This window comes from Mesoplodon densirostris, chromosome 3 (assembly GCF_025265405.1).
Source record: "Mesoplodon densirostris isolate mMesDen1 chromosome 3, mMesDen1 primary haplotype, whole genome shotgun sequence".
In the NCBI taxonomy this organism is placed as follows: Eukaryota; Metazoa; Chordata; class Mammalia; order Artiodactyla; family Ziphiidae; genus Mesoplodon; species Mesoplodon densirostris.
Genome location: NC_082663.1, coordinates 140,952,640 through 141,092,304, shown reverse-complemented (window position 1 = coordinate 141,092,304; position 139,665 = coordinate 140,952,640). Strand labels below are relative to the sequence as shown.

At 51.1% G+C, this 139,665-nt stretch overlaps 6 protein-coding genes and 1 non-coding gene across 14 annotated transcripts; 2 read left to right on the top strand and 5 right to left on the bottom strand.

Moving 5' to 3' along the window:
• Positions 1-24,996: 24,996 nt before the first annotated feature.
• Positions 24,997-36,735, bottom strand: SLC5A5 (solute carrier family 5 member 5). The gene is made up of 15 exons (XM_060092162.1): positions 36,379-36,735; positions 35,434-35,499; positions 35,004-35,055; positions 34,754-34,821; positions 33,690-33,844; positions 33,116-33,256; positions 32,906-33,035; positions 31,744-31,832; positions 30,925-31,037; positions 30,780-30,850; positions 30,216-30,302; positions 29,957-30,150; positions 27,455-27,579; positions 26,587-26,702; positions 24,997-25,161 (listed from the first exon to the last, which is right to left on the bottom strand). Exons 1-15 carry the CDS (start codon positions 36,733-36,735, stop codon positions 24,997-24,999), a joined length of 1,929 nt encoding a protein of 642 aa, XP_059948145.1.
• Positions 36,736-42,114: 5,379 nt separating this feature from the next.
• RPL18A (ribosomal protein L18a) lies at positions 42,115-45,598 on the bottom strand. The gene is made up of 5 exons (XM_060093861.1): positions 45,510-45,598; positions 43,978-44,157; positions 43,249-43,378; positions 42,476-42,585; positions 42,115-42,262 (listed from the first exon to the last, which is right to left on the bottom strand). The coding sequence occupies exons 1-5, from the start codon at positions 45,525-45,527 to the stop codon at positions 42,170-42,172; spliced, it is 531 nt and encodes a 176-aa protein (XP_059949844.1). The 5' UTR covers positions 45,528-45,598; the 3' UTR covers positions 42,115-42,169.
• LOC132487287 (small nucleolar RNA SNORA68) lies at positions 42,662-42,794 on the bottom strand. The gene has a single exon (XR_009531576.1). It is a non-coding gene; the product is annotated as a small nucleolar RNA SNORA68 (small nucleolar RNA).
• Positions 45,599-61,861: 16,263 nt separating the features above from the next.
• Positions 61,862-75,318, top strand: JAK3 (Janus kinase 3). The gene is made up of 23 exons (XM_060092160.1): positions 61,862-62,045; positions 62,499-62,622; positions 62,936-63,047; positions 63,225-63,370; positions 63,795-64,089; positions 64,641-64,763; positions 64,863-65,020; positions 65,471-65,582; positions 65,792-65,978; positions 66,556-66,683; positions 66,913-67,044; positions 67,630-67,714; positions 68,519-68,646; positions 69,349-69,481; positions 69,564-69,715; positions 69,855-70,005; positions 70,652-70,791; positions 70,863-71,052; positions 71,551-71,675; positions 71,962-72,134; positions 72,458-72,575; positions 72,940-73,050; positions 73,995-75,318. Exons 1-23 carry the CDS (start codon positions 61,862-61,864, stop codon positions 74,100-74,102), a joined length of 3,315 nt encoding a protein of 1,104 aa, XP_059948143.1. The 3' UTR covers positions 74,103-75,318.
• Positions 75,319-77,564: 2,246 nt separating this feature from the next.
• On the top strand, positions 77,565-78,784 carry INSL3 (insulin like 3). The gene is made up of 2 exons (XM_060092159.1): positions 77,565-77,754; positions 78,573-78,784. The coding sequence occupies exons 1-2, from the start codon at positions 77,565-77,567 to the stop codon at positions 78,782-78,784; spliced, it is 402 nt and encodes a 133-aa protein (XP_059948142.1).
• Positions 78,785-81,426: 2,642 nt separating this feature from the next.
• On the bottom strand, positions 81,427-83,945 carry B3GNT3 (UDP-GlcNAc:betaGal beta-1,3-N-acetylglucosaminyltransferase 3). The gene is given in 6 exon segments (XM_060094456.1): positions 81,427-81,431; positions 81,714-81,871; positions 81,873-81,907; positions 83,377-83,763; positions 83,765-83,869; positions 83,871-83,945. Coding segments are annotated over 6 exon segments (765 nt in total).
• Positions 83,946-100,874: 16,929 nt separating this feature from the next.
• Positions 100,875-122,568, bottom strand: FCHO1 (FCH and mu domain containing endocytic adaptor 1). Of its 8 annotated transcripts, none has more exons than XM_060092150.1 (26): positions 122,542-122,568; positions 117,885-117,976; positions 116,526-116,600; positions 115,254-115,395; positions 113,929-114,081; positions 113,583-113,687; positions 112,441-112,539; positions 112,252-112,348; positions 111,122-111,166; positions 110,929-111,007; positions 110,166-110,190; positions 109,717-109,774; positions 109,049-109,227; positions 108,942-108,966; positions 108,570-108,621; positions 107,912-108,003; positions 107,248-107,523; positions 105,261-105,373; positions 105,064-105,151; positions 104,800-104,908; positions 103,925-104,080; positions 103,475-103,607; positions 102,833-103,032; positions 102,132-102,187; positions 101,454-101,618; positions 100,875-100,897 (listed from the first exon to the last, which is right to left on the bottom strand). In XM_060092150.1, the coding sequence occupies exons 1-26, from the start codon at positions 122,566-122,568 to the stop codon at positions 100,875-100,877; spliced, it is 2,664 nt and encodes an 887-aa protein (XP_059948133.1). The 8 variants fall into 8 exon arrangements, with proteins under 8 accessions (XP_059948133.1, XP_059948135.1, XP_059948138.1 ...); XM_060092152.1 differs by having other exon boundaries at positions 102,833-103,011; XM_060092155.1 differs by having other exon boundaries at positions 107,248-107,406.
• Positions 122,569-139,665: the final 17,097 nt, after the last annotated feature.

The window sequence follows — 139,665 nt, the reverse complement described above, 5'->3', positions numbered from 1 at the left end:
GATAAATTTTATTTCTCTATTATATATTTGTATATTCATATACCCCTGTATGCCTAAATAGACACATAGAGAGCTATATTAACAAATACTGCACTGCAAATTGTTACATGAATAATGTACACAATGAGGAAAATTCAAATTTGGGTCTTTTTTTCCCTGTAAAGTGGCTGTTACTTCATGTTAAGATGCACAGACATTGCCTTTTGTCCCCCAAATATTGTTAACTCATGCTTTATGAAATGTTCCCAAATGGTTTTTTGAAAAGATCCCTTACTTTTGAAAAAAATTAAGTCCCTCATAACCATTGTTTATTGCCGGGAAAATATTTCTTGTCTTTATGACTTAAATCTTTTCTCCAGCAACCATCATGATTTTACCTTTCCCAAATTCAAAATAAGACAACTCTGAAGATGTCTTTTATGCCTCAACTCTCGTTGGGCATCCTGAGATTGCCATTGGTTAACACAGATATTTGTTCCTTCACCTATAGAAGCAAGGACAAAAGTATCATCAAGTTTGTCTGGAGTTCTTGGGGACTTCCCTGGTGGCCCGGTGGTTAAGAATCCGTCTTCCAATGCAGGGGACGCAGGTTTGATCCTTGGCTGGGGAGCTAAGATCCCATAGGCCGCAGGGCAACTAAGCCTGTGCACCACAACTAGAGAGGCGCCCGTGCAGGGCAACTAAGCCTGTGCTTCAACTACTGAACCTGTGCACCAGAACTACAGAGAAGCCCCCCACAATTAGAGAGAAGCCTGTGCGCTGCAACAAAAGATCCCACATGCCCAAACTAGGACCCGACGCAGCCATAAATAAATAAATAAATATTTTAAAAAAATTTTGTCTAGAATTCTCCAAATTTTAATTAATTCCAAACTGTTAGGAGATCTTTTTCATTTACCAAATTTAGGATTTTTTTTTAAAAAGCGACAAAAAGAGAGCCATATTCCTCCATTGGTTGTACTGATGTAAAATTTGCTAAGATAAGTATCTTTCAATGATTGTATACTTTTCAGGTTACAAGAAGCGTGGCCATGCAGAAGCACAAAGATTGCTACGAAAAGTAGCTGCAAAAGTATTTGTTTCTTGGATTCTAGATCCACAAATTCTTTTCTTTTTGTTCAGTGAAAGGGCTGGAGAGGCAGTAGGGATCTTGACTCAGTCACATGGGAGTCGTCCAGCACCATTGTTTATTTCAATCTTTCATTGGATTCAGTAGCCAGGATTCAGTAACCTTGTGTAAGGACTAGGGCAGCAGCAGCAGAATTTGTGGAAGCTTCAGTGACTGGGTTCTGGGATCTCTGCTCAACTAATTGGACCCCATGCCTGCAGACTGCGCTTCGGATAGAAAACACTCAGCATTCTCAGCTCCTGCGAGATATTCCTATTTTCCCCTTCAAGTGTCACTCTCCATCACCGTGTCACTCTCCATCACTGTAACACTCTAAACCCTGCCACCCTTCTTCCCTCCTCAAAGAAGGAGAATCCACAGTTGCCTCCCCATGTTAAAGAATTATCCCAACTCAGGACTCCCCTGGTGGTCCAGTGGTACAGAATCCGCCTTTCAGGGCAAGGGACACGGGTTCAATCTCTGGTCAGGGAACTAAGATCCCACATGCTGTGGGGCAACTAAGCCCGTGCGCCACAACTACTGAGCCTGAGCACCTCAACTAGAGAGAGAAAACCCGCATGCCACAATTAGAGAGAAGCCTGCGTGCTGCAACTAGAGAGAAGCCCATGCTCCACAATGAAGATCCCGCATGCCACAACGAAGACCTGATGCAGCCAAAAAATAAAAAATAAAATAAAAGAATTATCCTGACTCAGGAGCGGTCTTATAAAGCTGTGCTATCCATTAGAAATAAAGGTAAGGTGGGCCACTGATTGCGTTTAATACTTCCTACGGACCACATTAAAAAAGAAAAGAAACAAGTGGAATTCATTTCCTGATAAATTTCACTTAGCCCAATGGAGCCAGGATATTGTGACTTCAACAACTAATGGAATTCTAAAACAAGACATAGCAAAGATCTCAGAAATCTCCCACCTTCCAAGGTCTAAACTTGCCGATAGCCTTGTTGGCACTAAAAATCAAACCCCTCAAGTTATCTCATTGTGAGTAAATAGTAGTCTGACGTGCATTTGATGGTTCCACTCCCAATCCTGAAGTCTACCCTATCACAGGCTAATGTGACTAAATACTGCAGGAGACTCGGAGGATGCCCACACAGTATCACTGACACGTGCAAGCTGCTTTTCCACATTGTCCACGTAAGCAACCCCAGCATCACCTGAAACCTCAAGAGACAGTGTTCTGAAAAAGTCATCAGAGGAAATCTGCCCTTGAATTTTTTTTTTTAATTTATTTTCTGGCCGTGCAGTGCGGCATGCAGGATCTTAGTTCCCCAACCAGGGATCGAACCTGTGCCCCCTGCACTGGGAGCATGGAGTCTTAACCACTGGACTGCCAGGGAAGTCCCTGCCATTGAGTATTGATGGAAAGAGTTTCATCAGGCTCTGTGATCTGTGTTTCCCAATTGAAAACAGTTCATCTTATCCTGACCACTGGATATCCATTCCATTGGGAGACCTTAAACTGAGGATTCTTGGCACGCTCTAGAAACCTACAGCTTCAGTAGATAGACAAGTCCCTGTGAAAATTAACAGAGGGAAATCTCATTTAAAATGGAGTCAGGAAGCCCTGAAGGCGGAGCTCTTCCTCTCACAGACATACCTTCTGTTGCAGCTTACTTTACACTCCTGGGCAGGAAGAAGACTACTACCCCAGCAGGAGGAAGGTTTTTTCTTTGCCCAGCAACAGCCCAGCCAATGAGAAACTACCACAACTCACCACTGTCACCACCCTGAATTCTTGCTTTCCTCCAGTGGACTTTCCTTCAAAGCAGCGCCCCCCCCCCACACACACAACTTCCCACTTTCCTCTGTAAAGTAATGTTCTCCTTCTCTGGACTTGCATATGATTTGCCATAGCTTGCATGTGCTGAATTGCAATTCCTCTGCCATTCCCTAGTAAACTCATTTCACTAGTAAAATAACTGGCTATTTTAAAGGTTGACACCCCCTATCCCCCACCACATAAGCATCAGCTGTGGATGACTTCCTCCCAAGAAGACAGGATTAATTTTCTGATTCCACGGTCATTTTTTTACTTTTCTTTCCCCCTGTTCATCTTGCGTATTATCGTACGTTGGCACCCTCTATTAAATGGCTAAAAGTTTTCTCAGTATGCTCTTTCTCATCTTCATCCTGGACTAGAGACCTCCTATGGTTTTCTTCTGCCACTTAAACAAGAAAAAATCTCTCTTGTGTGTGTTTCACAGACTGCAGCTACTCGTCTGGATAATAGCTGATTGCTGTGTCTTCATTCCCCACCTGATCCTGCTGACAAAAACGTAATAGCTATGCCTCTAAACAATTCAGAAGATAGATGTTGAGGGTTGACTTGTGTCTCTCCAAGCTACCTATTCAAATCCTAGCCCCTGGTGCCTGTGAATGCGACCTTATTTGGAAATAGGCTCTTTGCAGATACAATCAAGTTACAATGAGGTCATATTTGATTAAGGTGGGCTGTAAGGCAATGATGGTGTCCTTATGAGAAGAGGAAAATTTGGACACAGACATACAGAGGGAGAAGGCCACGTGAGGACAGAGGCAGAGATTGGAGTGATGCTGCTCTAAGCCAAGGAACTCCAAGGACTGCAGGCAGCCACCAGAAGCCAGGAGAGAGGCACAGAACAGTTTTCTCTCTGAGTCTCCAGAAGGGTCCAACTTGCCGATGCCTTGATTTCAAACTGAGAAAGTCAAAATAAATATCTGTCAGTTTAAGCCCCCCAATTTGTGGAACTTTGTTACAGCAGTCTCAGGAAACTAATGTAGTAGATTTCCTTCTATAGGCCCCTCCTACTATGTACACTTTCCTCACCTACTTAATCCCAAACGTCATTTTGTAAAAATTGGATCTTGATCTAAGGTCAATAAAAGGCTTCTGCTGAGGTAATTACAACTGTATCAGCAAACCCAGCCCATCAGGAGTAGAGACAAATATTTGGGTTATCTCACATATAATAATGCGTTCCTCTTAGAGACACCCCATTCTGCTCAGAACAGCTCTCCCCTTAAGAGACTGATGTTTGACTCACGCCTGCTGTGGTAAACAGTACTTGTGTTTCCATTCAACCTCTCCTTTTCTGTATTACTGCTTCTTAGGAGGTCCAGCTTCTGCTCTAGAAGTCCCACAAACCCATTTAAATTCCTTCGCCAGTGTCGATTTCCTCGTTGTAGCCAGCCCAGGGCAGTCTACACCACTGACAAACACTTGCTTCTACACAAGATAATACTGCAGGTCAAGCAGAACAGTCTGTTACCAGAAAAAAGAAAAAGTGGCTTGGATCTCTAGAACAGACCCCAGGTTGAATTGGGGGCATGTTCCCTTTGCCTGGATTTGGTCATCTAGGCTCCTGGTTCTGGGGACCATAAGGGGAGGCTTTCAAGATTGTCTCCAGTGATCCCCCATCATCCGGTATTTTATGCCTTTGCGTAAATCCCTCCCTTTGGAGCGGGCTGGACTTATTAACTTGCTTTTTTTTTTTTTTTTTTTTTTTTTGGCCTTACTGCACGGTTTGCAGGATCTTAGTTCCCTCACCAGGGATCGAACCCGAACCCTCTGCAGTGGAAGCACAGAGTCCTAACCACTGGACCACCAGGGAATTCTCTTACTTGCATTTAATGAATATCACACAGCAAAAGTGGTGAGATGTCACTTCCAAGATTAGGTTTCGTAGACTATGGGTTCCTATGCCCCAAATTCCTAGCCTCTTTTGCAGTAAGGGTGGCCATGTATGGAAGTATGCCGTAGGGATTTCTAGGAAAGCTTTTTCTATCCTGATAAAAGGGAGATGCATTAAAAAAAATATTTATTTATAAATATTTGTTTATTTATATTTGGCTGCATCGGGTCTTAGTTGTGGCATGTGAGATCTTCATTGCGACACACGGGATCTTTCGTTGTGGCACCTGGGCTTCTCTCTAGTTGTGGCCCACGGGCTCCAGAGCGTGCAGGCTCAGTAGTTGCAGCTTGTGGGCTTAGTTGCCCCACGGCATGTGGGATCTTAGTTCCCCGACCAGGGATCAAACCCACATCCCCTGCATTGGAAGGCAGATTCTTAACCACTGGACCACTAGGGAAGTCCCAGGGAGATGCATTTTTGTCTTGAATGTAGATGTGATACCTGGACATACAGCAGCCATTTTGCAATCAGAAGGCAGCAAGCCTGGGGATAAAGAGGACACACTAAAGATGGGGCAGCCAAAAGAGAAAAATTCTGTAGTATCATGGAGTAGGTGAAAGGGCACCTGGAGCTGCCTAGTTCTGGATTCTGGACTTCTTGTTACATAAGAAAAATACGTCCATATGTTTAAGAAAAAAACAAACAAACAAAACAGAACCTGCCTTCCACCTTGGGTGTTCTCTCTTGGAACACTTATCCTAGTGGAAGCCAGCTTCTGTGTCATGAGGCAGCCCTGTGGAGCGAGTGAGCATGGAAGTGGATCCTTTAACCCCAGTGGAGCCTTGAACTGACCTCAACCCTGGCTGCAGCCTCATAAGAAACCTTAAGCCACAAGTACCCAGTGTGAAACTGAATAAAGGAAACTTCATTTAAAATGGAGTCAGGAGGCCAGATGGGGGAGCTCTCATGCACTATCACTTGATGTCAATTACGCATCCCAACAGGAAGAGACCTACCTTGCATCCCCAGCAGGAAAGTGTCTCTACTTTATTGCCCCAGCAGGAAGAAGGGAGTTTTCTTCTTGCCCAGCAATAGCCCAGCCAGTGGGAACTGTCACAACTTAGCCAACCAGAAGCCATCTCTGCCCTGAACTCTTACTGTCCTCCAATGGAATTTCCTTCAAAGCAACCCCTCCCAACTTCCCCCTTTTCTCTAAACATAACAATCCTCTCCTTTGTTTGCTGGACTTGCCTACAGTTTTTGCTATGGCATGCTTGCCCTGAACTGCAATTCTCTGCTATTCCTGCATAAACCCATTTTGCTTGTAAAATAACTGGCTGTTTTATTTTTAAGGTCAATGCCAGCTAAGCCACTCCCAGATTCCTGACCCACAGAAGCCGTGAGATAAATGTTGTTTTCTGCTGCTAAGTTTTAGGGTCATTTGTTACGCATCAGTAGATAGCTAATATAGGGCCTAATAAGCTAATATAGGGCTAATATAAGGAATATTAAAGAGGGCTTCCCTGGTGGCACAGTGGTTGGGAATCCGCCTGCCAATGCAAGGGACACGGGTTCAAGCCCTGGTCCGGGAAGGTCCTACATGCCGCAGAGCAACTAAGCTTGTGTGCCACAACTACTGAAGCCCACGCGGCTAGAGCCCATGTTCTGCAACAAGAGAAGCCACCGCAATGAGAAGCCCACGCACGGCAACGAAGAGTAGCCCCCGCTTGCCACAACTACAGAAAGCCCGTGTGCAGCAACAAAGACACAACACAGCCAAAAATAAATTAATTAATTAAAAAAAAGGACTAATAAAGGGTTTGTTTCTGGGTGTTGCTATGGTGCAATTAGCCAACATAGCCCGTCCAGAGTCTTAAATTCTGCTGCAGAGCCAATTGTCTTGTCAGATGATCCAACAACTGCAACCAAAAGAGCAGGGAGGGTTAGCTCCATCCAACAACGTTTTCTGGATAAACTCATGAACAGCAAGATCTCGGCAGGCTGAGGTGATGGATATCATGGATTACTGTCCCACACCCTGACTTCATGTGTATTAGTCAAAAGGAGGGACTGAGGAAAAAAACACAGCTTGACTGCTGTTAGCTGGAAGTTGATCTGGCTCTACCAGCTTGGCTATTCAACAATGTCACAGAACCTCAAGTGAGGCCACTCTGTGAGCAACAGGATAGAAACAAGAGGCCTGAAATCAAGTCAAGTCCCACCGCTTGAAGTCTAGTGAATTGTGCTGTGCCAACCTCAGTTTCCTGGTTTGGATAATGTACTAAAGTTACCTAAGATGTTACTATTGGAGGTAGCCGGGGGGTGGGTACTCAACTCTGTACTATTTTGCAACTTGTTGTGACCTGTAGTCATATTAAAGACCTAGACTTAGAGAATGGACTTGAGGACACTGGGGGGAGGGGGGGCGGCGGGTAGGGGGAAGCTGGGGCAAAGTGAGAGTAGCAGCGACATACATACACTACCAAATGTAAAATAGATAGCTAGCGCGAAGCAGCAGCATAGCACAGGGAGATCATCTCGGTGCTTTGTGACCACAATGATGGGTAGGGAGAGTGGGAGGGAGGGGATATGGGAACATATGTATGCATATGGCTGATTCACATTGTTGTACAACAGAAACTAACACAGTATTGTGAAGCAATTATACTCCAATAAAGATCTATTTAAAAATACCTCTTCATAATCATGTCTGAACACAAACAAAAACAAGAACACTGTGCAAACCAAAACTATGACCAGAAGTCACACACCCTGGCTCCCAGGAGCAACCATCATGTCTCACACTTACTAGCAGTAGCCTCATGCCCTTCGTCCTTTCTCCTAGATAAAAATCAAGAGGCCCATGGGCTTCCCTGGTGGCGCAGTGGTTAAGAATCCGCCTGCCAATGCAGGGGACAGGGGTTCGATCCCAGGTCTGGGAAGATCCCCCATGCCGCGGAACAACTAATCCCGCGCACCACAACTACTGAGCCTGTGCTCTAGAGCCTGCGAGCCACAACTACTGAGCCCATGCGCCACAACTACTGAAGCCCGCGTGCCTAGAGCCTGTGCTCCACAACAAGAGAAGCCACTGCAATGAGAAGCCCGTGCACCTCAACAAGATGTGGCCCCACTCTCCGCAACCAGAGAAAAGCCTGCGCGCATCAACGAAGACCCAACGCAGCCGAACATAAAATAAAATAAATAAATTTATTTAAAAAAAAAATCAAGAGGCCCAAATAGAGAATTGTTCCACTTTCTGTTTGTGCCCAATCCAGAGCAAACCTACACCTCCTTGTTATAATTTTTTTGGTTTTGGTCGTGCCACATGGAGTGTGGGATCTTAGTTCCCCAACCAGGGATCAAACCCACGCCCCCTGCACTGGAAGTGTGGAGTCTTAACCACTGGACAACCAGGGAAATCCCAAAACTATACCTCCTTGAACCCCAATATAAGAACAAGGCCTGGGCCTCCCTGGTGGCGCAGTGGTTGAGAGTCTGCCTGCCGATGCAGGGGATACGGGTTCGTGCCCCGGTCTGGGAGGATCCCGTATGCCGCGGAGCGGCTGGGCCCGTGAGCCATGGCCGCTGAGCCTGCGCATCCGGAGCCTGTGCTCCGCAACAGGAGAGGCCACAACAGTGAGAGGCCCGCATACCGCAAAAAGAAAAAAAAAAAAAGAACAAGGCCCTTCTCGAACTCTGGCTGAGATGCTCACAGGTCCCCATGGTGTGTGTCTGCTTGGTTACGAGGAGCCAGTAACCCAACGTATCTAGTAGCATCGTTCAACCAGAGCTCCTGACAGGTCTGCCCAGGCCACTGGGAGAGGGTGCAACAGACAGCTGGTGCTGCCTGCCATGGTCAGAGCCTGGAGTGTGGTTAGAGGGAAAGGTTTTTACCCCTAAAATCCCCAAATTCTAGGAATCTGACACTTAAAAACTCTAGATTCTTTTTTTTCTTACATTGGGCTAAAACATACATAACTAAAAATGTATCATTTTAACCTTTTTTTTTTTTTTTTTTTTTTTTTTGCGGTACGCGGACCTCTCACTGTTGTGGCATCTCCCGTTGCGGAGCACAGGCTCCGGACGCGCAGGCTCAGCGGCCATGGCTCACGGGCCCAGCCGTTCCACGGCACGTGGGACCTTCCCAGACCGGGGCACGAACCCGTGTCTCCTGCATCGGCAGGCGGACTCTCAACCACTGTGCCACCAGGGAAGCCCACATTTTAAACATTTTTAAGTGTACAGTTCAGTGGCACATTAAGTACATTCACACTGTTGTGCAAAGCCATCACCACTATCCATCCACAGATATTTTGAATCATCCCAAACTGCAACTCTGTCCCCGTTAAACGCTAACTCCCCATTTCCTCCCCTACAACCCCTGGCAACCCCTATTCTACTTTCTGTCTCTATAAATCTGATTACTCTAGGGACCTCATATTAGTGGAATCATAGAGTATTTGTCCTTTTGGTATTGGCTTATTATACTTAGCATAATGTCCTCAAGGTTCATCCATGTTGTAGCCTGTGTCAGAATTTCCTTCCTTTTTAAGGGTGACTAATATTCCACTGTATGATATACTGCATTTTGTTCATCCATTCATCTGTCTGTGGACACCTGGGTTGCTTCCCCCTTTTAGCTCTTCTGAATAATGCTGCCATGAACATGAATATGCAAGAATCTGTTTGATATTTGCTTTCAATTCTTTTGGGTATGTACCCAGAAATGTGTTGCCGGATCATGTGATAATTCTATGTTTAATTTTTTGAGGAACCCCCAAACTGTTCTCCATGCTGGCTGTGATTCTTTTTATTTGGCTGTGGAGGGTCTTAGTTGTGGCATGTGGGATCTAGTTCCCCGACCAGGGGTTGAACCTGGGCCCCTTGCATTGGGAGCACGGAGCCTTAGCCACTGGACCACCAGGGAAGTCCCTGTGATTCTTTTTTTTTAATCAAATTATTTTGTTTATTTTTGTTTATTGAGGTGAAATTCACATGACATCAAATTCACCAATTGCGCTATAAAATTCAGTGACATTTAATACATTCATTATGTTGTGCAACCCTCACCTCTATCTAATTCCAGAATATTTTCACAACCCCAAAAGAAACCCAGGCCCCATTAGGAGTCTCTCCCTGTACCCCCTTCTGCAGCCCCTGGCAACCACCAATCTGCTTTCTGTTTGTATAGATTTGCCTGTTCTGGACATTTCATATGAATGGAATCACACACCCTGTGGTTTTTTGTGATTGGCTTCTTTCACTGAGCATGACGTTTAAAGGTTCATCCATGTTGTAGAGTCTATCAGTACTTCATTCCTTTTTATGGCGAGGGCTCTAGATCCTGAGTCTGTGGCTCTGAAGGGTGCGTGTTCACCCACCACAGGACTACTGGCCCCAAGACTCAGGCCTGGAGAGAAGCCCATGGGTCCAGCCACGTGCAGCCTAGTGAAGCCCCGGCCCTGTGCCTCGCTCCTCCTCCAGCTCGGCTGTGGGCTCTGACCCTGGCTAAAGGGCATGAGGTCTCCGCAGGCGTCTTGTCTTGAAAACAAATGTTTGAACAAGGGCTGAATTCAGCAAATATGCTGCACCTTCGTGTGGATGTCAACGACCGAATGGGCTGGGGTGGGGATCAGGTGTTAACATGTGACCAGCCCCCTCGAGGACACAAAGTCACTGTTTGCTTTCTGGGGTTGACCCTTCTCCCTGATAGATGTAATCTGTGGGTTCCCTGCTGTCCTTGCACACCTCGGGTGTGTTTTCACTTTGCCCCGATAATGGCCAATCTGGTGCCTCTTTCCCTACATCAAACATGGGCCTTTACCAACAACCCTGGGCTGGGGTCCCCTCAGACCCTGTGGTCACCCTGGCAATGCCTCCGGTCAAGGGCAGTGCTTTTACACTGCCCTTCGAACATGCACCCATTTTTATGCACCAGAAAACTGAAGCTTCTGGAAAACTGAGCTGCCCAGTCACTTTAGCTAGTAAACAGCAAAGTCAGGATTTGAACCCTACCCTGGCCTTACATTCAGAGTCCTCACCATCTCTCTGTGGGCTGGGATGAAGAGGGGAGGAAGGAGGGAGAACAGGGGGTCAGACAGATTTTGTTCCAAGGCAATAAAGATCTATGGAGGGTGTGTGAGCTGGGGAGAGAAGTAGGTGTTAGATCCCTCCGGAGTGGGGGGAGGACAGGGTAGAGGACAGAGTGCTGGGAGGAGAGACAGAGGGGCTGGTTCAGAGTCTGAATGACAGGGATCAGGGGACCAATGGGTGCTGGGAGTGGGTGAGAGAGAAGTTCATATTTCTCCCCTGATTGTGTTTTTCTTGATTTCATCAAACATGGTAACTGTGAGGGGCTATAAATTGTTGTAACAAGGCTTCCAGAACAATCTGGCTCTTTAAATCTAATATGGTGTGATAAAAGGTAACCAAAAAAGCCAAAGTTTTATAAATCAAAAGATGAATAAGATTTACAATTACTGCTCAGGAAACATTTCTATGATTTACTCTTTTAAAAAAAATAATTTATTATTTTTTTTTTTAATTTTTTTTTATTTTTGTGGTACGCGGGCCTCTCACTGCTGTGGCCGCTCCCGTTGCGGAGCACAGGCTCCAGACGCGCATGCTCAGCGGCCATGGCTCACGGGCCCAGCCGCTCCACGGCATGTGGGATCCTTCCGGACTGGGGCATGAACCCCTGTCCCCTGCATCGGCAGGCGGACTCTCAGCCACTGCGCCACCAGGGAAGCCCTATTATTTTTATTTATTTATTTTTGCCTGCATTCGGCCTTCGTTGCTGCACACGGGTTTTCTCTAGTTGCGGCGAGCGAGGGCTACTCTCCATTGTGGTGCGTTGGCGTCTCATTGCAGTGGCTTCTCTTGTTGCGGAGCACAGACTCTAGGGCATGCGGGCTTCAGTAGTTGTGGCTCGCGGGCTCCAGAGCTCAGGTTCAGTAGTTGTGGCGCACAGACTTAGTTGCTCCCCGGCATGTGGGATCTTCCCGGTCCAGGGCTCAACCCTGTGTCCCCTGCATTGGCAGGCAGATTCTTAACCACTGTGCCACCAGGGAAGCCCCTATGATTTACTCTTAAAGGAAAAAAGTAGATTTCATGGTAGTGTGAATAATGTGATCCAGTATTCAGTTTTTTTAAAAGGAAAAGAAAATCTTTCCCTCTTTAGATCTTTTTTCTTTTTTCATTATGTAGGGGCTCTGTGTTGCTGGGCTACTGTGAGTTTGACCTGTTCCTTGAGTGACTCATTGTCAGGTCAGGATTTGGAGGAAGCGATGTGGATGACCCAGAGAGGGGCAGCAGACTGCACAGCAAATTTCATCAGGATTCTATACTGGTGGGTGGTGACCTGTGAGGTGAGCTGCCTCCTGAGGAGTTTCTGGTTTAGCGGGCATCCCAGGTCCCAGTCCCAGTCTGAGACCTGGCCCTGGGGAGGACAGAATTAAGGGTGGATCCTCCATCCTTGCACTGTTGTACCCCAGCTGTACCTGAAACCAGCTGAACCTGAAGGTAACACAAGTAGTGGACCTGGTGAAGAGGTAGGTGTGACCACGCCAGTAGAAACTTACCTGCTTCCTGTCCCAGGTCCTGTCTTCTGCTCAGTCTGGCTTCTTGACAACTCTCCCACCGCACCAGAACAAACAAGAATTTGGGGCCTCTGTCTTAGCCTCAGCTGCAGATGCCAAGATCAGCAGGGGAGACTGAGACACGCCTTCAGCCCTGGGGTGTGTGTAGGGGGGCGGGGAGCTGTGTGGCCTGTCCCTTCCCTCATTTAGGAGAACAAGTCAACAGGAGTGGGAGTGTAGATGGTGAGGAGGGGCAGAAGGTTAGGTTGCTTCCTAGGGCGCCAGGGTGCATCAGGGTCGCTGGGAGGGAGGCTAGGGAGCTGCTGGCTTGTAGTCATCGGGTGGAACTCATGCAGATGTTCCGAGCATGTACAATGTACCTCCTCCCATGTACCCTGTGGGACTCAGCTCAGCTGCAGGCTATGGAGATGCCAGGAAGGGGTCAGGAGCCTGGGTGCATGCAAAAATGCTAAATAAAATATTAGCAAATTGAGTTCAGCTGCTTTTTAAAGGACAACATACCAGGGGCGTGCAATGTATTATTCCAAGGAGGCAAGAAAAATTCAGCCTCAGAAGACCTCATTTACTCAATGAAGAGATGAAAGGAGAAAAATATCAAATGATCATCTCACCATGCTGGAAAAACATTGGATAACATTCAGCAACCACTTCCAATCCTTTAAAAAGTTTTTAGTAAATGGGGAATAGGAAGAAATTAGTCTGATCAAAGGTCGTCATTAGAAAGGAAACATGTGCATTGTGTTGGATGGTGAAACAGAAGAGGTAACATATTCCAGAACAAGGTATGGCTGCTAACAGTCATGGCTGATATTTAATACTGATGCAGAAGTGCTGGTTAATGCAATAAGAGAAGAAAAAGAACTGAGACCAGATGATACAATCGTCTAGAGAATATCAAAAAGAATAAGCAGACAAAAATGGATAGAACCTAATGAAGAGACTAAAGGCAAGTCCAATATAGGTGGAACACAGAGGATTTTTAGTGCAGTAAAACTATTCTGTCTGATACTGTAATGATGGAGAGATGACACGATGCTTTTATCAAACCCATGAAATGCACAACACAAAGAGTCAACTCTAATGTAAACTGTGGACTTCAGAGTTAATAATAATGTATCAATATTCACTCAGCAATTGTAACATTGGCACAATCAGTTGTTCTGATGAAAGTTAAATAGGGAATTCCCTGGCAGTCCAGTGGTTAGGATTCCTCACTGTCACTGCCAAGGGCCCAGGTTCAATCACTCGTTGGGGAAGTAATACCCCACAAGCCATGCGGCATGGCCAAAAAAAAAAAAGTTAAATATAGGGGAAACTGAGGGAGAGAAGGATGTATGGAAGCTCTCTGAACTTTCTGCTCAATTTTTCTGTAAACCTAAAACTGCTCTAAAATATAGTCTATTGATTTAAAAAAAATCAATAAAATAATTACCAAAAAAATGTGCTTACTACTGAGTCCTTGCTAAATAAACATCAATATTCTAACATGAGTAAACTGCTTGGCACATAGTGTATGCTCAAGAAATGTGAACCATTTCAAAATGTTCTTCTGATTATAAAAATTAATCACTTTAAAAATCTAATATACAATATGGGAAAGGAAATCTTACATATATCATCTTGACTCTTTGGGGGCATAGAATAGTCATGCTTAACCAGGGATGATTCTGTGCTCCCCCCAGTCACCGGCAACATCTGGAGACATCTTTGGTTGTCACAACTGGGCGGTGGGGGGTGGGGGTGGGGGGAGGAGGTGTTATTGATCTCTAGTGAGTGGAGGCCAGGGATGCTGCTCAACACCCTACAATCTATAGGAGTATTCAGCCCAAAATGTCAACAGTGCCAAGGGTGAGAAATTCTGGCATAGACTAACTCTCTCTCTCTTTTTTAATTTTTTAATCTAAGTGAGACCTGACTATTGATATCGCTGGGCAACTTGCTTTTTCTTCCTGTCACCTGGAGTCCTGGGCAGCCCCACCCTGATCTTTTTATCACTGCCTAGTTTTCTGTCGCCTGAAAGCACCATGTCCTGGATTCTAGGTTCTCAAGATGGCCATCTGGATTTTCTTACTTTTTTTTTTTTTCCTTTAATCTCAATGGATTTTCTGAACCCTGTCGTGTTCCCCACATACACTGGCCCATTTCCTTGGACAAGGGTTGGGTAGCATCATTCAAAGGCTCAGAGTCCCTGAGCCTTGCTGAGGCTTACTATATATAAAGTTATGGTAATCAAGACAGGTGGGACTGGGAGACTTCCCTGGCAGTCCAGTGGTTAAGATTCAGCGCTTCCACTGCAGGAGGCACGGGTTCGATCCCTGGTCGGGGAACTGAGTTCTTGCATGCTGCACAGTGCAGCCAAAAAAAAAAAAAAAAAGACAGGTAGTACTGGTATAGGCATACACCAGAAGTTCTCACCCAGGGGTGGTTTTACACCCTCAGGGGATACTGGGCAATGTCTGGAGAAATTTCTGGTTGTCAAATTTCTGATTGTCAAATTTCTGGAAACATATGTATATGTATAACTGATTAAATTTGTTATAAAGCAAAAAAATAAAAATAAAAAATAAATTAAAAAAAAAAGATAAAAATAAATGCAACTTGAAAAAAAAAAAAAAAAAAGACTGAGGGGGGTGGGGCGGGGATGTGCTCCTGGCATCTGGTGAGTCAAGGGCAGGGATACTGTTAAATATCTGACAGTGCACAGGACAGTCCTTGCCACGAAGAATGATCCAGTCCCAAATACCTGAAATGCTGAGGATGCAGAACTGTGGGATAGAGAAATAGACCAGTTGGCCAAAATAAAGTCCAGAAATAACCCCACACATGTTTTGGCTCCTTGAGTTTTTTATTTTTATTTTTGAAAAAGATGTCAATGGGACTTCCCTGACGGTCCAGTGTATAAGACTCCGCGCTTCCACTGCAGGGGGTGTGGGTTTGATCCCCAGTGGGGGAACTAAGATCCCACATGCTGAAGGGCATGGCCAAAAAAAAAAGATGCCAAGGTAGTTCACTAGGGATTAGAAATGGGAAAACTTTTCATACAAAAAGTTTAACTCTTAAAACAATGTAGTTTCTAGAAGGAAACAAAAGAGAATGCCTTAGTGATCTTAAATTGAGCAAAAATTTCCTAGAGTGAACATAAAAGGCATCAACATCAAAAAAAAAATTACATTACCCTGATACCAAAGCCAGACAAAGACACTATAGAAAAAAAGAACACTACAGACCAATAGCTCTTATGAACATTGATGCAAAAATTCTCAACAATATACTACCAAATTGATTTCAGCAGCACATTAAAAGATTAAACACCATGACCAAGCAGGATTTACTCTGGAATACAAGGATAGTTCAACATACAAAAATATCAATGTAATATATCACATTAACAAATTTCTTTTAAATTTTATTTATTTTATTTATTTATTTTTGGCTGCACTGGGTCTTTGTTGCTGCGCACGGGCCCTCTCCAGCTGCAGAGAGTGGGGACCACTCTTCATTGCGGTGCCTGGGCCTTCCATCACGGTGGCGCCTCTTGCTGCAGAGCACAGGCTCTAGGCGCCTGGGCTTCAGGAGTTGTGGCTCACAGGTCCCGGAGCACAGGCCCAGCAGTTGTGGTGCACGGGCCCAGCCTTTCTGCGGCATGTGGGATCCTCCCGGACCAGGGCTCGAACCCCTGTCCCCTGCACTGGCAGGCAGATTCTCAACCACTGCACCACCAGGGAAGCCCACATTAACAAACTGAATGAAAAAAAACCATGATTGCCTCAAATGATACAGAAAAAAAGTATTTGATGAAATTCAACACACTTTTGTTATAAAAACACTCAATAAACCAAGAATAGAAGGAAACTACCTTAATATAGTAAAGACCACGTATGAAAAACCCACAGCTCACATCATACTCAATGGTGAAAGACTGAAAGCTTTTCCTCTACTATCAGGAATAAGACAAGGATGTCTGCTTTTGCCACTTTTATCGACATAGTATTGGAAGTTCTAGCCAAAGCAATTAGGCATGAAAAAGAAATCAAAGGTATCCAAATTGAAAAGGAAGTAATAAAATTATCTCTTTTGGCAGGTGACATGATCTCATATGTAGAAAACCCTGAAGATTCCGTAAAAAACTGTTAGAACTAATAAACCATTTTATCAAAGTTTCAGATCACAACTTTGCAGGATGCAAATCAACACCCAAAAATCAGTTGCATTTCTTTTTTTTTCTTATTGGGGTATAGTTGATTTACAATATTATATTGGTTTCAGGTGTACAACATAGTGATTCAAAATTTTTACAGATTATACTCCATTTAAATTACTATAAAATATTGCTATATTCCCTGTGATACAATATATCCTTGTAGTTTATTTTATTTTATACATATTAGTTTGTACCTCTTAATTGTCTACCCCTATCTTGCCCCTCCCCTTTCCCTCCCCCCAGTGGTAACCACTAGTTTGTTCTCTATATCTGTGACTATCTTTCTGCTTCATTATATTCATTCACTTGTTTTATTTTTTAGATTCTACATATAAGTGATAGCATACAGTATTTGTCTATCTCTGTCTAACTTACTTCACTAAGCATAATACCCTCCAGGTCCATCCATGTTATTGCAAATGGCAAAATTTCATTCTTTTCAATGACTGAGTATATTCCATTGTATATATACACCACATCTTCTTTATCCATTCATCTGTTGATGGACATTTAGGTTGCTTCCATGTCTTAGCTATTGTAAATAGTGCTACTATGAACATTGGGGTGCATGTATCTTTTTGAATTAGTGTTTGTGTCTTCTTTGGATATATACCCAGCAGTGGAATTGCTGGGTCATATGGTAGTTATATTTTTAGTTTTTTGAGAAAACTCTACACTGTTTATCATAGTGGCTGCACCAATTTACATTCCACCAATGGTGTACAAGGGTTCCCTCTTCTTCACATCCTCTCCAACATTTGTTATTTGTGTTCTTTTTGATGATAGCCTTTCTGACAGGTATGAGGAGATATCTCATTGTGCCTTTGCTTTGCATTTCTCTGATGATTAGCCATCTTGAGCATCTTTTTGTGTGCCTATTGGGGCCATCTGTATGTCTTCTGTGGAAAAATATGTCTGTTCAGGTCAGCTGCCCAGTTTTTGATTGGGTCTTTTTTTTTTGATATTGAGTTTTACGAGCTGTTTGTATATTTTGGATACTAACCCCTTATCAGTCATATCATTTGCAAATGTTTTCTCTCATGCAGTAGGTTGTCATTTCATTTTGTCAATGGTTCCTTTTGCTGTGCAAAAGCTTTTAAGTTTAATTAGGTCCCATTTGTCTATTTTTGCTTTTGTTTCTTTTGCCTTAGGAGACAGATCCAAAAAAGTATTGCTATGATTTATGTCAAAGAGTGCCCTGTCTGTTTTCTTCTAGGAATTTTGTGGCTTCCAGTCTTAAATTTAGGTCTTTAATCTATTTTGAGTTTACTTTTGTATATGGCATAAGAAAATGTTCTAATTTCATTCTTTTTAATTATTATTATTATTATTTTTGGCTGTGTTGGGTCTTGGTAGCTGCACATGGACTTTTCTCCAGTTACAGCGAGCGGGGGTTACTCTTCATTGCGGTGCGTGGGCTTCTCATTACAGTGGCTTCTCTTGTTGTAGAGCATGGGCTCTAAGAGCGCAGGCTTCAGTAGTTGTGGCATGTGGGCTCAGTAGTTGTGGCTCGCAGGCTCTAGAGCACAGGCTCAGTTGTTGTGGTGCTCCGCTGCATGTGGGATCTTCTTGGACCAGGGCTCAAACCCATGTCCCCTGCATTGGCAGGCAGATTCTTAACCACTGTACCACCAGAGAAGCCCCAAATTTCACTCTTTCACATGTAGCTGTCCAATTTTCCCAGCACCACTCATTGAAGAGACTGTCTTTCCCCCATTGTATATTCTTGCTTCCTTTGTTGTAGATTAATTGATCATAAATGTGTGGGTTTTTTCTGGGCTCTTTATTCTGTTCCATTGATCTATGTATCTGTTTTTATGGCCAGTACCATACAGTTTTTATTACTGCAGGTTTGTAGTATAGCCTGAAGTCAGGAAGTGTGATACCTCCAGCTCTGTTCTTCTTACTCAAGATTGCTTTGGTTATTCAGGGTCTTTTGCGTTTTTATACAAATTTCAGAATTATTTGTTCTAGTTCTATGAAAAATGCTATTGGTATTTTGATAGGGATTGTATTGAATCTGTAGATAGCCTTGGGGAGTATGGTCATTTTAACAATATAATTTCTTCCAATCCATGAACACAGTGTATCTTTCCATCTGTTTTTGTCATCTTCAATGTCTTTCATCAGTGTCATAGTTTTTTGAGTACAGGTCTTTTATAGCCTTAGTTAGATTTATTCCTAGTTATTTTATTCTTTTTGATGTGATGGTAAATAGGATTGTTTTCTTAATTTCTCTTTTGGATAGTTTGTTATTAGTATATAGAAATGCAACAGATTTCTGTATATTAATTTTGTATCCTGCAACTTTACCTAATTCATTGATTAACTCCAGCAATTTTTTGGTTTGCATCTTTAGGATTTTCTATGTAGAGTATTACATCATCTGCAAACAGTGACAGTTTTTGCTTCTTCCTTTCCAACTTGGATTTCTTTTTCTTGTGTGATTGCTGTGGCTAGGACTTCCAATACTGTGTAGAATAAAAGTAGAAAGAATGGTCATCCTTGTCTTGTTCTTGATCTTAGAGGAAATGCTTTCAGCTTTTTACCATTGAGTATGTTGTTAGCTGTGGGCTTATCATATATGGCTTTTATTATATTGAGGTATATTCTCTCTATACTCACTTCATGGAGAATATTTATTATAAATGGATGTTGAATTTTGTCAAAAGCTTTTTCTTCATCTATTGAGATGATCATATGATTTTTATTCTTCAGTTTGTTAATATGGTGTATTACATTGATTGATTTGTGGATATTGAACCAAACTTGCATCCCTGGGATAAATCCCACTTGATCATTGTGTATGATCCTTTCAACATATCATTGAATCTGGTTTACTTTTTTTTTTTTTTTGAAGATGTTGGGGGTAGGAGTTTATTAATTAATTTATTTATTTTTGCTGTGTTGGATCTTCATTTCTGTGCGAGGGCTTTCTCTAGTTGTGGCAAGCGGGGGCCACTCTTCATCGCAGTGCGTAGGCCTCTCACTATCGTGGCCTCTCTTGTTGAGGAGCACAGGCTCCAGACACACAGGCTCAGTAGCTGTGGCTCACAGGCCTAGTTGCTCTGCGACGTGGGATCCTCCCAGACCAGGGCTCAATCGTGTGTCCCCTGCATTAGCAGGCAGATTCTCAACCACTGCGCCACCAGGGAAGCCCTGGTTTACTATTTTTTTGTTGAGGATTTTTGCATCTATGTTCATCAATAATTTGCCTGTAATGGCCTGTAATTTTCTTTTTTGTGTGATATCTTAATCTGGTTTGGGTATTAGGATGATGCCAACCTCATAGAATGAGTTCGGAAGCATTCCTTCCTCTGCAATTTTTTGGAATATTTTGAGAAGGATAGGTGTTAACTCTTCTTTAAATATTTGGTAGAATTCACCTGTGAAGGCATCTGGTCCTACACTTTTGTTTGTTGGAGTTTTTTTTATTATTATTATTATTATTACTGATTCAGTTTCATTACTGGTAATTGATCTGTTGATGTTTTCTGTTTCTTCCTTGTTCAGTCTTGGGAGAGTTTACATTTCTAGGAGTTTACCCATGTCTTCTAGGTTGTCCATTTTATTGAGGTATAATTGTTTGTAGTAATCTTATGATCCTTTGTATTTCTGTGGTGTCAGTTATAACTTCTTTTTCATCTCTTCTTCATGAGTCCGGCTAAAGTTTTATTGATTTTACTTATATTTTCAAAATCAAGCTCTTAATTTCATTTCTCTTTTCTATTGCTTTTTTGGTCTCTATTTCATTTATTTCTGCTCTGATCTTTACAATTTCTTTCCTTCTTCTACCTTTGGGTTTTGTTTGTTCTTCTTTTTCTAGTTCCTTTACGTGTAAAGTTAGATTGTTTATTTGACTTTTTCTTGTTTCCTGAGATAAGCTTTTATCTCTATAAACTCCCCTCTTAGAACTGCTTTTCCTGCATCCTGTAGCTTTGGATCATTGTGTTTTCATTTTTATTTGTCAGATATTTTAAAATTTCTTCTTTGATTTCCTCAGTGACCCATTGGTTGTTTAGTAACATGTTGTTTAGCCTCCATGTGTTTGTGTTTTTTTGCAGTTTTTTTTTTCTTGTAGCTGCTTTCTAGTCTCACAGTGCTGTGGTCAGAAACGATGCTTGACATGATTTCAGTTTTCTTAAATTTACTGGGACTTGTTTTGTGGCCTAAAATGTAATCTATCCTGGAGAATTTTCCATGCACACTTGGAAAAAAATGTGTATTCTGCTGCTTTTGGATGGAATGTTCCATATATATATATATATATATATATATATATATATATATATATATGGAGTCCTAGTGTGTGACACATTTGATCTAGGGTGTCATTTAAGGCCAGTGTTTCCTTATTAATTTTCTATCTGGATAACTTGTCCAGTGATGTAAGTGGGGTGTTAAAATCCCCTACTATTATTGTGTTACTGCCAATTTCTCTCTTTATGACTGTTAATATTTGGTGGGAATGTAAAACAGTATTTTAAAAATTAAATAGTATTTAAAACAGGAATGTAAAACAATATTTAAAAAATTAAACCGAATTACCATATGATCCAGTTTTCCACTTCTGGGTATAATCCCAAAAGAATTGAAAGCAAATGTAGAACAGATATTTTGACATCAATAGTCACAGCAGTATCATTCACAATAGCCAAAAGGTGGAAACTATCCAAAAGTCTATTGATGGATGAATGGATAAACAAAATGTGGTATATACATACAGTGGAATATTAGTTAGCCTCTAAATGGAAGGAAATTCTGACAGCTGCTTCAGCATGAATGAACTTTGAAGACATTATGCTAAATGAAATAAGCCAGACACAAAAAGACAAATAATGTATGATTCACTTATATGGGCTCCATAGAACAGTCAAATTCATAGACAAAGAAAATAGAATGGTGAGGAAATTCCCTGGCAGTCCAGTGCTTAGCACTCCAAGCTTCCACTGCAGGGGGCCCGGGATTGATCCCTGGTTGGGGAACTAAGATCCTGCAAGCTTCATGGCACAGCCAAAAAATAAAATAGAATGATGGCTACCAGGGGCTGGTGGGAGAGGAGAATTGGGAATTAGTAATTATGGGTATAGAATTTCAGTCTCAGATGAGTAAAAAGTTCTGGAGATGGATGGTGGTCATTGTACAACAATGTGAATGTACTTAATGCCACTGAACTATACACTTTAAAATGGTTAAAATCATGACTTTTATTTTATGTAATTTTTGCCACAAAGAGGAAAAGAAAAAATTATAATTTTTTGGAAATCAAAACTACAATTCTGATCTTTTAAAGGCAGTATTAAGCAACTAAAGAGGCAAGACACAATTTGGGAGAAAATATTGGCAATGCTCATAACCAATGAAGAACTTGTATCCAGAATACGAAAATAGTTCTTGCAACAATAAGAAAATAAAGAACCCAATTAAGAATTGGGCAAAAGGTTTGAATGACACTTGGTCAAAACTATATGGATAGATAACAAACATGTGAAAAGATGTTCAAAATCTTCAGTCATCAGAGAAATATAAATCAATACCACATTGAGATACTACCCCACACACACGAGAATGGCCAAAATTAAAAGGATGGACCATGTAAGTTCTGTCAAGGATGTTGAGCAGTTGGAACTCATATATTGTTTGTGACAGTGTAAAATGAGTCAACCACTTTGGAAAACAGTTTGACAATTTCTAAAATAAACATACACCTACTGTTGGATCCAGCCATTTCATTCCTAAGAATTGACCCAAGAGAAATGAAAGTTCACACAAAAACATGTACACTAATGTTTTTAGCAACTTTATTTGTAATAGCCCAAAGCTGGAAATAACATGAATGTTAGTGAATGGAGGAACAGACGGTGGACCATCCATATAGTGGAGTACTACTCAGCAATAGTAAGTGATGAACTACCGATTCACACGACAACATGGCTGGATCTTTAAAACAGCAGCCAGACCAGCTTGTTCTGCCTGCCCTGGGAAGCCTCAGCCCTGCTCCCTGCCCCATCCCAAACTGTGCTTTGAGGAAGGACCATCAACCAGCCGAAAGTCTGGTTCCCACTTTACTCAGTCATTGATTTAAAATTTGTGATGGTTATTTTTAGGGCTTCCCTGGTGGCGCAGCGGTTGAGAGTCCGCCTGCTGATGCAGGGGACACGGGTTTGTGCCCAGTCCGGGAAGATCCCACATGCCGCGGAGCGGCTGGGCTCATGAGCCATGGCCGCTGAGCCTGCGCATCAGGAGCCTGTACAACGGGAGAGGCCACAACGGTGAGAGGCCCGCGTACAGCAAAAAAAAAAAAAAAAAAAAAAAAAATTTGTGATGGTCATTTTTAAGTCCAAATCTAAAGGTCTCCATAAAACAGCCTTCACAGAGGGCCAGGTCTCTGAGTGGTTAAGAGAGGCCAGATCAGGAGGGGTATATTCATTTCCTGAGGCTGCCACAGCTTAACACAATAGAAATTAATTTTCTCGCAGTACTGGAGGCACGAAGTTCGAAATCAAGATGTTGGCAGGGCCGTGTTTCCTCTGAAGGCCCTAGGATAGAATCCCTCCCCTGCCTCACTTCCAGCTTCTGGTGACTCCAGCAATCCTTGGCATCACTTGGCTTGTAGGTACATTACTCATCTCTGCCTCTCTGTCCACATCTGTGTCTTTTCTCCTCTTCTAATAAGGACACAGTCATTAGATTCAGGGCCCATTCTAATCAGTATGACCTAATTTTTAGTTTTAATTAATTTGTTTATTTTTGGCTGCATTGGGTCTTCGTTGCTGCACACAGGCTTTCTCTAGTTGTGGCGAGCGGGGGCTACTCTTCGTTGTGGTGCGCGGGCTTCTCATTGTGGTGGCTTCTCTTTGTTGCGGAGCACAGGCTCTAGGCGTGCAGGCTTCAGTAGTTGTGGCACGTGGCCTCAGTAGTTGCAGCTCGCGGGTACTAGAGCGCAGGTTCAGTAGTAGTGGCGCACAGGCTTGTAGTAGTGCTTCGCGGCATGTGGGATCTTCCTGGACCAGGGCTTGAACCCGTGTCCCCTGCACTGGCAGGCGGATTCTCAACCACTGCGCCACCAGGGACGTCCCAGTATGACCTAATCTTAACTTGACCAAGTACACCTGCCAAGACCCTATTTTCAAAGAAGCTTACATTCTGAGTTTCCAGGTAGACATGAATTTTGGGGCTACCCTATTGAACCTAGTATAAGGGCCCCAACTGCCAGGTGAGCAGGGGACGCTTCCCTGGAGGCCATGGGAGCCATGACAATTGTGGGCAGAGGTGGGTACAACCAGCTCTCAGGGTCACAGAAACCCCAGGGGCTGGTGCAGGGACAGTGTACAAAGGGCAGTGAGGAGGGGATGCTTTGGGAGGGAGTCAGGAGGGGAGAGAAGCTGTGTATCTGGAAAGGCAGTGTAATGCACCCTAGCATGGGAGTGATCACCTTGCTCTGATGCTTTAAATACTCAGGTTTATTCATCATAGGCTCAGGGATAGTGATAAAGAGATTTGCACTCAGATCTGACTGAGGAGATCTAGGGTGACAGCCAGAATGATTTTTCAGAGAAGACAGAACATCAAGAGTCCATTTACTTGATGTGCATGGATGAAGTCTCCAACCAAGGGTCAGACGCGTCTCTGGTATGTGAGCTCGCCTGTATACCAGCAACACATCATCAACGGAGCCCCAGCATCATGCAGCACCCAGGTCTGTCCCTGCCCTGACCCGACTCACTGGGTGACCTCAGGCAACCTCGCTGAGCCTCAGTTTCTTCCTCTGTAAAGTGGGCTCATGGTCTTTAATGGATGAGATGGGTAAAGTGTCCAGGCACAGAAGGAAGGCTGAAAACATTATTCCTCCTTTCTCCTCCCCTCCTCCTCACAAGATCAGAGGCCATGTGATGTCTGTCCCTTCAAAGGGAGGAAAATAGGGAAGGGATGAAGGAGGGAGAGCTGGTGTCCAACTCTCGATGAGTCTCTGGTTTGCTCTGTGACCTTGGCCAAGTCAATGCCCCTTTCCAGGCCTTGGTTTCCCTACCTGTGAAGTGGGCACAAGGGGCTGGGTCTGAGGACCTCCAAAATCATTGCTAAGGTTCAGATACTTCCCAGGGAAGAACTGGGGTCTTTCTCAGACCCCAGTGTTGGGCCTGGGGATTTCCCATGTTGTCCAGAGGGGACTCCAACACCTTTCTCTTGTAGGTAGAGAAATATCTGGCCTTGTTTTGGGGGAGTGGGCAGGGGTGCAGCATCTAAGACTTGGGTCCAGCTGGAATGAGGAGGCAGGATAAAATGACGTTCTGGAGGTGGGGCTTCACCTCTTCCCATAGGGCAGGGACATGCAGTCCCAAGTTTATTTGCATATGATGTGGCCTAGCCAATAGGAGCCCAAGACCATCGGCTCATGGCCTGGGACTGGCTCCCCTGGGGTTCCATCCCAGGCGGTCAGTCCCTGACTATCTCAGAGGTCTGTCTCTTGCAGGTCAAGACCTTTGTCATGTTCACTGTCTGGGATCCTGGAGCCAGCTCCATTCATCTCCTTCTGATCCAGGAAGGGCAGATGGTCCTCGTCAGTGGGCAGGAAGTCAGGAGGCCTCTTGGCTCCTGGGGGCAATTCTTCAGCACCCTGGGGGGAGGAGAGAAGAAAGACCCTGTCATAAAGACCACTTCTGCTGTGTCAGCTCAGATATCCTCCAGTTGGGGACAGAGGGTCTGGGAGGACAGAACCTGGGCAGAGTTGCACAATATTCCCTTGTCCAGTGCATAGGTCAGTCCTGTCCCTTCTGCCCCCAAAACCTCCATCCACTTCTCTCCCCCATGCCCATGTCACCTACAGTCCAGGCCATCAGAGCTTCCATGGATGCCTGCCCACCTCCTCTCTCTGACTCTGCCTATTGTTCTTCAAGGAAATAAATATTTTCCCACAGCAGCTGGAGGGAGCTTTAAACACTTAAGCCAAATCCCCTCCCTCCCCAGCCCTCACCGTTGAGTCTGCTCTGGCCTCAGACCCTTTGCACCTGCTGTGCCCGCCACCAAGAATGTCCTTCCCACAGGGCTTCCCTGGTGGCGCAGTGGTTGAGAATCTGCCTGCCAATGCAGGGGACACGGGTTCGAGCCCTGGTGTGGGAAGATCCCACATGCTGCGGAGCAACTAGGCCCGTGAGCCACAACTACTGAGCCTGTGCATCTGGAGCTTGTGCTCCGCAACGAGAGGCCGCGACAGTGAGAGGCCCGTGCACCATGATGAAGAGTGGCCCCCGCTCACCACAACTAGAGAAAGCCCGTGCGCAGAAACGAAGACCCAACACAGCCAAAAATTTAAAAAAAGAATAAAAAAAAAAGAATGTCCTTCCCTCCGATTTCCCTATGGCTGTCTCCTTCTCATTCTGGACTCTATTAATGTCACCTCTTCCAAGAGGCCATCCCCATCATAGTATTCTGCTTTATTTTCTTCTTAATATTCACCACCTGCTTAGATCCTATTCCTTTCTTGGTTTAGCTTTCTTCTGTTCCTGTACCCAGGACAGGTCTGGGTACACAGCAAGTGCTTAATAAATAAGAGAATGAAACAGGGAATCCAAAGCAAGAGTAGGCCTGGATCAGACCCCCCAGGGACAATGTTTCTTAAACTCGGGACATTCCAATAGCAGCCACACAGCTTTGGCCAAGGTTGGTCTACTCCCTCTGGTGTTTCTTATGTAAGATTTTTCCTAAGTTGACTCACTTTTGAATTAAGCAATTTTATTTTCAGGAGACACTTTATATCAACACCAAAAGACAAACCAGTTTCACTTGCCATAGATTGGAAATAATTGTAAAAACAGATACGATGAAAATGAATTCTGCTCAGTGCTTGTTAAAGGGGGTAATAGAAAGTGTTGAAGACACATTAGCTCCCAACTGAGTCTTTCCACTGGAGGTAAGGAGAAGTTGAGAAAGACAAAGATGCTGACTCACCCTGTCACTTCCTTGAGTTATGGCCACACACAGAGCACCCGAAGCCACTTCACTGTCCCTGCCCCAACTCCGGGAGCACAGCCCTGAGACTGACCTTCATCAAGCTGTCATCCAGGGTGGCCACTTCTTCCTTAGGGGCCACAGATGCCGTCTGCCGTGTGAGGTCCCACCACAGCAGACCAGGACCCAGGGCACTGCGCTTGGTGGGGCCTGAGGGGGCAGAGAGAAAATGGAATTATTTAGCGAGGGGTGGGTGGCGGGGACTGGAGACCAGGCCCTGGGGATGGGAAGGGAGAGCTCTGATGGTTTCCAATCCGAGATCCGATAGTGACCCACTGGGGACACTGGCAAGTCTCTGCCCCTCTCTGGGTTTCAGTTGTCTCATCTATACAGTGAAGAGTTGTAATAGAACAACAGTGGACGGCCAGGAGGGTCCGGCACTTGGTTCCATTCACTCCTATGTCCCTATTGTCTAGAATATTGCCCAACAGAGAAAGACTCAGTAAAGGCCTGGTGAATGCAAAGTCTGAGACTCAGAAAGCGAGAACAGGTACTATTATCTCTAGTGATTTCTTTTGATCTCTTTCCACTTCTCCATGGGATTCAGAATTCCTGGAGGAGCGCAGAGTTGCTAAGGCCTCGATGACAAGATATATCAGCAACAGGGACAGCGTCTCGTGGCCCTACCCAACTTCCTCTAGCAAAGACGTAATTTTTGGGGGCGCAGAGGGAATAGAGAGGTGGATAGGGGATGCCTCTGTTTCTGCCTTTGCAAAATAGGACAAGTCCCACGAGGTGGAGGATTGCTCTGAAGGCGATGCAGCACAAAGGGTGTAGATGCGGCTAGCACACAGTGGCCATTTGGCTGGCAGAAGGATCCTTCCTTCCCTCCCTGTCTGGTGGGTCCTAGAGGCAGAGGGATGGACAGGATGACCTCTAAGGATGCCACACGCCCTCCTTACCCGTCAGGCAGCTGACAAGAGCTCCACATAGCACGGTGCTCAGTGTGCCCAGGGCACCATAATAGAGATAGGAAATGGCGTAGAAGCTGTCAGCTAAGGTGCGTTGATCAGGGTCCATTTCGAGGCTGGGGGAGGGAGAGTTGAGCATGAGTCAAAAATCCACTCCCAGTCCATTTGCTTCTTCCTGTCTCCACTCCCACGACCCAGCCCAGTCCTCCATTATTGCTCATCTGGACGTGTGCCTGTTCTCCTTCCCTGCTGCTATCCCACCAACACCCTCAGGCATTCTGTACACACAAGCAGAGGGAGCATTACTAAAATGTAACTCAGGGCTTCCCTGGTGGTGCAGTGGTTGAGAATCTGCCTGCCAATGCAGGGGACACGGGTTCGAGCCCTGGTCTGGGAGGATCCCACATGCTGCGGAGCAACTAGGCCCGTGAGCCACAACTACTGAGCCTGCGCATCTGGAGCTTGTGCTCCGCAACGAGAGGCCGCGACAGTGAGAGGCCCGCGCACCGCGATGAAGAGTGGCCCCCGCTCGCCACAAATAGAGAAAGCCCGTGCACAGAAACGAAGACCCAACACAGCCAAAAAAAAAGAAATGTAACTCAGATCACCTCCTGCTACTGCTCATCACCCTCCATGGATCCCTATTGCCCTCAGAATCAAACCAAATTAAGCTCTAAGAAGAAAACAGCTGTGAATCTTTATGACTTTGGATTTGGCAATAGTTTCTTAGATATGACACCAAAAGCACAAGCAACCAAAGAAAACATAGAGGGCATTCCCTGGTGGTCCAGTGGTTAGGACTCCTTGCTTTCACTGCTGAGGGGGTGGGTTCAATCCCTGGTCAGGGAACTAAGATCCTAAAAACCACGTAACACAGCCAAACAAAACAAAACAAAAAAAAAACATAGATAAACAGGACTTCATCAAAATGGAAAACTTTTGTATATCAAAGGATACTGTCAATAGAATGAAAGACAACACACAGAATGAGAGAAAATATTTGCAAATCGTACATCTGATAAGAATCTAACATCCAGAATTATAAAGATATAAAGAATATATAAATTACAACTCAACAATGAAAAGACAAATGGCCCAGTTTAAAAATGAGCAAGGGATCTGAGTAGACATTTCTCCAAAGAAGATATAAATATGGCCAGTAAGCACATGAAAAGATGGTCAATATCATTAGTCATTAGGGAAACACAAATCAAAACCACAATGAGATATCACTTCATACCCAGTAGGATGGCTAGAATTTTTAAAAGGGGAAAATAACAAGTATTGGAGAGGATGTGGATAAATTGGAACACTCATATATTGCTGGAGGGAATGTAAAATGATGTCGTCACTGTGGAAAACAGTCTGGTTGGCTCCTCAAAAACTTAAACATAGAATTACCATATGATCCAGCAATTCCACTCCTAGGTATATATCCAGAGAAATGAAAACATATATCTACACCAATACTTGTACACAAATGTTCATAGCAGCACTGTTCACAATCACTAAATGTCCATCAACTGATGAAGGATAAATAAAATTGATCCATCCATACAGTGAAATATTACTCAGCCATAAAAGGAATGAAGCACTGCTACTACAATGTGGATGAACCTTAAAAACACCATGCTGAGTGAAGGAAGCCAGAGAAAACAGGCCGTATATTGTACAATTTCATTCATATGAAATGTCCAGAATAGGCACATCCACAGTGACAGAAACTGGATTAGTGGTTGCTAGGGGCTAGAGGGAGGTGGAAATGGGGAGTGACTGCTAAAGCGTACAGAGTTTTATTTTTTGGTCTTTTTTGTTTTGTTTGTTTTTGTTTTTGAGGTAATGAAAATATTGTTCAGTTAGTGGTGATGATTGTATAACCTGGGGGATATACTAAAAGCCACTTTTAAATGGCTAATTTTATGGTCTGTAAATGATATCTCAATTTAGAAAGAAAAGAATCAGATTCCTCTGGCTGGATCTCATCTCCTATCCTTACTCCTCGCATGAAATCCACCCCAACCTCACCATAGTTGGAATGAACTAAACTGAACACTGCGGGACTTCCCCGGTGGCGCAGTGGTTAAGAATCCGCCTGCCAATGCAGGGGACATGGGCTCGATCCCTGGTCCGGGAAGATCCCCCGTTCCCCGGAACAACTAAGCCCGCAAGCCACAACTGCTGAAGCTCGTGCTCTGCAACAAGAGAAGTCACCGCGATGAGAAGGCCGCGCACCGCAACGAAGAGTAGCCCCCGCTCGCCGCAACTAGAGAAAGCCCGTGTGCGGCAACGAAGACCCAACGCAGCAAAAAATAAATAAATAGACAAACAAACAAACAAACAAACTGAACCCTGGTCTCAGAGCCTCTGCACTTTCCTTCCCCTCTGCTGGGAATGCCCTTCCCTCACTTCTTCCTGCTCCCCACTCCTCCTCTCAATCGGGCCAGGATCCCTCCCTGGCCACGCCTCCCGCTCAGACCAGACCCGCTCGCTCACCTGGAGGCCCTGCTGGAGGCGTTGGTGGGGAGAAGCTGGTCTAGGAGGCCAGAGGCGTTGGCCGAGGGCACAGCACAGCCGGCGGCCGATGAAGGCAGGACCCCCATGGACTGTGCGCTAGGCGGGTAAAGAGTGGCACCCACGGCCACCCACAGCGACAGCGCCAAGCCCACCGCCAGCCCGGACAGGACGCCCTGATGGGGGACCCAGTGTCAGTGGAGGGTACTCCCAGCCCCTCACCTCGCTCACCCCCACTCACCAGCGTATTGCAGGCGGGGATGAACATTCCCAGGATGAAGGCTCCTAGGAGGGGGCCGCTGATGACTCCCATGATGGTGAAGGAGCCCTGGGAGAGTGGGTGGGGTTGAGACTGAGAGCAGAGCTCTCCCACCCTTCCTGTCCTCAGTTTACCCGCTGGGAAAGGAAGACCTGGGAAATTCTACTGTGGACCTTGAGACTCCTCTGTGCGCTAAAGGGGAGGCGACTCCCCAAAGGGGAGGGGACTCCTTATGCCTGCCTCTCTCCCAAAGATGCTGATTCTGTCTCTTGACAAACTTTGTTCCACCTCCAGGCCAGAAGGAGGCCCTTCTTGCCCCCAGGCCACCACTCCCCCTCCTAGCTCCCCCCCTGACCCCCACCCCACCCCACCCCCCCACCCCACCCCCCGCTTCTGGCCAGGTGGCTGCAGGAAGTATCCTGCCTGTGGCATCAGTCAGAACTCAGTTCTGCCGCTGACATGTATAACCTTCTTGGAGCCTCATTTCAACGTGGATGTTGCCTCACCTCTTGGGGAGATTAGGGCAGGGTGGGGAGCGGGGCTCACCTCGAGAACGCCGCCCCCCAGCAGGGAGGACAGAGCTGCCACAGTGAGACAGGCCGAGCCGTAGATGAGCGCTGTAGTGGATGGGGATGGCACTGTCAGCGGGGAGAGGCTGCCCTGGCCCCCCACCCGGGTCCCCCCAACTCACACAGCCCCTTGGAGATAATGACAAGTCTCCGGGGGGTCAGACTCGGCAGCCGAGGTTTGATGAGGTCCTCCACAGTGACAGCAGCCATGGCATTGATGCTGGTGGATGCAGTGCTGGCGGGTAGGGAGGGGGGAGGGGTGTCCTCAGGCCACATGAAGGGATTGACCACACACCCCCTGGGGCCTACCTGCTAGGGGAGGCCTCCAGCTGCCCATACTATCTGACCTGCCAGGACCCCCAGTCAGCCCGAGGGCAGAGGCAGGGGCGACAGAATTCCTTAGGAGTGGAGATGTCCACATCTCCACACTCCCCCATAGACCTGAGACACCCTCGCAGGAGCAAGGACACCCATGACCAAGGACACAAATGACACAAATTCTCACTACAGAGCAATAATGGGGTGCAGAGAACAGTCACGTGGAACTCTGGTCACAGCAGGAGCAGGCCAGAAGCTGTAGACGATTTGAAACCACCAGAGTGTGAGGCCCCTGAGGGCAAGAGTGGGGGACCACTTGGCCATGGCTGTGCCCCAGTATTTAGAACAGCAGTCCCTGCCCCATAGGTGCTTAACAAACATTTCTTTGGGGAATGGAGGACAGAAAGAAGGGAAAGGAGTCTCGTGTGGCCCTGCCGGGCAATAAGAAGGTAAAGACTCTGGAGCTGGGGTCCTTATGCCCTTTGCCAGAGCCCACCTGATGGGGACTGAGCAGTAAATGATGGACATGCCCAGCACATTCCATCTCACAGGGGAGTGGCTGGTACAGACAAGGAGGACCCACGGGCTCAGATGCGGCCAAGTGAGCAAGCTGCGCCACTCACCTGAGGGTGCCACTGTAGGCACAGGCCAGAAAAAGCCCAGGGACTCCAGGCAGGTCCACGAAGATGTCCAGCACCATCAAGGGCATGTACTGGGGGGAGTCAGGGGTCAACCTCTAGGACAGCAGCACCCCAAGGGCAGGGGCTTCTGTCTGTCCTTACACTGCACATCCCCAGCACCCTGTACAGACCAGGCTCACAGTGGGCACTTAGCGTGTGTGTGTTTGTTGATTGACTTTGTGATACCATGCAAAGAGCCCTGGGGGGCTTCCCTGGTGGCGCAGTGGTTGAGAGTCCGCCTGCCGATGCGGGGGACACGGGTTCGTGCCCCGGTCCGGGAAGATCCCACATGCCGTGGAGCGGCTGGGCCCGTGAGCCATGGCCACTGAGCCTGTGCGTCCGGAGCCTGTGCTCCGCAACGGGAGAGGCCACAGCAGTGAGAGGCCCGCGTACCGCAAAAAAAAAAAAAACTACCCAAAGAGCCCTGGGACCTGAGTGAAGCAAGGTCCTGTGTCATCCCCACTTTACTGATGGAGCCAGTGAGACCAAAGAGGTATACACCTTGCTTGAGGTTACACAGTCAGACAGTCCAGGATCTGACCCCAGAGGAGGATCTGATGGGATGGTCTTGCAGCCTCTGCTAGCTCTGAACCTCAGGGTCAGAGAAGCCGCCAGGGTGTGCAGGTCTAGGTCTTGGCCCTGGTGCTGCCCCTGACCTGCCTGTGGACCGCAGGCAATTGCTCTACCCACGACCTCCCGCCTCAGTTTCCTCATCTGTAAGTCAAGGGCCATGGCAACCTTGGCCTCATCACATGTTGAAAAATTTGATGGGAAATTAACTGCTTGTGAAGGGAACAGCATGAGGCACAGAGTAGACACTTGGGACATGAGAGAGGGTCATTATGGTTAATGTCATCCTTTCATGATGGACCATGGTCCCACCTCCTCCTTGATAGCCTTCAGGGAGTCTGAAATGCCCCTCCCCTACTCCCTCCCATGGCTTCCCATCACCTCCCAGATCCTCCTGTGAGCTGAGCTCTTTCCTGCCTCTGGACCTTTGCACAGGCTGTCTCTATTTTTCCACTCTCACCCGCAGAGACTCATCCAGAGGTTCACAGTGGGGGTGGGTAGATAGAAGTGGCCTAGGAGCCTGGACCAGACTCACCTGGTCTGGGGCAGAGATACGCCCTGCCAGGAGAGGGTCACAGTCAAGGTAGAATGTGAACATGATGATACCACAGGCAGCAGCACTGGACACGATCAGGAACAGGCCCAGTTGGTTGATGAGCACGGCCCTGGGGGGAGAGGTGGTCTCAGAAGGGGAGGGGAGCAGCACATCCCCAAAGTATCCACTTTGCCCCTCCCAAATACTCACAGCTTGGCCTGTTTCTCCGTGCGACAGGCCATGTAGCGCTGCACCTGTGCTTGGTTCACACCATACATTGAAAGCCATACCAATGTGCCACCGACAACAAAAGTCCAGAATGTGTAGCGGCTCCTTGGGTCCAGGTCAAAGCTGGATGAGGGCAGGGCAAGTCAGCCATGTGGGGATGCCACACTGACTTCACCCTCCCAAAGTGCCCCAGATAGCCATTCTGCACCTTATGGGCCTTAAAGGGATATTTGGGGTAGGTTCTGAAGTGTGAATAGGAGTTTCAATCATTCATGTATGCATTCAGAAAACATTTTTTCTATGTTCAGCTGGGAGCTCAGAGAGCCTGCAGTCCCCAGTCTGGGCTAGGGGGTGGGGTGGTGCAGAAGTCTGGGCCCGATGGAGGGATGGGGGCTATGGGAGTACAGAGAGGGGGAGCCAGGGTTCTGTCCGTGGGGAGTCTCAGGAGGGGAGCAAGGAGGGCTTCCTGGAGCAGGAGGCATTGGCTGGCTTCTCCCAGGGCAGACAGATGTCAGCTCCATCGTTTGGCAGTATCCCCCTTTATGTTTTCACTTACTCCATCAGGTTGATCCTGGAGTGATTCTTGGCAAGCTCAAGTACTTGCCCAGGTCCACCCACGAGCATAGTTCCGCGAGCCAGGACAACCCAGAAACCACTCAGCATCACTAAGACCTGAAACACGTCGGTCCAGATCACAGCCTTCATGCCGCCCTGCAAGATGTGACAGAGAGGGAGACAGGGTGTCAGACGGGAATCTGTCTGGGGCCTACAGGACAAGGCAGAGGTAGGAGGGAGGAGTCAGGTGGCGGACCTGGCTGGGGTCAACCTAGCCTGGCCTCCAGCAGTGGCTGGGACCAATACCCCCTCTCTGCCTCGGTTTCCTTATCTGTAAAATGGGGGTAATAACAGTACCTTCCTCAGGGTATCATTGTGAGGACTAAATTAGTTACTACAAGAAAAACATTTGGAAGAGCATCTGGCACTTAAAAGTGTTCAGTGAGTGATGGCTGCCACCATTATTACTACTACTGTTATTATTAGCTGTTGTTTTTACCCATCCAGCCTTCATGTCTTTGGCATGTTCTTCATGTTTTTGTCTTGGCAGCCCCTGGATTTTCCTTTGGAGAAGCCCCTTCCCCCGACCCAGGTCATTTGGGGGAAGCTAACCCTGCTCCCAGCTCCAGGAATAGCCAATCAGAACATCCTAGCTACTCAAACATCTGTGAATGGCTCATCCTTCACAGAATACCAGAGCCAGCCAAACAGAGCCCTTTGGGGACCTCAGCCAGCTCATCCTGAAATTGGAACTCACTTGCTGCTGGAAGGAAGCCAAAAGGGGTGGAAGCCTGGAGCTAATGAGGTCCCTAGAGATGGGAGAGGGACCCAGAGGACTCTGTTGTAGCCCCTGGATCCAGCCATGCCTAAAGCTAGATTTTCCTTGGACTTTCAGCAATAAACCTTTCAAATCACCTTTCATAATAAAGATGAGGAAGTAGGCCCAGTTGGGACACAGGCTTCCTCCGGAGGAAGGGAAGGTAGGGAGTGGATGGGCCTGCCCACAGTCTCTCCCACTCAGTGGACATGGAGCCCCACGTCGGGTGGGGGTAGGGGAACATTCACCACAGTAGTGTAGAAGGTGCAGATGACTCCGGTAGACAGGAGCGATGCCCAGATGTCCAGCCCTGTCACTGCAAGGAGACCCTCGCATTAGGCCACTGTGCAGGGTGTAAACTTGGGCTCCACTGTCTTGGGCCCTCTTTTCTCCAGGAGGATACTTCCCTCCAAAGTCTCTCCTAGGGCTGCCCCTTCCTTCCCCTGGTCCAGTCTCTAGGCTTTTGTCCCCTCCCCGTCACCCTCCCCTGAGTCAAACCTTGGTTCAGGATGAGCGCGGGGGCGTAGATCACGATGCCGGTGTACAGCATCTGCAGGTAGAGGGCAGGGGCAGGTGAGTAGGGGCGGGGGGATTGGGGGACTCCTGGGTGAAGAAGGCATTAGGAGATAGGGGGAGAAGGGTGGTTGGGGTACGTGACTGGGGGCAGATGGACAGGGCCATGTAGGGTCGCGGCGGGCTCAGGTAGCCCGTATGCGAGAGGCCTGTGAGCCAAACTTATATTATAGATGGAGCCTCTTGGGGGCGGGGCCAGAAGGATTGTGGGCGGGGCCTAGGCAAGGCTTTGCGGGGGTCGGGGCGGGACCCACGGGGCGGGGTCGTGAGGGAAGGGAGAGGGCTGTGGGCGGAACCGACCAAGATTTGACCCGAGCTGGACCCTGGGGGCGAGGGCGGGGCCGAGGCCACTCACTGTAGCCACCAGGTACTGCAGGGTCCCGCAGAGCCGCACAGCGCGGCTGAAGCGCAGCTCCAGATACTGCAAGGAGGAGCCGAGGGCTCATGGTCACTTGGACAGGCCCTACCCAGGGGCCCGAGGCGTCTGGGGTCCTTCACTCGCCCTCTTGGCTTCTGCCCGCCCTCGGGAGGGCAACTGCGCTCTCCGCACTCTTGCCCACGGGGGCTACCGCCAGGAGCACACACTCCGACCTATCTGCACACACTTGCGCACACGCGCCATCCCCGCGCCTGTGCATATGGCGTGCGCCTAGGAGGACTGAGCCATAGAGTGTGTACACATCAGCCCCACCTACTCCCATTCATGTCTGATCGTCCCCCGAGGCTGCCGCCTCTCTGAGTCAACTTTGGCAAGATGCAGACAGTGCCTGTAGCTGGCTGCCTACCGTACACTGGTCAAGATTTTAATCACTTTGCCCACTGCCCTGGAGGGAGGTCCTGTAATTAGCCCAGTATGACGTTTGGGAAACCCGATCAGAGAGGCAACCCCATGCCGAAGGTAGGAGGAGGCGGGGATGTCGGATTTCGAATCCGGAGCCCGCCGCCCGGCGAGCACTCGGGTGTACGCAAGCCCAGGCATGTGGGTTGCAAGTGTGTGCCTGTGCGCACGTGAGTACGCCCCTGGCCGAGCCTGGCCACGCCCTGACCGGGTTTCCACCAAAGAGAATCCGGACGCCGGCTCCTCTTCCTCCTTCCTGCCCCTGGCCCCAGTGCCTGGGGCTTCTTCCCAGAACCCTCGCCACCTGTCCGCCCGGGGGCCCCCACATTAAAGCACTAAGGAGCCCGCCTGCGGCCCCCTGCGGCCCCCTGCACAGCAGTTCAAAGCCTCAGGATCTCCCCCGCCGCGACCCTGCGTTCCCAGCCAGGCAGGTCCTGACGCTGCCGGGCCTCTGCCTGGTACCTGGTAGGTGCTGGTGAGGCCCAGGCGGTAGAAGACCGGCAGGAAGAGCAGGGCAGTGAGCAGAGAGTTGAGCAGCTGTCCCAGGCACATCCAGAGGAACTTAAGGCCGTAGCGGTAGGCCTCGGCCGGCACGCCCAGCACCTGTACCGCCGACATGAAGCTGGCGGCCAGCGAGAGGCCAACGGGCAGGGCAGTCAGGCGCCGGCCCCCGGTGAAGAAATCCTCGGCGCTGCGCTGCCCGCCCCGGGCTAGCCCGACCCATAGCCCGATGCCGGTGGACACCAGCAGCATGAGAGCGAAGACCCCGTAGTCCCAGGCTCCGAACGTAGCCCGCGCCCCTGCCTCGACGGCGGCCATGAGGTGTGGGTGAGGGGACCAGGCGTGTCCTCCGCCCTTCCAGCCACCCCGTGTGTCTCGGGTAAGGGAAGTTGGCAGTGGCAGAGGAGGCAGGACTGCGCAGAGGTGGGAGGATGCTCGGCCTCGGCAACTACACGGCAAGCCTGTCCCCTTTGGTCCCCCGCGGGCCGGGACTCCCTGGGCAAGGAATCTGTGGCTCCTTGCTAAGGTCGCCTGTCTCCCTGTCCCTCCTCTTCGTCTTCGTGTCTGTCTCCACCGTCTGTCTGTCCACCTGGCCTCCCACTCGGTCCGATTGCCCGGTGCAACTGTGCGTCCACCACCCAGACGTCTGTCCCTCTCCCTGGGAGCTGTGCTCAGGGCTGACTGCAGGAGGTCTCGGTGGGGCTTAAAGGGGCAGCTCGTGGCGGCGGGCTGTGGATTTATTGGGCTCCCGGGTCGGCCAAACTCCGCCCCCAGACGTGGGGGCGGGCAGGACCCGCACCCTTTCCTCCCTGGATTCCATCGGATAAGCCGGGACAGGACACGTAGGTGGCTGCTGGTGGGGGGGCGGTGGCGGAGCTGGGGAGGCTCCCAAATGCCCCCCACTTGCTTCGTGTGGCACTTTCCGCTGACCATAAGCTGTTAATGCCTCCCTTTGACAGGTGGGGAAACTGAGGTTCTGAGATGGCATGTCACTCACCCAAGGCCACACAGCCTGGAGCAGTGGCTGCACCATTCAAATCCCCACTGTGCTTTTTGTACCTTAAGCTACGGGGAGCTCACTCACCCACAGGAGTGGGGTTTACTTTCAAGGTTGCAGGGTCCCATAAGGAAAGTTTGCTCTGCTTGAACCACCGCCCCCAACTGACACCGTGACCCACTTCCTTTCTCTAGAACCTAGAGGGAGGGCATCACCAAACCCCGCTCTCAGGCTAAGCTGAGTGGGAGGCATTCAAGTCCTGAATGCATACATATTTGAGGAAGTCTTTGCTTCTCTCTGGGCCTCAGTTTCCCCATCTGTAAATGGGGGTAAAATAGCCCTTTCCTCAGAGGAATAAATTGAACCTGCATAACAAAAGCCTGACACAGAGGAGGTACCTCATTCATTCATTTCTTGTCCATTCATTGGTTCCTTCACCAAACATGAACTGAGTGTCTACGCTGTGCCAGACATTAAGTGTATAATGGAGGTCATGGGGGACGGACTGTCTGTGGCCATGAACCTGAATAAATGGAGACAGGACTACCTGGGGAAGTAGTGTCTGGCATGTCCCTATCGCACAAATGAGGAGACCAGAGGTACAGGGGAAGGGGAAGTCCCTTGTCTAGGGTCATGCCATCAAGAAACTCAGACACTGTCATCTGGAGGCTCTGACCTCTGGGTTCAAGTCCTAGCTCGACCTCCAATAGCTGGGTTCCCTCCTCCATAAGCGAGAGGGATCTAAGAATTTGCCCGGTTTCATGCTAGGGCACGGGAACCCTCCCCAGCCTCTGCCGCCCCCTGGTGGCCTCTTCTGGCCTACACACGTCACCCAAGCTGGGTCCAGCGTCCCCCAGGCATCCTCATGTTTCGCCCAGGACCGTCTTCTCACTCTCTCTCTGCGCAAGGGTGCAGAGCCGGCCTGCTCTTCCCTGCATCTGCTGCCTGCTGGTGTGCACCTTTCACCTGTGCCAGGAGGATGGGGAGGACACCGAATTCCTCCTCCTTCTACTCCCCTGCTGCATCCTCCTGGAAAACCTGGTGGGAAAGGGGTAATCCAGGATTCCCACAAGGCCAAGCAAGCGAATGCAAATATACGCAAATTGATGCAAACAGGCAAAACCTGTCCTATCTCCCCTATCTCCCCAGCGAGGTTCTAGGAACAGGACACTGGGGATACAACAGGATCCAGGTGGACCCACCCCGCTCAGGCCTCATGGCTCTGACCAAGCCAGCAGACGAATACCCATTTCAGAAGCTAATAGATGACAAGAGTGAAGCAAGGTCAAAGATGAAGACAGCCTGGGGGGCCACTTAATGTGGGGGTCTCAGGGAGGGGCCCTGCAGGCAGAGAATGAGCCAGGCTTCGAGAGCGCTGGGGGGAAGGCCCTGAGGTGGGAAGGAGCAGGACAGGGAGGGACACAGTGGACCTTGAGCCTTGGCGAGGGGTCTGGGTTTTATTCGGAGGGTGCTGGTCAGTGGGGACGGGCCGTCATTAGAGTCTGGAGCAAATGAGGGACCTAACGAGAGTTCTAGGTTCTGAAAAGCCCACCATGTCCAAGGCGGGGATTGAGGGGTGGGGAGAAATGGGTGGATTCAGGACATGTTCTGGACTTCCTGCACGGGAGGCCCAGAGTTGGAAGCCCTGCAGGGTGCGTGATGGAGAAAGTATGGAGGAGGGCAGGGAGCAGGGAGGGAAAGCAGTCACACCTTCCCTGACTGTGTGATTCGTCATGGAATGGGAGGGCAGGCAGGACCCCAGGACCCCCTGTCGATGGGGGGAGAGGAGCAGGGTGATCCCTGAAGGCCCAGCAGCAGCAGTCTAAGCAAAAGGGGCAGGAATGTCGGGGTGTTGGGTGGGTGTCTGCTGCCCCCACTCCTGCCTGCTGCCTGGGTTCCAGCGTTCCCACATCTCACTGGAGACACGGCAAGGGGCGGAGATGAGAGGTCATAAGCTACTCTAGCCCCAGCATGACCTGCTGGGTATCTGTCCTTGAACATCTAACCCTGCACTCAGTAAAAGCAAACCTTTATTACCACTCTGGGTGTCAGGATCTACTACAGGTCTCCTGGGCCTCCCCCCCACCCCCGTCTTGCCCTGGCACCTGCCCTTGGTCCTGACACAGGAGTGAGGTGCAGGGTGGATCAGGGATGGGCGGCTCTTCCCCAGGGCTCCCAGCCCTGACCAGTCTGTGACACCCAGCACCTTGACAAGCCCAGGGGCGGGACCTGGGAGTGCCTCAGCACCTGAGGAGGAGGGAGGGGCCCACCAGGCCTCTCGGGTTCCAGATTCCTGCCCATCCTTGGGCTGGCTGGGTGAGCCCAGGCAAGGACCTGTTCCTGGGCCCCAGCTGACCACAGAGAGGAGTCAGTGATCCAAGTGGCCAGTCCTGCCTCACAGACCACACATGGATGGGCCCATTTCCTCCTAGCTCTGGGCCTTTGCGCTGGTTGGTCCCGGCATCTCAACTCCCACTGGAGATTGAGGGTTCAGTTCAGTGGTTCTCACCTCCAGCCAGCTTTGGGAAGCCTACAAAGGTGTTTACTTCTCGTGTTCTAGTCATGCAGACCCAGGGTAAAAACAGCTGCTGGAGTACCAGCCATTGTGCCTACATTCTAGCCAGATGGTAGTTCCTGGAAATGGCCCACATCACTACTGCTAGCATCACATGCCCACCCCTAAGGTAAAAGGAGGCTAGGAAACTTTTCTGGGTGGCATCTAGATATGGAGATTCCTGAGGAAGGAGAGAAGGAATATTTAGGGCAACCAGGAATTCCTGCCAGAAAGCACAGGGTTAATGAAATCAACTAGGGAAACATAAAGAAAAACTTGGCCTGGCCCCCCAAAATACACCTTAAACATCAGAAAGTACCCCGAGGAAAAAAGTATTTGCAACATGTAGAGAGACTTTTTTCAGGCTTTTGCCCCACATACCTGAGCTTTTTTTGGGGGGGGATGGGGTGGGTGCACACCACATGGCTTACAGAATCTTAGTTCCCCAACCAGGGATTGAACCCGGGCCCCAGGGGTGAAAGCTCCGAGTCCTAACCACCAGACTGCCAGGGAATAACGATACCAGAGCTTTTAAAAAGTGATTCAACTTCGTAAGATTTTTTTCATTCATATAAATGATTTTTGTATCAGGGCAGTACACTTTCACATAAGGAAAAGCAAATTCAAATCCTAAGATGTGTTTTTTTTCAGCCACCAGCTTGCTAACCCAAGTTGTGGGCAAGGCTGGAGGAAAACATGACCCCTTCTTATTAAGTACTGTTGAGAATGAATTGGTACATCTGTGGAAGACATTTTGGCAGAGTTAACATCAACAATTTGACCCAGCATTGCCAGACCCAGGACTTTACCCCACGTGGTGCAGATACAGGTAGACGGATATTCACTGGCCATCACTACTCTTCTCAGAGGTACTTAACTCCTCCTGGTGACGCAGTGACACAGGTGGTCCCTGCCCTCTCAGACTCAGTCTGGTGAGGGACAGAAACCCCATGGTTTACAGTCTTCAGCGAGGCAGTGATGATCTGTGGAGAGTAGTCTAGGCACAGCACTCAGCAAGTGCAAAGGCCCGGGAGGTGGGAAAGAAGCACCGGTGTTGGAACAACAGGTGAAGCAGCCAGCAAGGACCCAGGGCCTGTCTTTCCCATGAGAATGGCTAGCTGTGCCTGAGCCCTGCCTTGGGCACCTCTCCAAGAACAGGTGGGGTTGAAGTGAGCTCGTTTTCTGGAAACCACCCAGGATCGTCCTGCCAACTAGTCCCACCGCCACAGGTGGGGAAGGGGAGACTGTGCCCCTATCCAGGACCACCCTCCAGGACTGGTTGCTCTCCCTGCCCGCCCAACTACCTCTTCGTGCCTCAGCTTCTTCCCAATCGACGGCTCTCTGGAACACAAGGCAGGTCCTCGTTGACCTGTGTACCCACTGCCTGCATAGTAGTGACTCCCTAAGGCTTGTCAACTGAGCAAATCGGGTCAGTGTCCAGACCTTCTGAAGAGAACACCAAGGTTCAAAGGGCCAGGGTTGCCCAGGGTGACACACCAAGGACAGATGTTCCCAACATCTGAGCTCTTAGCTGTGCCTCAGCCTCCAGGCCGAGGAGCTCAGGCCAGGGTGGGATTAGCTTCATGCCTGGAATTCCAGGAGACAGATGCCCACTGTGAAACCTTGACCTCCTTGGGCAGGATTAGGACAGCTTCATTCAAGGGGCCCCCAGCTGGCGAAGGGGAAACAAGCTAGCACAGCAGGCTCATGACCCTCTTGAACGCCCCCTTGTGCCTGCTGTGAGGATCTTGACCAGGGTTGTAGGCTGGGTGGGGAAGGCCACACACAGAATGAAACCAACCCCATCAACCTGATCTCCCCCAGGGTGCAGCTGTCATCTCACCACCACAGAAATGGGGGGCGGGAGGCACAGAGCTGAGAACTGTGTCTAATAAGGCAGGTAAGAAAGATTTGGGGGCCAAACCTGTGGCCTACAGCATACCCCGAAGCTCACAGCACAGAGCTGCCTGCTGGCACTGAGAGAGCTGAGGGGGGCAGGGGCTGGCCATTCCTAGAGCTCCCCTTCTGGAGAATCCAGTGTCAGGGTCCTACTCGAGGAGAGGACTCCTCCCAGAGCACTCACAGCTTGGCTGCACCCTTTTGAGTTCTGCAGGGTGTGCAAAGAAAACAACTGTATCGGAGCGCCTGGTTTTCCCAACGAGTTTTATTTGGGCAGACCTGGGGACAGGGAGGCCCTGCATCTAAAAGAAGGTGTTGGGCCTCTTGGTGGTGAAGCGTGGCTTGTGCTGGCGACGGAGGACCCGGTGGGGCAGTGGGAATTTGATCTTGGAGTCCTGTAATAAGAAAAGGCAGGCAAGGGGGTTTGGGGGAGGCTCTTAACCTCATCTCCCAGGGACCACTGAGGTGTGGCCACCCCCACTGGGCTCCTGCGTCAAACCCGGTGCTTTACTGCATCTCCCAAGTCTGGAGGAGCTGCCAGGCCAGTCTGGTGTTCCAGGGCAGCCCCCTCAGCCCAGCCTGCCCAGCAGGGCCCCGAGGGCACTCACGTGGAACTGCTTGACTGCTGGTCGGCGGCACTTGCTGGCTGCGATCTCCTCCACCTTCATGATCTGGATCGAGTGGGCCCGGGCACGGTGCCGGGCGCCCATGTCTCGGTCTACAGGGATCAGGAATGGGGGCACTTGGGGAACGAGTGGCCACAGCATCTGGTCCCAGCAGGTACTGGCTACCAAATGTGTAGAACCTCCAACTTCACTTTGAGGGGCATGGCTGCAGGCCCCCAAAGGCGACAAGATCCACTTGCTGTTAGCACCTCTGTTTAAACCGCTGTTACAAGAAACAGCAGTTCTTGGGTTTAGGTGCTTGGGCTCTGGTCCTGGTAGGTGACCCACCCTAGGAGCACCTGGGGCTGCGAATGGCAGGTCCCAACACTGGACAGGGGCTGGACTAGGTTCTGAGCAGCAGTTGCCTCTACACAAGGCGCTGACCTCAAACCTCAAGAAGGAGGTTCCAGATGCAGTTGGTGGTGGGCGACTGAACTGGCTCAGGAATGACTCGAGTACCCTCCCTCCAATCTCCTAAGTCCACTTGCTACCAAGGTTCCAGAAAAAGGTGTGCTTGGGGCATCCTCTCCACTCCTGCCCCCAAAGCAACACCTCCTGTGCCTCCCCTGTCACCATCCCTGGGACTCCCACCTACCCCCAAGAAAGCTCTTGCGTTTGTCCTGCCTCAGTCTGGCAGGAAGGATGTCAGACTGAGCCGCAAGTGCCTGCCCTGTGAGCCTAAAGGAGGGGCCCAGTTTGGGGACCCGGTGGCTTACAGCACTGGGTGACAGCGCCGGCTGTGGTCAGGTCCCGGTACTCCCGGTACATGTTGTGGGTGCCACTGCGGGAGTCATAGCGCAGCCAGATGCCGAAGTTCTTCACCCGCAGGGGAGATTTTTCGAACACCTGTGAAGGAGAGGAGACCAGCTGAGGCGAGAGCAGCAAGTGGGCTGCAATCAGACCCCCTCCATCCCTGAACCTCTGCTCCCGCCCCGCCCCGCCGCTCCAAAGGACAGCCCAGTCCCCAGGCCTCTCTTGCCTGTTTCCCAGTCCCCGCACCTTCAGACATCTGAGGGGAAATCTGCTGTGCAAGGGGAATTCCCATGGCAACAGCAGGGGTGCAGAGCAGTCCAGGCCGAGATGCTTCCCCCATGGGGACTGACACAGCTCCAGACCACCCCTCAACACAACTCTCCTGGGACCATCTGGGCCAAAAACCACCTGCTGCCCAATGCAGCCTCACAATGCAGAGTCCAGCATTTCCCCCCAACTTTACAGATGAGGCCCAGCCTCAACCAAGGGGTCCCAGCAGGCCTTCCCTGGGCCTTGGGCTTTCTCATTAGGAAAAGGGCACCGAGTCACCTATTCCATCCCAACCTAGGGCCTGAAGAGCACAAGGGAACAGGCCAGAATTTGTAAAGTCTGCTAACTCTGTGGGGTGACAGACGCCCCATGGGAGGGTGTAAATCCTCTCCGGATCCCACCCAGCCTCAGACACCCCATACCTGTCCACAGTAGACAATTTCCCCTGAAGACTTCTTCATCTTCTTCAGCTGAGATACAAAGTACCAGAAGCGGGACTTGGCAACAACATGGTTAGGCGCAAAGATCCGCATGCGATAGAGGGGCGGCGTGCGGCACTTGGGGGTCGGCAGGCAGCGCCCCACCACCTTGTATTCTCGAAGCTGAAAGAGAAACGGGGGTGAGGTGGGGCCAGCACCCAAAGCCCAGAGGTAACTGTGGAGACTCACTCTGCTCCCCTTCCCAAGCCTGCTGACAACCGGATCAGGGGACGGAGAAGGGTTAAGTCTCACCCCAGGGCCTCCACATGAAATCTGGCTGACTGTGGGTCATGCCACTGTCTGAACCTTCCACATAAAAGGGAGTGAGAGTGGGGAGGATTAACCAAGGTGCCTGTGTGCCCTTTGCCCTGGCTCAGGAAAGCTGGGTGAGGGTCTCAACCGCTCCCTTCCTCTCCCTTTCTATGGGTTGGCCTGGAACAGTCAAGCTGTCTCCTTCCTCCAGAGCATCTCTGCAGCTCACAGTAACTTGCCAAGATCCTCTTTCATTCCGGACCCCAGAGACAGTCAGCAGCCTGAGACCTCACAGCCAACTGCAGGCAGAACCAGGACAAGAATCCAGTTCCCTGCCCAGCTCTGGGCTCCCTGCACTGCTGTCATGACTTGCAGATGCCTCAGTTTTCCCAGCTGCTGTCCAAGGGGTTTGGACTCCCAAGTGTAAGCTCCCTGTTTACACAGATGCAAAAGGTGAAGATGTCTGCCAGGTCCAAATCCGTGCTATACTAGAAAGGAGCCATCTCCATAAGATGACCCGTCACCATTTTACTAATATCAATAGAACATAACCCCAAACCTCACAAACTCGGTTCCTACTTCTATCTCTCAACCTGACTCATCGGCCTCCCGGACCACCCATTCAGGAAGGGATACCGATGCGGTCGGTCCCTTTTCCAGTGTGGAAACTGGGACTGGAAAGCGGAAAATGACCCACCCATACTGTTTCTCCCCAGGGCCTACTCTTCCATCTCTGTGCTATTAACACCCTCTGATTTTGCCCAGCACTCTCCACAGCGATAAGGCTCGCACTCTGCATGTCAGCTCGAACTTATAAATTTCTTCTATTTCTCTCACAGCCATGCCAGGAGAAACAGAATTCTATTGCCCTCCCCCCAACTCCGCCCTCCCGCCACCTTGTCCACTTTGCTGATGGGAAAACTGAGGCTCGGAAGCTCGATGAGGTCCCGCGGCGCGTGTTTCCACGCCGCGCAACTTGTCCCTTCCCCTGGAAAGGAGACTCGGCCTCCCCGGCCTCCGCGATCCCCGGGCCGGCCAGGGCCATGCACCGGTCTCCCCACGCGGCTCCCGCAGTGGCCGCCATGTTGGCTGCAACTGGGGACGGCGGCGCGCGGGACCTAGCCGGAGCAAGCACTTCCCGCGTGTCCCATGCCTCCTCCCGTGGCCCACGATTCGGCCCGCTTCGCGTTCCCCGACTCCCTGCCCCACCGTGCTCGTCTTACCGTGCCCGAGGCCTTCATAGCGATCTATCCACGGTCGCCGCCACCCTCGAAAAGGAAATAATCGCTCTCGCGCAGCCGCTCATCTCGACTTCGTGGCCGGAAGTCCCTCCCATTCGAGGCCGCGAGCCCATTGGCTCGTCGGCCCCGAGCTCAATAAGATCTGCTTCTTCATTGGCTCCAGATCCACCAAACTCTCACAGCCCGGCCTCCGTTTGCGGCGAGACTACAACTCCCAAGACTCGGGGAGACTAGCCCTCCTGTTCAAACGCGACGTAAGGGAGTGTTGGCGCGCGCGCATGCCGGGCGTGGTAGATACTCTGGGAGGTTTCGGTGGCCCGTTCAGGGTTCCAGTCCCCCGGGATGCTTATGTATGTAGAAGCGGACCTCGGGTGGTCCAGGGGCTATGATGAGGTCGCGGCGCTTCCTCCCACTCCGGGTCTCTTTTCTCCCGGAGGTATGTTAACGGAGTTCTCGAGTTCTCTTCTGTTAAATGGGAATAATACTGGTGTTTTTCCTCCTAGAAATGTTACAATAATTAGATAAAATAGGGCTTCCCTGGTGGCGCAGTGGTTAAGAATCCACCTGCCAATGCAGGAGACATGGGTTCAAGCCATGGTCCGGGAAGATCCCACATGCCGCGGAGGGTCTAAGCCCGTGCACCACAACTACTGAGCCTGCGCTCTAGAGTCTGCGAGCCACGACTACTGAACCCGCGTGCCACAACTACTGAAGCCCGTGTACCTAGAGCCCGTGCTCCGCAACAAGAGAAGCCACCGCAACGAGAAGGCTGCGCACCTCAATGAAGAGTAGCCCCTGCTCGCCACAACTAGAGAAAACCCACGCACAGCAATGAAGACCCAACACAGCCAAGAATAAAATTTTTAAATTAGATAAAATAACTCGTGTAAAACGCCAGGCACAGAGCGATTAACAATCGCTAACTTTCATTAAGAGATGGAATGGTAGTTATTATTATTATGGGGGTGTGTGTCTGATTTGTGTTTCATAGTAGCAGATAGTTAAACCCCATCTGCTTGCTTCCAGTACAGATCCTGGGGCAGCGGGGGACGGGTGGGCGGGGCGGGGCGGGGGGTGGCGCTAGAACCGATCAAGGTGCAGCCCCACCTTTGAGGGGCTCCGGGCTTAGCAATTTGTTGGGGCAAAAAGAGGCTCTCCTGGAGGGGAGACCGAGAATAGAAAAGGAAAGAACTCACAATGTCAGGCTGTGAAGAAAAACAAAGAGGAAAGAGGGTAAATTGGAGGGTTTATTTTAGGAGGGAGGGCTCTTGGAGGAGGTGACAAATGAGCCCAATTAGAATTTTTTTATTATTAAGTAAAAAATTAATAATGGCTTAATTAAGTTATAATTCACATGCCATACAAATTCACACATTTAAATTGTACAATTCAATGGTTTTTTAAATTGCATTTACAGATATATGTGTATATATATATATAAACACACACACACAGTTGTGCAACATCACCATAAAATTTAGAACATTTCCATAATCCCCCAAAGAAGCCCCTTACCCTTAGCAGTCACTTTCCATTCCCTCCCCCTTCCCCAGCCCAGGGGTACTAAGAATCTACTTTTTACCTCTATGGATTTCCCTATTCTAGACATTTTACATAATTGGAATCATACAAAGTGAGATCTTTTGTGATTGGCTTCTTTCACTTAGCATATGTTTTCAAGGTTCATTCACATTATATCATGGATCAGTACTTCATTTCTTTTTATGGCTGAATAATATTCTATTGTGTAGATATATTTTATTTTGTTCATCCATTCTTCAGTTGATGGACATTTTCGTGGTTTCCACTTTTTGGGTATTGTAAATAAGGAGATAAGACAGTTGCGTGCAAATCTTTGTGTCAGTGTATGTTTTCATTTCTCTTGGGTATTGCTAGAGGTGGAATTGCTGGGTCACATGGTAATTCTATGTTTAACCGCCAGAGTATTTTATAAAATTCCTGCATCATTTTACATTCCCATCAGTAATGTGTGAGGGCTCCAAATTCACTTCCTCACTGATACTTTTAGTTATTTGTCTTTTATTATAACCATCCTAGTGGGTGTGAAGTGGTATCTCATTGTATTTTTTATTTGCTTTTCCCTGATGACTAATGATATTGGGCGTCTTTTCCTGTGCTTATTGGCCATACATATATCTTCTTCGGAGAAATGTCTATTCAAATTCTTTGCCCACTTTTAAATTGAGTGTTTTTTTTTAATAATTGAGTTGTAAGGGTTCTTCATATATTCTAGAGATTCATAGTTTCTTATCAGATATATGATTTGCAATTTTTTTTTCATTCTGTGGGTTAACGTTTCACTGTCTTGATGGAGTCCTTTGAAGAACAAAAGTTTAATTTTGAAGTCCATCTTATCTATTTTTTCTTTTGCTGCTTGTGCTTGTGGTGTCATGTCTAAGAAACTACTGCCTAATCCAGTTATGATGTTTATGTCTGTTTTCTTCTAATACTTTTATAATTTTAGCTCTTATATTTAGGCTTTTGATCCATTTTGAGTTAATTTTATGTGTGATATGAAACAACAGTCCAACTTCATTCTTTCACATGTGGATATTCAGTTGTTCCAGCACCATTTGTTGAAAAGATTATTCTTTCCCCTTTGAATTGTCTTGTCAAAGATAAATGTGTTTATTTCTGGATTCTTAATTTTATTCCATTGATCTATATATCCACCTTTATGCCGGTACCACATTGTTTTGATTGCTGTAGCTTTGTAGTAAGTTTTGAATTGGGAAGTGTTAATTCTACAGTTTTGATCTTGTTTTTCAAGATCAAAAAAGCTATTTGGGGTCCCTTAGATTTTCATATGAAGTTTAGGATTAACTTATCAATTTCTGCAAAGAAGCCAGCTGGGATTTTGACAGGGATTGTTTTGAATCTGTAGATCAATTGGGGGAGTGTTGTCACTTTAACAACAGTACATCTGCCATTTTACTTTTTGTTTTTCTATGCGTCCCACATCTTTTTTGTCTTTCCTCTATTCTTCCTTTACTGCTTTCCTTCTTTTTTCCCCCAGTTTTATTGAGATATAGTTGACATATAACACTGTATTAGTTTCAGGTGTACAATATAAGGATTTGATATACGTATATATTGTGAAATGATCACTACAATAAGTTTCGTTAACACATCCATTACCTGACATAGTTACAGTTTTTTTCCCTTGTGTTGAGAACTTTTAAGATCTATTCTCTCAGCAAATTTCAAATATAAAATACAGTATTGTTAACTCTAGTCATCATGCTGTACATTACATCCCCAGAACTTATTTATCTTGTCACTGGAAGTTTGTACCTTTTGACTCCCTTCACCCATCTCCCCTACCCCACCCCCACCTCTGGCAACCACCAATCTATTCTGTTTCTATGAGTTCATTTTTTTTAGGATCCACATATAAATGGAACCTATGTGTGGTATCTACATGTAAGTGGGGATCATACAGTATTTGTTTTTCTCTCTGTGAGTTATTTCACTAAGGATTATACCCTCAAGGTCCATCCATGTTGTTGGAAATAGCAGGATTTCCTTCTTTTCAATGGCTAATAGTCCCTTGTATACATATTCCACATTTTGTTTATCCAGTCATCTGTTGATGAACACATAGGTTGCTGCCATGTCCTAACTATTGTAAATAATGCTGCAATGAAATGGGAGTGCAAATATCTTTTTGAGTGAGTGTTATTGTTTTCCATCAGATAAATATACAGAGGTGGAATTGCTGGATCATATGGTAGTTCTAATTTTAATTTTTTTTAGGAACTTCCATACTATTTTCCATAGTGGCTTCGTCAATTTACATTTCTACCAACAGTGCAGGAGGGTTCCTTTTTCTCCATATTCTCACCTCCAATTGTTATCTCTTGTCTTTTTTTTTGGGGGGGGGGCGCACAGCAGGCATGTGCTATCTTAGTTCCCTGACCATGGATCGAACCCACACCCCCTGCAGAGGAAGCACGGAGTTTTAACTGCTGGACTGCCAGGGAAGTCCCACTCTTGTCTTTTTTTTTTTTTTTGACATATGTCGTGAATTTTAAAATTTATTTATTTATTTATTTATGGCTGTGTTGGGTCTTCATTTCTGTGCGAGGGCTTTCTCTAGTTGTGGCAAGCGGGGGCCACTCTTCATCGCGGTGCGCAGGCCTCTCACTATCGCGGCCTCTCCCGTTGCGGAGCACGGGCTCCAGACGCGCAGGCTCAGTAGTTGTGGCTCATGGGCCCAGTTGCTCCGTTGCATGTGGGATCTTCCCAGACCAGGGCTCGAACCTGTGTCCCCTGCATTGGCAGCCAGATTCTCAACCACTGCGCCACCAGAGAAGCCCCCGCTCTTGTCTTTTTGATGCTAGCCATTTTAACAGGTGTGAAGTGGTATTTCACTGTTTTTTTTTTAATTAATTAATTAATTTGGCTGCGTTGGGTCTTCGTTGCTAAGCGTGGGCTTTCTCTAGTTGCGGTGAGCGGGGGCTACTCTTCGTTGAGGTGAGTGGGCTTCTCTTGTTGCAGAGCACGGGCTCTAGGCATGTGGGCTTCAGTAGTTGTGGCACACAGGCTCAGTAGTTGTGGCTCGCGGGCTCTAGAGCGCAGGCTCAGTAGTTGTGGCACACGGGCTTAGTTGCTCCGCGCATGTGGGATCTTCCCGGACCAGATCTCAAACCCGTGTCCCCTGCATTGGCAGGAGGATTCTTTTTTTTTTTTTTTTTTTTTGCGGTACGCGGGCCTCCCACTGTTGCGGCTCCTCCCCCTGCGGAGCACAGGCTCCGGCCACGCAGGCTCAGAGGCCATGGCTCACGGGCCCAGCCGCTCCGCGGCATGTGGGATCTTCCTGGACCGGGGCACGAACCCGTGTCCCCTGCATCGGCAGGCGGACTCTCAACCACTGCGCCACCAGGGAAGCCCTGGCAGGCGGATTCTTAACCACTGTGCCACCAGGGAAGCTCTAGCTTGCCTCTTTATTGGCTTTTGAGCAGCGAGCAGCCAGACCGCAATTTCAGTAACATTACTACCTGGTGTCATTTCCTGACTTCAATACAGCTTTGTTCCTCTCATCTCCTTTGTGCTATTATTGACAAATATATTACATTTCTACATGTTATAGGCCCCCAAATAAAATTAATATATATTTTTATACACCTGCTTTTTAAAATCAGATGAGACAAAAGGAGAAGAAATATGCATGTATGCTGTTTTTTATAATTACAGAATTACCTTTATCTGTGGTCTTTAAGTTTTTTGTATGCATTCCAATTAATGCTTTTTTTTTTTTCCCCCCTGCATTTTGGGGTCTTTCTGTGCTGAAGAAGTCGTGAGCCCAACATGGGAAGGAGATTAGTTAGTCCATGTCTTCCAGGTGGACACTTAGGTTGTGAAAACTGGGAAACTTGGCCGGAGAACATGATGGAAGAAGGGCGGTCAAGGCATCTGACCTACACCCTCCTGGCTCTGGCCCCTTACCTGGGCCGTCTGACAGGCGAGAGGCGACTCCACCCGGACAGCGCTGCTGCAAGTGTCCACCAGGTGGCAGCAGAGCCTTTGCCCGTCTTTGCCGGGTCGAGGCCAATAGCCGGGGACATCTGTGTGGGATAGGCACAGGTTCGAATCTCACTGAATGTTTCCTGGCGCATCACTGTTCTGGGCCTCAGTTTCCCTACCCGTAAGGTGAGGTTAATAATAGTCCCCAGCTCTTAGAATTGTTGGGAGGTTTAAATGGTGTATAATTATTTGGACTGAGGTGGCAGGGGCTCTGCCTTTGCTGACTGTGCCCTTCCCACTGTGCCTGAACTCTAGGCCTCGGTTTCCCCAGGCTGCGGGGAGGGAACAGGCGGTGGAAAGAGGTCCTGGAGCCTGGGGCACAAATCAAGTCCTGGGAGGGCAGGAGAGGGTCCAGAGAAAGGGAAGTAAGAAGGACAGGAGAGGAGAAGGGAAAGGGGAGGAGGATGAAGTAGAGAGGGAGGGTCACAGGCAGAGCCCTGGCCTTGGGACCTGGCGCTTCTATCTCCAAAGCCTGGGTCAGGGTGACCCCTGCAGCTAGGAGGAGGAACGAACGTGTGGGGTGTGTGTGTGTGTTCTGCCTAAAAAGCTTTTTTTTTTTTTTTTTTTTTTTTGGCATTTTGGTCCTGCCTGGCAAGTTTTGCCATGGTCTCCGCCGCGCTCCTGACCCACCCTTTTGCGCCTGCGCATCCCTCCCGGCTCCCCCACCTCGCGCCACGCAGGAACCCGAGCCGGATAAGCTGGTGCTGGACCGGGGATCTCAAGCCAGGCGTCCCTCCGTTTCTGTCATCACCATTCAATTTGGTGCAGCCAGGTTCCTGGTTCGAGAGGCGGCCCCTGAGCACCCGGGAACAGTTTGTTAATCCAGGCTTCTCGTGTGCACTTCGGCTTGCATCACCAAGTAGCCTCTCCTATCTTGACTGTCACCTTCGGAGCTCCCCTATCTTGCCCACTCCCTTCTCCATCTCGGTTACTGGCACCTCCATCCTTCCAGAGCCTGGCTGGCAGGAGTTCTGCTCCTTTCTTTTTGTCCCCAAAACGTCCCCAAGACATCCACTCCCTTGTACCCCAGGTGCCACCCCATCCTGGCCCTAGCCCCTCCTGCCCCCTCCTCTCCTGTCCACAATTGTCCCTTCTCCCAACTTCCTAAGGCTCCTCCGCCAAATTCATTCATTCATTCATCAGTGCTTACTGTGTATCGGGAACTGGGACACAGCCCTGACAAGGTTAACCAAAAACTCCAGCCCTGGGGGAGCTGACATACTAATGGGGGAAATGGACAAAAGCAAGATAAATAAGAAAAACGCATGCCACAGCAGAGCGTGATGTGTGCTAGGGAGAAAAATTAAGTGAGGAAGGTGCTCTCTGTGGGCTCTGTGCAGCTATCTCCCCCCAACCCACGCCCAGGGGCCAAACCCCCATTTCCCTTTCTCAGCCTAATTTGGGGTGGGGGAGTCCTAGGGCGTTGTGAGGTGGGGAAGCAAAGCAAGCTGGAGGCTCCACTTCCCCCAGCTTCAATTTTCCCATCTGTAAATGGGAATCACAGTGCACACCTCTGAGGTTGTTTTGAGGATTAAATGAATTCCTATGTGTCAAAAGCCTCAGTGGGGGGCTTCCCTAGTGGCACAGTGGTTAAGAAACTGCTTGCCAATGCAGGGGACGTGGGTTCAATCTCTGGTCCGGGAAGACCCCACATGCTTGGAGCAAGTGAGCCTGCGCACCACAACTACTGAAGCCCGCACGCGACAACTACTGAAGCACACGAGCCTAGAGCCCGTGCTCCGCAACAAGAGAAGCCACCGCAATGAGAAGCCCGCGCACCGCAACGAAGAGTAGCCCCTGCTCGCCACAACTAGAGAAAGCCCGCGCACAGCAACAAAGACCCAACGCAGACAAAAAAAGAAAAAATAAAATAAAAGCCTCAACGGGTGCCTGGTGTACTGGTGAGCGCTTGATATGTGTTTGTTGTTCTCATTATCAGTGATTGGTTTGGTTCACGGTCAAGCTCCGAACAGCAGCTCCAGGCATTCCCATTTCCCCTCGCAATCTATGTATTTAAATATGTTTCGTTTTTTTGATCAAACACTTAATTTTTTTTTTTTGCGGTACGCGGGCCTCTCACTGTTGTGGCCTCTCCCGTTGCGGCCTCTCCCGTTGCGGAGCACAGGCTCCGGATGCGCAAGCTCAGCGGCCATGGCTCACGGGCCCAGCCGCTCCACGGCATGTGGGATCCTCCCGGACCGGGGCACGAACCCGCGTCCCCTGCATCGGCAGGCGGACTCTTAACCACTGCGCCACCAGGGAAGACCCAAACACTTAACTTTTAAACACTATTAACAGATACAAAATTCAACAGGCACAAGAAGGTAAACAACATAAACTGTCTCCCTCTTTCACCTATCATGGCTGCCCGGTTCTCTGCCCCAGCGGACACCATGGGAACAAGTTGTTTATGTTTCCCTGCAAAGAGGGTCTTCACCAATACGAGGAAATCTTCATTGTCTCTTCTCTTTCTATACAAACTGAAGCTTCCTGCCCAGACTTCCTGCACCTTGCTTTTTCCCTCACAGAATATCTGTGAGGTCTTCCCACACTGTCAGCATTGGGCTACCTTATTCTTTTGCATATCTGCATAATATTTCATGCGGAGAATGGCCATAGTTTATTCAGTGAATCCCCTGTGGCTGGACATCTAGGTTGTTTCCAACTGATTGCTGTTATAAGAATGCTTTGATGAATAAATAACACAGCATAGGTATCATTCCTGGAAGGCTCATTTGCTAGAAGGAGACTTGCTGGGTTTCAGGGCAATTTCTTCAGCTTCGTCTGGTCCCTTCCATTGAGCTGGGTCATTTCCACTTTTTTTTTTTTGGCTGTGCTTCACGGCTTGTAGGATCTTAGTTCCCCAACCAGGGATCAAACCCACAGCAGTGGAAGAGTCCTAACCACTGGACCACCAGGGAATTCCCTCATTTCCACTCTTGACAGCAGCAAACAAGAATTTGTTCCTGCAGACCCTCAAGAATACACCAAGTGCTCACACTTTTCATCTGTGATGGTCTGACAGGTGGGAAACGGCCCTTTGGTATTCCTTCCTCCCTACCACCCATCTTTTCGGCTCGACTGAAGTATAATTGGAGTCCACAAAATTGCACTTATTTAAAATGCACACTTTACATAGTTTTGACAAGTGTGTAAATCTATGAAATAATGACTTCGATCAAGATCATGAACACCGGACTTCCAGGTGGTGCAGTGGTTAACAATCCACCTGCCAATGCAGGGGACACGGGTTCGAGCCCTGGTCCAGGAAGATCCCACATGCGTGGAGCAACTAAGCCCATGCACCACAACTACTGAGCCTGTGCTCTAGAGCCTGCAAGCCACAACTACTGAACCCACATACCACAACTACTGAAGCCCGTGGGCCTAGAGCCTGTGCTCCACAACAAGAGAAGCCACTGCAATGAGAAGCCCACGCACTGCAACGAAGAGTAGCCCCCGCTTGCTGCAACTAGAGAAAGCCCACGTGCAGCGACAAAGACCCAACAACGAAGACCCAATGCAGCCAAAAATAAATAAATTTATTTTAAAAAAATCATGAACGCCATCCCCCACAGTATCCTGCACCCCTTTGCTGTGATTTTTCTCCACTTTCATCCGCAGGCAACCCTGATCTGCTTTCTGTCACTAAGATGAGTTTGCACGGTCCAGAATTTTATATGGAAGTTTTGTGCTTGTCTTCTTTCACACAGCATCATGATTCAGAGATTGTTCCATGTTGTTGTTTGTATCAATAGTTCATTCCCTTTTATTGCTGAGTTGTATTGCACTGGATGGCTGGACCACAGCTTGTTCATTCATTCACCTGCTGATGAACTTTTAGGTTGTTTTCCGTTTAAGACTATTACAAATAAAGCTTCGATGAACGGTGGAATACAAGGCCTTGCATGGACATCCATTTTATTTTCTCTAAATACCTAGGAGTGGAATGGCTGAGTCAGAGTGTAATTCTATGTTCAGCTTTAAGAAACTGCCAAACTCTTTTCCACAGTGGCTGCATCATTTTGCATTCCCACCAGCAATGCATTGTCAATACTTGTTATTGTCTGTCTTTTTAAATTTTTCCCATTCTAGTGGGTGTGAGGTGGTATCTTCATGTGGTTTTGATTTGCGTTTCCCTGATGGCTAGCAATGTTGAGCATCTTTTCATGTGCTTGTTGGCCATTCATACGTCCTCTCTGGTGAAGTGTCTGTTCAAATCTGTTGCCCAATTTCTTATTGAGTTGTTTGTCTTTTATTATTGAGTTGTTAGAGTTATTGATATATTCTGGATACAGGTATTTTGTTTATTTAATATTTGCATTGCAAATATTTTCTCCTGATCTATGTCTTGCCTTTCTGTTTTCTCAGTGGTGTCTTTTAAAAAGATATTTTTTTTAAGATTTTTTTTTTGACGTGGACCATTTTTAAGGTCTTTATTAAATTTGTTACAGTATTGCTTCTGTTTTATGTTTTGGTGTTTTGGTCATGAGGCATATGGGATCTTAGCTCCCTGACCAGGGATTGAACCCACACCCCCTGCATTGGAAGGTGAAGTCTTAAGCACTGGGCCACCAGGGAAGTCCCTCTGTGTGTCTTTTGAAGAGCAAAATGATGAAGTCTAACTTATCAATGTTTTCTAGCTGAGACAACTTTGCCTACCACAGTTTGCAAAATTTTTTCTTCTATGTTTTTTTCTAGATGTCTTATACCTTTAGGTTATACATTCAGGTCTGTGATCCATTTTGAGTTAATTTTATGTATGGTGTGAGGTAAGGGTTGATGTTAATTTTTTCCCATATGATGTCTAGTTGTTCCATTACTGTTTGTTGAAAAAACTTTCCTTTCCTCCATTTAGTTGCCTTAGTATCTGTGTCAACAATCAACTGGTTATATTTATATGAGTCCGTTACTCTAATCTATTCTGTTTTATTGATCTACCTGTCTATCTTTTCACCAATACCAAATTGTCTTGATTACTCTAGCTCTATAATAAGCCTAGAAGTCAGGTAGAATAAGTCCTCTGATTTTATCTTCTTTTTAAAAGTCACCTTGGCCCTTTGCAATTCTATATGAATTTTAAAGTCAGTGCCAGTTTCTATAAAAAAAAATTCTGCTGAATTTAGATTGGAATTACATTGACTCTGTAGACCATTTTGCGGACAACTGTTGTTTTAATAACATTGAATCTTCCAACCCATGAACATGGTATTTCTTTCCATTTATTTATGTATTCATGAATTTCTCTCAGCAATATCTGTAGCTTTTAGTACAACAATCTTAGACTTCTTTTGTTAGATTTATTCCTAGGTATTTTATCTTTTTGGTGCTGCTGCAAATGGCATTTAAAATTGTTTTCATTTTCAGTTGTTTCCTGCTAGTATGTAAAAATTCAACTGAACTTTACACATTAATTTTTTAACCTGTGAACTTGCTAAATTCATTTATTAGTTCTAGTAGTTGTCATAGATTCCCTTGGATTTTTATATAAACAATCATATTATCTGCAAACAGGGACAAATTTACCTCCTCCTTTCCAATCTTTAAACCTTTTATTTATTTTTCTTGCCTCATTGCAATGGTTATGACCTCCAGAACAATGTTGAATAGAAGAGGTGAGAATGGACATCCTTGTCTTTTTCCCAATCTCAGGAGGACACAATTCAATCTTTTACATTAAGTATAATATTACCTGTAGACTTTTTTGGTAGGTATTCCTTAACAGATTGAGGAAGTTCCCATTTGCACATGGTTTGCTAAGACTTTTTATCATGAAGAGGTGTTGACTTTCATTTCCTGCATCCATTAAAATAATCATATGGTTTCACTATACAGTTGATCCTTGAACAACTTGGGGGGTTAGGGGTGCTGACCCCCATGCATTAAAAAATCCATGGATAACTTTATATTCAGCCCTCCATATCTGAGGGCCCACTGATTTCATCAACTGCAGAATGTGTAGTACTGTAGTACATATTTATTGAAAAAAATTTGCGTACAGGTGGACCCTCACAGTTCAACCCCATGTTATTCAAGGGTCAATCCAGCTTTTAATTTGCATTTCTCTTATTATGAGTGAGGCTGAGCATCTTTTTCTGGGTTTAACAGCCATTTGCATTTCTTTTTCTGTGATTTCTGGGTTCATATCCTGCTAAGTCATCAGCATTTTCTTATTGTCTTCTAGGAGTTGCTTATATTATGAAGATATTTTATCCATGACATGAGCTTACCTTTGTTTCCAGTTCCATTTATTTATCCTTTGTATTTATGGCTTTTTGCCTCGAGAAAAGTTGGGATATTTGCATCACTGAAGTTTCCAATTTATTCTTTTTTAATTAATTTATTTATTTATTTATTTATTTTTGGCTGTGTTGGGTCTTCGTTTCCGTGCGAGGGCTTTCTTTAGTTGCAACAAGTGGGGGCCACTCTTCATCGCGGTGCGCAGGCCTCTCACTATTGCGGCCTCTCTTGTTGCGGAGCACAGGCTCCAGACGCACAGGCTCAGTAGTTGTGGCTCACGGGCCTAGTTGCTCCGCGGCATGTGGGATCCTCCCAGACCAGGGCTCAAACCCGTGTCCTCTGCATTGGCAGGCAGATTCTCAACCACTGTGCCACCAGGGAAGCCCTCCAGTTTATTCTTGGGAAAATTCTGGGCTCTGCTTCCTGGAATCTCCTCATGGAGACGTCACATGCTCCTATCTGGGACTGGTGGTGCCACCTTTGTCCTGACTCTGTTCCCCTTCTGCTCACTCTCAACATACCACAGTGACCATAGAGTTATCAGGGGCCTAGAGACTCACTGTCCTTCCTGGAGGGCAGGAACCTCCCTCTCAGGGCCAGGGATGGGAGTACACGTTTGCATTCTTCTCTGCTGAAGCCACCCAGGAAATGAAAGAAAAATACTATGGCTAAGCTCCCATGCAGCACTTCCTGCCACAAGCCTGCTCTGGCTCCCACTGTGCTGAGGACACACCTCATACCTCTTCCCTCCACCCACAAGTCCCTACTGATGCCTCCAAACGTCTCAGCACACCTTTTCCCTGCCACCCTGTCCTTCTCAGGAACACTGTGACCTTGCCCATCTTCTCAGCCTTTGCCTGGGCTGTTCCTCTGCCAGAACTCCCCACGCCTCCAGATTGCTCTCTGGTTAATTCTACTTGTCCTTGGATTTCAGTATCAAAGTCACTTCCTCCACGCATCTCTCCCAGACTCAGAGTTTCTCCTAGCAGCCTGGCACTGAGGGCCACTGAAACGCTGATTCGATAATAGTTTATTTATTGTCATCTCCCCCACTAGACTGTTGGCTCCACCAGGCAGAGACTGGGTCTGCTCTGTCCCCTGCAGTGTCCCCAGTGCCCTGCACACAGGAAGTGCCCAAGAAGTGTCTGTGGATGACTGAATTAAAGTCAACAAAATCGTACCAAAGCCATTTTAGTGCCAGGGCTTGTGACGGGATTACAGAGATGAAAGGGTCCTCTTAAATCTGTCCCCAAAGCTCTACTTTCTGGGGTTTGTATCCTACTAAGGACACTGGCCCTGGTCTGACCTGGACACTGCCCCACTCCTCCACTCATGACAGCCTCAGGGGTGTTAAAAAACATCCATCAGACCCCGCTGTGATCTGGCCCCAGCTGACTGCCCTGCCATCCCCCTCCCTCCTCACTGTACCCAGCCACGCCCTTGGGGCCATAAACAGCTCGACTCACTCCCACCTCTGGGCCTTGGCGCTGGTAGTGTTCTCTGCCAGGAGTCCTCTTTGTCCCGCTTCAGATTCCTGCTTGATCCTTCCTGGCCTCTACACAGAGCCTCGGACCCCTGCACCGGAGCCCCAGCCTGTGCCTGTCCTGTCACCTTGGTTTTCTTTGTTATCCATAATGATTAATTGCCTCCCTGCCAGACCAGATAGTGAGGTGAGCCTGAGGGCAGGTCCGGGTCTGTCTGGTTTTCACAGTTTCTAGGGCTGGGCTTAAGGCACAGAGCACAATAGTGGGCTATTATCCCTCCCAGGGTCTCTTGGGAGAAATACCTTGAAGGAGAACTTGACTTTTGTCTGGGGCAACTTCCCTGCCTCCTTCCTGGGCAGATCCAGCCCAGTTCCCTTCCTTAGGTGCGAAATTAGTTCATCTAGGTGCCCAGCTCACACATGCCACAGATGGGTAAACTGAGGCTGGAGAAGCCAGGATGTTGCCAGGGCCCCACAGAGAGTGAGTCCTGCAGCCTGCTGAGGCACCCCTGTGTGACCTGGGCCCTTCTCTGTGCTGTCACCCCTTCCCTTAGGTCTGGGGTCTCCAACAGCCTGTCTGAGCAGGACTGCTGCTGCAGAGGCTTCCGGAACTTTCTGCCCCTCCCCCCCATCGCCCACATGGCCATGACTTTCGGTAAGTGACAGCAGCTCAGGAAGCTGAGGGGCCCACACAGGAAGGAGCGAGTGGGACTTTCCTCCCGCTGTTGCTCGCCTCTGCCCTCCCGTAGCTGGCCCAGAGGTCCTCACCTCCAGGTAAGAGCTGGTGGTGCCACAGGGCTCTGGTCGGGGATGGGCGTGGGAGGAGACTGTGTGGATGGTCGCAGCTGGGGACAAAGGCAAGTTTGCCTTTCAGGCCTCTGAGGAAAGCTGCCAGATGTGAGCTGGGACAGCTGGGTGTGTGGCCTCTGGCAAAGCGCTCCCCTCTCTGGGCCTCAGTTTCGTTCTGCATAGGAGACCTCGAATTCCCAGCTTCCTGGACCTGAAAGAATCATTGCGCATGCGCCCAGGGCTCCCGGTCCCTGAGGGGACAGTTCGAAGCCCCTAAAATCCCAGGTCCCAGGCTGGAACACTGGGGGACCAGCCAACCTTCCCGGCATGCGGGACTTTTGGTGTTAAAACAGGGGCATTTTTCTGGGCTCCAGACAGACTTTCTTTTTTTACTTTCAATATTTTAAAAATCATGTTTCTTTTTTTTTTTATAAATGTATGTATTTATTTTTGGTTGCGTTGGGTCTTCATTGCTGTGAGCAGGCTTTTCTCTGGTTGCGGCGAGCGGGGGCTACTCTTCGTTGCGGTGCGTGGGCTTTTCCTTGCGGCGGCTTCTCTCGCTGCAGGGCACAGGCTCTAGGCACGTGGGCTTCAGTAGTTGTGGCATGTGGGCTCAGCAGTTGTGGCTCACGGGCTCAGCAGTTGCGTCTCGCGGGCCCAGTTGCTCCGCGACATGTGGGATCCTCCTGGACCAGGGCTCGAACCCGTGTCCCTTGCATTGGCAGGTGGATTCCTGACCACTGAGGCACCAGGGAAGCCTTAAAAATCATGTTTCTTTAAGATTTATTTTAAACACAAGACACACTGTGTGATTCCATTTACATAAAGGTGCAAATTTGGGCAAGATCAGGACGACTGAGAAATAAGACTGTGGGCACCTCTGTGGGGAGTGACAAGATGGGGTGGTGGCGGGGAGGGTCAGAGGTCACGGGACGGGAACGTTCCAATTCCTGGTCTGGGAGCTGATGACAACGGACTGTCCCTTGGGGAAAGTTCTGTCTCCTCCACGCCCTGCCTCCCTGATGGTAACCCCTAAACCACTGTGCTAAGGGACCTTCCTGTCTGGTTCATCTGGCATTTGTCAAGGGCTTGCTGGGCATGTCACCAAGGATTTGTGCCACTTAGCATGGATTAAACGTGTTGACAGCTCAGGCTGGGCTCAGCAAGCCACCTCACTGAAGCAGGTGGGAATCAGCACATTTCACAGCCGAAAAAGCTGCGTCCCAGCAGTGGAAGCCCTGCTGGGGTCATGAAACCAGAATGCGGTGGGGCTGGGATTTGAACCCAGAGCCTGGGGTTTTTACCTATCCCCAGTCCCAGGCTTATATTCTGGGTGTGTTAAAATCTCATTAATGCTATCAGCCCCCCTCCGGCTATTATTTTGGAACATAGTTTTTATCCAACATTCTCTTTTTGTATCTTCTTCATTTGGGTCAATTTACGTGGCTCTTCTCTGTCTCCACCCTTTTCCTCATTGGGTTTGAAACCCAACTCCTCCCTCTACCCAGCCAGGGGTCCTGAGCTCTGGGCCCCCCAGGGCGACAGAGATCTGGAAGTTGGCTGGTGTAGAACACCTGGGAATAAGGTGGGTGGTTTCCTCCTGGGCCTATCCCAGGGAGGGCTTCCTACTCTGGGGACCTAATGGTGGGAGTGATGAAAGGAACTGAGATGCAGGGAGCAGGGGAGACACACAGAGATCTCTGTTGACTGAGTCATCAGTCTGGATCTGCCCCCAAGGCATGCATCACACCAGCTGCAAAAGCTTCTAGCCCCAGCCTCAGAAATGCTTGAATCCTCCAGCTTCACAGGGAGGGATGGCCACTTCTATCCCCACCCATGTGCACAGGCCAGTATCTATCTGCTTTCGGGTTAGCAAATCCCTATATCTGTGATTGATTGGTCATGCCTGTCTGGAGAATTGTTGGAGAGGTGGTATGTGTGGAGGCTGGAGATCGACTAGAGATGTCTGTCCTGGGCACCAATAGTCTGGAGTGTCAGTTCACACAAAGTTGTGTGAACGTCTTGCAGCCTCCCAGCACAGCCCTCACCTGGGGGGTTATGGCTCCTCACCCACCTTGCACACTCAGCTCCCCCTCTCTATCTCTCTCCATCTCTGAGTTTCCCTCTGTCCCTGTCTTCTCCCTCTTTCTCCAGCTTCATCCCTACCTCACCCATCAGCATCTCTGCCCCCAACCCCACCCCAGGAGCTTTGTAGCCTTGTCCCCTGATCACAACTGAGGGGCTGCCTCTTTCTGTGTCCAGGCAGGCTGCACTCATGGCACCTCCAAGTGAGGAGACGCCCCTGATCCCTCAGCGCTCCTGCAGCCTCTCCTCTTCAGAGGTTGGTGCCCTGCACGTGCTGCTGCCCCCTCGGGGCCCTGGACCCCCGCAGTGCCTATCCTTCTCCTTTGGGGACCACTCAGCTGAAGAGCTATGTGTTTGGGCTGCTAAGGCCAGTGGTGAGTGGGTCCCTAGAAGGCTTGGCCAGAGGGAGGGGTAGGACTGTGTGGAACACAGATTGGGAGCTGCCAAGTGGAGTCAGCATTGGAGCTGGGGTTAGAGGGATGAGTAGGGGTGTGGTAAGGGAGGAGGGTGCACAGGAAACGGCATGTGCAAAGACTCAGAGGCGTGATGGTATACTAGGGGAAACAGCTGGTCATCCCTCGAGGTAAACTGTACATGGAAAGAGATGCTCTGGGTAGAGGGGCAGGGAGCCCTGAGAAGCAGACTGAGCACATGGCTTCTCTCCTAAGGGCAATGGGGAGCCCTAGAATGGGTGCGAGCAGGGGTGGGACATGGTGTCAGAGCTGAGGATGAGAAAAAGCCTGTGGGGCTGCATGGGGATAACATGGCAGCCCTGCAGGGGACAGATGGGGAGACTTGGGAGGGAACTGATGGGGGCATCCCCTCAGGCATCCTGCCCGTGTACCACTCCCTCTTTGCTCTGGCCTTGGAGGACCTGTCCTGTTGGTTCCCCCCGAGCCACATCTTCTCCGTGGAGGACACAGGCACCCAGGTCCTTGTCTACAGGCTCCGGTAGGAAGTATCCCCTGCCCTCCCCACAACAGGTATGGGTTAAATGATACCGAGAGGGCATGCCTTTGGCTGAGGGAAATGGGAGTTTAAAACAACAGTGACCCTTCGATCATCATCTCCACGTACCTCCTGGTGGATGCCCCAGGGAGGGCGTGGTCACTGCTCATTTCACAGGTGAGGAAACTAATGCCAGAGAGGGTAGGTCACTTGTCCAAGGTCACACAGCAAGTCAGTGGCATAACCTGGGCTTTTTGAGGTCCTGGCACAGTCCCTCCATCGTATCCCCACTCCAGGGTTCTCCCCTCTCGCACAGCTTTTACTTCCCCAACTGGTTTGGGCTAGAGAAGTGTCACCGCTTTGGGCTACGAAAGGACTTAGCCAGTGCCATCCTTGACCTGCCAGTCCTGGAGCACCTCTTTGCCCAGGTAGGGGTCTGCCTGGGGCTCAGCCCAGGGGTGAGGTCCCTGGGGCAATATCAGGGCTCGTGGCTGGGCAGCCTCGGCTGACCCTCCCTGTGGCAGTCCAGGGGTGGAGGTCAGCCCAGGTGTGGGGGTCTACAGAGCAACATCAGGGCTCATGGTTGGGCTGTGACTGGCCTGCAGCACCGCAATGACCTGGTCAGCGGCCGCCTCCCGATGGGCCTCAGCCTCAAGGAGCAGGGTGAGTGTCTCAGCTTGGCTGTGCTGGACCTGGCCCAGATGGCCCTCGAGCAGGGTCAGCGGCCCGAGGAGCTGCTGAAGACCATCAGGTGAGGGCTTCCAGGCTGTGGCGCCCAGCCTCTACCTAGGAGTGAGCCAGCATGGCTCCACCAGAGCACTGCCAGAGTCCAGGCCCACCTTGGGGTTGCCCACCTTGGGGCTGCCCACCTACAAGCCACCAGTGTGTTCATGTCACCCAGCCCACACCCCTCCTTTTAACACAGTCCCACTGAGACTCCATTGTCGGGCTTCAGGCAGCTAAAAGGACTATGTGTGTCTCTGTCTGTCTTATGGGCCCCAGTGGCCCTTCCCATAGAGAGGCCCTACGCCCATGCCTGTCCCTGAGTGTGTCTCTGTGCCCCCCTACTGAGGCGACACTCCAGCCCCTCAACTAAAGCCTGGGTTGATGTACGTCCCTGCCCTCCCTGCGGAGGCCCCTCTCCACATTGAGGGCCCCACTCCCCCCGCTCGCAGCTACAAGGTCTGCCTGCCCCCTGGCCTGCGCGACCTGATCCAGGGCCTGAGCTTCGTGACGCGGAGGCGTATCCGAAGGACAGTGCGCCGGGCCTTGAGCCGCTTGGCCGCCTGCCAGGCTGATAAGCACTCGCTCATGGCCAAGTACATCATGGACCTCGAGCGGCTGGACCCAGACAGGGCCACCGAGACCTTCCGCGTGGGCCTCCCCGGAGCTGCTGGTGGTCAGGATGCGCCGGGGCAGCTCCGCGTGGCTGGCGGCAGTGGCATCGCCTGGAGCCCGGGAGAACACGAGGTGCGAGGTCGGGTGGGTTGGGGCTCTGGGCAGGGCCAACGGCGGGGGCGGGGCCAGGGGGAGGGGCAAGGAAGTGGGAGGGGCTGTGAGGGGCGGGGCCGAAGAGAAGAGGGACTGTGAGAGGGCTTGTGGGGGAGGGCACCCGGCTGAGTGAGGCGTAGGGCTGAGCGAGGAGGTGGGAATGAAATGGGCGGGGCGTAGAGGGAGGGGCTAGTTGGGTGGGCGGGGCTCAGAGTGGGGCTAACTGCAGGTTGAGGGAAGAGGCAGGACTGAGGGTGGGTGGGGCTCCCGACTGTACTAAGAGACACCGCGAGATAAAGTGGAGCTAAGTGAGGGAGGGGCTCGGGGTGAGGTGGGCTGGGGGACCTGCCGAGAGAAGGAGGCGGGGTTTGGCAGTGGTGGGGTGGGAGAGGGACGTGACTGGATGAGGCTGAGAGGGGCGGGTCTCATGAGTATGGGTTGTATGGGTTGGTGGGGTCCAGGCTTCCAAAAGGGAATGGGGGCTCGGAGTGGGAGGGATCCCCAGCTTCAGTCCTCCCCCTTCTTCCCAGGTCCTCCAGCCCTTCTGCGACTTTCCAGAAATCGTGGATATCAGCATCAAGCAGGCCCCACGCATTGGCCCCGCCGGGGAGCACCGCCTGGTCACCATCACCAGGACAGACAACCAGATCCTGGTGGGTGCTGGACCCCGTTCCCCTCCTGCCTTACCCGAGGGCAGGGATGCGGGACTGTCACCCTCGGGCCGCAGCGTGCGCTGACGCGGATCCTCACAGGAGGCCGAGTTCCCGGGGCTGCCCGCAGCGTTGTCCTTCGTGGCGCTCGTGGATGGCTACTTCCGGCTGACCACTGACTCCGGGCACTACTTCTGCAAGGAGGTGGCGCCGCCGCGGCTGCTGGAGCAGGTGGCTGTGCAGTGCCATGGCCCCATCACGTAAGGACCCGCCCCCACGTGGCCAGACTCACCGGGACCGAATCTCAGTCACTCCCCATCTTGGAGCCTCTGTGTCCTCGCCTTTCAGGAGCCCTGGACAAGGGATCAAGTGCTGGAACAGCGCCAGGTGCATAGTTGGCGCTCAACGAGTCTAGGGTCTCCTTTCTGCTGCCAGGGCAGCCGCTTCCCTCCTCGAGGTCCCAGAGCCATTTTCTGGGGATGCTCGCAGTGCCCGGCTTCACCTGCAGCCTCCTCTTTAACCCCTGAGGCAGAAGCCTAACTTCTGGCTCAATTTATAAATGGGAGGGAGTGAGGGAATGTTACCTGGTGACCTTCCCAGGGCTTCAGAGAAACCAGAATTAGAACTCAGGTTTAGTTTGGTTTCTCTGCCTCTATCTCTCTGTTTCTCTCCATCTTCGAATCTCAGTTCCCTCCCACCTTTCCCCACAGCTTGGATTTTGCCATCAACAAACTCAAGGCTGGGGGTTCACTTCCCGGCTCCTACGTTCTCCGCCGCAGTCCTCAGGATTTCGACAGCTACCTCCTAACTGTCTGTGTCCCGGTCAGTCTACCATAGGGGCCAGGAGGGCAAGGAGGGCTTCCTGGAGGAGATGATATTTGAGCTGAGAACTGAAAGATGAGTCAGCATTACTTCCTGAAGAAAGGGAGGGAAAAGGCATTCCCAGTGAAGGGAACAGCATAGGCAAAGGCTTGGAGATTTGAGGGGGAGGGTGCCGCCCACTCCCACTCAGGGATCACTCCTCTTTGCAGACCCCCCTGGGCCCTGATTACAAGGGCTGCCTCATCCGGTGCGACCCCACAGGAACCTTCTCCCTGGCTGGCCTCGGCCATCCCCACAGCAGTCTTCGAGAGCTCCTGGCAGCCTATTGGGATGGTGGGTTGCACGTGGATGGGGTTGAGCTGAACCTCACCTTCTGCTGCACCCCCAGACCCAAAGGTGAGCCTGCCTTCTCCCCTGAGCTGAGTGATCAATCTGGGTCCCTGCCTTTCTGTGTCTGTTCCAGCTCTTGTATGGCAAGTGGCAGAGACTGCAGGTCAAGGTAGTTTAGGAGGGGAAAAAAGGTGATTCGGGACTCGTGGGATAGAGGCTGCTTTCAGGCATGGTTAGATCCGGGCACAGCTGGATCTGAGTGATGTCACTAGCACTTAGCCTCTGTCCATCTCTTGCCTCTTCCTCTGGGTGAATTTTGCTCTCAGACAAACCCCTTCGATGGGACAGCTTTGAGGTGTGAGTTCTCCAGAGTCTCCCAGAATCCCTAGCAGGACTGAGACCAGGCTGCCCACAGCATCATCTGCTCAGTTGCAGCCCCCTGCAGGGTTTCTTCCCTCTCTGTCTCACTCTCCCACCCCTCAACGGGACTTCCTGGAGTCTCCTTTCAAATAAATTATGTGCCCTGGAGTCCTCCTCTTAGTATTGGCTTCTGAAGAAGACTCCACACTGAGACAGGGAGTGAGCAAACCTTTGAGGACCTTTCACCTCTGACCTCTGGTTTTCTTCCATCCACTCCCCATAGAAAAGTCCAATCTGATTGTGGTCCGGAGAGATTGCAACCCACCCACATCATCCCCTGTTCAGCCCCAATCCCAATGCCAGCTGAGTCAGATGACATTTCACAAGATCCCTGCTGACAGCCTGGAGTGGGTAAGGGGCCCCAGGAAATGGGGGGGATACCTCAGTTGAGATCCAGAAAGACCAGGTCTACATCCCTCTCTTCTGTGTGGACTCAGGCATGTGATGTAACCTCCCTATGCCTCTGTTTCATCATCTGTAAAATGATGCCATTACCTGTGCCTTGCTTGGACCAGGGCTAGGGGACTGGATCCATGGGAGCCCCCTTACTGGCCTCTCATGTTGCCCCCTCACTCTCCAGCATGAGAACCTGGGTCATGGGTCCTTTACCAAGATTTACCGGGGCTGTCGCCATGAGGTTGTGGATGGGGAGGCCCGAGAGACAGAGGTGCTGCTCAAAGTGATGGATGCCAAGCACAAGAACTGCATGGAGGTGAGCAGGGTGGGACCAGGCCTTCTGGGTTAGAGCCTGGGTGGAGAGAGGGTCATGGATTCAGAGAAATTTGAAACACACAGGGTCTTAAAACAACAGAAATGTAGCCACAGCATCTCCATGAAATATAGAAGGGTCAGGGCAGTTAGATGCAAACAGAAAGAGTACACCAGACAGAGGGAACAGCCAGTGCAAAAGTCCTGAGGCAGGGCCAAGCTTGGCATGTTTAAGGAACAGCAAGGAGGCCAGTGGGTCAGAGAGGAATGAGCAAAGGCGAAGAGAGGAATGATGCCGATGGAGGCATCAGCAGGGGCTGGGCAACACAGAGGAAGGTTTGAGCCCTTCTCAAACCCCAAATCTCCCACTTGTGTGAGAGATTCAAGGTAGAATACAGTGGGGACTTCCTGCCTCCATCAGAAAATCATGATACAGAGTGCTGTGTGCACTAATGGTGGACTCCAGGGCCAAAGGAGGCTGGCGGCCAGGTCTCCTGAGGCAGGTGTGAGAGCAGCAAGTTTGGGGTCCTTGGTCTGACCCTGAAGTGGAAGAAACCCACGCATCTTCTCTCCCTTCTTTCCTCCCCAGTCATTCCTGGAAGCAGCGACCTTGATGAGTCAAGTGTCATACCAGCATCTCGTGTTGCTCCATGGCGTGTGCATGGCTGGAGACAGTGAGAGACATTCCCCGCCCCACCCCTGCCCTGCCTCATTGAGCCCAGCAATAGCTATACACGTCCAGAGCCTGCCCTGGCTGGGGGTCCATTCCACCAGGGTCTATCACCCTCCCCCTCAAATCTCCAAGCCTATACCCATCTCCATGAATCATCACTCCTTGGGCAAGCAACTCCAGGCTCCCACCTATACCAGCCCCCCAAATTATCTCAAGTCAGGCAGACCTGGGTTCCAATCTCACTCTGTTGCAGATTTGCAAGGTCCACGCCACCTCTCCATGCCTCGGTTCCATCAGTTCAGCTCATCAGCTATTTATTGGGAGCCCAGTATGTGCCAGGAGCTGGGTGCCTAGCGCAGAACACGATAAGCTGAGCAGGATGATAAATGATTTTGTGTGATGGGGGCAGCGCAGGGCATTGTGGGTGATCAGAGGCTGCTAACCCAGCTTGGAGGTCAAGCAATGATTCTGGGTAGGCAAGGATAAGTTCTAAGCTGGAAAGGCAAGGATAAATAGGCATTAGGGAAGTGAAGGAAGAGGGATGTCCCAGGCAGAAGCACAGAACATGCAAAGGGCTGGAAGTGAGTCATGGAGAGAGCTTGGCACCTTCCAGGCATTTCAGACAAATGGTTCTGAGATGGGAAATGGGGAGGAAGAGAGGTGAGTGGGGTAAGGATGGAGGAATAGGGGAGGGAAAAGTCAGAGCTGAGAGTTCAAGGGACCCTTGAAGGTGGAGATGGGGCAGAGCCTGTTGAACACAAGTACAGTCTTACCTCCCAACCGTGCCCCTCCCTACTGCCACCAGGCATAATGGTGCAGGAATTTGTATACCTGGGAGCACTGGACACATATCTGCGCAAGTGTGGCCAGCTGGTGCTGGCCAGCTGGAAGCTACAGGTGATCAAACAGCTGGCTTATGCCCTCAACTATCTGGTGAGTGCTCCTCTGCGGCTCCACCCTCCATTCACAGAGTGTACGGGACTTTGAGAGTGGGCTCTGTCGTGTGGACAGGAGTTTGGCAAGGGTGCAAGGGGAGGGCATTTTAGAATGAGAGAACAGCATATAAACAGGTTCAGAGGTGTAAGAGCAGAAGGGAACAGCTTGTAATTCATGGAAATTGAGGGGAGTAGTGAGCAATGAGGCTGGCCAGGGAGGGAGGCTTTCCAGAAGAAAGAACATTAGAGTTGGGACCTTGAAGATTAAGTAGAAGTTCATTAAGAAGAGAAAGGAAGGAGGGCATGTCAGGCTGAGGGAACAGCCTGGGCAAAGGCTGCAGCTCAGAAGGTGTGTTGCCTGTCTTGGGGTGCACCAGGCAGGTTGCCTGGCAGGAGAACAGGGTGGAGATGTGGGAGAGAGAAGCTCATGGGAAGAGTGAACAAGAGCTGGATCTCAAAGGGCCTTGAGTGCTGGGCTGAGGACCTTTGACTTTATCCTGAAGGGAGTGGGGAGCCATGGGATGGGGGAGCAGTGTTTGAGAAGAGGGTGGGACATGGTGGGTGGACTGCCAATAGTCTAGGGAAGATGCTGAAGTATGGCCTGAGCAGTACCAGGTGGGCTTTGAAGGATGTGCAGGAGTTCGCCAGCCAGAATATTCATTCATCATTCTTGGCATTTTCCTATGCTTGGTCCACTTAGGAAGACAAAGGTCTCCCTCACGGCAATGTCTCAGCCCGGAAGGTGCTCCTGGCTCGGGAGGGGGCTGACGGGAACCTGCCTTTCATCAAGCTGAGTGACCCTGGTGTCAGCCCCACTGTGCTAAGCCTGGAGAGTAAGTGCTGAGGGGTGGAGGAGGGAGGGGCCTCGTGAGGCAAGGAAGTAGATCCCTGACCCCATCTTTGCCTCCCCACCAGTGCTCACTGACAGGATCCCCTGGGTGGCCCCTGAGTGTCTCCAGGAGGCCCGAACACTTGGCTTGGAAGCTGACAAGTGGGGCTTTGGTGCCACAGTCTGGGAGGTGTTCAGCGGTGTCACAATGCCCATCAGCACCCTGGATCCTGCCAAGGTCCGAGCACGAGTATTGGCCTCTAGAGCTCTCATTTGACAGAAGGGTAGACTGAAGTCCAGCTTGGGGAGGATGGGGGTGTCTGGGGGTGCCTTCTGAAGGTGCACTGGGGGTGACCAGCCCCTCCTCCTGCCCTCAGAAGCTCCAGTTTTACCAGGAACGGCAGCAACTGCCTGCACTCAAGTGGATGGAGCTGGCCTTGCTGATCCAACAGTGCATGGCCTACGAGCCAGGCCAGAGGCCCTCTTTCCGTGCTGTCATCCGTGACCTGAATAGCCTCATCACTTCAGGTGCCCACTGGGCCAGGCAGGGTGGGGAGGGCCAGCATGTCATATTGGGCCCAGTAGGAGAGCGAGGTTTGCATGTAGAGCCTGCCCTGTGTGCCTGGCAAGGTTGGAATGGTTGGTGACTGTGACAGTCAGCACGAGTTTCAACAGCTGCTGTAACAAACAGGCCCCTCAATTCAAGGTTGAACATGATGGATGTTTAGCTCTCATTCAATGAGGGTGTCCAGGTCAACAAGAAACTCTCCCTTTGTGGTTCCCCCCATCCCATGGCCTCAGGCCCCTGCTGGATCCTCTGCAAACAAGAGAGAGTGTAGAAGGTCCCACCTGGGTTTCCATGGGCCAGGCCTAAGGGGGCATTCAGCATGTCCCTGTCCCCTATCAGCCTGAGCTCAGTCATTTGACCATACCCCATGGCAGTGGAGTCTGGGAAATGCCCTTCTGTCTGTGTACAGCATGTGCACTGCATAAGAGGGCTGCCTTTGCCCAGGAGCACCTTTTTCCAGCCCCACAAAGTACTTCTTGGCTTGCAGAGGCCCTGCCATAATGCACAGAGAGGCTAAGCATTCAGATGGAGGTCACACAGCAAGTCAGTTAGGAGTGGGGGCTTAGGGCCCAATGCACTGCTCACTCACTGCCTGTGCCCCCCCAGATTACGAGCTCCTCTCAGACCCCACACCTGGTGCCCTGGCTCCCCATGATGGGCTTTGGAATGGCGCCCAGCTCTATGCCTGCCAGGACCCTACCATCTTTGAGGAGAGACACCTCAAGTACATCTCACAGCTGGGCAAGGTGAGGAGGGTTAGGCTGGGGTGGGTGGGGTAGCACCCATGCACGTGGACACCAGCCCTGCTCTCCTCCAGGGCAACTTTGGCAGCGTGGAACTGTGCCGCTATGACCCGCTGGGCGACAACACAGGTGCCCTGGTGGCCGTGAAGCAGTTGCAGCACAGCGGGCCAGAACAGCAGAGGGACTTCCAGCGGGAGATCCAGATCCTCAAAGCCCTCCACAGTGACTTCATTGTCAAGTACCGGGGTGTCAGCTATGGCCCAGGTGAGCCACCTCCCAAGTGGATGCTCTTCAAATCACACATCCTCATCCTTCTGCAGTACCATTTTAGGGTGGTCTGAGAACGCCAGTGCAGGTGCTACTGACTGGTCTTTTTTTTTCTTTTAATTAATTTTTATTGGAGTACAGTTGCTTTACAATATTGTGTTAGTTTCTGCTGTACAGCAAAGTGAATCAGCCATACATATACATATATCCCCCTGACTGGTCTTGTTTACTGATGTAGACTGCCTTGGGATCGACAATTTCCCCACCGGAAAAAATGGGTCATTATGAGGTTTAAAAGAATCAATGAATATTGTAGAAAGTACTCAAAAAGACATTAGCGATAAGCGTCACTGTGCCGTTCCCATTTTACAGAAAGCAATATTGAGGCCAGGAGGGACACGAGGTCCCACTCTCAACCGGGAAGGAGAATGGGGAGGGGAGTAGACAAAGTTAGGCCCTGTGGTGACTTCTCCCTGCCTCCCCCGCCTCCCCTAGGCCGCCTGAGCCTGCGGCTGGTCATGGAGTACCTGCCCAGCGGCTGCCTGCGCGACTTCCTACAGCGGCACCGCGCGCGCCTTGACGCTGGCCGCCTGCTCCTCTACGCCTCGCAAATCTGCAAGGTGCGGGTCGGAAGAGGGCGGGGCGCCCGTCAGACCTGCGGGAACTGACCTGGCTCGACCTGGGCAAGGTCTGCGTGGATTCGCCAGGAAGGCTGAGGGTTGAAGTTTGGGGTCCTGGTCAGGCTGGAAGTGGGGTTGAGTTAGGGCTAAGGTCAGGACTGCAGTGCAGGATGGGTCAGGGGTGGGGTTAGGCTCGGGGTCTGGGTTGGGGCTGGTGTTGGATTCCATGTCAGACTGGGGCCCCTGCGTAGTCATCCTGGGGTCCATATTTCGTGCCCTCCCGCAGGGCATGGAGTACCTGGGCTCCCGCCGCTGCGTGCACCGCGACCTGGCAGCCCGTAACATCCTGGTGGAGAGCGAGACGCATGTCAAAATCGCTGACTTCGGCCTCGCCAAGCTGCTGCCGCTCGACAAAGACTACTACGTGGTCCGCGAGCCAGGCCAGAGCCCCATCTTCTGGTAGAGACCTCGCCCCTGCCCCACCCTTCCTCCCCACTACCCAGGCCCCTCCCCTGCCCCCACCTTCCTGGCCCCTCCCCTCCCCCCAGGGTCTGGGGCCCGCCCTGGCCACGTCCCCACGGCCCCGGCCCCTTCCGGACCACGCTCTTTTTCTTGTTCTGGCTCCGCCCTGACCCCGCCCAGGCCCCGCCCTGGGGCACCCCAGGGTTGGAGACTTTCTCATAACTCCCACCTACCGTGACCAGCTATCCCAGTCCGAGGCTGCGTCCTTTCCCGTCCTCTTCCTTACTGTCGCCCCCCAAGGCCTCCCTGTTGCCCTCCAGGTACGCCCCAGAGTCCCTCTCGGACAACATCTTCTCGCGCCAGTCGGATGTCTGGAGCTTCGGGGTCGTCCTGTACGAGCTCTTCACCTACAGTGACAAGAGCTGTAGCCCCTCAGCCGTGAGTCGGCACCCCTGGACCCCCAAGACCCTCCTCCCCCACAACCCCTTCCTGGCCAACACCCGTCCTGTTTATGCCCTCGTCCCTCTCTTGCTCAGGGTCCTCTGGTCCCAGCATTAGAGGCTCCAGTAGGACCCCTTTTCACTATGGCTGACCCCCACTTCCCATACCACCACAGGCAGCCCCTCCCCCATGCATCACAGACAATTCCTCCTCCTCCATTAAGGAGGGCCCCTTTCCCCACTACGGGTGGGTGATTCCCTTCCTCCCTTCACTGTGGCTGACCCCCACATCACGGGCGGCCACTCCCCCTTCCATCATGGATGGCTCCTCCCCCACCTCGGGCCCTCCCCCTTGGCTCCAGGAGTTCCTGCGGATGATGGGATGTGAGAGAGATGTGCCAGCCCTCTGCCGCCTCCTGGAGCTGCTGGCCGATGGCCAGAGGCTGCCCGCACCTCCTGCCTGTCCTGGTGAGGTGAGCACTGGAGGGCCTGCCTCAGCTTCCCAACTTTGTAGATTCACCAGGGGGCCTGGGCAAGCCTGCTGGTCCCTCTGGGTCTCTCCGCCACAGACATCTCTTGATTGAGAGCAGGGACCAGAGCATGAGGCTGAAGGGGATTTCTGGCCTCTACTTTGCTGCTCTCTCACTGTATGGCAAGTCACAAACACTTTCAGAGCCTCAGTTTACCTGTCTCCAAAATGGGAATAACAATGCCTTATAGGGTGGGAGAGGATCAGATTAGCTAACATCTCTCCATTGCTCAGCTCTGAGCCTGGCATACAGTTGGTGCTCAATAAATGATGATGACTCTTACAGTTTCTCATCACAGCTTTTGTGGAAGTGTCTGACATGTGGTTGGTTATTCACAAATTAATCTGTTCAGGCCACAAATATTTATTGAGCGCTGACTGTGTGCTGGCTCTGTGCTGGGCGCTGGGGATCCAGCAGGGGACAGAAGAGATACTACCCCTCCTCCCTGTAACCAGCAGAAGCTAACAAGAACATTCTGGTGGTGATCAATGTCTGGAAAGAGATGGGGGTGTGTGTGGTCAGGGATGGCCTCTTAGAGGGGTTGAAGGAGGAAGAGGATCTCACCCATGGGGAAAGCTGGGAGAGGGCATTCTCAGTGGAGCACACAGCAGGTGCAAAGGCCCTGAGGTGGGAATGAGTTTGGTGTATTTACAAAATGAGATGGGGGCAGATGTGGCTGCATGGAACAAGAGAGGAGGTGATGAAGGTGATGGCAGAGGGAGGGAGGCAGGGGAGGTGATGAAATTTTGTTTTAAGATCCATAGGGAGCCATGGGAGTCTTTGGAGCAAGGGAGGGATGGAGTCTAATTTATATTTTAAAACTGAACAGGAGTCATGTCCTTCCTACCACTCACATGTGACCCTGTTGTCTCTTCCCACCCCCTCAGGTTCATGAGCTCATGAAGCTGTGCTGGGCCCCTAGCCCACAAGACCGGCCACCATTCAGCGCCCTGGGCCCCCAGCTGGATGCACTGTGGAGTGGAAGCCAGGAATAGTGTCCAGAGGCAGGAGACCCTGACCTGCTTGTCTAGAGGGAGAACCCCATTCTCTGTCTTTTTTATATCTCCTGCACACAGACCTCTGGGTTCTGGTCTCCATGGACTGGCTGTGTGACCTTGATCAGGGACCTACCCCTCTCTGGCCCTCCCGCTTCAGAGACCCCCTCATGGGGCAAATGACATTGCACTTGGGGGAGCACCCCTGGCTTGTAGAGCAACAGCAGCCTCGTAGCATTGGGAACTTGTAAAGATTCAAGACAGATGCAATGGTGGGGTCTACTGAGCGCCACCCCCGAATTGAGGGACCAGAGTTAAGTCCCCCCGATCTTCCCAACCTCTGAGGGCCTGTCCTGGAGCTTCCTGTCTCATTTCCAGAGGAGACATTATATAGCTTTAAATATGTGATCTCAGGCTTCTATTCCCCACTCCCTCTTTAGCTGGAGGAAGCCAAGGACAAGAGAGCTGCCCTGGCTGAAAATTCACTTTTTGGGGGGAGCCTGTGTGACTGTTTAGAAATGTGTAAGACACCAGGAGAAGCTGATGTCCCAGTCCACCCTAACTGAACCTGAGCGTCCCAGGGCTTCAGTTTTCCTCCCTGTACGCTGGGGCCCTTTCTGTCTGGACCAGAGGATCACACAACTGATGACAATGGAGCCTAACGGGAGTTTTTCAGCGGATGAAGGAAGGAAAGGCATTCTTGGCAGAGGGAACAGCATGGTGAAAGGAGGAGGCTCAGAGTACAGAGGTTAAGAGCACAGGTGTTGGAGCCCATGGTTCTGCCACTTATTTGCTTTGTGATGGTGGGAGAGTTGCTTCTTCTCTCTGGGCCTTAGTTCCATCCTCTGTATAATGGGCAATAGTGTTGGCCCTTTGGCTATACAGAGTCAACTTCTGGAGACTTGTGAGAAGGCATCTTGTGCAGGTTAAGCTTACCCCACCACTCCTTCACACCAGCCTGTAAGGTTTTTCTGCCACTTTTTGCCTCCCTGGAAAACTCTTATTCATCTCTCAGAACCCCAGCTATCACCTCCTTGCAGCGTTCCCTAGCGTTCTCCCACCACTCCCAGTCAGCCCTGTACTTATGACCCTAGGGCTGCGGTGGTGTCTGCATCCAGCTCCGTCTCTTCTGATGTGGAGGCTCCTTGGGGGCTGGGCTGGGCACAGAGGGGACTCTGGGAGTGTTTGTTGAATGAATAAAGAAATTCAGTGAAAAGGATGGTTTGTTGCTGGACTTGGGCAATGGGGATCCTTGGGGGAGTGTGAGCTGGGGAGGAATGTGCTTAGGGCTGGGGGATAGAGACCCCTGGGGGCCACAATGGGAGCCTCAGGGCAGGCTGGGGGAGGAGGGACAGGAGGATGGGGCTCTCGAGGACAGAAGCCCTCCCTCCAGCCCCAGCTGCTGGCCTTGGCACTGTCCTGGGGAGCTGATTACAGGCTCTTGGTGGGGGGAAGGAACAGGCTGCTCTAGTGGGGGCCAGAGGGCAAGGCCTGGTTGGGAGGGTTAGGCTATGGGGAGGGGTCCAACATTAGCAGGGCCCAAACCAGTCCCTCGTTTGCTCCTCAGGACTGCTGGGAAGATTTCGAGAGTGACAGAGACAGAGAGAGAAAGGCCAAGAGAGACTCAAGAGAGAGACAGAGGGAGCAGGGGAGAGACACAGACAGAGATCTCTGTGCCTACTGTCGTAGCCTGCTTTGGTGAAAAGGGGGAGGGGCTGCAAGGCCGGGTTTTCAGCTCAGGGTCTTACCCACGTTGGGTTGAGTAACCTCCCTCTCTGCCTTAGTTTCCCTCCTTGGTAAAACTGGCACCCAGACTGGCACCCGGTAGAGGCCCTCCATCCCCTGCTCAACCCAAGGAGACCCTGATGTGGGAGAGGCAGAACCGACCAAGACTCGCAGCCCCAGGGCCCATCCTCTTGTGACCTTGGGCAAGTGTGGGAGTCCCCTCTCTGAGCCTCAGTTTCCTTATTTGTCCACTAATAAGGACAACAAGATTCTGAATGGCCCTGGTCTCAGTTGGCTGGATGCCCACTGCCACCATCCCATGGAATGATTATTTCTCAGTTTATCTATTTCTACTCTTTAAAATGGTTAAAAAATAAAGACTCCTCGGGCTTCCCTGGTGGTGCAGTGGTTGAGAGTTCGCCTGCCGATGCAGGGGACACGGGATCGTGCCCCGGTCCGGGAAGATCCCACATGCCGCGGAGCGGCTGGGCCCGTGAGCCATGGCCGCTGAGCCTGCGCGTCCGGAGCCTGTGGTCTGCAACGGGAGAGGCCACAACGGTGAGAGGCCCGCGTATTGCAAATAAATAAATAAATAAAATAAAATAAAATAAAGACTCCTCAACCAGTGGCCCCCCTGGGAGAGATACGCCCAAGGCCCTGGCCCAGGGAGAGATACCATGGCTGTTTTGTATGGATCTCGGCCTATCAGTAATCAATGTTGGGCTTCCCTAGTGGTACAGTGGTTAAGAATCCGCCTGCCAATGCAGGGGACACAGATTCGAGCCCTGGTCCGGGAAGATCCCACATGTTGCAGAGCAACTAAGCCCGAGCACCACAACTACTGAGCCTGCCCTCTACAGCCCGCGAGCCATAACTACTGAGTCCATGCGCCACAACTACTGAAGCCCACGTGCCTAGAGCCCATGTTCTGCAACAAGAGAAGCCACTACAATGAGAAGCCTGTGCACCACAATGAAGAGAAAGCTGCCGCTCACCGCAACTAGAGAAAGCCCGCGCGCAGCAACAGAGACCCAACGCAGCCAAAAAATAAAATAAAATAAAAATAAATAAATTAATTAATTTAAAAAAATCAATGTTGTGGCTGGACCGGCCCTTGAGTTCTTATTATGATTGAAAGATGCCATTCAGCAACAACCATCAGGAAACTTTGAGAAAATAAATGTTTATTACTTATAAATTACACAGCACACCTGGAAATTACACAGCACTCCCGGGGCCACAGAGCAAGGTCCTGGGTAGAGAGAGAAGTGTGGGTCTGGGGTCCTGCTTTTATTGGGGTCAAGGGTGGGAGCCTAAGAGTTCGTGGGCTCACTCTTTATTGGTGAATTTAACATAGGTTGGCATTTAAAGCATAAGAAGAGAAAACAAAACAAGCAGCCAAGTGGCCCAAGTGGTAAGTGACTGAAATCAGCCGAGATGTGTAAAACAAAAGTGCCTCAGTGGGAGGAGGTGGCCTGGCCCTTTACCTAGTCACATTTATTGGGGAGCCATCTATGAAGCCGATGCCTCCGCAATCAAAGGTTGTCAGGCACTCATATCATAAAAAAAAGGAAACCCAACTATCAGGGGTTCCAGTATGCTTGCCCTGACCCTGCCCTTGACCTTCTCCCTGGACCATCCTGCAGGAATGCTCTGTCCCCCCTCCAAGGCTCCCAGTTGGGGCGGGCCAGCTCCTATAAGGGGGATCCCCGCTGGGGCCCAGTGCCTCCCGCAGCCATGGACCCCCGTCGGCTCACCTGGGCGCTGGTGCTGCTGGGCCCGGCCTTGGCGCTCGCCCTACGCCCTGTCCCCGTCCAGGAAGCGCCCGAGAAGCTCTGCGGCCACCACTTCGTGCGCGCGCTGGTGCGGCTGTGCGGGGGCCCGCGCTGGTCCCCCGAGGATGGGCGACATGTGGCTGGCGGCGACCGTGAGTAGGAGTGGGCGAGGACTGTGCTGTGGGGTCTCTGGGGCCGGGCGTGGGCAGGTGCATGCAGACGGGTTTGCATGCATGTTCTGGGGTCCGCCTGCCGGCTGCGCGGGTGTGTGCAAGTCCACGGGGGATGCGCCCCCTGCCAGGAGCGGGAATCAGTGCGCGGCGAGCGACGCGAGCGAGTCTGAACAAGTGCGTAGCCAGATCAGATCTGTCTTTATTTACAGTTTCAACATTTTGATCTTCAGGAATTTCTGCATTCATTTTAATTTTAAAATATTCCGTTACAATATGTTTGATCTTGGTTGTTGAGGTTTTTTGGCACCCCCTTAAAATTGTGGGCTCCAGGTCCGAGCCTGGCTCTCTTCACCCTAGTCCCGGCCCTGGTGCAGGGAGTATCAAACAGCTTTGTGTACAACGTCTGTCACATGCGTGTGTGTCCTGTGTGTGTGACCGGGTACAGATGGGTGTGCAGAGGTGCGCAGGGAAGTGGGAGGGGCTATGAGGGTGTGCGCCTGCGTCTGTGTGTACATGTATACGTCGTATGTCACCCCTTCTGTCATCTGCTCTGTGAAGTGTCTGTGCCTTCTTACCATAGGTGACACGTGGGAGTGTGCCTAGCTGGGGACTTAAGTGTGGTGTGGGTCGAGACTCCACACGTCCGGATGGGGGATTCAATCTGTGCCTGGTATACACTGGGCACTCAATAAATGCTTACTTTCTGTTTCTGTGCATGATGAGTGGAGGCTGTGTGTGCAGCGTGAGTGGGGTCCTCTGGGGTCCCCCCTCTATGCTGAATTCCTCCCTGTCCCCAGGTGAGCTGCTACAGTGGCTGGAAGGACAACATCTCCTCCACGGGCTGATGGCCAGTGGGGACCCCATGCTGGTACTCGCCCCACAGCCCCTGCCCCAGGCCTCTCGCCATCACCACCACCGCCGTCGCCGGGCAGCTGCCACCAACCCTGTCCGTCACTGCTGCCTCAGTGGCTGCACCCGGCAAGACCTGCTGACCCTCTGTCCCCACTGAACCCTCCTGGGGTGTGGCCTTGGGGGAGCCCGAGACCCACAGGGGTCTGGTCTGGTGAACTCCTGATGCCACACAGCACCATGAAGCCCCATGTCTGGGGGGACTTTGTTGATTACCTCCTAGGACAAGGTGCTCACCACCTCACCCAGGCCACCTGTCCTCTGGGGGGCCAGCTGGGGAAAACACCAGATCCCAAACCTGGCTTGGAGGATCCTTGGTTTTGTGGAGATGCCAGATACCTGTTCTCAAATGTTCTCACCTCAGAGGAGCCCAGTTACCGTGCTCCCTGCATTTGACACCCCTCTTGCTGTCCTATCAATAGTAAATAAATAAGATGCCAGCAGAATTTGAAGAAACTTTTTGCATTTTCTCAAGAAAAAGGCACAAGCCTGGGTCAGCCTTTGTGTGGAATTGTCCTCTGGCAGCCGTGGACCCACCAACACTTCCAGAAACTTAATAACAATTGGAGAAGCATCACAATAAAAAGGGGGGAAACTGAGGCCAAGGGAGCTGGCTGTTCGCCAAGGTCAGACAGGGAGGGAATGGTCAAGTTCAGGATTCGAATCCAGGCCTCTGTCATGGCTCATGGGGGGCCTTAACCTCACTTAACGTCCAACACAACACATGAATGTCTGAATGAGTCACAGTGGATTTTTTTTTTTTTTTTTTTTGGCGGTGCCGTGGGGCTTGTGGAACCGTAGTTCCCTGACCGGGGATTGAACCTGTGCCACCTGCAATAAGCATGGAGTCCTAACCACTGGACTGCCAGGGAATTCCCCTCACAGTGGATATTTAGTGATCCAACTCTCACCATTCTTTTCACTTGTATCCTCCTTTCATCCTGAGATAGGAATTGTATGATTTGACCCTCTTGAAAAAAATGCTCGGGCATTTGACTATGTGATCTGTTCACATGTGTATTAGTTTCCTAAGGCTGCTGGAACAGCCACAGACTGGGGGGCTTAGAACAGTAGAAACTTATTCCCTCCCAGTTTTAGAGGCCAGAAGTCAGAAATCAAGGTGTTGGCAGGGTTGATTCTTTTTGAAGGGCTCTGAGGAAGATTCTGTCCCCCTGCCTCTCTCAACTCTGGGGGGCTACTGGCAATTCTTGGCTTGTAGCTGCATCACTCCAAGCTCTGCCCCCATTTTCACATCGTCTTCTTTTCCAGGTCTCTCTGTGTGTTCATTTCTGTCTCTGCTAAAAGCACTCTCATTGGATTCAGAGCCCACCCTAATCCAGGATGATCTTATCTTGATCCTTACCTTAATTACATCTGCAAAGACTCTATTTCCAAATAAGGCCATATTCTGAGGTGCCAGGTGGATGGGAACTTTTGTGAGACACTATTCAATCCGGTGCAGCAGGGGAGCAGCACTCTTTCCCAAGGGCAAAGGGGAGAAACAGAAGGTGTTTGAGCAGGGGCAGGATGAGATCAGATCTACCTGGTAGAAACCCCTGCAGCCCCTGCCTCATCCAGGCCTGTCTCCTCTGGCTTGGAGGCTGCCTCAGCCTCCACCTTCCTTTTCAACAGTCTCCATGCAGCTGCAGGGCTTCTTAAAACTTAAAAATCAATAATGTCGGTACTCCCCTGGTGGCACAGTGGTTAAGAATCCGCCTGCCAATGCAGGGGACATGGGTTCGAGCCCTGGTCCAGGAAGATCCCATATGCCGTGGAGCAACAAAGCCCGTGCACCACACCTACTGAGCTCGTGCCACAACTACTGAAGCCCACACGGCTAGAGCCCGTGCTCCGCAGCAAGAGAAGCCACCGCAATGAGAAGCCTGCGCACCGCAACCAAGAGTAGCCCCCGCTCGCCACAACTAGAGGAAGCCCGTGTGCAGCAATGAAGACCCAACGGAGCCATAAATAAATAAATAAATAAACAAACAAATAAATAAAATTAATCATGTCATTTCCTTGCTCCAAAGATGCCGTAACCCTCAAAATAACACCCTCTCTCCTCACCCAAACCCACAAGGCCCCATGTGACTAGTCCCTGTGATCTCCTGTCCCCTTTCCCTCCATCTCCTCCTTACCCACCTCCAGTCACAGCTTCCTGGCTGCAATTTAAATGCTCTCAGATCGTCTCACCTCAGGGCCTTTGCATATGCTGTATCCTCTGCCTGGAACATCCTCCTCCCAATTCTCCCCAAGGCCATAACCTCCTCCTTCAGGCCCCATCTCTGCAGTCCCAACCCCAACTTCCTTCCTGGCTAGTGCCCGTCCCCATCACAGTGTGTCCAATTACCTCATCTGAATTCTCCTCAAAGTTCTTACCACTTCTGGTAACTTCCTGTTTCACTGTTCACAGGTTTGTGTCCTCACTATAAAGTGGGTCACTGCCCCCTGACCTTTTCCATGGGGCTGGGAGGAGGAGTACAGGGCAAGGCGTGTAGCACACAGTAGGTGCACAATAAATACTTAAAGAAGGGACACAAGGAGTGAGACAGAGGACAGTAGAGCTGTAGTCCCAGTGAGAGGAGGTGAGCCCGCGGAAGAGAGGGGAGGCTGCGTGGTGGCGGGGTGGGATTCAGTAGGAGCCTTGCCAGAAGCAGGTGGGTCCAGCGTCCCATGCAGCTAGGAGCAGTATCACCCCTGTGTCTCTCTCTCCGGACCCTGCCATCAAGCTGGCAGTGAGAATCAGTCTGCAGGGGGGAATGTAAGCTGAGGGCAATAGGGAGCCATGGAGGGTATGTGTGGGGGGCAGGGGAGGATGATGTGAGATCTGCCAGATAGAAGCTTCCATAGCCTCTACTTCATCCTTGCTCTGTTTTACTGGTGTATATTTTCTTCTGGAAGTGAGATTTTAAGGATGAATGTAGACTGATCTGAGTTAAAACTTATAAATCACTTAAAAAAACAATAAAAAAAAGACCTCTAAGTTTGCAAAACATTTTATTCCCTGAGGACCTGTCTCCAGTCCTCACTCTGCTGTGAGGCCCCCTTTACTACTGCCCCAATTCCTGTGAAGCCTGTCTCAGACACCTGTCTGAGGTGGTGGTCAGGGTTGTCGCCCTGCAGGTAGGTGACCACGTTGTCTGGGTGGGCAAAGACGTCATCATCCCAGTTGAGCATAAAACTGGCATGTGCACCGTGTCTTCTGCCACTGTAGGAAGAGCACCTGCAAGGGGGGGTGGACAGGGCACATGGGCTTGGTGCCTGGGGCCATCAACTTTGGGTCCCTGTCAGCCACCCCAGCCCAGCGAGGCCAGGCAAGGATGTGTTTTCCAGTTAGGCTATTCTGGGTTAAAGAACTCACTCTGTGGTCCTTTGCAACCAACTGTCCCTCTCTGTGCTTCAGTTTCCAACTTCCCAGACAGGACACATCATGGGACCTGCCTCCAGGAGTGTTGGGGATCTACAGAGATGATGCTCTGTAAAGCAGCAAGAAGTGCTTGAAAATTGTCATATTTACATTTATTGCTATTCCTTCTGACTCTGCCTTGCCAAGCACTACCATTAAATAATTACTTGTATGATTGTTATATAACATCTACCTCCCCCATCAGACTCTGGGGTCCGCCTGGGTGGGAGCTGTGTCTCTCCTATGTGCCATCTCTTCGGCACCCATTATGGGGTCAACACTTTGTAGGCACTGGATTCATGTTTGTCAAGTTGATGTTTATCACATGCTTTTGTGTTCTGCGTTAAGAACATGGCATGTTAAGAGGTTCTGGGCCCTCTACCCACCTCGGCTTCAGTTACCTCCATAACTTTGGCTGCATGCTAGGCACTGTACTCAGTGCCTGCCCTACCTTGAATCCTTAATACAATTTTAAGAGGCAGGTGTGGTCTTCAATCCCATTTACAGATGAGGAAATAGAGGCTCTCCAGAGAAAGTGCCTTGAGCAAGGTCATACAACAGAGAAGGTCTGTTGTTCAAAGTCTTGAACCCAGACCTGTCTGTGCTTACTATGAGCAGGAACCTGCACTGGGCCCCTTTCAACTTGTATCTCTACTCGGCTTACTCCATCCCCACCCTCCACATCCTGGGTACGTCCTTGGAGCCTTCAATTCCTCCTCTGAGCATGGGAAAGTTTCTGTCTACCTCTCATGGTTTCTTTTCCATCAGAAAGGTCTTTGTTGAGTATCTTCCACACAGACCTGGGCCTCATGGGGAGACAGAACCAGAACAAAGAGATAAGATGTGTTCTGTCCAGCTCTCCCCATGTGCCATTGTCAAATGTTATCTGAGCACCTGGCACTGGCCCAGGTGCCTTATGAATATCATCTCATGTAATCCTCACAGCAGCCCTCAGAGGTGGGTGAGTTCAATTAATATCCCATTTCCCTGATGAGGAAACTGACGCACAGAGAGGTGAATGATCATCCATGGCAAACAGCAGATAAGAAGCAGAGTCTCGATTTGAGCCCAGGTCATCAAGGCTTGGAAAGTCAGGCTTGTAAGTCCTTTCTCCCTGCCTCCCTTGGACAAAGAAGACTTCGGATCACCATGAGGACAGTAGATGGGTTGGGGGGAGGTTGATGGGAGTTTCTGGTCCCCAGAGCTCCTCAGAGGAGGTGGTAGCAACTTTGGGCAGGAAGGCGAGGTGGCCCCAATCAGGTGACACCCTCCCTCCCCCAGCCCACCTGTTTGAGCGTGAGGTTGAAGAATGAGTCGTAGAAATCCCACTGCAGGATGTCACCGTGCATCCGCGCCTCCATGGCCTACAGCCGGTTGAACTTGCGCGCCTCCAGCGGGTTGGGGTCCGTGCCCACGAGGAAGAGGCGGCGCAGCTGGACGCCGTGGACCTGGCGCTCACGGCCCCACCTGCGCCGCACCAGCTCCCGGTGCCCGTAATTGCTGGGCAAGGACTTGATCACCAGCAGCAGAAAGACTGGCTGCACACACTTGTCAGGCGGCATGTCCTGGAGCAGCACGACGTCGCGGCAGTGTTTGTACAGCAGGAAGTTGCGGATGTGCTATGACTGCCTGGTGAAGTCCGGCGGGGCGGCTATGGAGGTGTTGGCCAGGCAGTGGGGTGGGCGGTGGGCGGGAGGGTGGCGAGGGCCAGACCAGAGCCACGGGGGTGCCTGGTGGCTCCTTCAGGCCTGGGCAGGTGGGTGGTGACCTGCAGACTGAAGAGGAAGAGGAGGGTGAAGGTGCCCAGAGCCACAGCCAGGCCCATCTCTGTCCGCAGGGGCCGAGAACACCTCATTCTGGTCCGTCTGAGTTTGGGATTGGTCCGAAGAGACCCCTGGGCAGCTCCTGCAGACAATAACACTCACTGAAGATGCCTGAAGATGCCAGATGGGCCAAGCACTTTTCCAGAGCTACCTGTGGACCCCAACACCTGGTTGCAGCCCTATAGTTGCTCAAGTTGGAAAAATACTGAAATTCACCCCCAGAGATTCCCCCGGCTCCCACCTCCTCCAGTACCCCATGTTGGCTCTGACTGTTGCCCAGGCCCTACCGGGGATCAATATTTACAGAGAAAACAGGCATGGAGATGCCAAGGTGAGCCTCCCAGATTCAGTGTGCCCAGAATCCCACCCCCCACATCCAAGCTGGTCCTCTTTATGTCCTTCTCTCAGAGATGGCCCAGGAGCCTCCCAGAGAGAGGCAGAGAACTCCCTATTTAGCAGTTGAGAGCTGCTGGGATCCTTCCTGCTTCCCTTTTCACTTACTCCTCCAGGAAGCTCTGAGCTTCTGGGATTCTGATATAACCATCACTCATTCTTCTTGACTATTTTTAATGGTCCTGTGAGCTGAGCATGGGCCCTGGCTCTTCACAGAACCCTCAGGCCCAGTATGTCTCAAACAAAGCTATCTTCCTTGGCAAACTCCTCTTCCTCCTTTAAAACCCATCTCAAATAATCCATTCTCTGGGTAGCCCTCTTGGACCTCTCAGGAAGGGTCCTGGTTTCCTATTTAGCCCTGTCTCCCTCTCTGGCTAGGTCATTGAAACAGGAGGGAAGGGGGCAGGGCACAACCTCTGAAAGAATGACAGCCCACAGACATGACATAAACTGATTAGAACCAAATGGATCCAGGATGGCAGATAAGTCAACTTCCACTAGATCTTGAGCCTCAGTATACACTCACTGTAACACATCAGCAAGCTAAATGACACTATAGGCACCATGACAGTTCCAAGACCGACCATAAGGATCAAAAAGTGGGCGGTGGCCCAATTCCTGGAAATCCCCGCACTTTCCCAAAATAGCTGGAATACTCCTCCCACTCATTAGCCTATAAAGTTACCCACCCCTATAAAAACTGATAACCCCATACCCTGGTGCCTTTCTCACCTGATATGGTGTGGGTTCTCAGTTGGAAGACTGTGGGGTTTGGCCGGGTTCGAGTCCAAATGTCAGTCTGGGTTTAGGCTGGGTTCGAGTCCCAGCACGTGGGTTCAAGTCCCAATCTGAGGTTTCATCATGATCTCTGACTTTTTCTTCCCAAGACTGGGGGCTTCTTGAGGGTCCTGGCATTGCCCAGCATGAGGCAAACACACGGAGGAAGCAGAGAGTGTCTGAATGAATGAATTTATGAATAAAAGTAAATTCATTAAGTTTCTCTCTGGCACACTTTTTTTGGGCAGGGGGGGTGAAGTAGAAAAGAAGAGGGCTTCCCTGGTGGCGCAGAGGTTGAGAGTCCGCCTGCCGATGCAGGGGACACAGGTTTGTGCCCCGGTCCGGGAAGATCCCACATGCCGCGGAGCGGCTGGGCCCGTGAGCCATGGCCGCTGAGCCTGCGTGCGTGTCCGGAGCCTGTGCTCCACAACGGGAGAGGCCACAGCAGTGAGAGGCCCGCGTACCGCAAAAAAAAAAAAAAAAAGAAAGAAAGAAAGAAAAGAAGAGCTTTATTGCTTTGCCAGGGAAAAGGGGGAAGCAGAAGGCTCCTGCCCCTTAAAACTGTGTGTCACAACCCAGGAGGATTTGGCAATGGTTCAAGGGCAGGGTTGCTGATAAGGATTAGGGTGTGTGCAGGGCCTGCACTCCTTTAATCTGGTCTCAGGTAATCTTTTTTTTTTTTGCGGTACTCTCACTGTGGGTATTCAACAGGTACCTAGTGGGTATTCAACAAGTATTTGTTCAATGAATATGTGAACCCCAGCACTTACCTCAGATTGCCTCAGGATGTCTGTGCTCGTCGGGGGTCTCCTCGCTCTCCCCTCTGGCACCTGAAACACTGTGGGGATAGTCAGTGGATTCTGGTAGGCCCCTCGAGCTCCAAGCAACCCCACCCAGCAATTGCCTGGGAGCAAGAAGAGAGTAGTTTCCCATTTTATCTAGAGCCACAAATGGGTGCTGGTGCTGGGGACAGAGGCTCCTTCCCTGACCCATGAGGCCATTTCCCCAACGTGCCCATCACTGTCTCTGCACACTGCCTGGCCAAGGCCTCTCCAGCCAGGTGTCTCCCCGAAATGGGGCTCAGATCCCACTCCACAGGTTCTGCTGTGTGACCTTGGGAAAGAAGCTTGACCTCTCTAAGCTTCAAAGTAAAATGGGAATTAACCCCATGTAAGAGTGTGGTTGGGATTTTAACCTCAAACATGCTGAGCACGGTCCTGCCTCAGGACCTTTGCACAGGTTGTTTCCTCTGCCTGATTCTCCAGATTTCTATACAGCTCCCTCCTCCCCCTCCTCTTGTCTTTGCTCAAATGTCCCCTTCTCAGGAACACCTCCTCAGGACACACCATCTCACTGGCAGCACTGATCCCCCACCCTAGCCTACTTTTTCTTTCTTCCACAGCACTTTTCACCTCCTAAAATAAAAACTTAAAAAATGGGGCTTCCCTGGTGGCGCAGTGGTTAGGAACCCACCTGCCCGTGCAGGGGACACAGGTTCGAGCCTTGGTCTGGGGAGATCCCACATGCCGCGGAGCAACTAAGCCCGTGCGCCACAACCACTGAGCCTGCGCTCTAGAGCCCACGAGCCACAACTACTGAGCCCGTGTGCCACAACTTTTGAAGCCCGCGCGCCTAGATCCCCACAACAAGAGAAGCCACTGCAATGAGAAGCCCACGCACTGCAACGAAGAGTAGCCCCCGCTCGCCACAACTAGAGAAAGCCCGTGCGCAGCAACGAAGACCCAACGCAGCCAAAAATAAATAAATAAATAAAATTTTAAAAACCTTAAAAAATGTACTGCTTCTCATCCATCTTCCCCACCAGAATACATGCTCCATGCAATAAGTCTTATTCATCATTTTATCCCCAGCCCCTAGAACTGTGCTTGGTGCATAGTAGGCGCTCAGTAAATGTGTTGAATGAATGAATGAATGAATGCTGGGATGCCACAGCATCTGAAAAAATATTGACTCTTGGGACTTCCCTGGAGGTCCGGTGGTTAGGACTCTGTGCTTCCATTGTAGGGGGTACGGGTTCGATCCCTGGTCGGGGAACTAAGATCCCGGAAGTCGCATGGCGTGGCCAAAATATATATATATTGACTCTCAGAATGAATTTATACATTCATTCATTCGAGCCAATATTTACTGTGCTTCTCCTGTGTGCCAGGCACCTCCCAGGAGCGGGGACACAGTGGTGAACAGGCACGGGATACCCCAATGTCTCGGCCACTCTGGGACCCACATGCTTGAGGGGGAACAAACACTAAATAAAAACCTCGGAGAAGAGATGCAAGGGGATGAATGCCACGGGAGGAAATGGGGTTGGGTGGCGGGCGTGGATTTTGAGGTCTGGATGACATTTAAGCTGGGATGTGAATGGCACAGAGGAGCCATCATGGCTGAGGTTGTGAGGGAAAGATCCCCAGGGAGGGAACAGCAGGTGCAAAGACCCTGAGGTGGGAATGAGTTGGTGGAGTCTGAGCAGCTGAGGACCCTGTCTGCGGGTGGCACAGAGCCTGTCTTGTTTCCATGGCGTCCCTGGGTTAGCTGCCAGCCTCAGCGGGTGGTTCACCATCCGGAGGGCAGGTCTGGGAGACCCAAAAAGGCAAATCATAATCTTGAGAGGAGACTGTGAACTGAAAAATGATGCAAGAATGAACAGAATCCTAGAAGGACATTTTCCTGAGCTGAAAAGGGGCCCGAGTCCAGAGTGGACCACAAGAAAGGAGCGTTCCCAGGTGAACCTGGCAGATCCCTGAGCTCCGAGGACGGGAAAAAACTCAAGAGCTGCAGTAGAAAGCCCAAGTCACCAAAAATAAGACCAGAGATGTCACAACATTCTCTTCGGTGACACTGGTGGCCAGAGACCCACAGATGCTGGAAGACAAGGGTGTGCCTGGGACCCTAACTTCTGGCTAAGAGACACCCTCATTCAGAATCCCATGAAAATTTAGAGGGTGATTCACTCACTACCCCATCTGCAGTTTAGAGTCTAAATCAGTTTTCAATCAGGGGTTATTCTGCTCCCACAGGATACTTACTGGGCAATGTCTAGAGACATTTCTGGCTATCATGATTGGGGCAGGGTGGAGATATGGGACTGCTAATAGCATCAAGCAGGTGGAGGCCAGAGATGCTGCTTAAATTATCCTATAGGGCACAGCATGGCCCCATGACAGAAGATGATCCAGCAATTTCAAGATTGAGAAATCCTGGTCTAAATAAACACAGAAACCAGAACAGAGAACTCAGAAGGAGGAAGGATCCAAAGAGGAGAATGAAGGACTGAACAAAGAAGCTTGATATAGGTTTAGTTAAGTTCATTAGATGGAGTACTTATGAGATTTATTGCTATTTAAATAGAAAATCAAACCTAAATGGCCAAGGATCTGTTAGCTGAGAATGTGTATAGTGCCAAACAAGAGCTCCAAAACAAAGAAAGATACCTCAACAAATAGGAATATTTACAACTCAGCCAAACCTGGACATTGGGGAGGGGGAAGGTGTGAGAAGAGGTAAAATGACTAAATGGCTCATATCACTGGGATCAGGGTATCTGAGCAAAATAGAAGCTCTTGGGGGTGGCCATTTGGTTTTAATTAAATCCATTAATGCCCGTTCTTTTCCTTGCATTTTCTTTCTTGTTTATTTGTAAGATCCCTTTGCATATGAAACACTTCATCTTTGTTGGCTACCTGCATTCCCAACTTTTTCTTGCCAGGTCTCTGGTTTCTTTAAATGGAGGAATCTTACAGCGACTTCACCCTCCCAGCCCCCATAAGGCTCCTGATTGAGGTCTGAGAGCTCAAGTTGGGGGTGGAGGGGATGGAGGCTCACGTCCCCTTCCCCTTTTACTAGACCTCTATTAATGCATCCCAGATCCCCTTCCCTTTTCCAGCCACCAAGGCTACCTCCACCTCTAACTCATGGCCCCTTAAAACTTCAAGCAGCAAACGTTTCCAAACTCGCAACATCCCACATCCAGACTGGCATAAAAAAGAAACTCCAGGCCCCGCTTTCAGCCAGGCTGAGAGTGCTGGGGATTCACTGGTCTAGGATACCTTGCTGGGTGTCTCAGTGGGCTGTATCCCAGGTAGTCCCCAACCTCTCCTTACAGGCCTTACTTTTTAAATGGGCTGGGACCTCACACCTACCGTGGGAAAAGCTGGGGCTTACGGGCTCCACTTAGCCAAGGACAGGAAGCCTCTTGGTATTACTTCCTCCTAAGCGACTGTGCGGCAGCTCTGGGGACTTTGCTGGTGGGGCTGTATGGCTGGTGAGAAGTTCCTCTCAGGTCTGCTTTCGATTCCCTGACCCCACACAAGATTCTCCTGTCTACCCTCTCCAGTTCTGGAAGGATTGGGCTTGTGGAAGCCCAAATAGCTGCTCACTCTGAAGTTTGTGGGGTCTGAATAACTCTGGGGGAATCCCCACCCCCAGTTCATAGCTGGAGAAGTGAAGCTCAGAGAGTTGTCCCAAGGTGGCCCAGTGGGTGACTCACATTACCACAGAAACCCACATTATCTCCAAGTCCTTCAGCTCTGAGAAGGGTCTCAGTGGCTCTTATCTCAAAACACATGTATGAAAACTATTCATTCGTTCAACAAATAGGTTCTGGAGGAATTGAGAAGCCTCAACCCTGGGCCTGGCCCCCCAGAAGCCCTCAATCTGGGGGAGACAAATCCAGACACCTGTGGGATCAGGGCTGGGCCAGAAGAATGGATCAGGATATTGAAGTTGAGGTTTTGAAGGATGCATATGAGTTCACCAAGGGGAGTTCAGGTAGCAAAGAGAGCAAATACAAAAGCAAGGAAGGGAAAGAAAACAAAGCCTAGTCAAGGAATCATGTGTAGTTTATTTTGCTGAAAAGCAGAATTTGGAAAGGGGTTGATTTCTGAGGCTAAGAGGTGGAGCCAGACCCTGTAAAGACCTTGAATGCCAGGCTGAGTAGTGGGGCTGTTTCCTGGGGGCATGGGCGAGCCATGGAGGTGTGTGAGCAGGGAGCAGAGAGGTCAGATTCCTTGTTGAATGGTACTTCTTTGCTCTGAGTTGACCTTGGTGAGTCACTTCCCCTTGGGAGTCTATTTCCTCATTAGCACATGGAAGTGCTGAGAATACTCCCTGCCCTACAGACACACAATGGGTCACTTTCTATTGAGTATTAAAGGGCTTGGCATACATTGACTATGCAATGACAACCTCAGTGACCTTGGTTCATTGTCCTGGCTCCTTTAGTGCCCCCACTTACAGATGGGGATATTGAGGCTCAGCATAAAGCAGGAGTGTCTATGAACATGTACGAATCCAACCGTTTTACTTGTTGCACTGACTTGTGGGCCATAGAGTATTTACTAAGCACCTACTGTGTGCAGGGTGCAGGGGACACAGCCATGGCCAAGCCAGCCCTTCTTTTATCATATTAATACATGAGGAAGTGATTTGTTTAGTCACAGCTGCAATAAATGCTGTTGAAGAAGGAGGGATCCCTGGCAGGGGAGGGACCTGAGCAGCCTGGGGACATCCTGAAGGATGAAGGGAAATCACCTGGGCAGAGCCCCAGGGGAAGGGCATTCTAAGCAGAGGGCACAGCAAGTGCAAAGGCCCTGAGGTGGGCCTTTAGGTTATCAAAGGGAGAGAGAGGAGGCGGTGTGGTTGGAGAAGTGGAGGAGGAGGGAGATAAAGGCAGGGTTGCCAGATGATGGCAGGGGGAGGATCAGGAAATGGGGCAGACCACAAAGCAGCTCTTATGTTGCAAGTAAGGAGCAATGGGGATCCATGGACGGTGTGTGAGCAGGGGAAGGACAAGATGGAGTTATGCTTTGAAGAAGTCCCCTGTGGGGCCACTGAAGGGGAAAAGGCTATCAGGGCAGGAGTTAGAGGCCAGGGCAGCAACCAGGAAGAAGAATTTGGGGACCTGGATAGGGGCTGGCTGGCGGGGTACAGGGACGTGGGTGAGTTCAGCAAATAGGATGAAAGGAGTCATCAATATTTAGAGCCTGGGACCTCCCTGGCAGTCCAGTGGTTAAGACTCCGCACTTCCACTGCAGGCAGCACGGGTTCGATCCCTGGTTGGGGAACTGAGATCCCATATGCAGTGTGGCATGGCCAAAAAAAAAAGAAACAAAATTTAGAGCCTGGATGTGGGGGACAGAGAAGGATGGACCAGGGAGAACAAAATGTGAGAAGTCTCTGAGCCTTTCACAAGGGGACGTTTTGGGGCAGCAGGTGACCCAGGTGTGGTGTCTGGGCGAGAGCCTTCGGGACACAATGCCATGTAAACCAGGAAGATCCATCAGGCATTTGATGGATGAACACATCCATACAGTGCCTGCACGTGGCAGGGCCTCCTCCATGTTCCTCCCTACAGACCGTAGTGCCACGGTGTACAGAGTCACAGCAGTGATGTCCGGGCTGACTCTCAGGGCCCATCACCCAGTCCCCTCACTGCAATACCGGCCAGTCCTGCTTGGGGCTGTTTGCCCTCCATGCACTGTTGCAACTTCACCATCACTCAGAGCCTGCTTTCTGCAGCGCACCCAGCAAAACCACTTGTTTTCGTTGGCTGCAACCCAAAAGCCCCCCGCTGGGGTGCTCTCAATCTCCTTCTCCTCCCACCCCATGTCCACTGCCCCCTTTCCTCCACTCTTGCCACGCCAGCCTCTTCACAGCTCCTTCAAACCCCCCCGGGCTCAGCCCTGCCACAGGACCTTTGCACCTGCCTTTCCTTCCACCTTGGATGCCCCTCTCTCCTGCTCTTCCCCCTGGTTCTCCTTGATCTTCAGGCGTCTGCCCAACATCACCTCCTTAGAGACGCCCCAACCTCCCAGCTAAAACACCCCACCCCGGCTCTGCTTTCCTCTGCTGCTCTCACCGCCATTAGACAAAACTGCTCACTTCCCTCCTGTCCATCTCCCCAGCCAGCCTGGAGCTCCAGAGGGGTGGGGCCCAGCATCTTGACCCTCACAGCTGTGTCCCCAGTTGGTGCTCACTGCTGTTTGCTGCATGAGGAAAAATGCTAACAATGACTCACATATTGGTTATTTCCTTGTGCCTCATTTCAGGCTAACCCCATTCTAGGCAGCAGCTGCCACCGTCCCCTACCTGGGACCTTGGGGATGCAGGTGATTCAGTCCTGATAAGTCAGCAAGCACATCCTTGGAGCCAAGGGGGCAGGACCAAGAGGCACTGAATATTCCTGACTCTGAATAGTCCTAACGTGCTAAAGGGCCAAATATTCACGGCACTAAAATATTCAGGATGCATTTAATGAGCAAGAAGCACTGAATATTAGTGAAGTGCTGAATATTAATGATCTGTTAAATATGCAGGAGGCACCCAGTATTTATAATATATGAAATAGTTATAAGGCAACAATTAATAGTTGCAAGGCACATTTGTGATGCATTAATGAATATGCATATTATCACAATGAATATGATATGAATGAGCCACTAAACCGCCCTGAATAGACAGTCACTGAATAGTCATGATTCGTTGCATATATACACTCAGTACTAAATATTAATAACTCACTGAATATTAATGAGACACTAGATGTACGGAAGGGGCTGACCACTCAGCAGAATTAATTAGGGGCCCCCGCTGGTGACAGTGCTCTAGTCCCCCAACCTCTGCCTACACCCCCAAGTGACAGTCAAGGTCTGTCAAGGACCCAGGCACGTATGGCTCCAGGCACCTCTGTCCCCCTCACCTCCCCTTGGGAGGCCAGGAAGGCAGAGAAGCTGAGACACATGGGGAAGTGAGAATGTCACACAATCCAGGTGGCAAGGCCCTACCCATTAGCACCCTTGGGGGGCCTGGACCAGCCCCCCCATCCCCACCCTGCACTATTTCACAGACAGTGGGGGCTTGCCTGACACTGACTTGGAGGCCTCCATCACATCAAGGTGAATCCCCACACGACGCTCCCAATTTTCAGATGAGGAAACTGAGGCTTGGAGAGGGTGAATCTTGGGTCCCTCTCCAGGCCTGTCAGACACATACCCATGCGCCCCCCTCCTTACCCCAGCTCCGGGGACCCCCAGGCCTGGGTGCTCCCAAACAGCCCAGTCACTGGGGCTCAGTTCTTGAATCAGGAACATGAGGGCTCGTTCCCCCCACTCACCCAGCAGCCGTGAGGACCAAGAGAGCTGATGTTCCTGAGACAGCCACCGTGGCCCCCGGGGAAGGAAGGCCTGACCCGGCTACTGGTCATCTGTGGGCGCGGGGTAGGTAGCTGCCCCCTGCCCGCTCCAGGCCTCAGCAGCCTCATCTGGAAAGCTGCCTGGCGTCAGCTGCCCACTCACGGCTCGCCCCCAGCAGGTGCTAAGTATCAGCTCCGCTGTGGCTTCAATTGCTCCTGTACACCCCACTGACGCTCAGCTGGGATCTGGATGGGGATGGGGGCCTGGAATATTCTGGGGCTGCCAAAAGGAGAGGTGAGGGGTGGGGGGTGACAGGAGAACCCCATTTGTGTGTATAACCCCCTGAGCCCTGGGAAAGGCTAGAGGACTAAGCGGTCACCTTTTCTCCAAGTCACACATATACGAAGTGCCAACAATGACGATATTAGTAGCGCAGCAGCAGCTACCGCTATCACTTGCACACTGGTCACTGCTCTGAGCTGAACGCCCGGTGTGTACCATGCCCTGGTCTAGGTTCTGGGCACCCAACCAAGTTGATGGAGACAAACCACCATGTTTGGGGAGCCAATGGGCTAATGGGGAACAGAGGCAGCGAAGGAGACAATTTTCCAGAAAAGGGTAAGTTCCAGGAATGAAGACCCAAGGACGGGAGCCAGGGGTGCTTGCAGGAGAGGGTGCGAACCACTGGCCTGCGGATGGGCCCCCGTGGCTCTCACTGGGCCTCCCAAGGAGGTCCCCTGTTCCAGTTCCCAGCGGGGGCAAGGTAGGCACAGAGAAGGCACCCACCTACCAGAGGCCAGGTTGCTGGAATTTGAACACTGACGAGCTGGACCTGCGGGTGATCCCTCACAGGTTCATACCAGTTTGGCCTTCCAGTAATGACGGGCTGGTCCCTTTTTACAAGGACCATGAGTTGCTTTTGTAAACAGGAAAATAAAAGAAGAGAAAGCCCAGTAAAGATAATTCGTAAGAAAGCCTCATTATGGGCCAACTCTGCTTACCATGTGTGTAAGTGGGTTTTATGCAAATATACGTCCAACATTCACTTTGGTGAACCCCTGGGCGTGGAAGAAAGGGTGGGAGGGGGCAGGGTGACACACACACTTTGGACCCTTGAGTCTTCTGTTTCCAGGTCCCAGGGCTCCTAATGGGTGACTCATTGGATGAGCCTGCCCTCCCCCACTGCAGAAACTGCCCGGGGTACCTAGGATGGGTCCAGGAAGGATTCTGAGGCTGGACATAGGCCCCTGATTAAATGCCAGCCCTGCCCCCAGCTGAGCCTCAAACGGCATCTCTGGGCTCATTTCCTAGATGGGGAAACAGGCTAGGGAGGCAGGCTGTGCATCGCAGTTCAACCTCAGAATCTTCCCATGATCCAGGGCTGATGTGCAAATTGAACCTCTGGGAACCTTCTGGAGGACCTCCACACCTGGTCAGGACCCTAATCCAGGCTTTGTCCGACATAATTTCTTTCATGCAAAGATAAATATCACCAATGAGCCACATAATCAGGATTAGAGTTAACATGCCATATCCTGCATGCAGCCTTTCCACCATCAGCTCATCGACTCCACACTTGTGCTGGGAGGTAGGGCTATGTTAGCCTCATTTTTATTGATGGGGAAACTGAGACACAGAGAGGTCAAGGAACCCATTCAAGGGAGGTCAAGTGGTAGCCCAATCCCTGCCTTTAACCACCACCCGGTGGGACCTCCTTTAGTCTGCTATCTTGGTAGTGAGTTCCCCTATCACGGGGGGCAATCAAGCTGAGCCAGACTCCCATCAGGTGGAGGGACCACAGTGGGCATCCTCCCTGGCTCATGGGGGGTGGGGGGCAAGCTATTGACTCACTCTGGGCCTCAGAGGCTGTTGGCAGGAAGAGAAGACACTCAGTGATGTCTTATCTCCTCCTCCTGGGCTAACCCAGCCCAGCCCCAGGGTCCCTGGGCTAAGCAGGCTTGTCTGGATTCCCCAAGCTCTGGCCTGGAGCAGAGAAGCTCCAACACCCCTTCTCAGTTCCCCCACACCCAGAGTACCTGGCATGAATCACTCTCTGCACCCTGGGGGCGAGGGAGAGGGGAAGGGAGGGTGTCCAGGCTGGGCTGGGCAAACATGAGCTGCTCACCTAGGCTGCTAAGAGGTGGGGGCCCAGTGACCTGACGCAGGGGCCACACCTCTTCCTCTGGACTCTTCAGCCCTGTCTGTCATGGTGGCCGCCTTGGGAACTGAAAGGGCAGTGGGAGAAAGTGGTGGCCCCAGGGCCAGCCTCAAATCCATCAAACTTCCTCTGGGCCCTGAATTCCAGATCTGGACAACAGGGAGGCCCTGGCCCCAGGGGGTGGGAGGTGAGGGTAGGGGGTAGGGAGAGGGGGGAGGGGAGGGTTGGCGTAGAGGGTTTGGGGGGAGGGGGATGGGTCCTCAGTTTCCCCATCTGAAAAGTGGCCATGATAAAAAAAATCTGACCCAGAGGGAAAGTTGGTTGAGAACCTGGAAAGGTGGCTAATGACGAAACTGTAATATACTTATGGTGATGGCTGACATTCTGTGGGCCCCACTGAGTGGCCATTGCACTTACTGACTTATTTCACCTTCACCACAGTTCCGTATCATGAGCCCCACTTGACACATAGTAAAACTGAGGCTCAGAGACCTATAGTCACTCACTTGAGGTCTTTCAGTGGCCAGAAGCACCCCCATCATAACAGCTTCCACTGCCTAACCCCTCAGGCATCCTCATGGAAGCCAGGTCATTTTGCTACCTCCCAGAGGGGACACTGAGGTGCATTCAGAGACCAGGAGCAACCAAAAGCAAGCAACACAGCCAGGCACTGGCTGAGCAGGGACCTGAATGGATCCCAGAGGAAACTGTGAACTGGGGTGCCCAGGCCGGAACCTGGTCCAGCGCCTGGCAGCGCTGGGGTTCAGCAGTGGTTCCCTCAAGAAACAATAATAAACCCAACCTGGGAACCCGGGTGTTGTTCCTGCCTATACCCTCTCAATCAGTATGCTAACAATCTCAACAATAACGATAACAGTAATAGTAAGGGCCAGCGCATTCAAAGCTCCCTCCACTCCTGGGTTCCGATCCCACCCTATCCTAGGAGGAGGATGGGAGGTGGGGGTCCAGGGTCGCTTCACTGTGTCCACGACTGCGACGGGACATTGTCCAGGATCAGGGATGCCACAGCTCCACGTGGCCTCGGTCTCCCCCCATTCCCCAGGCGTGGGTGAGGCTTCCTTCCCGGCCAAGACTGAGCCGGCCTTGGCACGCAGGCGAGTACTATTACCGATGGGTGAGGGCAACAGGGCTATTGAGACCCGGGGCTCCAGGATCTCCCTGCCTGTTCAGGGTAAACGCGGCAGATACCCGACCCCAGGGACCTGCAGGGGCTTCCCTAGAGCCCCAACTCCGCCCCCCACCAGGGTTCCGCTAGATCCTCCGAGGCCCCCAATACTCACCCCCAGACAGCCGTCCAGCCTCCGACCCCTATCCCTGCTCCTCTTGGCTCGCGAGCAGGAGGAAGCGTTTCACCTGAGCACGAGCCCCCGCCCTTCCCGGCTTCTCTGCTTCCTGCCTGCCTCCCGCCGGAGCCCCCACTTCCAGCTGGGCCGTTTCTGCAGGGCCCAGTACAAGTTCTCCTGCCGGCCCCTCTCTTCTTCCCTCCCCGGCCCCGCCCCTTCCCCTCCACTGACCGCATGGCACCACCCAGGCTGCTTCTAGTCTCCCCCGCCCCTATCCCGGCTCACGACCCCACTTGAGTCCTGCCCACAGTCAGAAAGTGAGCTCCCCGCGGCTGGAGGTGTGCAAACAGCGCCTTCTTCGGCACAGGGCCCCGGGCAGGGTTGGTCCAACGTGTGTTCGATGAAGAAATGATTGAAAGAGGGGCAGGGAGGTAAGTTGAACCTAGTGGCTCTTCAAGAGGTTAGAATGTTTCAGAACCCGATAACCTATCCTGAGACACCAGACGTCTGGATGCCGTGGGCTGGCATTTTCAGAAGTCAGATAGGAAGATTCTTGGGATTGGGGCTGGTGAAGATTCAAACCCTGCTGTGTGTTGCGTCTGAGTCTCTAGAAGTTTCTGGTGTTGACACGTTAGAGTTGGGAGCTCTGGGGAGGGGGAAGATCCAGGTCCACAGGTGTGAGCCAGGTGATGGTTCAAGTCATCCCCTGTTTCCTCTCCCATCGCGATTTCTTCCCGTGGAGGAAAAGGGGCAGGTTCTGGCTGTGCCTCAGTTTCCTCGTCTGTAAAGTGGAGGAACTAAACCCCGGTTCCTCTAGCTGGGACAGGTCTGGGGAGCAAGGTCAGCACAGAGCAACTGCATGATGTACACTACAGCGGTTGAAGGGCGATTACATTAAATGTCTGCATCAAATGGGGGCACTTCAGGCCTCAGAGGCCCTGGCTCATACACTTTCTTGCGGCGGCAAACCCTTGAACTTTGGAGCCCATTGAGGTTTCTTGCGCTTAAGGTCTTCTCCTATCCTACGGGTCCCCTTGGGTTTCCTGCGTTCATGAGCCCCATAAAAGAGCCGGAATCAAACACCGGATCTGGTGGGCGTGGCTCCGCCCATGTACCTCCACATCAGGCAAGGGCCCCTTCCTGTGTCATCTCCCGGGGAACGTGAGGGCCCTGGGAGCTGGGTCACACCCCAGACCTGCTTGCAACGTGGAAACTGAGATCTGCCCGGTCAGAAGTTTGAGTCTGCTATACTGCCAGAGTGGCTTCAAAAGCGTCAGGGCAGAGTCTGGCACTGGAGGGCCTGGGTTCAAATACAGACTAGAATTATCATATGACCAGAATTCTACTCCTAGGTATCCATCCAAAAGAATCAAAACCAGGTGTTCAAATAGGTGTACACCATGTTTAGAGCAGCACTAGTCGCAATCACCAAAAGGTGGAAACAACCCAAGTGTCCATCAACAGATGAGTGGATGAACAAAATGTGGAATATTATTCAGCCATAGCGAGGAATGAAGCACTGACACATGCTGCAATGAGGAGGAACCTCAAAATATGCTGAGTGAAAGAAGCCAGACTAGAAAGACCACATTGCATATGATCCCATTTATATGAAATGTCCAGAATAGGCAAATCCATAGTCAGAAAGCAGATTAGTGGTTACCAGGGGCTGGAGGGAGATGGGGAATGGGGAGTGACAGCTAATGAGAATGGGTTTCCTTTTGGGGTGATGGGAATATTCTGGAACTAGATAGAGGGGATGGTTGACAACATTGTGTTTGGGCCACTGAATTGTTTACTTCAAATCATTAACTTTCCATTATGTGAATGTCACCTCAATTAAAAAATTATCTCAGGGCTTCCCTGGTGGCGCTGTGGTTGAGAGTCCACCTGCCGATGCAGGGGACACGGGTTCGTGCCCCGGTCCGGGAAGATCCCACATGCCACAGAGCGGCTGGGCCCGTGAGCCATGGCCGCTGAGCCTGCGCGTCCGGAGCCTGTGCTCCGCAACAGTAGAGGCCATAACACTGAGAGGCCCGCGTACGGCAAAAAAAAAAAATTATCTCAATTAGACCATTCACCTATTGGGTGTGGCCTCTGGCTGGTCACCTAATTGCTTTGTGCCCCAAACTGAGGTTTTGGGGCATCCCAGGTGTAAGAGACCAGGGTGTTGTAAACCACCAAATGACAACCCACCTGCCTGGGGTTGGCCACTTAAATGGGGATACCACCTTCCCTCCTGGGACTCACCCTCCCAGGTAGGCACATGTCACACCAGCTCTGAATGTCCGGGCACTTAAGAGGCCGCACCCAGAAAGGCCTTCTGTGTTTTAAAGGTTGCCCAGCCTCACTGGTGACCCAAAGAAAGCAAATGAAAGCCACCAGGAGGTGCCATTTTCCTGTCTCTTATCAGATGGGCCAGAACCCAAACCCAGATAATGCTCAGAGCCGTGGCAAACAGTATCTCCTCACTCAGTGGCCTACAGTATGGATATGGCACCCTAGCCATTCAGCCACAGGACCAGCAAAGGGACCGTCTTAGAAGGCTCAAAGCCACTGAGCATGCACGCACTCATGCACGCATGTGTGCAAAGACCTGGATGGAGGGGACAATCCCATAGGCTCAGATGTTTGATTCTAGCTTCTTTATGGGGCTCATGAGCTCAGGGAACTGCAGAGCCCCATAGGGCGAGTGTGGACTATGAACTTGCAGCTGAGGAGCTGAGGGCCGGAAAGGGAAAGGACGCACCTCCAGTGGCTCCAAAATCCTAGCTGTTGGAGGCAGTGAAGTGTGTGTGCTGGTGACATCACTGCCTGAAATGCCCCCATTTGCTGCAGGGACTAGAGTAATTGCCCTTCATACAGACAGTGTTGATCGTGTACTTGCTCTGAATTGAGGATGCTCCCCAGACCTCTCCCAACTAGAGAATTACCCCCATTTTACAGAGGAGGAAATTGAGGCACAGCCGCCCCCCCCCCCACCACACACACCCTGACTTTGGAGGACAGGGTGGGAGGATCAGAGCACACAGGCCAAATCCTGCTTTCTGCTTCCTGAGCTCCATCTGGTCCTGGCTTGGTCGCTGGAATCTGCATGGTCTTCAGGGTCAGGCACCCAGCATACCCACATGTCCACTGGGACCCAGGACTTTCCATCAAGCTCAGCCCTGCTCTCCACCACAGCATGCTGATTACCACACCTGTCCTGGGCCCACCTCGGGCTACCCCTTGCACACCTGCACTTAGGACCACCCTCCAACCCAGGACCCCCAATAAATAAAAGAATACCAGCACTTCTGGGGTACTTATTCTGTACCAGGTACTCTTCAAGGTATGTGACCTCTTCACAACCAGCCAGTGAGGTGGGTTACAGATGAGGCCTGGGGAGGTCAAGTCACTGGTTCAGACACGCAGCCACTGGGGGCCAGGCAGGCTCTAAACCCACACCTTCTGACTTCACAGCCTCACGGCTTCTAAGAGCTTTCTCTTGCTCATAGCTGTGTCTCTACAGCCTGGCATACAGTAGGTGCTCAATCAGTGTTTGTGGACTAATTGCTTTCTTACAGAACTCACAACTCACCAACCTTCTGCCTGGCATGCCCATATCCAGCCTGCAAACTCCTACTCAAACCTCAAAGCCCCATTTATAATGCCTTCTGCTTAGGAAGTCTTTCTGGCATACCCCTCTAGGTTCCTCTGGTCCTTGTTCTCTTCCACCAGCCCACAGGACTAGAGGGGTCCATGGGGCTGGGGGTGTTCACGTCTGGCTTTTTCTCCCCCAGTATCGCCCCACACAGGCTAGGTGGGGGTGGAGGGGTAGGGATAAGAATTATTAAGGATATTAGATTTCTCCCACCCATCTGTCTTTTCTTCCCCTCCTCTCTGGAGATGTGAAGGAAACTTCCTGGAGCAGGAAAAGGCTTGTTATTTATTTTATTAGAAAATAGAGTGTTTATTTAAAGAACATTAAAAGGCCAAGGACCTGCATGAGAGTTGGCATGAGCAGGAGTGGATCTCAGGTTCAGCCAGACTGAGCGTTGGGATCCTCTCCATGGAGTCAGGGCGTCAGGGGAGGCCAGGGTGGGGGACCCTCGGCTCTAGCAGGAGGGCCAGGGAGCAGTCAGTGAGCACCAGGACGCAGTGCAGAGCTGGGGCCAGTGGTGCTGGTCGGCCTCTGCAGGCTCAGCAGCTCACCAGGTACATCCCTGTGGAGGCAGCGTTGTGAGGGGTGCAGGGGGGGCCCTTGCCCCTACCGTGGGATCCCCCAATCCTCTTCAAAACACCCCTGTAACTCACTGTTCCCACTGCCCCATGGACCCCAGCAGCCCCTTGTGGGGACGGGAGAATGGGGGTGGGGATGGGTGCGCCAGAGGGGCTTCTGGCTCCCTGCCTTGGGTTCTTACAAAGATGCCGGCCAGGGGACACTTCTTTTTTTTTTGGCTGCACCCGCGGTATATGGGATCTTAGCTCCCCGACCAGGGATCGAACCCATGCCCCCTGCAGTGGAAGCTTGGAGTCTTAACCACGGGACCGCCAGGGAAGTCCCGTAGGGGACACTTCTTGATCCCTCTCACTGGGGCCCCGACCACCCCTCTCCACCTGTGCCCCCCATCTTGGGTCTCCAGGCCCCAACACCCACCTATCCTTTCCAAACACCCCAAATACCTCCCCCACCCCCACACACTGGCAGAAGCAGGGAGTGGGGCTCAGAGCCCGGCCTGGTCTTGGCTCCAGGGATGCAGCAGCAGGGCGAGGGCGTACCTGTGGCGAACCTTCTCTTTACCAGTGACATGCGGTAGCCGCTCCCCACCAGCTCCAGGTCCACGCCGGACAGAGTGGCCCCCTCGCTGGTGAACTGAGCAGCCACAGGGCTGGGTGTGCTGGGCCCCGAGCATGGCTCCCAGCTGGCAGACAGGTGGCCAGAGCCTGGGGAGGTCTGAGGTCAGCTGTGTCCTGTCCCCGACCCCAGTCCTGCTGTGACCTGGGCTCCTCCTCAGCCCTGCACCCGAGCCTTTTGGTCTGTGGCTCTGTCTGTTCCCTTTGACTTCCTCTTGTGTCCTGCACCCTTTTCCTTTGGCCCCACGGGGCTGTGTGTGGTTTGCAAAGGAATCTTGCCTCAGGGCCTTTGCACCTCTTGTGCCCACCCCTTGGGATGCCTTCTCCTCCAGCTTCGTCAAAGCCCTTTCAAGCTTTCCTTGATGCCTACACTGCCCTGCTCCTAGCACATCCCAAATCCTCCCCTAGTTTGTTTTTAAAATTTTTTTAGCTGTGTTGCGCAGCTTGCGGGATCTTAGTTAACCAATGAGGGATAGAACCCGTGCCCTCGGCAGTGAAAGTGGAGTCCTAACCACTGGACTGCCAGGGAATTCCCTCTCCCCTAGTTGAAATAAGCCTCTCCCATTTGAGACCCCCAAGACCTTAAGCACAATCATAACTCACCCCCTGTCTCGGACACATCTGGAAGCTTCCATAGGAGCCGCTTCTCCTCCAGATTCCTGGCATCAAGAGAAGCTTGGTCCGGTCTCCACCAGAAAGGACATTGGGAGCCCAGGGTCCCAGCTCAGTTGCCTCTTGGCTACATGACCCGAGAAAGCCGGGTCTCCTTCCTGGCCTCAGTTTTCCCATGTGTGAAATGGGGGTGGGGTATGGAGCAGCTGGTTCCTGAAGGCTCTACAGCCTTGCAGCACTTTTAGATGATGCATTTGGCCCTATAAATTTGGCTTCTTGGTGACAGGTTCTACCTTTTGTACAAAACAAAGGCAACATTGTGCAGGGACTAAAAGCCAGGGACCACGAGTGGGTGGCTGGGTTGCAATCCTGGTGTGACCTAGGTGACTTAGCCTCTGTGTGTCTCAGCTCCCCCTCCATAAGTGGGAATGACGGTGGCCAACCCCTTGAGGGATTGCTAAAAGCCCCGAGCCTGTCAGTGTGTGCAGAACGCATGGAACGAGCCTGACGTGTAGGAAGCTCTCGGTGTCAGACATTATTATTGCTAGTAATATCACCCTTAGCTCCAAGCAAGGTGAGCCCACAGTGAATGGTCAGGCCTAGGGTGGACCCTTCAGTTGGCATATCAAAGGGAGCTCTGCTAGGTTCTGGGGGCACTGCTGAGCTTCCCCAGGCCTCCCACACGCCCTCACCAGGTGGCAGCCGGCTGCAGGCGGACGTTGGTCACGGGCTCCCCTACGGGCAGCAGGATCTGGACATTGGTGAGTGGCGTGGGCACGGCCGTGGCACCATGCCGGTAGCTGTACTCCACCGAGACCTGAGTGAGGGTCGCCCCGCACTGCCAGTGGGTGCTCAGCTGCAGAGGCACGGACTGGGGACCGGGGCGGGAGAACTAGGGGAAGGGAGAACAGGAGAGAGGACACGGCTTGAGCCATCCTGTCCTGCCACACCGCACACTATTCAGCCACACTGCCCCATGCCATGCCACCCGCCATTCAACCGACCTGACTGCACTGCCTAGGACACCCCAGGGGCTCTTTGTGGATGAGAGGCTGTGTTACAACACGTCTCCAGCAGAGGGCAGACGAGTGCCCCCTTCTAACAAAGTCTTGGGGACAGGTGCCCACTGCCAGGTCCTGGGATCGGACCTCTTCTAATCTGCATGATGGGGCCATCTGCACTAGTGGAGGCCAGGCCCCCCTACACTGCCCACCCCACCTACAGCTCACACCACGCTCATTGCTATCAGCCTCCATTTCTGCTGCCTGCTCACCCTGTCCCCACCCACCCATCCCCTCCCTGCCCCCTCTGCCCCCACCATCCACCTGGCCCACCTGGTACCGCAGCAGCACTATGTTGTAGTAGGAAGCAGCTGGATTCTGTTCTGCCTGACGCTGCAGGGTCTCAGTCAGAGCCGCCATGTTGAGCCAGAAGTCTTTGGTCTCAGGGTCACTCTGGGAGGGGTCACTGCAGAGACCAGGAATAATCACCCCAGGCCTCGGGAGATGCCGTCCCAAGGGCCTCCAGCATCCCACCTACACCAAGGGCTTCCTAAAGATGCAGATTCCCAGGCTAACCTTGGGACCAATAAAGCATAACTCCCAGGGAAGGGCGAGGGTGGGAAGCAAAAGACAGAAGGAGAGTGAGTTTCAGAGAGGGAGAGCAGCTTGCCCAGGGTCACACAGCAAATCCCGGGAGGCAGAACAGGAATTCAGAGCCGGGGTGCTCCTGGCCCCCACCAGCCCCTGGAACCCCCTAACTTTTCTCACTTTCCTCAACAGTACCTGAAGAGCAGGTCAGCATTGGGATGGAAGTGCTCAATGGAGGCCGTGTGCACGAGGCGGAAGCTGAGGACCGGTGGGGGTGGGGTTCCGCTGAACACACGCACGATACCAGCAGGGAAGGTCATGGTCAGCTCCCCAGTTACTCGAGCCAGGCAGCTGGTGGGGGCGGGTGGTGAAGGCACTGGGCATTGGCTCAGGGCTCTGCCTGGCACCTCACGCTCCCCTCTCTCCTAGTTTCACTGTAGCCTGTGGCTCACCAGGTCCCTCAGAATCAGCAAGGCTCTGATCATGGCCAGCCTCCCAGCCCCAGCCTCCACCTCTTGTGTCCCTGCCTGGACAGCAATCCAGACACCAGGAAGAATCCACACTGGGCTGAAGGAGACAGGAACACCCCCTTCTCCAGTTCTCTTTTCCCCAGGTCACCAGGAAGCTCAAAGCAAAACATTCAGTTTTGTAACTGTCCTCAGCTTGGGTTTCCGGTCCAATACTCTCCTCCTCTTTGTGGCTTGGTCTTAAGGTCTTTTCGGCTGGGCACCGCCCCCAGATTATCCCTGGTCCCTCAACTCACCCTTAACCTGCCCCCTCCACGGGCCTGGCCTCTGGTCTTGCTCCCTTCAGTTTGACGCCCACAACAGCCTCAGAGGAGTTCCTCTAAACCGTGGCTACATCAATGCCTAGCCCTGCTCAAACGCCCTCCATGGTCCCTACAGCCCTCAGGATGGGTCCGGTTGTTCAGCTCAGTGTTCGAAGCTGTTCCACGGTAAAGCAGATCATGAAACCCATTTGAAAGCTGTCTCTGCTGGAACCTAGATGCACAGCCCCCAGGGAGCCCTGTTTGCTTGTCACCATCTGCACTGTGCCCCACCACTGTGTACCTGGGGTTGTGGCCACGGAAGCAGGCGTGGACATACTCAGTGAAGGCAGTGGCCACGGGCAGGGCATCCTGGGAGCCCAGGACCACAGGGCTTGGGCCCCGGGAGACTCCTGGGGGTGGCAGGGAGGGAACGAGGGACAGGCAGAGTGAGCACAGGTCTCAGGCTCCAGAACCCACCCGCTGCCGACACAGCCTCCATTGTATCACTAAGCCACACACCCGGACCAGAGAAGGTGAAACTGAGGCCCAGAGAGGACCCACGTACCATGTCCTGCCTGGGATGAGAAGCTGGGCCGTTCTGGGATGGTGCTGGGGGCTGAAGAGCCCAGTGGGGAGGGGCTCAGGGAACGAGACTGGAAGGAAAGAAGATAGGCCGGCCTGTGAACGCCCAAGCAGCAGTGCCCCGATGCTGACCCTGGAGGCGACCCCCAGCCCAGCTCCTGCCACCCCCCCTCACCCTACCAGGTCCCCGTTGCTGCGCATAAGGGGATAGGATGCTTTCCTGGAGCGAGGTCTCCGGGGTGGGGCTGCCAGGCCTTCCCTGGCTGCAAGGTCAGCGGGTACAGGCATCAAGTCTGGGGAATGAGCATAAGAACAGACATGGCTGAGCTGCTGCCTGGGTCTCTCCAACCTCCCCAGGGGAGGAACTCAGCCCCAAACTGGGAGTTGGGCTTATAGGAGGAGACTCCCTGATGGTTGGGAGTCCTAGGGCTACAGAGAAGGTGCTGGACAGGACTGCAGACACCATCTGCAACCCTGAGTCTTCCAGACACTACACTGGTGGCTCAATAAGGGGTGAGCTCCCCATCACTGGGGGTATGCAAGCAAGGGCTGGATGCTCAGGAGGTAGGCACTCTACGGGGGGGTGGGGATTTGGCAGAGGCATTTTACCCAACATTCGGCAGTTCCAAGGGTAGTCTCCCACCCTGGCTTGTGTCTGAGTCACACCCTTCTAAATTAACTAATCATGGTGTAACAACTAGGTTCCCCTCGCTCTCTTGCTTCACTAGTGTCCCTGCTTTGCTCCATCTACAAACGCTTACTCGTCCATCTCCCCTCCTACCTACACCCCAGGCTGTGCCAAGGTTCTCAACAGGGTTGGATCCTTCATGATGCTGGGGCCGCCCTGCATACTGTAGGGTGTTGAACAGCCTCCCTGGCCTCCACCCCTCAGACGTCAGGTATACCCCGCCCCCAAGTGGTGACAATCAAGTAACAGTGGTGATATTGCCAAGTGTCCCCTGAGGGGCATAACTGGCCCAGCTGAGAACCTTAGTTCTACAGTGAAGCGCAGACAACTTTATCTGTCTACACTCATGGTCTACACTTACTCCCCTGAGCCGTCCCTTGAACCAGCTCCAATCAGGCTCTTTCTTTAACCAAGGATGGTACCAAGCCCCCCACCCCCCCCCCCGCCACCCCGTCACCACTGCTGGGGACCTCATGTGGTCACAGCCCACAGTCCCTCTGACTCAGGCCCCCAGGAGCCAACCAGTAGGCAATCCCCTCCTTCCTCCCCCCTCTAGCCCTGCCCCTGATCCACCCCGAGCGCTCTCCTACCCTCTCCCTGGGCAGCCTTCCATCCCACTTCAGCTTGATGATGTCTTCATGCAGCTGTCCACAGGGTGCTCCAGACGGGCCTCCCCCATCCACCTGCCATCTAAAGGCCCAGCCTTGACACGCCCCCACCCCAGCTTCTTCCGCCCCATCTTCCCTGCTCTTTCTGCCCTTCCCTCTCCTTTCAGCTGCCCTCAGGCCCTCTGCCCTGATTCCTCTGTTCTCTGGGCCCCGTGACTGTCTGCTGGCCTTCTCCCCACTGTTACCCCATCACCACTTACCTGGACTCACCTCCCTCGTCTCTGGCTCTCATCCTTGCCTACCAAGCGGTCAGAGAGAGCCTGCAATCCGAGCAGGTCCCACCCCTTCTTTGCTCACAGCCCTCCCTCCTGTGGCTCTGACCCTGCTAGGGGTAAAACTCACATTTCTCCCTGGGACCACCAGCCCCCACCTGATCCCATCTCCCTGCCAACATCTCCCCCTCCACTCCCTCCTTCTCCCTGTCATCACTCTGTTCCACCCACACTGGCCTCCTAACTGTTCCTCAAAGGGTCTTGCCTGCTTCCACCCCAGGACCTTTGCACAGGCTGTGCCCTCTGCTGGGAATGCCCTTCCCCCCCATGTCCATACGGCTGCATCCTCACCTCCATCAAATCCCAGCTCAGATGTTCCCTCCTCAGGGAGGCCCTACCCTTCTGAGTCCTCACCAGGCACCTGCCACCTCCTGCCTTATTAAATATCCATATCACTATTGTCCCTGCAAGGGTGAGGGTTTCTGCCTGCCTGGGTCCCAGCTGTGTCCCCGGCACCCTGTTCAGACCCTGGCCACATTAGGTGCTCAATCCTCCCCCAGGACTCAAATAACTCTCAGACTAGGGGTGGAGGAACTCACCTCCTCCAGCCACAGCCTCCACCCCCCAGGGACCCGGGGATGGTGCAAGGGGCTGTGGTGAGTCCGATGGCAGCAGGGGCTGCGTTCCCCTCGACTCTCGGGGCGGCACCCTACAGGTAGGTGGGCTCTGTGGGGTGCCCGGGCGGGGAACCCAGGAATCTGGGGAGGGGCCAGGTGCCGCGTGGGACGGTGAGTCCAGGCCGGAGTCCTCCACGTTCTCGGGCGACGAGGAAGAGAAAGGCGAGGGGCTGGAGGTGAAGCCGAGACTGCTAGAGCCTGGGGGAGGGAAGGGGGCAGCCAGCTCCAGACCCCTCACACGGAGTCCCGTCCATCCTCCCGCAGGCCACGCCCATGTCGAGGAAGGCCCGCCCCCATTCGATGTCTCCCCCACCCCGCCTCCACCCCAGGCCATGCTCTCTGGCTACTTTCACCTCCACTGATGCCTGCCTATCCACTCATTGTCATCCTCACTCCCACGAAGGCCACACCTTCTCGCCGGCTCCGCCCATTCGTGCCATGGCCTCGCCCACCCCCACTTTGACCCACAGAGGACCCCCACGTCCTCCCTCCGGCCTGGCCCAGGGTCCTGAGCCTCCTATCCTTGCAGTGGCCCCACCCTTCCTCCTGCTGGCCGCCCATGTCCCCGAAGCCCCAGCCCCGTCACCTGTAAAATCTTCATGGTCGAAGGCGGACTCTAGGGGAGGCCCAAAGAGGTTCTTGGAAACCTGCTCATCCGATTGCAGCTTCTCTGCATAGCTGGGGACAGGGAATGGACAAGAGGGGTGTTTCCATGCTTCCTCCCACTTCAGGACCTTTGTACTTGCTGTTCTTGGTCTTGAGCTCTGTTCCCCTAGATCTCCCTACGGCCACCTCCTGCTCCTCTTCAGGGCTCAGCTCAAAGTCCTCCCCACCTCCCCTGCTACCCCTCCACCACGGCCCCAACTAAAGTCACCCACTCCTATTTTCCATCACATTGCCTGCTTTAGTTTCTTCACAGCACTTGGAAGCATCGAATATGCTCTAACTTATTTACTATTTAAAAAATCTGAGCCTCTAGAATGTGACTCTGAGAAGGAGGACCCGTCTTGGTCATTTATCTCCAGAACCCAGGATAGCACAAGTACACATAAGGTGCTCAATAAATGTTCATCAAGTGAATGACGAAGTGGTCCCTCAAAGATGGCACGTCCTTAACTCCCCGCCAGGATAAGAGAAGGGGAGTCAGAGACATGGGGAGGCAGCAGGGGAGGAGGAGAGAGGCAGGGATGGCCCTCACCTGCCCACTCAAGTGGGCCCAATGCCCCACCTCCCATGGAACCCACCTGCCAGCCCTTGGGGCAGATCGAGGCCTCTGTAGTTTCCCAGAAGTGTCCCCTGCAAGAGATGTACCTCCTTGAGCCTTTCTGTCACCCAGCCTGCACTGCTTCCCACTCCACACACCAAGGAGACCAAGGTTTGGAGCTGTCTAGTCAGCTGCCCAAGGTGACCAGCAAATCAGGCAGAGAGGGGTTCGAACCTGAGCCAACTTGTCTCCAGCTTTTGGCTTCTTTCCCAGCCTCAGCAATCCCTTTTGGCTCTCATTTAATTCTCATAATGACCCCATTTTATAAAAGGAGATCAGAGTGGGTAAGCAGCCTGCCCCAAGTTACACAGCAGAGTTCGTAAAACTGAAGACCCCTTAACAGGCTACTCACGTGAAGAATGGCGTTTCATGGTGCCCTGTGGACAAAGAGGTGGCATCAGGTCGGTGGCATCAAGCCAGCCCCACCTGCCCCCCACACAGCACCTCCCCACGCCTCACCCCTGGGCCAGGAGGGAGGATGAGGCTGCCAGCTGTGGCCCTAAGCTGTGCTGCGGCTGCCTTGGGGCTGCAGGGTGGGGCCCGGGCCGGGGCGGGCTTGATGTGCACGTAGAATTTGCGGGGCTCCTCATCATCAAAATCAGAGTCGCTGGATGAGAAGCGGGAGGGCTCCGCTGTGCGTGCACTGCAGTCAAGGGGCCAAGCGGATTCCAACACGGGGTTTCCCTCCAGTCAGCCCTCAAATCCATCTCTTCCTGCTCACATCCCTTCGAGGCGCTGCACAATTCCATCTCTCACCACTTGCCTCCCTTGCCTCGACACCATGTATTTGCCATTCTCCTCCCCCCACAAGCCTTCATACAAGCATGCCCTGTCCTAACTAGTAAACTCCTATTCAGCTGCTAAACCCCAACACCGGTGACCCCCTCCTCCAGGAAATCCCCTTGGCTCCCCCTCTGGGGTAACCAAGCTCCCCTCTCTCCCTCTTGTTCAGCCCTGACCCCGCAGGGCGCAGGGCGAGTGTCTGCATTTGAATCTGCTTGGTTCACAGCTGGAGGCTCCCCTCAGGATGTACACAGAGAGGGCTGCTAATGGTGGGCGGATCACTGTGGACAGAGCTTTGTCCTTGCTGTGCCAACAACTGCCCCCAGAAGGCGCCAGGAGGATATTGTTCTGGGTCACATCAGGCCGGACAGTGAAACCTTCTTCATCCACCTCTGGACATGTCTGGGGGCACAAGTGGTGAGTTAGTCTCTCTGGTACCAAACCTCCCATCTCACCCTGCCATGCCCCCCTCCACCTGTGGGCCCTGACTCAGACCGAGAAACAACCCCAATGGCAATAACGATCTTCTCGCAGTTTGTGGGCAGGTTCTTGGAGGCACAGAACATGCCGCAACCTGTCCTGCGGGGCAAATCGAGGCTAAGAGGGGACATTGGTCCCTCCCACGTGGTCCATGGGAGTTTGCAGCCACAGTGGGATTTGAAACTGGTCCCTAAGCTGTGCTACCTCTTGCCCCTTGAGCTCCAGGCTTGGCTTCCAGGCCTGGGCGGCGGGGCCAAGGTGGGATGGACCCCTCCCACTTGCAGCCCGGCCTGGCCCCTCCCATGGCACTCACCCCTGAATCGGGCTCCAGGGAATCTCTGGGAATGCAGAAGGAGGTGTCAGTGTCAGCTCCCCCACCTCCTCTGGCCCTCCCCTCCGCCCCCAACACGGGACACGGAAACTGGGGCCAACCCCTGGGCTGCTATGTTGTCCTGAACTAGCCCTGCAGGTGGTGGGAACTTGGGGCTTGCTTGGGGCCGGGTCGGTGAATCTGGAGTTAGCTGAGCATGGGGTGTTCTCGGTCAACTTGGGAGGGGAGGAACCCTGGAGTTAGTCTGAATGTAGGGCTCACCTTGGCAGGGAAATAACGGGGCTAGCCTTGGCAAAGAAAAGAATCCTGGGCTCGCCTGGGCAAGGGTAATCCTGGGCTAGCCAGGGAGACCATGGGCATAGGGAAGAAAGTGATACTAGTCTGGGCAGGGGGACTCTTGGGCTCATCTTAACAAAGCAAGAATTGCCAGGCTAGATTAGGTGGGGAAACAGTAAGGCTAGCCTTGACAAAGGGAGAAATCCTGGGCCAGCCGGGGAAGGGGGAACAGGCAGGCCCTGGTCTAGTCTTGGCAAAAGGAGAATTCTGGACTAGCTTGGGCAGTGGTAATATTGAGCCAGTCTGGGACAGAGGAGCTCCTGGCCTAACCTGGGTAGAGGGACTCCTGGGCTAGCTTGGAATACGATTCTCCTGGGCTACCCTAAGCAGGGACCTTCGGGGATACCCTGGGCAGGGGGAGGGATCTTGGGTTAGCCTGGGCCAGGGCTGGGTTGGGGTGTTTCCTCACACAGCTGCAGGCGGCTCCCGCTCCCGCCGGCTCAGTCCTGGGAGGCGAAAGGCCTTGGCTCCCCGCAAACGTTTCATTGCTGAGGACAGATGAGGGGGATGCAGCTGAGCCCTGGGGGGTTCCCCTTCCCATTCAGCTCTGTCTCCCTCATCCCTGTGGTCCAGCCTGGGCGTCCAGGCCCAGACGTACTTGCCTTCCTGCAGGGCAGCCGCACTGTACGCCTCAAAGTCCAAAGGCCCTGAAACAGAAAAGATTGAGAAACTCAGCTGGGCAGGGAGACTGGGCCTGGCAAGGGTAGCAGCATACCTTTGGCCACACAATGGCACCTGGATTTGAGCTCAAGACCAGTCAGGGTCCAGGGCCTGAGCCAAGATGCTGAACCAGCCCCAGAGATGGTCATGAGTGGGATGGGCCAAGTGTTCTGGTCCTGCCTTGGATGGTTGCCACCTTGGGATGGACTGGAGGGGGCGCTGCCTGAGTTATTTCTTCTACCTCCAGCATTTCTGGGTGGAACTTGGGTGGTTCAGGGGATGGACCATAAGTCTGTGAGGTGGGCTGAGCCTCAGGTGCCAGGATGATGACCTGGGACTCTCTCTCAAGGGTGATGGGGAGCCATAGAGGTTATGTGAGCAGGAGCAGGGCATGACAAACCTGGAACCAGTGAAGGGCAAGAGTGGGGGCCCACACAAGGAGAGGTGGCCTGAGCTGGTGCTGAGCTATAGAGACAGGAGGGAGAAAAGACAGACCCTAGTGGTTGACTAGAGCTAGGGATGTAAACTGTGTACCAGCATCTACTGAGTGCCTACTATGTGCCAGGTACACACTTTGCCCTTTATCTGCATCAAATTACCGAACATTCACAACACCATTAGGTGGGGGTTATTATCATCCCCACTTTACAGATGAGGAAACTGAGACTCAGAGAAGGCAAGACAGACGTCCAAGGTCACACAACGAGCGACAAAGAACAGACACAAACCCAGATGTGACCCCAAAACTTTTGCTCTCAGTTCTTCCTCAACTCTGTATCTGGACATTTTCAAATTGGTCTTTTGCTCAACAACCCTCAGTGGCTCCCTTGGGCCCTCAGGGAAAAGTCTGAAAGGCTGAGCTTGGCATTCAAGGCCCCTCTGGTATCCAGGTGTAAGAGATTTACACATAAGATCAGGCAGCAGATCCTCTTCGTCTGTGGGCTGCTGACTTAGATTTGTCATCAGCCCATTTTTCTGATGAGGAAAACGAAGCCCAGAGAGGTTCATTCTCCTCCCTCTCATTCCTTCCCTACAGCTCCACAGCCCAGCCCCCACAGATGCCCACACTCACCAGGCTTCTCCTGGCCTGTGCCCTTGCTCTCTGCAAACTTCCTCAGCAGCATCTCCACGCTGATGTTTTCTATGTTCTGCTTAAACTCCTCATGTACCTGGGCCAGGCGGACGGAGTGTGTAATCAGGCAGGGCCAAGGCCCTCTTGCCCAGAACCCCAGCTTCATTCCCCACCCCTGGCCCCACTCACCTGTCCAATCTGCACATGGGTGTCCTCCACTGAGTGAGCATAAGAGCCCAGCAGTGCCTTCATTTGCCGCAGGTGGGTCTCCTCCATGGCTTGGAAGCGCTGAGGCAGGAGGGGAGGGGCAAATGGGAAGGTGGGGCCACAAGGAGTGGCTATGTGACCCAGCCTGACCAATCAGGATGTTCCAATCCCCTGGCCTCAGTGATTGGTTTGGGGAAGAGCTCTGGGACTTTTGCTGGAACCATGGAAAAAAACACTTTCATACCCTGAGTCAATGTGTTGGTGGATGCATGTGGGGGCTGCTGGTGGCTACTTTGCTAAACACACACACACACACACACACACACACACACACACACATCCGGGAGGGTATGTCTGCCTGGGAGTAAAGCCCTCAGGGAGAAAAACAGACTTGAGAAGCAGAGAGGCACAACTTCCTGCCAATGCCATTGGAGCACCTGGATCCAGCCATACCTGAAGCTCGGCCCCCTGAACTTTTCAGTTCCCTGAGCCTATACGTCTCCTTGTCAGTTTGAATGAAGATTTCTATCACTTGCAACTTTCTATCACTGCAAAATCAGAAAAAAAATCTGATTCTTAATCCTGAGATCCCAATCTGCTTTTCAAACATTTGGGTAGACAGAGACCCAGAGAGGTGCAGTGCCTTGCCAAAGGTTGCAGAGCTGGTGAGAGATGGAGGCTGGACCAGGAATCCAGGCTTTTCAGCCACCATGACATGTCAGGAGACTCTTGGCTTCTAAACCCTACACTGTCTTCTTCAAAAACCTCATCAGTGATAATAAAAATAATAATGCTAATACTTCATAGAGTGGTTCCTATGCACCTGGTACTAGTCTGAAAACTTCACATATGGTGACTCATTTAATCTTCACAACAATTCTATGAGTCAGGTACTATTACTGCCCCGATTTTACAGGTGGGGAAACTAAGGCACAAAACTGATTTGTTTTTTGAAATAATAATAACAGTAACAATAGCTAAGTGGCTCTAGAATTCTACGGCTTTAAGCCTGTGATTCTAAGTCTTCTGGAGTCGAGGGTTTGGAAGGTTCTGGACTTTTGGGGCCAGAGCATCCTGGGCCCAGGAATGTGTAGGTCTCCAAGGTACAGATGCCTGGTTCTTACCAGAGCTGAGTCCAGCATCTTCTGCTCGAAGTCAGCACGGGCTGAGTTGTACTTCTCCACTGAACGCCGCAGGCTCTCTGCTGCCTTCTTGGTCTTGGTCTCTGCCTAGGAGGCACAGGGAGGGGACGGAGTTGAGAGGGTGACACTCAGGGCACTTCCCCCGGCCCCATCCCCCAGCACGTAGACTCCTTGGGGTGCCCAGCATGTATGTGGTTCATGCAGGTTCAATGACTATCACTCTGTGATATGTTTTCACTCTCCCAGCAGGCAGCTCCGTCACCCCTCAGCAAATTCCTCTGACCTGGGTGGGCCAGCGGTGGCTGGGGACCTGCAGCTGTGTGCCCACCTTGTCCATCTCCTTCTGGCTGGTGCTCTCCCTCCGCAGCCGCTCCTGGTCCATGCAACGGTTCAGGTAGTTCTCGCGGGACTTGGGCAGGAGCTGGCTGACGCCTGCAAGGACCTGCACAGCGTCCAGGGTGCCCACTGCTTCCTCTTTGCACTGTGGGGGCGGAGAAGAGCATGCGGGCTACCTGAAGCCCCTGCTGGGGTGCAGGACCTGAGCAGACCCCGGGTGTATGCCGTGAAATTCCCAGCTTCCCAAACTCTGTGGGATTCCAGGTCCTAGAGGATACTTTTTCTGACTATTCTATGAATTTCAAAAATTTTAACTCTTTAAATAGGTAATATTTACACATAATTCACATTTCAGAAAGTTTTAAGGGATGAGTTCAGGTAAAAACCTCCATTACCATGATACTTCTCCAGAAATAACTGGCACGTGGACCATCAAATGTGCCCATTTTTTATGACAAATGGCAACAGTCCATACTGTTAAACTCACTGCTTTTTCCACTTAATAATTCATTCCCAAGATTGTTCCATATCAGCCTGTAGAAAACTTCCTTGTTCCTCAATTTTTAAAAAACTGTGGTAAAACACATATAACATAAAAGCTGCCATCTTAACCATTTTTAACTGTACAGTATGAAGTACTACCAACTCCCTTTTTTAACAGGGGTTAAAAACCGCAGACTCAAGACTTCCCTGGCGGTCCAGCGGTCAAGACTCCGCACTTCCGCTGCAGGGAGCGCAGGTTCGATCCCTGGTCAGGGAACTAGGATCCCGAATGCCGCAAGGTACGGCCAGAAAACAAAACAAAACAAACCAACGAACAAAAACCCCTGCAGATTCCAGGGATCTGTAAATGCAAGCCTTTATAACTCTAGAATTATAAGCTTCAAACATTTTGGGATCCCGAGAGTCTAAGGTCTGGCTCTTCCAGAGTCTAGAAACGTCAAATAACAAGGTCTGTAGCCCCTGATGCTCTAGATCAGGGGTCATTTTCACACATCACAAAATATTCTTCTTTTGATTTTTTTTTCAACCACTTAAGAATGGAGAAACTATTCTTAGCTCGAGGGCTGCACAAAAACAGGTGGTGGGCTGGATGTGGCCCGCGGGCCGTAGTTTGCAGATCCCTGCTCTTGAATTTTGAGACTGAAATTCACCAATGCTCAGGTCTGTGAGATTCTGAGTTTGATGTCGTGGAATTAACAGAATTCTCAGAGGCACACACCAGGGGCTGGAGGTTCCAAGGCCCCAGAAGTCCTGGGATCCTGGGAGCCGCTGGCATCCCCCATCCATCAGCCTTGTGGTACCCACAGCACACACCTTCTTGTGTGCCTTAAGCTGTTCCTCGCTGTAGCGGAGCACGTCCTTGATGAGGTCCTGCAGCTTCCGTGTCAGCTCCAGGTGGCAGAGCGCCAGCTTGTCTGAGGAGACTCGGAAGACCTCCCAGAGTGGGGCGAAGGTCCTGGAAACAGGTGGGGTCACACATCCCGGGCCCAGCAGGCCCAGCCCCCCAGGGACCCCTCATACAGCATCTAATGTGTGCCGGGCCCTGCTAAGCATGAACACATATGAATTCATTTAATCCCCACTGCAGTTGTGTGAGGTGGGCCTGTGGCAGATGGGGAAACTGAGGCATGGGAGGCTCCATAACTCACCCAAGGGCCCTCAGCAAATGAATATCAGAGCTGGAATTTAAACCCAGGCCGAGGCCCCGTAGTCCTCTGTCTGGACTCCAGGCCCCACCTGATACTCACAGGAAGCTGAGACTCAACCTGCCCAAATCAAGTTTGCGGGGCTTTCCCACCTCGACAGAAGACCCCTCTGGCCTCGCCACTGCCTTCGCTCTCTGCTGCCGCCATTTCGGCCCCCGACAGAACCTTTGCCCCACAGGAGCCACAGGGAACTTTGCAATGCCAATGGAACCACATCACATCTTGGTTTAAGAGTCACCTGTGTGTTGGGGCCCTGTGGCCCCTTCCCTCTATTTCTCCCCTACTTCATCTCCACTTTGTCCAGGCCCTAGCCATGCCAGCCTCTTTGCTCTTCCTTGAACATGTATGGTGCGTTGCTTTCTCAGGGCCTTTGTACTAGCTGAGCCACCTGCCTGGGTCTCTGTCCCGCAGACACCCCCATGGCTGATTCCTTTGCATTATTGAGGTCTTGGCTCCAGAGATAGTGTCCAGCCTCTAATGCTCCTATTTTGTTCTCTTCCTAGCACTTTTCTCCCTGGGAAAGGATTTTGTTCATGTTTGTGGTTAACAACCATCTCGTCACACATCCCAGATGTACACCTATGAACAGGGCATGAAGGTGACGGAGGCTTTATCTGTCTTGATTGCCCCAGGCCCCCTGGTGCCTTGAACAGTGCCTGGCACACAGTAGGTGCTCAGTAAATAGCCAGTGAATGTATGAATGAACTAGTGAATGAATGAACTATATTCCTCAGTCCAATTAGCCCCATAAGCAGGAGGATGACTCCCTGGTCCACATATCACAAGCGTGAAGAGATGTCCACCCAACGGCAGGCTCCTGTTGCCCCCCCCCAGCGCACCACACCCTTGGCCACTCCTGCCCCACCCAGAGCCCACTCACCCCACCGAGGTCCCGTTGCTGGCCAGCTTGGAAAGTTTTGCCATTGCCTTCGAGTAGGTCTCTTCGATGGTGGCCCTGGGTAGGAGGACAAGGCAAGGATGGGGAAGGTTCTGAGCACACTTGGAAAAGGCCCCACACCCCTGGGCCTCAGTTTCCCCATCTCAAACATCTGAGCAATGTCTCTCCAGGAGAATGATACAGTCCCCTGACAGGGGGAGGTGTTCTGGAAATTCATGGGAGAGGTTTTAATCCTTAAGTAAAACATCGGTAGTAGTAGCAGCAGTAGCAACAGCAAATAAGCATATTTTTAAGCACATAATATAAATGTTTCATATGCTTTGTCTCATTTAATTGCAGAAGACAAACTCATATTTCCTTTTTCCCTCTAGACAGACACTGCTAAATGCCTACCTAATATCCACTCACATTTTCATCCTAATAGAACCTCAGTTTTGTTTGGGGTAGCAGTGTGCCCAGTTAAAACCAGTTACCCATTGGGGTATTTTCTTTTTTTTTTTTTGCGGTACGCGGGCCTCTCACTGCTGTGGCCTCTCCCGTTGCGGAGCACAGGCTCCGGACGCGCAGGCTCAGCGGCCATGGCTCACGGGCCCAGCCGCTCCGCGGCATGTGGGATCTTCCCGGACCGGGGCACGAACCCATGTCCCCTGCATCGGCAGGCGGACTCTCAACCACTGCACCACCAGGGAAGCCCATTGGGGTATTTTCTGAGAGAGGCACCCATGGGGTAGCATAAGCAACAGTGGATGGATCCAGGGTCTGAAGGCCCATAAAATAAAGAGTGGCCCCTGTCCTGTATGGCTGTGACAGGTCCCACGTGACAGCCACAAAGAGAAAAACCTGGTTAATAATCCTTTGGACTTTCTGCCCAGATTTAACGGGCGTTCAGCTGCTGAGAAGCTGGGGAGCAGAGGCTGCCTTGCAATTTGAGTTTATTATGTTTTCTCAGACGTTGGAGCATTGACATGCTGAGATGTAGATTATTTCATCATACATGATTTTTCTTTTATCATACTCAGGGCCCGAGATTGAGTTTTCAAAATTCTCCTTGTAAGTAGGTCATATTAGCATCTCTTCAGGGGGAGGCGTTAGAACCTGGTGATTGTCATTTAAGATGGGCCATGGGGCTGACAGTGTTGAGAACCGTTGGTTTGGAGGGTCTTCAAGCCCATTTGGTTCCTGGAGACCCCAGGGGCCTGGATCCTTTCTGGCAGGGTGTGGTGTGGTGGGAGGATGGAATGGGCAAGGGAAAAGGGGGCACCAGGGTTGGGGCACAAGATGAGCATGGCTGTGTGGACTGTGGGACATGGCCATGGGGTGGGTGGGGCTTGGGGACCTCACCTCTCCCGGATGAAGTCGGCCAGCTCCTTGGTGGAGATGGGTCCCTGCTTCACACTGTGGTACAGGACCTCAAAGCCATGGTTCTTCTCTCCCTGCAGGGAATGGGGGTGGAGATTGAGAAAGGGGATGGAGAGGACATCAAGGTTACCTAGCAACAGGGGCTGGGCTGAGGAGCTAACCAGAAGAAGTCCATCCTCTTGGTTGTAGGGATTGGTTCAGGCCTGAGCCAGTCAGCCTGTTGCATTTCCCCCTGGTCACAAGGATTGGTTCATGGGCCTTAATTTGGTCCAATCAGAAAGAAGCCTGGGAGAATCCCCTGGCTGTCCAGTGGTTAGGACTCTGCGCTTCCACGTCAGGGGGCCCGGGTTCCAACCCTGGTCAAGGAACTAAGATCCCACAAGCCGCCAGGTGTGACAAATAAATAAGTAAATAAATAAATAAACAAAATTTAAAAATAAATAAAATTAAAATTTAAAAAAAGAAAGAATCCTGGGATTTTTCTCCCATAGTTGAGGGAGAGACATTCTCATTCACTGGTTGTCTCTCTCTGTTACTATCTTTCTGTCTTTGTGTGTGTGTGTATCTCTGCCTCTGTTTGCTCCTTTCTCTATCAGTCTCTTCCCCTGTTTTTCTCTCTATCTTTCCATAAATGATTATGTGGTCACAGGAGATACTGGAAACCAAGTGGAAACCATGAACTTTGGAAAGAAGCTGAACCTGAGAGGGTCTGAATAAAAAGTGTGTCAAGTAGAGTTGCTGGATCAAACCAACCCTGAAAGCCACACTACTGCACAACTTTTCAATTTTATGAACTAATATGACCCCTGTTGCTTAAGTCACTGTAGTTGTGTTTTCTGTTCTCTTCAACATGAAACCTCCCTCTCTGAGGACCCCACAAAGCAGGATGCAGGTCTGACACCTCTCTCAGGACCCAGCAATATCCAGTGCAGGGTGGGGCACAGAAAGGGCATTTCAGATTGTTGAATAGGTGGACAAAAGTTATTTTGCTCTTACCTGGGACTGGTGGGAACAGAGCCTCTACCCTGGTGCCTGCTGATGCCTTGCACCAAACCTCTTTCCTCCTAGTTCTGGGGTTACCATGGTGGGAGAGGCCAGGGCTGTGCTGTGTGATCCAGATCAGTCACTGACTCTCTCTGAACTTGTAGTGGCTCCTCATTAAGATGGGGGCAGGGAGTCACCTACCTCTCATATGGGGATGAAGTAAACACCAAGATGATCCACATCACGGTCCCCTGTAGCCCCAAAGGCAACCCTAGTTTTTGCTGATTCATGGTATTACTTAGTTATCATTTTGCTTTAAGGTTGCTCGTTTCTTCTCCAAATATATTGATTTAAAAGGGCAATGCTTACCACTATTCTCTTTTTTCTTTTTCTTTTTTTAATTTTTTTCTTATTTTTAGGCCACACCACACAACATGTGGGATCTTAGCTCCCCGACCAGGGATCGAATCCATGCCCCCTGCAGTGGAAGCATGGAGTCTTAACCACTGGACTGTCAGGGAAGTCCCTACCACTATTCTAAGTGGAAAGCCAGGACCCCTTGCCATAATGAAGGGGACGGGAAAAAATAAGGCAACGACTATGTTTTAATGCCAGCCAGAACCTGTCACACGTGAAAGGCAACATGTCTGAACACTGAGCTGTCAGTTAAAAAGGGTGATCAGCTGGGGTCGGAGGGAAGTAGAGATATTTTAGCACCAAATGGGGCCTTGTAATTAGACTGAAAGAGGAAGCTCGTGGAGGGAACCAATGTTATTTAATTCCCAACACAAATCACTAAAGTGACCCCTTTGGGAGCACTTCACAGACCCTCTGGAAATGATGGTTTCCGCCATCCTCCTCCAACCTGAGGGGTTCACCCTCCCAGTTACCTGGAAGCTTGAAGGATAAAGCCAGAAGTCACCACCAGATAATCCCTCTTGCTGTGCAAATGGAAAAATGGAGGCCAAGACTGGGAAGACCCAGGACAGCCTCTTGGCCTCGCCAGCAAACAGCAAATGGTGCAGACATGCTGCTCTTTCCCACCACGGTATCTTTGCTGGGGCTGTTACTGTCACCTGGCTCACTAGCCTGCAACTTTTTCAACCCATCCAAATTCTTCCACCTCTCAAGGATCACTGCCAGGCCCTCCTCCTTCAGGAACATTCTTAGACCCTCCTCAGACCCCCACTTCCCAACATTCATTGTTGATCCCTCCAGCTCCCCAGGAATATATTTTCTCTCTTCTCATGTCTAGAATTATATTTCTTTTTTTTTAAATTTAATTTTATCTTTGGCCTCGGCTTACGGGATCTTAGTTCCCTGACCAGGGATTGAACCTGCACCCTCGGCAGTGAAAGCACACAGTCCTAACCACTGGACCGCCAGGGAATTCCCTAGAATCGTATTTTCAAGGCTCAAGTGTCAAATCCTCCTTTTATGCACTGGGTCACTCTGAGCCAGTGACTTCACCTCTCTGGGTCTCAGTTTTCTCATCTGACAAATGGGGACAATGACAGCACTCACCTCCCAAAGGTCTTGGTGAGATGAGGCTGGTACAAGACACAGGGCCTCCTGCACAGTGCTGAGGGCTCAGCAAACAGCCCCAGCAGGCCCCCGCCCACCCTGCCCAGGGGATCCTCGGGTGAGGCTGCACCAGGCACCGCCGCCCAGGCCAGCATCTGGAGCTGACTCAGAGCCAACTGCTGGCCTGTTTCCCAGACCTGGCAAAGCCCCCAGCAGTGTCTGGCTCCCTCAGGCTGGGCTGGCAGCCGAGGGTCCTGGGAGGGGCTGTCTCGGGCCTGTGTCTTCTTTCAGAACTTCTGGACTCCAATCTTGCTCCCACGCCAGCCCCAGAGAGATCTTTCTAATACAGCTTGATCATGTCCCTCTCCTGCTCACACTTCCCCCGTGGCTCCCCAGTGCCGTCCATGCCTCCAGGCCTAACTTGGTCCAACAAGACTGGGGCATCCCTGTCTGGCTTGATTTCCCCTGACTGGAGCCTCCTTCAGGCCAGTCAGGGCCCCAGCGTCACCCAGCAAAGAGTCACCAATACTAACAATAGATTAAAAAAGAAACATTAATTAAAACAAACAGACATTCTAGGGGTACTACCTTAGTCCTGGGGAAGCAGGAGTTTCATCCCTCTTTCCCAGATGCAGAACCTGAGGCTTTGAGATGCAAAGCCACCTGCCCAAGGGCTCCCAGAAGAGCCCAATTCAAATCCCAAACTCAAAGCTCTTATCCACTGTGTACCAGGCTATCTTTGGAAGGAGGAGTTGGGGGTGGCTTCTATTTTCTCTTTGCTGGTCTGAATTTTCTGCAGCGAACTTGCATACCTCATACAATGAAAAAGAATTTAAAAGAAATGTAGGTGCCGCATGCCATTAAGAGAAATTTAAAATAAATGTAGGTGCCGCTGTCAGGGTTCCAATACTTGGGCGACCACCGATCCTCAAACGGCTCAACAGCCGCCCCCCACACACACTTACACAGATCGCCACCAGGGCCTCAGAGAGTGGCAGCCCTTTGATGGGGTCACACAGCCGTTCAGAGGCAAATCCAGGGACTCTGACCCTTGGGAAGGAGGTGGAGATCCGTCCCCACCCCATCCCGCAATTGGCAAGGGGATGCAGCCCCTCTAAGAAAGCAAGTGCTAGTAAGAGGAGCCCCAGCTGGGGAGGGAGAATGGCCTGTTGCCATGGGCAACCAGTTGCCTAGCAACTGGGCTTCCTCTGCAAGCTCTGGGCCTGCAACTGAGGAAGGGGTTTTCTGCCCTGGTCCTTCCCTGATTCTCCTGTTCATACATCCTCTGTGGCTCCCCATTAGCCTAGCTCTACGGGAGGAGTCCTTGTGCCCTCAACTGGCCACCCAGTGTCACACCTCTGGATTTCTGCCCAGGCTGTTCCCCCTGCCCAGAATGTCTTTTTGACATCCTGGAAAATCAGCCTTCAAAGCCCATGGCAAACACAGCTCTGTGTACTTGCTCCTCCTCTGGGCATACCCAAGGCTGGGTTCAGCCCTGACCCTACAAGGCTGGGTGTATCTTACTGGCTCTGTGTCCCCCAGACTGGGGGCTTCTCAGGGTCAGGGCTTGGATGGAATCTCTTGGGGGCTCCAGCATCTCCCAGAGTTGGCTGGGTGTGGGGTGGTGGTGACAGGGAGGGAGGGAGGGAGTGAATAAAAACAAGTCTGTCTCACTTGGCTCCTTGAGTCACAGTATGTGGTCCCCAGCCTTGGGGGCAGACAGGTGAGCGGGTCCCTAGGGGTCAAGTGAAGAAAACCCCCCAACTCTCCAGGATGGGGAAGATGTGGAAATTCCCTGGCTGGAATGATCCTGGATCCTGAAAGTTCAGTCTGACCCTGGGTTTGAGCCCTGACTCTGCACTTTCTCACTGGGCAACTTCAGGTGAGAGATTCCTACTCTGGGCCTCAGTCTTCCTGTTCAACCTGTGACTTGCCCGAGATCACAAGGCCTATGACATCTGGGGGTATAGATTCAAACCCAGCCTGACTTTTCCCACCTTAACTTCTACCCCCTGCAGACCCTCCATCTGCCCAAGACTCTGCCCACAAGCCCCCAGGTCCCTCCATCTCCATAAAAGCACCCACAGCCCTTCCAGGAGCCCCCACCAAAGTAACAGCGGATCTTACTTACCCAAAAATACTCCCCAAAATACGACATCCTGATGGCCTCTATGGAGACCCCCGAAGGCTCCCGTCTGGTGCCTGTCTGAAGAGAGAGGCAAGTTTGAGCTGTAGTCATAGCCAGCTCGGGCCTGAGGAAGGGAATTTCCAACTGCTCTCCTTGTGGAGGAGGGAGAAAGAGGATGGAGAATGAACCAAAAATCCCAAGGCTGGGAGTATGCCAGGGCCCCTGAAATGATACAGCTCTGGGCATGGTCCTCAAGTAGCTCCCAGCCTAGGGGGACAGAGCTGGATACAGATGCCCAAGCCCTGGGGGGTCAGACTAAATGAAGAGATATGGGCTAGGGGAGCCTAGACTAGAGGAAGGGGCATAGGGGTTGGGGTTTTTAAGCATGAATAGGAGTTCACGGTCAGGGATGGGTAGAAAAGCTCTAGGCCATTTCACAGATGGAAAAACTGAGCCCTGCCCAGAGGGGAAGCTACTTGCCAAGGTCACACAGCCAGGAGACAGTGGATTTGCACTCGGGCCAGCTGAGTCCCAACCTGAGCACTCAGCCCCACGATGGGCAGCTCCTGTGGGAAGAGGGTCTGGTGAGAGGTGGACACTGGGACTGTGATCGGCCACATGGCAGTCGGGGTCCTTGAAGTGTCCCTAAGGTTCCCTTGGGGTCTTCTGAATCCCTCTACAACAGTCCCCATGTCATGCACACTCCTGTGATGGAAAGCTCATCCCTCACCATGGTGACCCAGCTGACACTGGTGGCCCCATGAGTCCCAACCCTACCCCCTGGAAGCCAGTATGTTCACCTGGTATCTGAGTCACTGTCCAGCTCTGTGCCTCAGTTTCCCCATCTGCAAAACAAGAGGGAATGCCTAGAAGGGGTCTTGCTGGAGGACCCCAGGCCTCCCTGCAGAGGGGGCAGGGCCAAGCCACCAGGCGAGGGAGGGACACTTGGTGTCCTTGGCATGTTCTTGAGGTTGGGCTTGTCACTGGAGCCCGCAAGCCTCATCCATATTTCATGACCCCACGGGCAGCTCAGCAGCAGCTGGGAGCCCAGGAGGCACAGTAGCAGCAGGGACGGGGCTGGTGACCGCAGGATGGGAAAACTCCCTGGGCCTCACCAGGAAAGAACTGAGCAAGGACCTTGGACAAAGCTGCCCTTTTCTGAGCCTCAGTTTTCTAATCTTGAAAGTGAGTTTAATTCGACCCATTATCAGCTAGCCCCTGGTCACTTGACTTCTGTAAGTCACCCAGCACCCACCATGTGCCTACCTGGCCTGGACAATACCAGGGTCCATGAGATGATTCAGCCCTGGGCCTGCTCCCTGAGGAGCCCTCAGTCTAGGAAAACAGAGCTGAACACAGATACCCCAGTCCTGAAGGGTCAAAGCTGAACCAAATGGAGGAACAAGGACTGGGGGACCTGGACTAAAGGAGGGGGCATGGAAGTTGGGGTTTTAAAGCATGAATAGGTGTTCACCAGGCAAACAATTATTTGATTCAACAAACATTCCCAACCACCACCCTGTGCTGGGTGATGCTGGGGCCCCTGAGAAACTCTAGCTCCTAGTGTAGCCCCTGAGGAAACCCAGTCTAGCTGGGGACATGCTAAGCTGACATCCCAAGGAGGAAAAGCCCTAAATTCCCATCTCATTTCTTAGTTTCTGGCTATGACCTAGACCCTGAGCATCTCCAAATCCCTTAGAGTTATGCTAACTGATAAGGGAACCACTAGTCCCATGTGGCAACTTAATTTTAAACTAAATAAAATTATATACAGTTAAACCCCTAGTTCCTCAGTTGTGCCAGTCTTATTTCCAGGGCTCAGGAGCCACATGGGGCCGGTGGCCACCCAACTGGAAAGCACAGATGAAGTTCTGCTAGACAGTGCAGCTCTAGAGGATCCTAGGAGCCACCGGGCCCAAGTTCCCCAGAAACCAAGCATGATGCTACTGTTTTTGTTTTTACAACTCCCATTAGATGGCCCCTCCCCCAACACATACACTGAGCACGAGTGTGTGTGCGGCGCTGTGCCCAGCTCTTCACAGGTACCACACATTCATTCAGCCTTCACAACCACACCGCAAGGCTCAATCCCAACTTTACAGATGAGGAAACTGAGCCACAGAGAGGTCACTCACTGGCCCCAGGTCACTATGATTTTGTCCCTGACCTGTCTGCAAAAGAACTCCTGTTCGAAACTTCCACACTTGGCTCTGGATCTCCATCTTCCCCCAACCACCCTGCCATCCCTCCCGCCACTCAAGAGTCGTAATGGGGGTCAGGGTGGCAGAGCAAAGGGTGGCCCTGCGCAGGCCCCAGCCCGGCCCAGGAAGTGACACCTACTGTTTCTCCTGAAACCCGGGCCAGGTAGAAGGGTTTCCCTTCTGCTCCTGGGCGGGGCAAGGGGGGGCAATGGGGGCCTCCTGGACTGGGCTCAAACTCACCAGACAGTGAATGGGGCCAGAGCCCCTGTCAGCTGGGGAAGGCACCAGGAGAGAGCCACGTGGCCCCTGCCACTTCCGTTAGCACCAAGCAGAGGCCCCTGTGCCTGGGGGACAGGAAGCTCACCCTGCCCCGCCCACAGCCCAACCGCCACCTCCCCTCCCCCTCCAGACAGCACCCATGGGACCTCCCTGGCACCGTGCAGGTCCTGGGTGGGTAAGCTGAGGCCCCTAGCCGGGGCTATTATTACCGAGCAAATAACCTTCACAACGATTGTGAAATAATAGTACCCACAAACTGAGCACCAACCCTGGGCTAAACATTCCACACCTCACCATTGGGAGGTAGGCCAATGATGCCTGCTTCACTGGGGGGGAACCCAAGACTCAGAGAGGGGAGTCCACCTGCCCAAGGTTGCACAGCCCATGAATGGGAGCACCAAGACTCGAACCCAGGGCCGCATGAGGACGTTCATAGGCCAGAGGCACTTTTGCTTTCATGGGCCCCTTCCTCCAATAAAAAAAGAGAATTTAAACTATATTTTACAATTACATTTGGCATAGAGACGAATATATTAATACCATATATTAAATGTTTTCTTTAACCCCAAAGCTTGTTTTTTTTCCCCTTCTGATTTTAAAAGAAGTTAAAACACCTTTACAGATCCCTAAAATATTGTGCCTGAGACATGGTGGTCACTGTGTCTGATGAAGTCAGCCCTGCGTAAACCCAGGTCTCCCAGCCTCCACAGAGCCAGGGCAAAGCCCAGAGATGGGCAGGGACTTGCCCAAGGTCACAGAGCAGGTTGTCAGTGGACCTGGATGTCCCCATCCTCTGGCTGCTGGAAGTGGGGAAGAGTCCTTCTGGGAGGTGGCTGACACAGGCTCTGGGTGCTGTCCAGAGATCCACCCTCCCCAGCACCAATTCCCAAAACCTTGGGGCTTCTTGCCGGTTCAGCACTAGAGCAGGTCTCGGAGCAGATAAAATAAGACAGGAACCAAGTCAGCAAAGAAGGCAGGGCTCATGTTCCTGATGGGTTGTCTGGAGCTCCTGACCTCTCACTTGGTGGCCCTGGGCTGCCCCTCACCTCTCTGGGCCTCTAAGGTTCTGCGAAACAGGATCTGTCATTTTGTTCCCCCTTGGACTCCAATTTGCTCACAGTAGGGCCAGTTTGGGGTTTTTCTCTTCCTTTCCTGTGACTGGCCGCTTGGCTATGCTGTTTCAAGGACCAGCTCTGTCATGTGCTTCCTCCGCTCTAAGGCTGACCACCAGGGCTGTGCCCATGTACACAATCTGGCTTGATTCTCACAGTGGCACTTGGAAGCAGTGTCTCAACTCAGCCATTACCCCAATGAGGCAACTGAGGCACCAGCCCCATGTCACACAGTGACTGGGTTGTGAACAGCATCTGAGCTCATGCTCAGGAATTTTTCAGTCCTCCCGCCCTGGTCTCCTCCCTCTCCAACACTTCACTTGGAAAACACTTATTGAGCACCAACTGTGTACCTGACTACCGAGCTCTGGAGACACAGCAGCCAATACCCTTGCAGACTCCCCTCTCTCCTACCCCTGCCCCAACCCGAGTCAGCTGTTGACCCCATTTATGCTCACTAATTTTGTAATTAGTATTATAATTACAATATTATAATGATTATAATATTGTATGATAATGATTGTAGTATTATAATGATCATGTCTGCATTTGCAGCACTCCCATTCTCACAGTCTGCTCTGATCTTTCAATGGGGATTCAGCCCATTTCACAGAAGAACACATCAAGGTGCAGAGGAGCAAAGCCATGCACAGGAGAGCTGGATTTGAACCTGAGAGCATTGGACTCCCAGCCCCACCACAGGGAAAGAGCCCCAAGGGATAGGGGATAGACTGGCCCAGTGCCTCCCACCTCCTCCTGCCCAGGATCCTGCCCAGGTACCGGCTTTGCCCCTGGTGTGGGTGAAGGCATGTGGGTCAGGGTGTGCCCTGGGCAGTCCAGTGGGTGCGACCAGGGTGGAGGAGCTCCTGTTCTGATGATGGCAGCTTGGCAATATGTTTTATTGTCTGGCAGAGCAACCCTTTCAGCAATGCCAGAATGTGACCATCAACCCATTTTGCAGTGCAGTAAACTGAGGCTCAGAGGCCAGCAAGGCACATGGGGAGATCTCCAAACCTATTGCTCTCTCTCCTCCAACCACCAACATCTTTAGCAAAAGGGTGGAGTTACATGTGGCAAAAGATGGGGTGGGTGGGTTTCAGAATCTGTAGAATACAGGCTCCAAAGCCCACTTTCAAATAAAAAAAAAAAAAAAATCAAGGCTCAGGGAGGTCTGTCACCTGCCCAAGGTCACCAGTGAGTCAGGTCCATCCAAAGCCACCTCCAGGTCCCCACTGCGGCTGGGGCAGGCGAATTCTGGGATCTGAGGCAGATGGAGGGGCCACCCACCCCCCAACACTCCTCCGCACTCCACTTGCAGCCAGCCTCCAGCAAGATCCTAATTTACGATTTATTTTAATCCCTGGGAACAGATGCTCGCTGCCCAACCCCACTGAAGCAGGGACCACCACCAAGTCCATGCTCTAAGTCTCTCTAAGCCTGGCCCGGCCTGGCCTGCCAGGCAAGGGACCCCACACTGACCCCTCGCTAGAATTCCAAACTTGGGGTCCCTGCAGAGGACGCCAGTGAAAGGCCCCTCCACCGCCCATCCTTGTGCTCAGGGGGCTGGAAAAGGACACTCTAGAGGAGGGACCAGGGGACCCCCAGCTCCTCGGCCAGGCCTAGATCGGGGTTCATAGCAGAGAAAAGGGGTTCCTCGTCTTGGTCCCCAGGGGTCTACAGGCCAGAGCTGGGAACAGGGAAATTGGGACCCGTTTCGGCTGTCCTGGGTCCCAGGCTGGAGGGAGAGTGGCGTCCGCATCTTTGCCCCGGAACCTAGACCCAGATCCAGGCTTAGAATAAAGGGATCTGGGGAGGGGTCTCGCTTCATAGCTGCCCCGCTGCACGCTCCAGTTCTAGGCCAGGAGATGGAGGATTTGGGAGGGGTCTCTAGCTCCCTTCGCGGATCCCCGATTATCACGGGGGAGCGAGGGGAAGGACGGGGCGCCCATTGCGCAGCCCCCCCACCCCCTGTTCTCCATCCCTCACACCCCGCCGCGCCTTTGACCCCCGGGGCCGCCGGGCTGCCAGGCGCGGTGCGCATGGGGGGCTGCGCGGACCAGGGGGCTTCGGGGGGGTCTCGGTGAACAGCACTTACCTCCCGAGCTCGGGTCGAGCCCCGCTCCCGCCGCCACCTGCGGCTCGGTCGCTGACACGCGAGCCCGCCCCGCCCCTCCTCGCCCCTCCTCTCCCCTCCCTCCGCGGTGCGGCGCGGCCGCCAGCTGGCTCCGCCTTTGGGGCGTGGCCGGGAGAGTCCCCACCTCCGCGGCGGCCTGGAGGCAGGGGCGGGCTCTGAGAGCCCGCCGCCAACCATTGGACCATTTAGGAGGCCAGCCCCTCCAGCACAGCGCGCTGATTGGCTGAGTCGGAGAAGCGGCTCCTTTTTTTTTTTAATCTCCATAATTTAAAGCGACAGGTCCCGCTCCTTTCACCTGAGACTTGGGGGGAAGGGTGACTATAGATTATTGAGCTCCCAATGTGTGTCAAGCATTGAGAAGGACTCATTTGATTCCCTCTACAAGACTGTGAGCGGGACATTATTGATCCTCATTTTACAGGTGGGGAAACTGAGGCTCAGAGAAGGCTCCTGCAGGCCACATAGCAAGTCCACAGCCTTATAAGAGCAGCCTCAGGATCTGGTCCCAGAGGTGGGGAGAACCATCGTTAAGAATGTTGTCATGGGGCTTCCCTGGTGGCGCAGTGGTTGAGAGTCTGCCTGCCGAAGCAGGGGACACGGGTTTGTGCCCCGGTCCGGGAGGATCCCACATGCCGCGGAGCGGCTGGGCCCGTGAGCCATGGCCGCTGGGCCTGCACGTCCGGAGCCTGTGCTCCGCAACGGCAGAGGCCACAACAGTGAGAGGCCCGCATACCGCAAAAAAAAAAAAAAAGAATGTTGTCATGTCACAAGTCTGAAAAGGTCCAGTCGCCCTCAAGTGAGTCCTCATAAAATGAGATTTATACAGCACCTGCCGGTCCTCCGTTCAAACCTCCACTCCTGGTTGATCTGCCTGCCCACAGGCCTGCTCCTCCACCAGCCTCCCCAGCTTAGAAAGGCCGCTCAGGAGGCTGGCCAGAGGCCTGGGAGTCCCTGAGAGCCTTCTCTTCCCTTCATCATCCACACTGGTCCTGCTGGCCCTGTGTCTCTGAAACACTCCCAATTTGCTAACTTTCCTGTACCCTGCAGTGGCCTGGGCCCAGTCATCTCCAGCCTGGATGCTGCCTGGGCTTCTGCTTGGGCCTCTTGTTGCCTCCACCTCCTCCCCCGACAGTCCCTGTTCCCCATGGCAACTACAGGGTTTTTTTGTTAATAAACTTTTAATTTTAGAGCAGTTTTTGATTTACAGAATTATTGTGAAGCTAATACAGAGAGTTCCTATGTGTCCTACACCCAATTTCCCCTATTAACATCTTACATTAATATGGTACATTTATCACAATTAGTGAACAAATATTGAGACATTATTATTAACTAAAATACATACATTATTCAGATTTCCTCAGTTTCCCCTAATGTCCTTTTTCTGTCCCAGGATCCTGTTAGGGATCGTCATCATGTCTCTCAGGCTCCTCTGGGCTAAGTAGTTTCTCAGAATTTCTTGGTATTGATGACCTTGACAGTTTTGAGAACTAGTCAGGTGTTTTGTAGGATGCCCCTCAATCAGGATTTAAAAAAATTTTTTTAAGTTGAACTATATTTGACATATAACTATATTTGACATAATTGTATAAATTTCATGTGTACAACATGTGGATTTGATACATTTATATGCCATAATATGCTTGCCACAATTGGTATTTGTCTGATGTTTTTCTCTGGGTTAGACTGGGGTGATAGGTTTGGAGAGGATCACAGAGGTGAAACTCCCGGGGCACATGCCATCAACGTGAATTTTCACTCTGATGTTGAGATCACCTGGCTGAGGTAGCATCTGTCAGGTGTCTCCACTGTCAAGTTAGTCTCTTCCCCCTTTCCCTGCTGTACCCTTTGGAAGGAAGTCACTATTTACAGCTCACACCTAAGGGATAAGGATTCACTCTCCCCCACCTCGAGGGCAAAAATTATTTGGAATTCCTCTGATGGGAAATATATCTCTTCTCCCCATTTATTTATCTATTCAGTCATTCATATCAGTACGGACTCATGGATATTTATTCTACATTTTGGGTTATAATCCAATACTAATTTACTGATTTTCTTACTCAAATTTTTCCAGCTTTGGCCCCCGGAAGCTCATTCAGTTGGCTCTCATGTCCCTTTGACATGCCCCCATCCATCGCATCCTTGGTTTGTTTTCTTTTAGCACTTCCCTTACGTTGTCACTACAAAATGCTCCAAGCTCATCTGGTATATTTCCTGCCCCAGTCCTAGAATCAGCCTTTCTCCAAGGAGCAGCCCTGGTGTCTTTTATTGGAGAATACTGTTAGAAACCAAGATCTGGGTAGTAGGTTTGCTCATCACTACTGGGGTGTAGTTGCTTCTAGGCGGCTGACAGTGCAAGGACATATATGTTTGTATACTAACCTGTGTATATACACAGATCTGTAAATATTTCCATATGTAACTGTATCTATATTAAGTTAAACATGAGTTCATACAGACATGTCTATACCTAATCCATTACCAAATGGATCCTCCTAGCCTCCTCCCTTGCCTGTCTGTAACCTCCCACTCCAGTAGTGAGAAACCTGGCTCCCACCAACTGCTCTCCATTCACTTAATTATTCCATTCAGGGGCACAGGCATAGTGGCTTCAGGATGTTAACTTGTACCCACAGAGCGGTTTTCAAACAGAAACTGATCACCTGCCTCTCCAGCTCCAAACCCTGCCTGAGTGCCCAGCACCCTCAGTAAAGACCCACACACACACACACGCCAAGCCCTCCAGGCCAGCCCAGTCTGGCCACGCGCCCCTTGCGGCAGTCCCACCACCATCAGTCCCACTTCAGGGCCTTTGCACCTGCTGTTCCCTCCAGCTGGAGTGCTCTCTTCCCAGTTCCCCATCTGACTGGTAACTTAGCTCTCAGTTCCTGCATAGAAGCTCTGGTCTGGCTTCCTTTCAGCCCAGTGATAACCCCCAGGGCTGGGGTATTGTGTTAGGCTTGGCCCTCTCCCTGCCAGAAGCTGGGAGATCCATGGGGGCCTGGCACCACCCACACCAGCCAGGTGGGGTCTGAACTGCATTCATACCCCCATACAAGCCTCCCTCAAGCCTGGGCCAGGGGCAAGGTTGGGAAGGGGGCTTTGATTCTTGTTTTACAGGTGAAGGGACCAAGGCTGGTGGACAAGAGGCTACTCTCTGAAGTCAGAGAGTGAAGACATGTCAGAGGCAGGGCTTGACCCAGGTGCACTGATGCCTAAGCTCTCGCCTGGCCTGACCTTGGATCCCAAAAGATGCTGTGAGGATGGGGAAGACAGGATGCAGAACAGGCCTGTCTGGGGTTGGGGAAGGAAACTCAGGTGTACAGTCACCTCCAATATAGCCCGAGGGTACCTGGAGGTTCAGGCCAGTTTTCTGAGATTGTGTGTGGGGTGGGGGGTCGGTGGGGTCCAGAGAGGTTAAGTAATGTTTCCAAGGTCACATTCCCAGTGATGCCAAGCTGGGACACAACCAACATTTCCTGAGCACCTACTATGTGCCAGGGAAGGGAATGGCACATACTGTGTAGGCGGGTGCCGACCTTGTCCTGTCCTAGCAGCAACCCAGCTTACAGACCAGAAGGCAGCACAAGAGGGTGACTCACTGGTGGTCAGGGTGGCATTTTAAAGGGAGTGGGTCAGGAAGAGCCAGAGAAGGGCCTGGGCTGGACGTGGGGACCAGAAGAAGAACAGGGAGGGCTTCCTGGAGAAGGGCCCCTAGCAGGTGGGGTTGGGAAGATATAGAGGTTTTGCGTTGCTCTTTCAGAGAAAGGCTACCCTTTCCTCCTCCATCGTGGCCTTCAAAGAGTCCACATCTTTCCAGAAAAGTGCCCTGGCCACAACCCACGAGGGACCCGGTCCCCTCAGACCCATCTCTATCCCCTCGGGAACCCCTGCCAACTCCAAGCGCCAACCCTGGCATGCTCACAGCTCCCCAGCTTGGACCCCTCTCTCCCTGACTCCCAGTCTTTTGAAGGGGAAGTCCCAACTGCTCAGTGGGGTGTCCACGCAGCTGTAGGGCCGGCCCCGCCCCCGGCCTGCCAGTGTTCCGGGAGCTTCAATTTTCTGTCTCCTCTCGGTTCCTCTAAAAGACCAAGCCTCTGCCTCTGCGGGTCCCTGCGCCAGCCATGCTCTCTGTCATCCCCTAACATTGGCTTAATCCTTTGTATCCTCAGGAAGCTTTCCCCGACCCCCAGGCCTGGGGGGCTCCCCTGGCGCCCCGTGCCACCCACCACACCCGTCATCGTGGGTTGTTGTCCCCACCTATGTGTCTGACTCCCCTACTTGACACTGTTTGCCCCGCGAGGGCAACATCCAGTAGGTGCTGACTGATGAATGGCTGGATGGTGGCATTCCAGGGAGTGGACACCGCGGGTGCAAAGGCCTGGAGGCGGGATGTGGATGTAGAAGCAACACAGAGAAATCAGGGGGCGGTTGCGGATCGGGCTCTGGCTGAGTATCGGGGAGGGGCTGCCGACGAGCAGGCAGCGCAGAGAGTGGGTGCCCAGGTCAAGATCGCACATCTGGCTCCTGCCGCATGCTCCAGGGTCCCCAGGTGTTTCGGCTACTGACGGGATATTTTTAGCGCATGCTCCGCAGAGGCTGGGCCAGACAGCTGTCAGGAGGGACTGGGGGAGAGGAAGAAGAGAGGCACAGAGAGGAAAGAGAAAGAGAGAGGAGAAAGAGGGGGCAGGGAACTCCAGGCCCCAAATTGTTCTAGGAGGCAGATGGGAAAGAGTCAGAGTAATGCCCTAGACCAGGAGTTGGCAAACCACAGCCCATAAGCCAAATCCAGCCCACTGGGTTCTTTCCGTAAATAAGGTTTTATTGGAATTCAGCCATTTATTTCCATTTGTTCAGCTATAACAGCAGAGTTGAGGTCTGGACAGACTCTATGGCCCACAACACCAAAAAAAATCATCTGTGGTTGTTTTTTTTTTTTTACAGAATGAGCTTGCCAACCTCCTGCCAGGACAAAACTATCTCTTTGGGGGGATGTGTCAGTGGTTATTCATTGATTTTCACCACTATTTCTGATTCTCCTCCTTCCACGTACAAGGGAGGAGTATACCTTTCAGCTTCTGAATTAGGCAGAGTCATGTCACTTGCTTTGGCCAATGAAAGGAGAGTGGAAGTGGCATGTAACTTCCTGGTGGAAACCCCTAGGAGCTGGTGCCTGATTTGCCATGTCCCTTTCCCGTCTTGCCACCTGATGTTCTAGATGGTGGAAGTTCCATTATGCTGGGCTGTTAAATGAGGGTGATGAGAAACACAAGAGCATCAGAAAGCTGAAGGGCAGGGAAAGGTCCACCAAGTGTTGAGTGCAAAAGTCCAGACCCCCCTCTCCCCACAACACATACACAACTTACTAAAATAAAAATCAGAGTGGAGTTCTTTCTAGGAATGTAAGGATGGATCAATGTTAGAAAACCTATTAATAGATTTTTTTAAGATAAACTTATTCCCTCCAGTGGTTCTTCACTTTATTTGAGGCCCTGTTATTAGGTGCATACAAGTTTGGAACTGTTACATCTTCTTGGTGAATTAAAAGTTTTGATTTGATAGTCCTATTTCTAGTACTATACCAAACATATAACTTTATTAGTATGGGTATATCAGCTTTAATTTTTTCTTTAGTATTTTCCAGGTTTATTTTTTTCCATCCTTTAGTTTCAAAGTTTCAGCACTTTCATGTTTATTTATTTTATTTTATTTTCACATCTTTATTGGAGTACAAATGCTTTACAATGTTGTGTTAGTTTCTACTGTACAACAAAGTGAATCAGCTACACGTATACATATATCCCCATAGCCCCTCCCTCTTGAGCCTCCCTCCCCCCTCCCTATCCCATCCCTCTAGGTCGTACAAAGCACCAAGCTGATCGCCCTGTGCTATGCAGCAGCTTCCCACTAGCCATCCATTTCACATCTGGTCGTGTATATATGTCAATGCTACTCTCTCACTTCATCCCAGCTTCCTCCTCCCACCCCATGCCCTCAAGTCCATTCTCTATGTCTGCGTCTTTATTTGTACCCTGCCACTAGGTTCGTCAGTAACGCTTTTTAAAATCCCATATATATGCGTTAGCATATGGAATTTTTTTTCTCTTTCTGACTTACTTCACTCTGTATGACAGATTCTAGGTCCATCCATCTCACTACAAATAACTCAACTTTGTTCCTTCTTATGGCTGAGTAATATTCCGCTGTATATATGTGCCACATCTTCTTTATACATTCATCCGTTGATGGACATTTAGGTTGCTTCCATATCCTGGTTATTGTAAATAGTCAGCACCTTCATGTTGAGATGTTTCTTGTAAATAGCATAAAACGAATTAAAAAAAATAGTCTAAAAAATCTTGTCTTTTAACTGGAGGTTTTTGTCCATTTGCATTTCTTTTAAGTACTGGAAAATTTTTATGTATTTCCATTATCTTATTTTGTGCTTTCTATTTGTACCTCCTTCCCTATGGAAGGCTTATTTTGGATTATTTCTTCTTCATTCTAATTTTTCCCCCTCTACTAATTTGGAAGTTATAGACTAGTTCTATTCTCCTAGTATTTACTGTAACTATTAATATTGCTACTCTGCTCAGCTAAGCAATATGTTACTCTCCCCCCAAACAATACAAAGATTTTAAAACCTTACTCCAATCAGCTCTTATTATTGGCCATTTTTGCCTAAATTTAATTTAGTTTTTAATCCTACATATTGGACATTATAATTCTTGTTAATGATGGTGATGTTTCTTTAGCTGCATCAATGTTTTTCCTGCTTTTCTGCTGTTTCCTTCTGCAAGTCAGCACTTCCACCTGGATCATTTTCTTTCTGCCTGAAAATATATTCCCTCAGAATTTCTTTCAGTGAGGGTCTTCATTTCTCTCACCCAAAGATGTTTCTGTTGCGTGAGAACTTCTTGCTATTTTCTATTAGCAATTTAGATGGTGCCCCACTGTGTCCTGAGTTTCATGTTGTGGCGCTGAGGAGCTGGCTCTTGGTCTGCTTTTCTTGTTGACTTTGGTTTCCTGCACTATCAGTTGTCTTTTTATATATCTTGCTTAGGATTTGGCTGGCTTTCTGAATACGGGTGAATTGATACTTTTCATCAGTTCTAGACAATTCTCCGCCATTATCCCCTTCAGAGTTTGCCTCTGCTCTCTCTCCTCTGTCTCTTAATCTTTTTCTGTTCCCATGTTTGGGAAATTCATTCAGTTCCATCTTCTAGTTCACCAATTTTCTCTTCAGCTGTCTCAAATCCACTGTTGACCCAATTATTTGCTTTTTAATTTCTCTTAGTTCTATTTGGTTCTTCTACAAATATTACTCTCTCTTGCTCTTTGTTCACTTTTTAAGATTAAACACAGCAAAGACACCAGGATTAAAGATATCAGGTCTTTGCTGCTGGCACTGATAGGGTGTGAGTTTTGATTCTGGCTCTAATTTCCTGGGATGTGACTGGGGTGATTCTTTAAGACTGGAGTTGAAGTTTCTGCCAGTAGACCCCCAGGGTCACCACCATCCTGGACTACTTTTTTTTTTTAATGTGTTCAGTAAGTATTTATTTAAAATCTATAAATCTTAAGACTTTTTTTTTAAAAGCATCTTTACTGGAGTATAATTGCTTTACAATGTGGTGCTAGTTTCTGCTGTATAACAAAGTGAATCAGCTATATTTATACATATATCCCCATATCCCCTCCCTCTTGCGTCTCCCTCCCACCCTCCCTATCCCACTCCTCTAGGTGTTCTCCCTGATCTGATCTCCCTGTGCTATGCGGCTGCTTCCCACTAGCTATCTATTTTACTTTTGGTAGTGTATATATGTCAATGCCACTCTCTCACTTCGTCTCAGCTTACCCTTCCCTCTCCCTGTGTCCTCAAGTCCATTTTCTACGTCTGCGTCTTTATTCCTGTCCTGCTCCTAGGTTCTTCAGAACGCCCCCCCCTTTTCTTTTAGATTCCATATATATGTGTTAGCATACAGTATTTACTTTTCTCTGACTTACTTCACTCTGTATGACAGACTCTAGGTCCATCCACCTCACTACCAATAACTCAATTTTGTTTCTTTTTATGGCTGAGTAATATTCCACTGTATATATATACCACATCTCCTTCATCCATTCATCTGTAGATGGACACTTAGGTTGCTTCCATGTCCTGGCTATTGTAAATAGTGCTGCAGTGAACATTGTGGTACATGTCTCCCTTTTAAAATTTTTATTTGTTTTTTATACAGCAGGTTCTTATTAGTTATCTATTTTATACATATTAGTGTATGTATGTCAATCACAATCTCCCAGTTCATCCCACCCCCCTCCCAACTTTCCCCCCTTGGTGTCCATGTTTGTTCTCTACATCTGTGTTTCTATTTCTGCCTTGCAAAGTTGTTCATCTGTACCATTTTTCTAGATTCCACATATATGTGTTAATATACGATATTTGTTTTTCCCTTTCTGACTTACTTCACTCTGTATGACAGTCTCTATGTCCATCCACGTCTCTACAAATGACCCAATTTCATTCCTTTTTACAGCTGAGTAATATTCCATTGTATATATGTCCCACATCTTGTTTATCCATTCAGCTGTCAATGGGCATTTAGGTTGCTTCCATGTCCTGGCTATTGTAAATAGTGCTGCAATGAACATTGGGGTGCATGTATCTTTCTGAATTATGGTTTTCTCTGGGTATGACCAGTAGTGGGATTGCTGGGTCACACAGTAGCTCTATTTTTAGTGTCTTAAGGAAACTCCATACTGTTCTCCATAGTGGCTGTATCAATTTACATTCCCACCAATAGTGTAAGAGGGTTCCTTTTTCTCCACACCCTCTCCAGCATTTGTTGTTTGTAGATTTTCTGATGATGCTCATTCTAACCTGTGTGAGGTGATACTTTAGTTTTTATTTTCATTTCTCTAATAATTAGTGATGTTGAGCAGCTTTTCATGTGCCTCCTGGCCATCTATAGGTCTTCTTTGGAGAGATGTCTAGTTAGATATTTTGCCCATTTTTTGATTGGGTTTTTTGTTTTTTTAATATTGAGCTGCATGAGCTGTTTATATATCTTGGAGATTAATCCTTTGTCTGTTGATTCATTTGCAAATATTTTCTCCCATTCTGAGGGTTGTCTTTCCATTTTGTTTATAGTCTCCTTTGCTGTGCAAAAATTTTTGTTTCATTAGGTCCCATTAGTTTATTTTTGGTTTTATTTCCATTACTCTAGGAGGTGGGTGAAAAAGGATCTTGCTGTGATTTATGTCAGAGTGTTCTTCCTATGTTTTCCTCTAAGAGTTTTATAGTGTCTGGTCTTACACTTAGGTCTTTAATCCATTTTGAGTTTATTTTTGTGTATGGTGTTAGGGAGTGTTCTAATTTCATTCTTTTTTTTTTTTTTTAAGGGCTTCAAATGATTGGCTTTTATTTATTTATTTTTGCTGTGTTGGGTCTTCGTTTCTGTGCGAGGGCTTTCTCTAGTTGTGGCAAGCAGGGGCCACTCTTCATCACGGCGCGCGGGCCTCTCACTATCATGGCCTCTCGTTGCAGAGCACAGGCTCCAGATGCGCAGGCTCAGTAGCTGTGGCTCACAGGCCTAGTTGCGCCGTGGCATGTGGGATCTTCCCAGACCAGGGCTCGAACCCATGTCCCCTGCATTAGCAGGCAGATTCTCAACCACTGCGCCACCAGGGAAGCCCTAATTTCATTCTTTTATATGTAGCTGTCCAGTTTTCCCAGCACCACTTATTGAAAAGACTGTCTTTTCTCCATTGTATATCCTTGGCTCCTTTGTCATAGATTAGTTGACCACAGGTGCATGGGTTTATCTCTGGGCTTTCTATCCTGTTCCATTGATCTATATTTCTGTTTTTGTGCCAGTACGATATTGTCTTGATGACTGTAACTTTGTAGTATAGTCTGAAGTTGGGGAGTCTGATTCCTCCAGCTCCGTTTTTTCCCCTCAAGATTGCTTTGGCTACTCGGGGTCCTTTGTGTCTCCATACAAATTTTAAGATCTTTTGTTCTAGTTCTGTAAAAAAAAATACCATTGGTAATTTGATAGGGATTGCATTGAATCCGTAGATTGCTTTGGGTAGTATAGTCATTTTCACAATATTGTTTCTTCCAATCCAAGAACTTGGTATATCTCTCCATCTGTTTGTGTCATCTGTGATTTCTTTCATCAGTGTCTTATAGTTTTCTGAGTACAGGTCTTTTATGTACCATTGTCAAATGATAGTATCATAGTCACTAAATAAGAAATCAACATTTTATTCTATGAATATGGTTTTCAATTGCAAATTATCACTGTAAAAAAGAAGAGTGAAATTTTTTTCCTGTATTTGAAACTAATGAGTTGTGTAATAGTAGTTGTGGGATAAGTGTTACCTTCTTGACATCAGGATGTGTAGTAGGGCTGGACATTCTTACCAACATATTTAAAACTAAACTCTTTGGTGGATCCCTCGGCACAAATGCAATCATAAATACGGAGCCCGCCTCTGATCTAAAACTGTTTGTCAGTGCAGTTTTTACAGCCTGTCTCCTCAGCAGACAATAAGTGTGTCAGATAATTTGAAATATGCTTGTATTAACTTTTAAATTAGCATCTAATTAAAAACTAAAATTAAAAATTCTCCTACAGAACTCAAAAATGCTGAAGAATGTGTTGTGTGGCTCTCAGTTTAAGAAGCACTGGCCTAGGGACTTCCCTGGTGGTCCAGCGGCTAAGACTCCATGCTCCAATGCAGGGGGCCCAGGTTCGATCCCTAGTCAGGGAGCTAGGTCCCACATGCCGAAACTAAAGATCCCACGTGCCGCAACTAAGGTCTGGCGCAGCCAAATAAATAAATGTTTAAAAAAGAAGCACTGGCCATAATCATTACACATTTCACCTGACAGTGCTTTGCAGTTTCATGAGCATTTCATGTCTTTTTGAATTATGGTTTCCTCAGGGTATATGCCCAGTAGTGGATTTGCTGGGTCGTATGGTAGTTCTATTTTTAGTTTTTTAAGGAACCTCCATATTGTTCTCCATAGTGGCTGTATCAATTTACATTCCCACCAACAATGCAAGAGTGTTTCTCCACACCCTCTCATCCTAGACTACTTTAAACCATGTCATCTGCCCAAGTTTGCTTTCCATTCTTGGGAAGATCTTATTTTGATTTCTACTTCATGCTTTGAGGTCTTTACTTATCAGACACACCATCTTGAAGGTCCATGAAAACGGAAGACCAAACCTGCCTTGTCTAACACAAAAGCCCCTTCCCTCCTGGGGTTTCTGTCTGCACTGGTCTGGCCTCTGACTGTTACTTATTTTCTGGTTGCTCACTGAGCAACCAGAAATTAAGACTTAACTCTTACATTATGTTAATCAAGACTTAACTCATTTTTACC

Excerpts from the sequence above, each read along its gene's own strand:
- FCHO1 (XM_060092150.1), bottom strand. The coding sequence starts at position 122,568 with ATGTCGTATTTTGGGGAGTATTTTTGG. Across the intron at positions 112,540-113,582 it reads AGATGCTGGACTCAGCTCTG|CGCTTCCAAGCCATGGAGGA; the intron begins GTAAGAACCAGG and ends CTCCTGCCTCAG. Across the intron at positions 109,228-109,716 it reads GCCTGATGTGACCCAGAACA|GCACAGCGGAGCCCTCCCGC; the intron begins ATATCCTCCTGG and ends ACTGCAGTGCAC.
- INSL3 (XM_060092159.1), top strand. The coding sequence starts at position 77,565 with ATGGACCCCCGTCGGCTCACCTGGGCGCTGGTGCTGCTGGGCCCGGCC. Across the intron at positions 77,755-78,572 it reads ACATGTGGCTGGCGGCGACC|GTGAGCTGCTACAGTGGCTG; the intron begins GTGAGTAGGAGT and ends CCCTGTCCCCAG.
- JAK3 (XM_060092160.1), top strand. The coding sequence starts at position 61,862 with ATGGCACCTCCAAGTGAGGAGACGCCCCTGATCCCTCAGCGCTCCTGC. Across the intron at positions 67,715-68,518 it reads CGTGTGCATGGCTGGAGACA|GCATAATGGTGCAGGAATTT; the intron begins GTGAGAGACATT and ends TACTGCCACCAG. Across the intron at positions 69,482-69,563 it reads CACTGTGCTAAGCCTGGAGA|TGCTCACTGACAGGATCCCC; the intron begins GTAAGTGCTGAG and ends CCTCCCCACCAG.
- SLC5A5 (XM_060092162.1), bottom strand. The coding sequence starts at position 36,735 with ATGGCCGCCGTCGAGGCAGGGGCGCGGGCTACGTTCGGAGCCTGGGAC. Across the intron at positions 26,703-27,454 it reads TCTTGTCAGCTGCCTGACGG|GCCCCACCAAGCGCAGTGCC; the intron begins GTAAGGAGGGCG and ends CTGCCCCCTCAG. Across the intron at positions 25,162-26,586 it reads TGGATGACAGCTTGATGAAG|GGTGCTGAAGAATTGCCCCC; the intron begins GTCAGTCTCAGG and ends TCCTCCCCCCAG.
- RPL18A (XM_060093861.1), bottom strand. Across the intron at positions 42,586-43,248 it reads CGGCGCTGTCACCCAGTGCT|ACCGAGACATGGGCGCCCGG; the intron begins GTAAGCCACCGG and ends TGATCCCTGTAG. Across the intron at positions 42,263-42,475 it reads CAGCAGTCAAGCAGTTCCAC|GACTCCAAGATCAAATTCCC; the intron begins GTGAGTGCCCTC and ends TTCTTATTACAG.